The 117629-nt window shown below is 32.3% G+C and overlaps 1 protein-coding gene across 2 annotated transcripts; it reads right to left on the reverse strand.

Annotated features, from left to right (window-relative positions):
* Positions 1–47103: 47103 nt before the first annotated feature.
* LOC127721415 (alpha-1,3-mannosyl-glycoprotein 2-beta-N-acetylglucosaminyltransferase-like) lies at positions 47104–108616 on the reverse strand. 2 transcript variants are annotated; one of them, XM_052228136.1, is made up of 12 exons: positions 108475–108616; positions 100895–101004; positions 86649–86766; positions 85527–85659; positions 84079–84199; positions 77261–77399; positions 70925–71059; positions 69847–69937; positions 67064–67168; positions 62048–62138; positions 60064–60234; positions 47104–54421 (listed from the first exon to the last, which is right to left on the reverse strand). In XM_052228136.1, the coding sequence occupies exons 2-12, from the start codon at positions 100988–100990 to the stop codon at positions 54308–54310; spliced, it is 1314 nt and encodes a 437-aa protein (XP_052084096.1). In that variant the 5' UTR covers positions 100991–101004; positions 108475–108616; the 3' UTR covers positions 47104–54307. The 2 variants fall into 2 exon arrangements, with proteins under 2 accessions (XP_052084096.1, XP_052084095.1); XM_052228135.1 differs by lacking the exon at positions 77261–77399 and adding an exon at positions 78727–78865 and having other exon boundaries at positions 108475–108613.
* Between the last annotated feature and the right edge of the window lie 9013 nt (positions 108617–117629).

Raw genomic sequence — 117629 nt, forward strand, 5'->3', positions numbered from 1 at the left:
ATACTATTAAACACTTGTATTTATGTCTGTTCCCATATTTTTTATCTATAGATAAATAAAATATGATTGAAAGGATTCATCATAATTGTCTTCCATAATAAGATGTGCTGCTTACTAAATTTGAATGCATTTGGTTTCCAAAACATTTGATATAAGTTACCACAGACAGTGTTTTTGTACATTAGTAAACTACTTTTCCCCTAATGCAACTTTTGCAATAAGCATAGTCCTTGAAAGCACTAATAAGTAGACACTAGGTTTTAATTTGTGTAAATACCATATTTAGAAAAAAGATAGTTGAAAACGAAAGTGCGTGACTGCATTACAAAAATAAACGAAAATACCAGTGGTACGAACAGTCATTAGTTTACCTCTCATTTGTGTGTACTTGATAGAATAAAAAAAAGTAAGAAGAAAATCGAATAACATGGAATTACCGAAGCACGCATTAGGATAGGCACGTGCACAATTGGAAGATGTGTATATAGATAGTGATCAAACGAAAGTTCATGGATGAATAGATTAAATTTCGTCATGTATCAAATTATTCTGTCATTATATGCATAATGTATTATCAATCGCGTTACCGTTTTTTTTTTTTTAATGTTTTAAATGAAAAAAAAGACATTGCTTTTTCACTTTTAGGTCTTTGGTTCAAGATGGTTCTTGTATCCTCTGCATTTTTGTGTCTGACAACGTCGTATTATTGCTCAAATTATAGATCTTATTGTTAGACTTTCTCGTCAAGGATGAAAATGAGAAGAATTTAATGTAATGATAGAGTTATCAAACAGTTGTTACAAAAGTACGTAGAAAGTGTGAAGATTAACTAATTAAATAATTAAAAGTACAATGAAGCAACGTCCTATTAATAAGTTATTCACATCTGTTACTACATACATCAGACAACGGATAATGTATACCTAATTAAATAAAATCTATATCTTCAGCTTATACAAATTTTAACATATAGTGGTCATATTATTTCGTAAAATAAAATCAATTTTTCTATTAATCTACCTACAACATTGCAATAACATCCTTCAGATGTTCATTAGCCTGTCGAACATCAGTATTTATATTTTGAGTTTTGTCTAACATACTAGCATTGAAGCTCTAAACTTCTTACATTTTCTGAAAAACACTTAAACCAGCCAAAATAGTCTTATCTTGATTTCGTGTCATGAAATAAAAATATAAGGATAAAGATAAGTGATTGAAAAAAAGTCTTACCAAAAATAACACATCCAGATCAAAAAGTATTTGTCAAAGGAAGAAATACTAGTGGTGCTAACAGATTGCTTCAGGATATAGACAACGAAGACGAAGATTGAATAATAAATAATATTTCTTGACCAACAAAAAAACTTTGATAGGGTTGAATAGGATAGGGTTGATTTTATATTAGAAAAGTTGAAATTTTGAGAAAAAATTAAACAATGAATCAAAAGTAAAATAACTTAAATACCGAACTTCAAGGAAAATTCAAATCGGAAAGTCCCTTATCAAATGGCAAAATCAAAAGCTCAAACACATGGAAAACAACTGTCATATTCCTGACTTGGTACAGGCATTTCCTCATGTAGAAAATGGTGGATTAAACCTGGTTTTATAGCTAGCTAAACCTCTCAATTGTATGACAGTCGCATAAAATTTTATTATATTGACAGCAATGTGTGAACAAAACAAACAGACATAATAGGTAAAAATGTCAAAAAAATGTTACTTTATGATGCTGTAACTTGCATAAAAACAAATGGACATGATTCCAAATATTTTTTCGATAACTCGTTATGCCAGAGAGGGCTGTCCAATAGCACAAACCATATATAAAGTCTGCAAGTAGAAGCAATGGCATGTGCCATATATGTACGAGATAACAAGGAAACAAGGAACCTGAAAGGATTCAGATACTGGGTGAGGAGGTAAAAGTATTGAAACTAAATTATGCATGTTTGCTGATGACACACAACTTTATAATAAAAAGAAAAAATCAGTAGAAAAATCATTTGAAGTCCTAACACTATATGAAAAAGCTTCGGGATATAAAATAAATTACGACATAACAAAAGGTTTACTTATACACGTAGGATATCTTAAAAAAAAAGATAAAATTTTACAAAATAAATGGATTACAGGTTATGTAATAACCCTCGGAGTAAATCACGGTTATGTTATAGATAATGCCTATTTTAAGGGTTTTCTTGTCGTATAACGCTCAGAGGGGTGTCAGGACTGATAAAATTGTGGGCAATCCTGACACCCCGAGGTGTGTTATACGACAAGAAAAGCTTTGAAATATGCATTATCTGACTTATGTACCGCCAAAAAAATAATATTTTGTTCAAAGATTTGCAGGATTTGCATTCTATTTTACCGACCTTACTAACGTGGGATATTCTTTTTTGGTTCGTTCAGGTTTTAATACGCTCTACGACTCATTTATAATGTGAAATACAACTCACTAATTATAATCTAGATATAAACTTTAGATAACATTATCCAGTTACAATAAAAATATTAATGTAACTGCATGAAGCAAGACACACATGAATTGTTACTGTGTATGAAAAATACAAGTCACTTTGTAAGTAATTTATTGTATTAACTTAGTTTATGGAAGGGGATGGTATTATTTATTTTTTTTCATGATTCTTTATCGCGGAAAGCAGATTATTTTTAAACAATTTTCAAACGAACTATTGCGAATTATTGTTTTTCCTCTTTTGTTTGGCAATACATTTGTTTAAACTGACAATCATGATTAAATCTTATTCCCCCTAACAAACCCAATCATAAAATACGTGGTTGTATTTCTATAGAAAATAAGAATATTTGGTCATTTGATGGAGTAAAAGGTATTATGGATGATGTAAAAAGTTAAGAACTGTGGCTCAAAGAGAGCACGAAATCTGGATATACTTTCATATAACACGATAAATGAATATCCATAGGTCAAAGTATGCTTTCCATTACAGCGTGAATCAATAAGATTCTCAAAATCCTTCACACGAATGTTTTAAATCTGGCTTGTTTTAAAAGTGTGACGAAAAGTTTGCATTATTTAATTCATCTCGCATAATGTCCCATTATTGTAGCGATGAATTAACAAAACTTCACATTATTTATTTCGAAAGTTAAAATGTGCGTCAACGACGATTTTTGATATTTCAGTCTAATAAACACAGGACACTTTAAGGATGGTCTCTGCCTTAAACCTATCAAAATTTGAAAATTAAAAGTAAACCCCAATTGCCAACAACACACGATAGCTATCAAACGAATTACATGTTTAAGTACATTATAGCTGGCATTTTAATCAGGGAAAAGTGTTAGGTCATTATTTTATGTCTGGAAGCAAATTTCATTGAAACTTGGTATCGTCCGGGTTGATTCTCCAAAAGAAAGACTTATCGTTCTGAAAAAAATAACTCCATATAGGTATATAAGATATTGATAATGATGCTATATGGCAAAGCATTATCGAAAATTTTTTGAAAAATATGTGTACATATGTGGTAAAGCAGGACACTTTCATTTAGTGGTAAAACTTTAATAGTGAAAAAATTCGTATTGCCTATTTGCTCTTATGAAATTGAAATGCGGGGAATTCTTGAAAAATCTTCAAAAGAAATAAACAATATTATAGAATTTTATATGGGATTGGAAATTTAACAAAACAGAAAGACAGTTTTGTTATCTTGAAATAACAAAGGATGGAATGGGAATGATTAGTATCGATGTATTCATTAGAAGTAAACACATATAGTCTCTTTATCGCATTCTTCATAAACCGTTAGAAAAGCTGGAATACGATTGGAAAGTATTGGCTTCGACAATTTGATAACAAGTATAATGATCAATATTTGTTATGTAAGTGCTCAATCTTTAAAATTTACCTTATTTTATCAGAATCTGATCTATACATGGTCTTATTTTCTAAAAACTGGTGATAATCCAAAAACAAAGACATACTATGACAATATGTGGTAATTCAAAACTTTCACTCCGAACTAAGCCATTGTTTTTTTTCTGCCTTTCTTAAAAGTAACATGAAATATATCAAAGATATATGGAATGAAGAAACCAACGAATTTTATAGTTGCAGTTCTGTATTTAAAAAAACTTGTGGATGAAAGAAACTGTTTGACCGAATTTTCACAAGTAAAAAGTTCAATACCAATCGATTTCATACAAATTTTAGAAACTGGTAGTGTTATCAATGAAAATACAAACATAAAATGAAGAATCAGTAGATGTCCTAACGCTATATGAAAATGCTTCGGGATCTTCAATAAATTACGACAACACAAAAGGTTTACTTATAGGATCTCTTAAAAGGAAAAAGCTAAAATAAGACAAAATAAAACAACACAAGGTCATGTTTTTCTTTGTCTGTTAATGACGTCTTTACACTAAATCCATTGGATATTAGATGTGTACCGATTGATATTTTAGTCTTAGATGCATGATTTTTTTTATATGTTGTAATTGGCTTTGGACTATTCATCAATTACTGCGAGTACTCTCAGATCTGTACTTAGTGTATTTTATGTTGTGGGGATGTATAAATACCCTGCTACGTACGGTCAGTGTTATGTTTGATGGCTTTCTGCTTTGTATCGATCTAGTGAGTTAAGCCCTTTTCAACTGATTTTTATATTTTGTTCTCATGTTGTACTGTTGCACCACTGTCCTAGGTTAGGGGAGGGTTGGCGCTTTCAAACTAGTTTAACCCTGCCACATTGTATATGTTCCTGTCCCAAGTCAGGCGCCTGTTATTGATTGAGTGGTTTTTGTTTTTTGCTATTTCTCATGTTTGTTTTTCGTTTATTGTTTTGCATAGTTGTACTTGTGTTGTGCTGTTACACCAATGTCCCAGATTAGGGGGGAGGCGCGCTTTCAAACTAGTTTAACACCGCCACATTATGTATGTGCCTGTTCCAAGTCAGGAGCATGTAATTCAGCGGTTGTCGTTTGTTGCTGTATATCATATTTGTTTTTCATTCATTATTTTGTACATAAATCAGGCCGTCAGTTTTCTCGTTTGAATTGTTTTACATTTGTCATGTCGGCGCAATTCAAAGCTCACTATGTGGTATGGGTTTTGTTCATTGTTGAAGGCCGTACGGTGACATATAGTTGCTAACTTCTATGTCATTTGGTCTCATGTCGAGAGTTGTCTCATTGGCAATCATTCCACATCTTCTTATGTTTATATAGAATTGAAACTTGCTGATGAAATGCTCATATTAGATAGAAACAATAAAAAACAAATCTAAAGAATTGAAACTCAAACATATTCGAGACATAATTAATAAAGATATAGTTCCTAAATGTCAAAATAAATGACAAGAAAGTTTTAGGCACGATTTTGATTTAAAAATAGTAGAAAATGGGTCAGTCTGAAAAAAAACTAACATTGACAATAAAATAAAAGAATTTTAATAGAAATGCATTCACAATATTATTTATACAGAACATAGGCTTCAAAAAATGTTACTTAAAGACAAAGAGAATAGTAAACACTTGTATATACACCTGTTACCCTACCCATTAAATATAGATAAATATAACATGATTGAAAGGATTTACCATAATTGTCTCCTAGAATAAGATGAGCAACTTTCTGAATTTTAAAACAAAACTTTAAATATAAGTTACCAAAGACAGTGTTTCTTGTACATTGGTAAACTATTGTTGTCCGAATGCAACTCTTTCAATAAGCACAGTGCTTGAAATTACCAATAAGCAGACGCTAGATTTTAATTTGTGTAAATAACAAACACAGAAAAACACAGTTCGAAACAAATGTGCGTGACTGCATTACAAAAATAAACAAAAATACCAGTGGCACGAACAGTCATTACTTTACCTCTCACTTGTGTATGCTTAATAGAATTAAACAAATGAAGACAAATCGAATAACATGGACATTAGAATATGTACATGTACAATTAGAAGATGTGTATATAGATAGTTAGTGATCATACAAAAGTTCATGAATGAGCAGATTAAGTTTCGTCATGTATCAATTTATTCTGTCATTATATGCATAATGTATCATCAATCGCGTTACCATTTGTTTTTTATGTTCTAAAAGAAAACAAAAAGACATTGCTTTTTCACTTTCAGGTCTTTGGTTAAAAATGGTTCTTCTATTTACTGCATTTTTGTGTCTGACAACGTCGTATTATTGCTGAACTTATATATCTTATTTCTTAAACTTTTCGTCAAAGATGAAAATGAGAAGAATTTAATATATTGGTCGAGTTGTTACCAAACAGTTGTTACATAAGTACGTTGGAAGTTTATTCACCATGTTTTTATACATGTGTTACTGCATACATCAGACAACGTATAATGTATATTTAATCAAATAAAATCTACATCTTCAGCTTTATACAAATCTTGGTCTCTCCTTTAACACCGGGGAAGTTATGCTACCACGATCAGACAAACATATAGTGATCATACTATTTGGTAAAATAAAATCAAAATTCCTAAAACACTCATCACATCCTTCAGATGTTCATATGACTTTACTTGTCGAACATCAGTATTCATATTTTGAGTTTTGTCTAACACATTTCCATTAAAGCTCCAAACTTCTTACATTTTCTGCAAAACACTAAAACTAGTCAAAATAGCCTCATCTTGATTTGTTGTCATGAACTAAAAGTATAAGGATAGAGATGTTAGGAAACAGTTGTTACAAACATGTCTAGGAAGTATGAAAATTGACCAATAAAATCAAAGTTTCTACCGGGAATCCAGTGTATCTTTATCTAAGGTATTCAACATTTCTATATACACCTTGCTTCTATCATTTACATAAAACATAAGGATAATGTGAACTAAATCTGTTTAATACGACTATGTTCCCCTTTGTTGACACTAGGCTAGTTATGCTATCACGATCCGATAAATAAAGTATACTGACATAGTTACATGCTTTGTAATATTGAAAATTACTTTTCATCAATGCTTATTTTTCGCTGGTATCATACACATAAGTCATAAACTTTTAGGAAAAAAACCCTGATCCATAGCCTCGTTGCTTTCTATGTTAAATTCTACCATTCCAAGCATGCATAGGAAGTTGTTTTTAAATTTAAATAATTGGTAATCACTTTCTATCAAATCTATACATTGTCCTAGCATGTGCTATAAAAATTGAACAGACCTTTGTATTTTAGTGAAAACTGGTTCCCTGGAATTGTGATATTACAGAACAGGTATTTCTGATCTTGGCGAGAGGCTAAGTCAGTCCTCCGTATTCAATGTCATATATATTTGTTATTATTCATTGTAACTTCCAACAAGGGTTCTACAGTGATTCGAATTCATTAAGATTTCAAATAATACCAGAAATTACATTTAACTTACATTTTTTATTTACAATGATATAGCTTTGCTTTAAAATTATTGTGTTATTAATATATATTAATGTCTTGTATGTTCTTCCTGACAGGGCCCGAATTAGTGCTGCTATATTTATAAAAGAATCACACCTTCTGTACTGATTTCTGCTTTACTAAATTTATTCTATGACCTATTTCTAGCAAAAACAAATATATATTTAGTCTTAGATGCATGATTTTTTTTATTAGTTGTAAGTGGCTTTGAACTAGGTGTCAGTAACTGCGAGTACTCTCAGATCTGTACTTAGTGTCTTTTTGCTGTTTGGATGTACAAGTACCCGGCCACGTCCACTTGCATTTCTAGTATTTGTATTTTTATCCATATGATGAGTTAATCCTTTTTCAACTGATTTTTATAGTTCGTTCTTATGTTGTACTGTTACACCACTGTCCCAGGTTAGGGGAGGGTTGGGATCCCGCTAACATGTTTAACCCCGCCACATTCTGTATGTATGTGCCTGTCCCAAGTCAGAAGCCTGTAATTCAGTGGTTGTCGTATGTGTATTTGTTCCATATTTGTTATTCGTTCATTTTTTTTTTACATAAATTAGGCCGTTAGTTTTCTCGTTTGAATTGTTTTACATTGTCATTTCGGGGCCTTTTATAGCTGACTGTGCGGTATGGGCTTTGCTCATTGTTGAAGGCTGTACGGTGACCCATAGTTGTTAATTTCTGTGTCATTTGGTCTCTTGTGGAGAGTTGTCTCATTGGCAATCATACCACATCTTCTTTTTTATATATACAGAAGTTTGTCATGTTTGTCCAAACACTACTAATTAATCTGTTAGTATTTACCCAAATAACAACGTGCTTACCTATAGGTCATTTTTTATCAGAGATTGTGCATTGTAGAAAAAATATAGCAGTCTAAACATAAAATATTTTTGAGAAGTTTTTTCCCTTTTTTGAAAGTCCGAAAAGGTGTTTTTTAAATCATACGTATGTGTAATAATATGGATACTACACTACATAAAATGATTATGTAAACCATGATTCAAAGATGATTGATAATGTATTATTCAGATGTAATGTAATTGTGAAGAATAAAATGAAAATAATCTGTGTGAATATATGAATGCAAGTGTGATTCACTTACCTCAAAAATTTGTGCAACATTAATATGTTATTAATAATTGTGTCACACTCATTAGTGATTCATTTGAGACAATAAACAGAATCGAAACTCACCAAAATGCAATAAAACTGAAAGATGTTTTTTCCCCCAATTTTCATTGTCTAATAGCTGTATACATTGTTTTCAATTTAGACTTGTTTATATCATTTGTATATAAAGATACAGGAAATCTCTGTTTTAGATAAAGAATGAACCCCTATTCTAAAAAAAATTGTAGAAAAAAATTTTTTTTTTATGTTGTTTTCCAGAAAAACGATAAACTAATATTTCAATTAAAAAAAAGACTATGCCATCCTAAAAAATGTCATATACCCAACCATATAAAAATCATTAATAATAAATTATAAGGAAAAAAGAAGAATATAATGTACCATCCAAAATTGAAATATTTGAATAATTTGTAGAGAAAAGGAAATCAATCTCAAACATCGGAATATTAACGAAATAATCAAATTATAGAAATAGAAATTACCCTATGCAACTCTGCAATCATTTGTCTTTAGTGCCATATACATGATATAATATTGTAAATATAGAAAGGCAATTCTTAAATGAGTTAGCAAGATAATAGATCACTGTTTGAATAGAGAAATTCCCCCCAAAACAGCCATTTACATGTATATTTTGCGGTACAATGAAAATGACAAATATTTCCAGTTTCAAATATTTTTATATATTGGTCCAATATTAAAACACCTAATTTTATGCACTAGTTTCTAAAATTCATAGTTTACTACGAGATAATTTATTGACCCACGTGGTTCACTGATTTTTAATAGTAATATGTTTAAACTCAATTGCTAGTAGTATTTAAGCATTATGTCGGTAAAAAAACATTCACTTGTGTTTTTAGCTATGTGTAAAATATTAGCTCCTGACCTTCTATGTTTATTGAATTATTGACAGAATAAGACATTGAGTCGAATTGTCTGATGGCTGCTTACGTCCAAATTCGGGTAAAATATTTGTTTTTAGCTTGTCGTGATGAATGAGAAGGCCCTTGATTTTACCGAATGTCACCGAAATACATGGTTAGTACAGTAGTACCTTTTTGTCATACTTTTAATATTTATTTAGATAAGAATAGTACTAGTGTAGCGGATTTGATTATTTTAGATTCATAACACTTATTCTGTAGGAAAAATGATTATTATACCCTTCGTCTGAATCAAATCAAATTTTGGAAACATTCACTTCATGAACTTTAAGTATTCAATTTATTATTTTTAGCCACTTCTTCTTTAAAACAAACACAACTGTTTCTTCTCAATGTTTGGAATATTTTGCTATTTTAGCACCAGAAACAAAAGAAGGACGAAAGATACCAAAGGGAAGTCAAACTCATAGATTGAAAATAAACTGACAACGCCATGGCTAAAAATAAAAAGACAAACAGACAAATAATAGTACAGAAGACACAACATAGAAAACTAAAGACTAAGCAACACGAACCCCACCAAAAACTGGGGGTGATCTCAGGTGCTCCGGAAGGGTAAGCAGATCCTACTCCACATGTTGCACCCGTCGTGTTGCTTATGTTATAACAAATCCGGTAAATAGTCTTATTCGGTAGGTCACATTCGTGAAAAGGGAAGGGTATTGTAGTTACGACATAAACAAGTCTCGATTGTCTTTAACTGAATAAAAGATGTCTTATCGATATTTCATAAATTCATCTAAAATAGAATATTTTTAAATATGAATTTTCGAAGTAGGTTTCACTAGTATCTTAATACGCGATGTATCTTTTTAATTTTAACTGTAGTTGAGTGTCCAGACCCAAAAACCAGAGCCTGTGCTAACTGGAACTTGACTGTTACAACAGAAGAAAACAGGAATATTGATCTCTATTGATTCTCTAATAGGGAATGACAGTATAACTTGTTTGCAATCCGGAGTATGGAGTCCAATAAATGCTATATGTAATACTTTTGTTTTATTTGAAACCTTAATCCTATCTTAATTGATGAGTCATCTTTTTTAAATTTAAATGAATGATAAAAATTGATATGCTTGCTAGACAGTCTTGTTTGTTTTAACATTTAATGTTGTATATATCTTTATTAATTTATTTAGTTTCTTAACGTCAAGCCAGTTTTTAATCATCATTAAGTTAAGGGTTGTTAAAATTAATTGATAATTTAATATGATGATGAAGGATTTTTCATATAGTCATTACATTCCATTGATATTTTCACTCTAATATTTATATATCAAGTATTAAAACAAAACTTGATATAGCTAAAATTTACTTTGAGCGAATAAAGCTATTCTTGAAAAGAATTGAAAGCTATTTGAAACAAACTCTTGTATTGAAAAAAGAACATGGCAATTTTTCATATAAAGATGAATACCTTTAATTATAAACCATTTTGTCAGTACTATTTAATATCATTTTGACATGTCTCGATTATCTATCTTAGGTATTCGAAATGATATCAACGAAGCCTATTTACGTTCATTCAGCGTTTCCGAATACATATTTGTTAACACCGAAAAGACGTACGCACAGGCAAAGGTGAATTTGTTATGTTAATATATATATATATATATCGAGTTGTTAAAAGTCTTTGAGTATAGAAAAATATATTTATCAATAAAAAAAAGTATCGTAGTTACATTTATTAGCCTTTCTCCTGAAGATTGTTGTAAAACATGAGAGTACTTGTGAATATTGAATAATATATGCATGATCCGGCAATATTGGAATGTTGCTATTGATAAATATGTATATATATATATATATATAAGAATCAAATCTACTCTAACATCGTTAGGTTGATTTTCTATGCACTTTATACATATTCTAGCGCCTGGTATTTCTTAATCATAAGAAATCCGATGGACACGGTATAATTTGCAGTTTTCACTACACATAGGCAGACATATACATGTATTAATTTACAGTAATTGTATGCTTCTAAAAATAGATTAGCATCCTGTAATTATACTGAAGAGATGAGTAGATGATAATTCCTGACACGTAAGAATACTTCGTGTATTGTATCAGATGTCCTTGTTTAATTCCAACGAGAGGGTAACATCTCCCGAAACGATAGCTGATTTTTATCAGCTAAAGCTAGAGGAGGGGATAAGGCGTCTGTGCAATGCTAGGCGGTTTAGTAGTAGAACTGAGAAATAAATTGTACAGGTTCCAGCCCCGATCGGGGAGGAAGTAAAGAATCCGATCTACTCTAACATCGTTATGTTGATTTTCTAGGCACTTTATATATATATACAAATGTATATGTTTGCATGATTGATGGTTTAGGAGTTTGGTGATTTCTTGAGGTACGATAGAGAAACCTGTGATCACTCCTAAATTTGTTTAAAAGGGTTCGTGTTGTTCTTAATGTAAGACAAGAGGCAATTACCAACCCGTTATTGTGCGATGTCTAATCACCTGATTTAGAGTATCAAGGTATGAAATAGAAGTAACACGACAGATGTCATATGTGAAGCAGGATCTGCTTACTCCATCACAGCACACTGGCATCGGTGGGTTACTTGTTGCTCAAATTATTTTTTCTTTATTGTTTTATCACTAAGTTTGATCTATCTCTTCGGAAAACAAAATCATTGTATCTACGTTGCATATTCTTTTAATTGAAACAAGTTGGACAATTTCTTTCAACTTCTCTTAAAGTTTAGAATGACGAATACTAGTCTGTATAAATGATAGATGATTACAATTAACACTGTAATTATTAACTTATACATATATAGCTATTTATACTACTTGTAGCTGTATTTTATCCATATATTGGATTAGAGTAGAAAAATGGCATAAATTACGAATGGCAATCTGGAAATACAACAGATTCAAACATGTATGAGAACTGGCATAATCGAAGAAGGGACATTGAAGTAGGGAGTTGTGCGCTTATTAATACTAGGACAACTAATACGTCTCCATTTGATTGGACAGAAAGGAGTGCAAGTACCTGCAAATTAACGCCACAACATTTTATATGTGAACTAAGGTAGTAACTGTTATAACTGTTATATATCATTCAAAAGAGGGACGAAAGATACCAGAGGGACAGTCAAACTCATAGAACGAAAACAAACTGACAACGCCATGGCCAAAAATAAAAAGACAAATAGACAAATAATAGTACAGATGACACAACATAGAAAACTAAAGACTAAACAACACGAACCCCACCAAAAACTGGGGGTAATATCAGGTGCTCCGGAAGGGTAAGCAGATCCTGCTCCACATGTGGCACCCGTCGTGTTGCTTATGTTATTACAAATCCGGTAAATAGTCTTATTCGGTAGGTCACATTCGTGAAAAGGGAAGGGTATTGTAGTTACGACATAAGGAACATATCTGATATCATCTGTGAAACGGTTATTCCATAACGGTCAACCAACTTGTGATGGCGTCCTTAAAATTTACGAAGGGATGATTTCAACTTCACCATTTGGAACTCTTGGTTTAATAGCTTCCTTGTGAGCAGCAATCCTCTATCAAGGAAATCATGATAGGAAGTAATTTCATAGACATCCGGAATAAACATTTCACGTAGAGATGAAATATTTCTCACAAGTATTCACTAGTATTAAACGAAATCATATCATTTAATACAATGATTCATAAAAAAAAGTACACGAATAACCAAAAGTAGCAGACAACAGCAACAACCAACACCCGAATCTTAAAAAAAGACGGACACACTACCTATACAACTTAGCAACACTTAATTGTAATAATCTGGTTGTAAGTTTGTACTTTTTCTTATTTAATAAGTGTTCCTTAAAATAAGAATTCATCAGTGAAACAGGATAACAAATTGACAATCAAAATCGACAAGCTGACTAAAAAAAAAACGGAGAACAGCTTATAGTTTGTAAAATAGTAATACATTTGTAAATGACGATCAGACACACAACTGCCCCCTGATAACTACATTGAGAAAAAAGTATTTGAACCCCAGTTTGGTTAACTTTGGTGCTCTGAAAGATCAAATATATCTGTTCATACAAAGATATAACAGTATAAGAGTAATGTTTAAAATTTGTCATTTCGGGGCGTTTTATAGCTTACCATGCATATAGGTTTTGATCTCTGTTGAAGGCCGTACGGTGACCTATAGTTGTTAACTTCTACTCACTTGGTCTCTAGTGGAGAGGTGTCTAATTGGCAATCATACAACTTCTTCTTATTTTCATACTTTTTTTTATACATTTGCCTTAAAAAGTTACATATTCTAACCAATAAAAATCAACAAAAACAAGATCATGCACCATACTTGCATATTTCTATCCCAACATGTCTTAACTGTCTCAATTAATAGTTTGGGCATTTACTATTAATAGTTTATCCGTTCTAAATTGCTATTTATTTCATGTGTAATGTACGAAATTTGATAGGACAACGCCTATATATAACTCATAATTGATTTCATACTTTGCAGATTTGACTAGTCCCCATGACAAAAATGAAAAGACGAGAACGAGAACACGCAGCAAATCTTTATGATAAAATCTAAAGCAACAGTTAATTGTAAATCATTATTTTGTGCCCAAACCGACTCCATTCGAATTTGTTCCGATTAGTTATTCGGGATAGTAAAAATAGTGTGTATTATTTTCCGTTGACAAAGCATATACTTTAAGTTTATTTGGCATTGACAGTGGTTGTTTGAGTCGTTTATTTAGGATAATCAATAAGATAAGTAACCAATTGCATTATAATACCAGTTTGCCGACCATCTGCTAAAACTACTGTACCATTGAAAGTATTGTCAGGTTCCAATGATGTACCATGGACATTAGAAAGAGGTTAAAGTTCCTCCACCGAAAAATGGTTTACTGTGATTTTTCGATGTAAAAGGCTATTATAATTTTTCACATCAATTTTATAGTTACATGTACCAGCAGATACAGATTTTACTATACCGCAATTGATTATGTGCACTGAACTATGTTATACATTAGGCCGATAGTTATCTCAATTGAACTGTTTCATATTTTTCATGTCGGGGCGTTTTATAGCCGACTATACGGTATCGATTTTTCTCATTGTTGAAACCTTACGGTTGCCTTTAATTGCTTACATCAACTATATTTGAACTTTGTTGGATAGTTGTCTCATTGGCGATCAAACCACATCTCCTTTTTGTATTCTGAAGTTCCCCATGAGATTAAAGGTCAAGGTAATTGATCACTTTTATTAATGTTTAAGTTAGCTTGATACCTAGTCGAGCTTGTTGGAATATGTACTAAAGACAGCGTACTTGTTTTGTCTTCGAACCACTAGATAATGATTTGAGCTGAACCGTTCTGCACATGACGTCTTCTCTTGACACATTATTACAAATTGTATACTTTAAATGCGACCGCACCACTTTCTGTCAGATGGGTTTTCTGAAGAGAATGGAGACGTTAAATCAGATGTCTCATGTAATCACGTTTTAGACCCTTGCAACAACTCTTTAAAGCGTCAGTAGGTGGTCTATTCTACGGCAAAGTTTCTGTCCATATCCAACATGCCCTCATTTTCTTGTGGCTTTACAAATTTCCCCGAGCTTAATTCCGGCCGGCCACTGATACAGAACCTACCGATTGTAGTTATTGTTAATTTGATCTTTCACAGTATAAAAGTTTTTCACTACATATGTTCAATGGCACCCAGATTATAGAAATAATTGAATACAATTAAGAAATGTTATGAGAATTTCATCAGGACACAATATGAGACGATATCATTAGTATATACTAAAAAATTACCGTGAATTAAAAATTGTGATCTAGTTATTGCTATCATTCAAAGTCTTAAAAAATCAAGTTACATACTTCATTGCTTTTTATTTTTTAACAACACTGGGTCGATACCTCTGGTGGTGGACTAACATTCCCCGCGCGTATCGTCAGCTCAGTATTCAGTTCTTCGGTACTGACATGATTTATAACAAACTTTTCTAAAAATTTTCGTTTATAAATTTTTAAATCATGTAGAAACTAAGGTTTCAACTCCCTAAGGGAAAGTTGACTATCAAATCCATATTTTTAGGTCCGTTTTGGTAATACAACTCTTCAACTGTTTCGGTTCTAATACATCATTGGCTTTTCAATATTCGGCTTTGAAAGTTAATGACGAAGGTAAATCCAGAAAAGCAGTTCGTACGCATGAAATTTATAACGTGTTATTTTCATTGTTTTTCAGCGAACAATAATTAAAATGAAAAATTAATGACGATGAATTGTACAGAAAGCATGTGCACTTATAACATGTAGAATAGTAGATAAAACAACTGTATCATGTTACACATTTAATAAACACAAGGAGAATATCACCGGTGTTTGGTGGGACTAGTGTTGGTCAGTCTTTAGTTGTTTGTGTTGTGTGTTTTTCACCTGTTTCAGTCATTATTCTGCATATCTCCTGTCAATTGTTGAGTATAACAACATTTGATTATTATTTAAACTATCGTTTTATTGATTAACGTTTCCATCAAAGATGAAAATAAACATAATTTAATGAAGAGATACCAACAAGTTGTTGCAAAATCATCTAGAAAGCTTTAAAATTGACGAATCAAATCAAAATATGTTCCAGGAAGTAAAAATATAGCAATGACATAATCGCTAGCTTAATTCAATCAATGTAAAATAGCCCGAGACACTTTTCTAGATTTTTCTTCACCTCGAACGTTCGAACCCAAACATTTGAGTTAGGAAATGACAAAGATAATATGATATAGTTTTATACACACCCCTTTCAGTACCCCCTAACTACCAATAAACATAATATGATTGAAATGAATCAAAATTGTTGCTTAATATAATAAGATATGCTGCTTACTACAATTATTTGATTTGGTTTCAAGAGAATTTGTTTAAAGATACACCAGAAAGGTATTTCTGGGAGAGTTGAATTTGTTTATGTTTTTCATATCATAATATTCGATCAAGTGTAAACTAACGTGAACGCCATAAACGTGCAAAATCTTAACTATTGTATCAGGAAATGCATTGATATGAAAGAATACCTCAGTTTACCAGAACAATTCAAGAACATCAAAATATAAATGAATCTATATTTAGACAATATGCCTACATCTTTTTATTTTATTAACTCAGATTGACTCGCAATCCAACTTAATTGAATTATTATCAATACATTCAGGAATGATTTAGACATAAAAGATACAGTTATGTCTGCCTCATATCTAGACTTACATCTAGAAATTGACAATGAGGGTAGGTTGAAAACAAAACTTTACGACAAAAGAGATGATTTCAGCTTCCCAATTGTGAACTTTCCATTTCTATGTAGCAACATTCCAGCAACGCCTGCATACGGAGTATATATCTCCCAATTGATACGATATTCCTGGGCTTTTGTTTCCTATCATGATTTCCTTGATAGAGGATTGCTGCTCACAAGGAAGCTATTAAACAAAGAGTTCCAAATGATGAAGTGGAAATCATCCCTTCGTAAAGTTTACGGACGCCATCACGAGTTGGTTGACCGTTATGGAATAACCGTTTCACAGATGATATCGGATATGTTCCTTATGTCGTAACTACAATACCCTTCCCTTTTCACGAATGTGACTTATCGAATTAGACTATTTACCGGATTTGTAATAACATAAGCAACACGACGGGTGCCACATGTGAAGCAGGATCTGCTTACCCTTCCGGAGCACCTGAGATCACCCCCAGTTTTTGGTGGGGTTCCTGTTGCTTAGTCTTTAGTTTTCTATGTTGTGTCATCTGTACTTTTATCTGTTTGTCTTTTTATTTTTGGTCATGGCGTTGTCAGTTTGTTTTCGATCTATGAGTTTGACTGTCACTCTGGTATCTTTCGACCCTCTTTTATAGCCAAATGATTTAAATCATAACGAATACATGCTTCAGCTGTCAAATATCATGGTTCCTTTTTTATATACATCAGAGAGGAATGACTTATAACCAACTGAATTAAATTAATATCAATACATGTTTCAGATGTAAAATAGTATGGTTAACTCCTCTGACGTCAGACTGGGAAGACTTATAACGAAATGAATTAGATTGATAATACAATAAAAATAAAAAAAGATATGGTATGATTGTCAATGAGAAAACCAAAATGACGTTTAAGGTTAGCAACTATAGGTCACCGTACGACTTTCAACAATGAGTAAAACCCATACTGCTTAGCAATCAATTAAAGGCCCCGAATAAACAAATGTAAAAAAAAACGAAAAATCAAACGGCATGTTTTATGTACAAAGCAATGAATGATAAGTATGATATATAACAACAAGCAACAGCCACTGAATTACATACTAGTATACAACTGAAACACGAATTCACAATCTTGTCAAGCAAACGTTTTCGTTTTATATTAAATAGTCGTTTGAAAAATCTGATTCCAATTTGATCTGCTGCAACTCTCATATAAGGTCTTCTTTTGTAACGAAAAAAAAAGTTAAATATACTAGAGATACCTACTGAAAGTGAGATGATTAAAACTGCTGCTTCTTATCTATCTTGCAAAATGAACAGGTTTGCAAAAGAGTATTACTAAGTACTGAACTCTAAGGTACATCCAAAGTCGATAAAAAATGACAAAATCAAACGTTAACAACCAACAGAACGTGTGGAAAACAGCTGTCACATTCCGGACTTGGTACATGGGATTTTCCAAAAACAAATTAGTGTGAAACCTGGTTTTATGGCTAGATTAAGCTCCCACTTGTATGGCAGTGGTTTATAGTTCCGTTATATTGACACAATTGGATAAGGAACTTAAACAGACATAGGGGCCAGCTTAAGCCCTCCTCCGGGTGCGGGATTTTCTGCTGCGTTGAAGACCCATCTTTGGCTTTGGGCGGGTTGTTGTCTCTTTGACACATTCCCCGTTTCCATTCTTTATTCTATAATAGGTTGATTTGTACCTTCCCAAAGTGTACAGTGTAGATTACATGCTTTTTGTTAAACAAGTTGACATGCTCAGTTTAAAATGTAATCAGTGACGCAGTGATGTTTAGGTTGTTCGTCTCTTGAACATGAACAAAAATGCAGTGTGTTCACATTAAGAGTCCATTAAATGTGAAGTTGTCTCTAATCATAGTTAAGTCGGTGTGTATAAAGACATTAGATGTAGTTCTTCGGGAAAAAATCAAAATCTATAATTCGACCCAGGGAAAAGTCACTGTAATAGAACAAGAGCATGCTCATTTGTAAATGTATCATCAGAGACACCTATGAATAGTTTATGATCTACAATTAGAAAAATATCATGGCAAAGTGTTGTTCTTATAGATATTACATGTAAAACCGATTCAAAGGCCCATGTTTTCACAATTTGTGTCTTATTCCCAGTTTCTGGTACATTGTTATACTACTCTGAATATGTGTATGCTTTGCTAGAGCAGTGTTATTTATTTTACTCTTTCTTGGATAGCAAAAACAATAACTATTAAGGCAAGTATGCCCTTGTTCTAATCGGTTTTATGACTGAATCGTTAGTATTTCAGTTAAATCGTCGACTTTAAAATGCTCAATGGACTTTAAAACGAGTTACTCTCCTTAGTAAACTGAGAACACTAATTTTGCTGATTTTCCTTTCAGTTATTAGAAGAGCTGCTACCCATATGATACATTTTCACTTTTTTGTATACGCTGTCAACTAAAATGTTAATTGTTTGTGTTTTCGGTACCATTGGATAAGCGTATCGCTATTTTTGCTGGATATGGTTAAAAAAAGGGACGTGGTCCGGAGAACAAAAGATTTATCAACAGATTTTAAAATATTTATGTTCACATCTAGCATTGTAAGGAATTGATAGAATATGCTATTTACTGTACATGTATGAGGTTAAAGTCAGATTCTTTCATTTGTCAATATGAAAATAAGGAGATATGGTAAGTCTGACAAAAAGACAAATACCCACCAGAGTCGCGGTTATAAGCAATTATAGGTCACTGTTCAGCCTTCATCAATGCAGTTTATTTTAAAAAGATGAATAAGGGTCTGGAGGGGTCCATCATTTCTGTATTCTTTAATTTTTAGGTGGTGTTTTTCTATTTTTTCTATTTTTTGCCCGTCATTCTCTATTCTTTAAAATGTATTCCCACACTAATAGTCTTTATTCCTTATTTCTATGGCCCTATTTTCCTCTTTTCTTTTTTTGCGGTCCATTTTTCTGCAGTATTGGCCCATTATTCTCTACTCTGTAAACCCCACCCAGATCCTCATAAATGTATCATAAATAAATTATCTGTTGTACTTGTTTAGTTGTTTATCGTAATACTTGTATGTTTCCCCCTGAGGGCTCATCAAGTTTGAATAAAGTATACCAGTGTATATATATATATATATATATATTCTATATTTTAAATACACTACTGGGTAAATACATGTATCCAATTTTTCAAAAAAGTATCAACACAACCTTAACTTTTCTATGGGTTAAGTAAGTTCTTATCAGTTGAATATTATTTAAAATATACATGGTAAGAAGATTTAACTTAGTTTGCATGACTTAACTGGGAAAAAGATTAATAAGCAAGGTGCCAGTAGCTAAGGCTTTTATGGATTTTGGACTTAAATATCTACGTTAACTGATAATGTCCATAATGCTTTCATATTTTCACAAGTTGGGCTCCTGGGTTCATAATGTTTTCTCTGCTTTATACCCCTTCTATCAAATTCAATTGGAGAATACGTGTGCCTATATTTACATTGTATATTTTTATTACATACCATGCTGAAATGAAAACCATTTTGCCTTATAGGTATCAGTTCAAAATCTGCATTAAGTAAGAATTGTCCTTATGAAAGTTGGTCGTTTAACAAAGAATTAGAAATAATGTCTAATATGAGGAGCATATATTGCTAAAAGTGCATAGCCATTACATTCAAGTTGTGTTTGTAGTAAAAAAAGAATGTCACCTGCCAAACTATTGAAAAACATTTCCACTGGAACAAACTGTAATATCCTAGATAAAATGTAGTATACTTCTTACCTCATTAATAATGAATGATTTCCTACACTATTATTTTAATCACTCAATCCTTGTAGTACATATCACATATCACACTGAATTTTCCTATTCCATTGACATTGATTTTTCTCATAGCAATTTTGAAATTATATATAACACATTCGTGATGAACACAAAGAAAATCAATCATAAAATTTATGGGTTTTCTCCAGTTGACATGATAACATCTGTGTTTTAGTGTAAATATATAGGTCACTTTCTCACAGTTTCAACATAGTTATTTGACCTGAAATATAATAATAATAATGTAAATTAAAAAGGTGTTGGTCATGATGCATGTTATTGTAAACAGCCACCATACTTTAACAAAAAACGTTACAGATACGTGTAGATGTATGAAATAAATTGATATATTTCAACTTCAGAAATCCTTATCAAATAAATCAGTAACCAAATAGTTAATATATACAATCTAAGACAATCAAGATTCATTTATGAATTGTGATATGTATTTTAATATTATAATATTTTCAAAGATTTTTTTCACTTTTATCATCAATGATGGTTCCAAGTAAAACAACAAAAATACCGAACTATAAGGAAAAGTCAAAACGGAAAGTCCCTTAAAACACACTGTCAGTGAATCATCCTGTCAACAAAAAGTAAAATCACAAAAATACTGAACTCCGAGCATAATTCAAAAAGGAAAGTCCCAAATCAAAAGGCAAAATCAAAAGTTCAAACACATCAAACGAATGGATAATAACTGTCATATTCCTGACTTGGTACAGGCATTTTCTTATGTAGAAATGGTGGATTGAACCTGGTTTTAAAGCTAGCTAAACTTCTCACTTGTATGACAGTCGCATCAAATTCAAAATTCAAAAAACTAGTGAAATCAGAACCCAAGAAAATAGATGTATAATGAAGCTGTTTTTGAACTTCAATCATGTGCAGCTTCAAAGTATTAAACAATCTTGATTGTTTTGAAGTTTTTCAAACATTAACTGATATGCATATCAAAGTGTTTCTTTAATCATGTATATATATAACGATAGTCAGAGCTTAACATTATATACATAATTCAAGAGATGCATTTTGTTAAATAATAATGTTCATAATTTCAAACTCTCCAACCAAATTTCAGGTTCCATCTTGATTGCAGTCAGTTTATATAAATGAAAATTATAAATTTCAAATTTAGATTAAAATGACAAAAAATTGGAGTTTATTCTAAACAAAAGTATCGTTTGACAAAACATAATCAAGTTGAGAATAAAATAATTTGTAAGGTCTTATGGGAAGGAGTTAGCTGAACAGTATCAACCTCTAAAATCTGGATTTTTCTAAGATTATGCAAAACATTCAGAAAATGAAAAATGATAAGTAAACATATTTTTTGTTAAATGACACATTTATGACGTTTATGAAAAGTGCAATTATGTATCATTTTTTAATTTTTTTCTGAGTGAAAGTTAAATTTAAATTGACAAACAGTTTAACATGAAATAAAGTATCATGAAATACAGACTAAACCTGTCTGATAAGACAAATCAGTAAATGTTTTATGTATATTTCATTTATTTTTCTAACATTAAATGGCAATTTAATGTAAATAAAAATAATTCAAGAACTTTACAAACAGTGGTATATGCGTAAATCCAAAATTTTTTCACCTTCCGCCTCTTTTTCCATAACTTTTGTTACGTAGCTGCATTTGAAAAAGAAAACCAAATTAAAATGCCAGTAGGACGAACAGTCTTGGTAACCTGGCAATCATTTTTGTTAAATAGAACAAAAATTAAAGATGGAAATTCAAATATGAATCAAGCGAGACAAACATATATGGTAATATGTGCAGCGGCAATAAGACGCTTCAAATGTAGACCTTTTGCTTTATACGCTCTAAATTAAACCAAATTGACTCAGTCATACATATATGTAAAACGTTGTTAAATGTCTTATATGATTAATATCTATCGTGTATTGTTTTTATTTGGAAATGCATTGCTATTGTTTTACTTTTGTCCCTTACAGTCATAATGGATCTCGTCTCTTGTCCAATGTGTCTACATGTAATAACAGTTCATTGTTGTTAATTTTTTTCAGATTATCGTTCTCATTGGTTGTGACATTGATTGATATTCTCGTTAAAAATGAAGAGCTAATTTTTTCAATTTAAGATAAAGATGATAACAAACTTGTTGCTACAAATCTATGTAGTACTTTTAAAGTTTGGCCAATCAAATAATTGTATAAACAAGGAAGCAATTGCGCCACTGTTTAGTTATTAACATTTTATATATATATATATATATATATATATATATATATATATATATATATATATATAAAAGTCTAAATTGAAAACAACGTTCAAACCTATGATTGCGTTGGATAAAAACCGCAATTTTTATACGTGTGCATGCAAAACAAATTTCTTGGTAGAGGGGTCTAAATACAGCACAAACAACATTTTCCGAAAGACCAAAAAAGTGAAAAAGTATATTTTAACAAAACGCATTTGACTAGCAGGTCGAACAACTAATGTTCTTAAACCCTGCTGGCTGCCATTGGCGATTGCCAAATAAACGGATCACCAGATGTAACAAAATGGATCTTATAATAATTTATTACCAAACAGAAACCAATAAACTTGCGGAAAAGATGGTATACCGCAAAGATGAGGTGCAAAAATTTGTACACCATATCCGGATTTCGACAATTAATGTCTCTTCAGTAATGTTAGGGATCGAAACGGTATTTGGAAGGCCATATAATTTACCTCAATTTAGGAAAGACTCTTGAATTTTAAAGAGTCGAAATAGGATGAACGGATCATATAAACCCGAAGGAAAATATAATACAAGCCCAAACGAAAAAATATATAAAAGTCTAAATTGAAAACAACGTTCAAACCTATGATTGCGTTGGATAGAAACAGCAATTTTTATACGTGTGCATGCAAAACAAATTTCTTGGTAGAGGGGTCTAAATACAGCACAAACAACATTTTCCGAAAGACCAAAAAAGTGAAAAAGTATATTTTAACAAAACGCATTTGACTAGCAGGTCGAACAACTAATGTTCTTAAACCCTGCTGACTGCCATTGGCGATTGCCAAATAAACGGATCACCAGATGTAACAAAATGGATCTTATAATAATTTATTACCAAACAGAAACCAATAAACTTGCGGAAAAGATGGTATACCGCAAACATGAGGTGCCAAAATTTGTACACCATATCCGGATTTCGACAATTAATGTCTCTTCAGTGATGTTAGGGATCGAAACGGTATTTAGAAAGGCCATATAATTTACCTCAATTTAGGAAAGACTCTTGAATTTTAAAGAGTCGAAATAGGATGAACGGATCATATAAACCCGAAGGAAAATATAATACAAGCCCAAACGAAAAAATATATAAAAGTCTAAATTGAAAACAACGTTCAAACCTTTGATTGCGTTGGATAAAAACCGCAATTTTTATACGTGTGCATGCAAAACAAATTTCTTGGTAGAGGGGTCTAAATACAGCACAAACAACATTTTCCGAAAGACCAAAAAAGTGAAAAAGTATATTTTAACAAAACGCATTTGACTAGCAGGTCGAACAACTAATGTTCTTAAACCCTGCTGACTGCCATTGGCGATTGCCAAATAAACGGATCACCAGATGTAACAAAATGGATCTTATAATAATTTATTACCAAACAGAAACCAATAAACTTGCGGAAAAGATGGTATACCGCAAACATGAGGTGCAAAAATTTGTACACCATATCCGGATTTCGACAATTAATGTCTCTTCGGTGATGTTAGGGATCGAAACGGTATTTGGAAGGCCATATAATTTACCTCAATTTAGGAAAGACTCTTGAATTTTAAAGAGTCGAAATAGGATGAACGGATCATATAAACCCGAAGGAAAATATAATACAAGCCCAAACGAAAAAATATATAAAAGTCTAAATTGAAAACAACGTTCAAACCTATGATTGCGTTGGATAAAAACCGCAATTTTTAAACGTGTGCATGCAAAACAAATTTCTTGGTAGAAGGGTCTAAATACAGCACAAACAACATTTTCCAAAAGACCAAAAAAGTGAAAAAGTATATTTTAACAAAACGCATTTGACTAGCAGGTCGAACAACTAATGTTCTTAAACCCTGCTGACTGCCATTGGCGATTGCCAAATAAACGGATCACCAGATGTAACAAAATGGATCTTATAATAATTTATTACCAAACAGAAACCAATAAACTTGCGGAAAAGATGGTATACCGCAAACATGGGGTGCAAAAATTTGTACACCATATCCGGATTTTCACAATTAATGTCTCTTCAGTGATGTTAGGGATCGAAACGGTATTTGGAAGGCCATATAATTTACCTCAATTTAGGAAAGACTCTTGAATTTTAAAGAGTCGAAATAGGATGAACGGATCATATAAACCCGAAGGAAAATATAATACAAGCCCAAACGAAAAAAATATATAAAAGTCTAAAATGAAAACAACGTTAAAACCTATGATTGCGTTGGATAAAAACTGCAATTTTTATACGTGTGCATGCAAAACAAATTTCTTGGTAGAGGGGTCTAAATACAGCACAAACAACATTTTCCAAAAGACCAAAAAAGTGAAAAAGTATATTTTAACAAAATGCATTTGACTAGCAGGTCGAACAACTAATGTTCTTAAACCCTGCTGACTGCCACTGGCGATTGCCAAATAAACGGATCACCAGATGTAACAAAATGGATCTTATAATAATTTATTACCAAACAGAAACCAATAAACTTGCGGAAAAGATGGTATACCGCAAACATGAGGTGCAAAAATTTGTACACCATATCCGGATTTCGACAATTAATGTCTCTTCAGTGATGTTAGGGATCGAAACGGTATTTGGAAGGCCATATAATTTACCTCAATTTAGGAAAGACTCTTGAATTTTAAAGAGTCGAAATAGGATGAACGGATCATATAAACCCGAAGGAAAATAAAATACAATCCCAAACGAAAAAATATATAAAAGTCTAAATTGAAAACAACGTTCAAACCTATGATTGCGTTGGATAAAAACCGCAATTTTTATACGTGTGCATGCAAAACAAATTTCTTGGTAGAGGGGTCTAAATACAGCACAAATAACATTTTCCAAAAGACCAAAAAAGTGAAAAAGTATATTTTAACAAAACGAATTTGACTAGCAGGTCGAACAACTAATGTTCTTAAACCCTGCTGACTGCCATTGGCGATTGCCAAATAAACGGATCACCAGATGTAACAAAATGGATCTTATAATAATTTATTACCAAACAGAAACCAATAAACTTGCGGAAAAGATGGTATACCGCAAACATGAGGTGCAAAAATTTGTACACCATATCCGGATTTCGACAATTAATGTCTCTTCAGTGATGTTAGGGATCGAAACGGTATTTGGAAGGCCATATAATTTACCTCAATTTAGGAAAGACTCTTGAATTTTAAAGAGTCGAAATAGGATGAACGGATCATATAAACCCGAAGGAAAATATAATACAAGCCCAAACGAAAAAATATATAAAAGTCTAAATTGAAAACAACGTTCAAACCTATGATTGCGTTGGATAAAAACCGCAATTTTTAAACGTGTGCATGCAAAACAAATTTCTTGGTAGAGGGGTCTAAATACAGCACAAACAACATTTTCCAAAAGACCAAAAAAGTGAAAAAGTATATTTTAACAAAACGCATTTGACTAGCAGGTCGAACAACTAATGTTCTTAAACCCTGCTGACTGCCATTGGCGATTGCCAAATAAACGGATCACCAGATGTAACAAAATGGATCTTATAATAATTTATTACCAAACAGAAACCAATAAACTTGCGGAAAAGATGGTATACCGCAAACATGGGGTGCAAAAATTTGTACACCATATCCGGATTTCGACAATTAATGTCTCTTCAGTGATGTTAGGGATCGAAACGGTATTTGGAAGGCCATATAATTTACCTCAATTTAGGAAAGACTCTTGAATTTTAAAGAGTCGAAATAGGATGAACGGATCATATAAACCCGGAGGAAAATATAATACAAGCCCAAACGAAAAAATATATAAAAGTCTAAATTGAAAACAACGTTCAAACCTATGATTGCGTTGGATAAAAACCGCAATTTTTAAACGTGTGCATGCAAAACAAATTTCTTGGTAGAGGGGTCTAAATACACCAAAAACAACATTTTCCAAAAGACCAAAAAAGTGAAAAAGTATATTTTAACAAAACGCATTTGACTAGCAGGTCGAACAACTAATGTTCTTAAACCCTGCTGACTGCCATTGGCGATTGCCAAATAAACGGATCACCAGATGTAACAAAATGGATCTTATAATAATTTATTACCAAACAGAAACGAATAAACTTGCGGAAAAGATGGTATACCGCAAACATTGGGTGCAAAAATTTGTACACCATATCCGGATTTCGACAATTAATGTCTCTTCAGTGATGTTAGGGATCGAAACGGTATTTGGAAGGCCATATAATTTACCTCAATTTAGGAAAGACTCTTGAATTTTAAAGAGTCGAAATAGGATGAACGGATCATATAAACCCGAAGGAAAATATAATACAAGCCCAAACGAAAAAATATATAAAAGTCTAAATTGAAAACAACGTTCAAACCTATGATTGCGTTGAATAAAAACCGCAATTTTTAAACGTGTGCATGCAAAACAAATTTCTTGGTAGAAGGGTCTAAATACAGCACAAACAACATTTTCCAAAAGACCAAAAAAGTGAAAAAGTATATGTTAACAAAACGCATTTGACTAGCAGGTCGAACAACTAATGTTCTTAAACCCTGCTGACTGCCATCGGCGATTGCCAAATAAACGGATCACCAGATGTAACAAAATGGATCTTATAATAATTTATTACCAAACAGAAACCAATAAACTTGCGGAAAAGATGGTATACCGCAAACATGAGGTGCAAAAATTTGTACACCATATCCGGATTTCGACAATTAATGTCTCTTCAGTGATGTTAGGGATCGAAACGGTATTTGGAAGGCCATATAATTTACCTCAATTTAGGAAAGACTCTTGAATTTTAAAGAGTCGAAATAGGATGAACGGATCATATAAACCCGAAGGAAAATATAATACAAGCCTAAACGAAAAAATATATAAAAGTCTAAATTGAAAACAACGTTCAAACCTATGATTGCGTTGGATAAAAACCGCAATTTTTATACGTGTGCATGCAAAACAAATTTCTTGGTAGAGGAGTCTAAATACAGCAAAAACAACATTTTCCAAAAGACCAAAAAAGTGAAAAAGTATATTTTAACAAAACGCATTTGACTAGCAGGTCGAACAACTAATGTTCTTAAACCCTGCTGACTGCCATTGGCGATTGCCAAATAAACGGATCACCAGATGTAACAAAATGGATCTTATAATAATTTATTACCAAACAGAAACGAATAAACTTGCGGAAAAGATGGTATACCGCAAACATTGGGTGCAAAAATTTGTACACCATATCCGGATTTCGACAATTAATGTCTCTTCAGTGATGTTAGGGATCGAAACGGTATTTGGAAGGCCATATAATTTACCTCAATTTAGGAAAGACTCTTGAATTTTAAAGAGTCGAAATAGGATGAACGGATCATATAAACCCGAAGGAAAATATAATACAAGCCCAAACGAAAAAATATATAAAAGTCTAAATTGAAAACAACGTTCAAACCTATGATTGCGTTGAATAAAAACCGCAATTTTTAAACGTGTGCATGCAAAACAAATTTCTTGGTAGAGGGGTCTAAATACAGCACAAACAACATTTTCCAAAAGACCAAAAAAGTGAAAAAGTATATGTTAACAAAACGCATTTGACTAGCAGGTCGAACAACTAATGTTCTTAAACCCTGCTGACTGCCATTGGCGATTGCCAAATAAACGGATCACCAGATGTAACAAAATGGATCTTATAATAATTTATTACCAAACAGAAACCAATAAACTTGCGGAAAAGATGGTATACCGCAAATATGAGGTGCAAAAATTTGTACACCATATCCGGATTTCGACAATTAATGTCTCTTCAGTGATGTTAGGGATCGAAACGGTATTTGGAAGGCCATATAATTTACCTCAATTTAGGAAAGACTCTTGAATTTTTAAGAGTCGAAATAGGATGAACGGATCGTATAAACCCGAAGGAAAATATAATACAAGCCCAAACGAAAAAATATATAAAAGTCTAAATTGAAAACAACGTTCAAACCTATGATTGCGTTGGATAAAAACCGCAATTTTTATACGTGTGCATGCAAAACAAATTTCTTGGTAGAGGGGTCTAAATACAGCACAAACAACATTTTCCAAAAGACCAAAAAAGTGAAAAAGTATATGTTAACAAAACGCATTTGACTAGCAGGTCGAACAACTAATGTTCTTAAACCCTGCTGACTGCCATTGGCGATTGCCAAATAAACGGATCACCAGATGTAACAAAATGGATCTTATAATAATTTATTACCAAACAGAAACCAATAAACTTGCGGAAAAGATGGTATACCGCAAACATAAGGTGCAAAAATTTGTACACCATATCCGGATTTCGACAATTAATGTCTCTTCAGTGATGTTAGGGATCGAAACGGTATTTGGAAGGCCATATAATTTACCTCAATTTAGGAAAGATTCTTGAATTTTAAAGAGTCGAAATAGGATGAACGGATCATATCAACCCGAAGGAAAATATAACACAAGCCTAAACGAAAAAATATATAAAAGTCTAAATTGAAAACAACGTTCAAACTTATGATTGCGTTGGATAAAAACCGCAATTTTTATACGTGTGCATGCAAAACAAATTTCTTGGTAGAGGGGTCTAAATACAGCACAAACAACATTTTCCAAAAGACCAAAAAAGTGAAAAAGTATATTTTTACAAAACGCATTTGACTAGCAGGTCGAACAACTAATGTTCTTAAACCCTGCTGACTGCCATTGGCGATTGCCAAATAAACGGATCACCAGATGTAACAAAATGGATCTTATAATAATTTATTACCAAACAGAAACCAATAAACTTGAGGAAAAGATGGTATACCGCAAACATGAGGTGCAAAAATTTGTACACCATATCCGGATTTCGACAATTAATGTCTCTTCAGTGATGTTAGGGATCGAAACGGTATTTGGAAGGCCATATAATTTACCTCAATTTAGGAAAGACTCTTGAATTTTAAAGAGTCGAAATAAGATGAAAGGATCATATAAACCCGAAGGAAAATAAAATACAAGCCCAAACGAAAAAATATATAAAAGTCTAAATTGAAAACAACGTTCAAACCTATGATTGCGTTGGATAAAAACCGCAATTTCTAAACGTGTGCATGCAAAACAAATTTCTTGGTAGAGGGGTCTCAATACAGCACAAACAACATTTTCCAAAAGACCAAAAAAGTGAAAAAGTATATTTTAACAAAACGCATTTGACTAGCAGGTCGAACAACTAATGTTCTTAAACCCTGCTGACTGCCATTGGCGATTGCCAAATAAACGGATCACCAGATGTAACAAAATGGATCTTATAATAATTTATTACCAAACAGAAACCAATAAACTTGCGGAAAAGATGGTATACCGCAAACATGAGGTGCAAAAATTTGTACACCATATCCGGATTTCGACAATTAATGTCTCTTCAGTGATGTTAGGGATCGAAACGGTATTTGGAAGGCCATATAATTTACCTCAATTTAGGAAAGACTCTTGAATTTTAAAGAGTCGAAATAGGATGAACGGATCATATAAACCCGAAGGAAAATATAATACAAGCCCAAACGAAAAAATATATAAAAGTCTAAATTGAAAACAACGTTCAAACCTATGATTGCGTTGGATAAAAACCGCAATTGTTATACGTGTGCATGCAAAACAAATTTCTTGGTATAGGGGTCTAAATACAGCACAAACAACATTTTCCAAAAGACCAAAAAAGTGAAAAAGTATATTTTAACAAAACGCATTTGACTAGCAGGTCGAACAACTAATGTTCTTAAACCCTGCTGACTGCCATTGGCGATTGCCAAATAAACGGATCACCAGATGTAACAAAATGGATCTTATAATAATTTATTACCAAACAGAAACCAATAAACTTGCGGAAAAGATGGTATACCGCAAACATGAGGTGCAAAAATTTGTACACTATATCCGGATTTCGACAATTAATGTCTCTTCAGTGATGTTAGGGATCGAAACGGTATTTGGAAGGCCATATAATTTACCTCAATTTAGGAAAGACTCTTGAATTTTAAAGAGTCGAAATAGGATGAACGGATCATATAAACCCGGAGGAAAATATAATACAAGCCCAAACGAAAAAATATATAAAAGTCTAAATTGAAAACAACGTTCAAACCTATGATTGCGTTGGATAAAAACCGCAATTTTTATACGTGTGCATGCAAAACAAATTTCTTGGTAGAGGGGTCTAAATACAGCACAAACAACATTTTCCAAAAGACCAAAAAAGTGAAAAAGTATATTTTTACAAAACGCATTTGACTAGCAGGTCGAACAACTAATGTTCTTAAACCCTGCTGACTGCCATTGGCGATTGCCAAATAAACGGATCACCAGATGTAACAAAATGGATCTTATAATAATTTATTACCAAACAGAAACCAATAAACTTGAGGAAAAGATGGTATACCGCAAACATGAGGTGCAAAAATTTGTACACCATATCCGGATTTCGACAATTAATGTCTCTTCAGTGATGTTAGGGATCGAAACGGTATTTGGAAGGCCATATAATTTACCTCAATTTAGGAAAGACTCTTGAATTTTAAAGAGTCGAAATAGGATGAAAGGATCATATAAACCCGAAGGAAAATAAAATACAAGCCCAAACGAAAAAATATATAAAAGTCTAAATTGAAAACAACGTTCAAACCTATGATTGCGTTGGATAAAAACCGCAATTTCTAAACGTGTGCATGCAAAACAAATTTCTTGGTAGAGGGGTCTCAATACAGCACAAACAACATTTTCCAAAAGACCAAAAAAGTGAAAAAGTATATTTTAACAAAACGCATTTGACTAGCAGGTCGAACAACTAATGTTCTTAAACCCTGCTGACTGCCATTGGCGATTGCCAAATAAACGGATCACCAGATGTAACAAAATGGATCTTATAATAATTTATTACCAAACAGAAACCAATAAACTTGCGGAAAAGATGGTATACCGCAAACATGGGGTGCAAAAATTTGTACACCATATCCGGATTTCGACAATTAATGTCTCTTCAGTGATGTTAGGGATCGAAACGGTATTTGGAAGGCCATATAATTTACCTCAATTTAGGAAAGACTCTTGAATTTTAAAGAGTCGAAAAAGGATGAACGGATCATATAAACCCGAAGGAAAATATAATACAAGCCCAAACGAAAAAATATATAAAAGTCTAAATTGAAAACAACGTTCAAACCTATGATTGCGTTGGATAAAAACCGCAATTTTTAAACGTGTGCATGCAAAACAAATTTCTTGGTAGAGGGGTCTAAATACAGCACAAACAACATTTTCCAAAAGACCAAAAAAGTGAAAAAGTATATTTTAACAAAACGCATTTGACTAGCAGGTCGAACAACTAATGTTCTTAAACCCTGCTGACTGCCATTGGCGATTGCCAAATAAACGGATCACCAGATGTAACAAAATGGATCTTATAATAATTTATTACCAAACAGAAACCAATAAACTTGCGGAAAAGATGGTATACCGCAAATATGAGGTGCAAAAATTTGTATACCATATCCGGATTTCGACAATTAATGTCTCTTCAGTGATGTTAGGGATCGAAACGGTATTTGGAAGGCCATATAATTTACCTCAATTTAGGAAAGACTCTTGAATTTTAAAGAGTCGAAATAGGATGAACGGATCATATAAACCCGAAGGAAAATATAATACAAGCCCAAACGAAAAAATATATAAAAGTCTAAATTGAAAACAACGTTCAAACCTATGATTGCGTTGGATAAAAACCGCAATTTTTATACGTGTGCATGCAAAACAAATTTCTTAGTAGAGGGGTCTAAATACAGCACAAACAACATTTTCCAAAAGACCAAAAAAGTGAAAAAGTATATTTTAACAAAACGCATTTGACTAGCAGGTCGAACAACTAATGTTCTTAAACCCTGCTGACTGCCATTGGCGATTGCCAAATAAACGGATCACCAGATGTAACAAAATGGATCTTATAATAATTTATTACCAAACAGAAACCAATAAACTTGCGGAAAAGATGGTATACCGCAAACATGAGGTGCAAAAATTTGTACACCATATCCGGATTTCGACAATTAATGTCTCTTCAGTGATGTTAGGGATCGAAACGGTATTTGGAAGGCCATATAATTTACCTCAATTTAGGAAAGACTCTTGAATTTTAAAGAGTCGAAATAGGATGAACGGATCATATAAACCCGAAGGAAAATATAATACAAGCCCAAACGAAAAAATATATAAAAGTCTAAATTGAAAACAACGTTCAAACCTATGATTGCGTTGGATAAAAACCGCAATTTTTATACGTGTGCATGCAAAACAAATTTTTTGGTAGAGGGGTCTAAATACAGCACAAACAACATTTTCCAAAAGACCAAAAAAGTGAAAAAGTATATTTTAACAAAACGCATTTGACTAGCAGGTCGAACAACTAATGTTCTTAAACCCTGCTGACTGCCATTGGCGATTGCCATATAAACGGATCACCAGATGTAACAAAATGGATCTTATAATAATTTATTACCAAACAGAAACCAATAAACTTGTGGAAAAGATGGTATACCGCAAACATGAGGTGCAAAACTTTGTACACCATATCCGGATTTCGACAATTAATGATATATATATATATATATATATATCTTACCATAAACATCACACGTCGTGACATATCATGTCTATCCCGAACTGAATAAAAACAATATCAATACCTGCTTAATCTTCATACTTGTCTTGTCCTCTCCTTTGAAAATTCTAAACACTTCGGCACCACAACAAATCGGCACAAAGGTCATTTCGGCACATGTAAAAACATTTTGGCATCCGTGAAAGACATTTCGGTATCAAGATAAATCGGCACTTTACAATGACAAAAAGCTACCTTGTTTATTTTCTAAGTATAGCTTTCACACCTTATTTATCATTGCGTATTCCAAAGTTTTAAGTGGTCTTCCATTAAAATAAAATGTGCTGATACTGTATTTTACTCAATATGGCTTGCACGTTATTGCTTAACAATTGGAATGTTAAAATCAATACAATATATTCATAAGTATCTTGTCGTCTTTAGAATTGTGGAGATCACACGATTCCCACCTACAAACACACCTTGTGCACTTTCGTTCTTTTTTGCTAAATACTTTACAGGTATGCTGTTTTCTTGATAGTAGATAGTAGATATCAAACGATCACCATCAACAAACATAAGCTGTGCACTTTACATTGTCATTGCGAAAAACGTACTTTACATATTGATTAATGCAAAACTTTACAATAAATTATGTGTTGATTTATAAATGCATGTATATATCTATTTACCGGTATTTTATTTTCTTTAAACATATAGAGACCAAACGATCCCCATATAAAAACACAGCAGTGCACTTAGATTTTCGTTGCGAAAAAACTTTTCAGGTATTCTGTTTTCTCTGTAGGGATCAAACAATCACTATCTACCAAGGTAAACACAAGCTGTGCACTTCATTTTTACAAACTTATAATGACTACATAACAGATTGATAAATGCATAACTTTAAAATCAATTGTGTTTTGATTTATATATGCATGTGTATATCTTCAAACATAAGCTAGTTTACTTCGGGTTATTTTATGCAAATATGTTTTTCGTTTTATTATCAGCAGAAAATTAGAACATAAATAGATAAATATTTAGTGTAGCATTTCTATATTTACTTCTTTGACATTTACTTAAAATGACTCTCAATCCCACTTGTAATTCTGATATCTCCCGAAATAACTGTGGTTAAAAGTAAGTGTCATGAACGGGTCATTTATACATTTATGCTGGATTTCATTAGTTGTTGTTTCTTATTCATTTAATAAGCACAATGATTGAAAGGGAAAATAAGCAGATAAGCAGACGTCACATTAATTATGTATATATTACAGTCAAAGGCATAATACAGTTGTAAATGTTTGTAAGTGGTTGTTTTTAAATATAAATATAAATACTAGTAGGGAAAACACCTATAGTTAATCACCAATTTATTGAACAAACAAAAAGAAGAAAAATTTCGAAGTGAGAAAAGTAACGGAACAGGCGCATCGACATGATGGATGATACGACGATTAATATTCAGAGAGTGAGCATTTAAAATGCATCTTGCATTATGCATTAAAAAACTAACCGTTGATTTATGTCAAGTATAAAATATTGTTAGCTCTGTCATAATATAGATATCCAAAATCGTGTTTTTAGAAATGCTCTCATTGGAAATACATTTCTTTTACACTTTTATTTCTCTTTTCGTCATAAGTGTTCAAGTGGCTTGTCCATTGTTTTGTAAAATAACATCTTATTAGTGTTAAATTGTCGCTCTCATTGATTGACATTCTCGTCAAAGAGGAAAAAAAAGATCAGTCAATCTTAAGACAAAAATGTTAACAAATAGTTGTTACAAAAATATATTGCACTTTTAAAGATTGACCAATCAAATTATTGTATAAACAAAGAAGCAATTGTATCAATCTTTAAGTTATTTAACATTTTGATATACATCTGGTGCCACAAAGATCAAACATTGGGACAATATACAACGTATATCTCCAACTGAATGAAAGCAATATTAGCTACAGACAAAGATAATTTTATTAAAAGGAACCAACGTCATTGTTTCATATAGTTTGATATGCTGCTAACTAAATATTAATTATTTGGTTTCCGAAACTTTTGATATACTGTGGATTCATTATTATTCGTTGGGTATCAAATTTCGTTGAGTTCGTGGGTAAAGTGAAACCAAAAATTTAAATGTCAAACGAAGTACCAATTTTCCATAGGCTTGTGGGTTTCTCCTAATGAAGCAGTTTCAACAAAAATGGGTCAAGAAAAAAATCTTTTAAACTTGTATGGTGTACTTTATCAACTATCTGTCTCATTTAGTATACACTATGTTTGATTGTCGCTACTAACAGACATCATTTTGAGAATGTGGAAATAAAAGAAGGGAAAAGTTGAAAACGACTTTACTAAAACATCGAAGAAAATGAACGTACGGGGACAAATGAAAACCACCTAACTCTAAATGAACCGTACACTTGTCAATACATTACCTATACCAAAGGCACATGAACGAATCATTCATATCCAAACATTAAAATTACAAAAATAGTTTTTTGTTGGCACTCACATTTAAACCGTTGGTTAAGAAAACTCTTTTGTAGTCATATACCAGATTGTGCTTATTTCGTTACTATAAACCTACACATGTTTAAGGTATTTACAATGATATAATCTTGTGCTTTATTTGTTTGTTTTTCTTCATTTAGAACATATAGGTTTTAGTCACTTTCACCTTTTTTAGTCGTAATGCTGTATGTTTCTTGTCCATTTTTGTGTCCAACAACATCTCATTATTGTTTGAATTATCGTTTTATAGATTGAAATTCTCTTCAAAGATAGAAATTGATTGATTTGATTTTTGGTGTTTTAACGCCACTTTTAAGCACCGCTTTTGGGCTATTTCGTGGCGGCCAGTTTTTATTGGTGGAGGAAGCCGGAGCGCCCGGAGAAAACCACCGACCTTCGATAGGAAAACTGACAATCCTAGTCAATTAAGATTGGAGTCGAGTGCACCCGCACGAGCGGGGTTCGAACTCACAACCTCAGTGTTGACTGGCTAGTGATTACAGTAGTAACTACTTAGACCACTCGACCACCGAGGCCCCTTCAAAGATAGAAACAAAGGACATTTCATTAAGGTATGAAGATGTTAACACACAGTTGATAACTAAATGTCTAGGAAGTTTGAAGATTGACGAGTCAAATAACAATATGTACAAGGAAGAAAGAATATCTATACTTAACGTTTGTGCATACACCTGCCACCACATACATCAGACAGAGGGATAATATAACCGCTAACTTACATGTAGTAAAATCAATATATAATGAACAATAACACTTTCTTAAATTTCTAGCGTCCGAAACACATTTTGGGTGTACTTTCACCAGGAACACTCAAATCCTGTTATGTGAAAGCCTGTGGATGTATAAATATGGAGATACGCTTTAAGCTATACGACCAAAAGGCACCTTAAAAGAAAAGTTAAATATAAGCTAGTCCGCTTCGCCTTATTACCACCAGGGTAGTCTGATATCAAGATCAACCGGACACAGGACAAAAAAGACATAGTTACAAACTTATTGATATTCATAATTACTTTTTGAAATGTACATTTTTCACTGACATAAGCAGACTGTTTCAATAAAAATAAATCTAACTTTACTAAACAGTTTACGTTGTAGCTTGAATGCCTTTTTAATAATTTGACATGTCATTTGTTGAATGAAACACTATCTACTTTACGTGAAATTGCATGTCAAACATGTAAATGCAATTTCCCATTGAAAAGTTTTGAGGAAAGTTCAATATTAAATTTAAAGCAAGTCAGCAATGATTTGGAAAGCAAGCGGGTGAACATACTTGAGTTACTTAAAGACAGAGTGAATATTAAATACTTGTATATACACCCGTTACCATACCCATTAGCTATTGATAGATATAACATGATTGAAAGGATTCATCATAACCCCACCCCCTTGAAATATATGTAACACATTAAGTGCAACAATTGTACCGTAAGCTTCTAGATGTACATCAAATGTATTATGTATCATTGACCGAAGTTAATTTCAGATGCAATTGATAATGATCAAGTGCAATTTTACGTCAAAAATAAATAATTCTAGGTAAAAGGGGCAGGGCTAACAAATAGCCTATCTCTTTAAACCATAATACTATATAATACTAGGCCTCAACGTTTTAAGCTGATAGAAATTTAAACGAATTCTAAAAATTATTACAAAAAAAAAGACCAACCTATCGATCCTTTAAATAAATTTATTCTAAAAGATAAAAAATTCAACATTGTCAATAGATCTTTGAATATTTTTTTTTGTGTATTATGATTGATTTTGTTATCAGTAAATTAAAAGCAAACTAAATATTATTGTTATATACATATACATGATTTGACTGTCCCTCTGGTATCTTTCGCCCCTCTTGTATGGATCTTCAATCTGTCGATTCCTGTATCCTGGCATTGTACAATGTCATGTTTTTCTCTGACTGTTTATCACGTCTTAACACTAAATCAATGTTTCATGTGTACTGATAGATAATCAGTTTAGTCTTAGATGATTTTCTTATTAGTTGTTATTGGCTTTAAACTAACTGTAAATAACTGCAAGTACTCTCAGTAGTGTCTTTTTGTTGTTGGGATGTACAAATACCCGGCCGCGTTCACTCTATGTTTTTGTTATCTGTATTTCTATTTGTATCCATATGATGAGTTAAGCCTTTTTCAACTGATTTTTATAGTTCGTTCTTATGTTGTACTGTTACACTACTGTTTCAGGTTAGGGGGGATCCCGCTAACATGTTAAACCCCGCCACATTCTGTATGTTTGTGCCTGTCCCAAGTCAGGGGCCTGTAATTCAGTGGTTGTCGTTTTTTTCTTTGTTACATATTTGTTTTTCATTAATTTTTTTGTACATTAATTAGGCCGTTAGTATTCTAGTTTGAATTAATTATAAATTCGTGATTTCGGGGCCTTTTAGTGCTGCACTATGCGGTATGGGCTTTGCTCATTGTTTAAGGCCGTACGGTGACCTATATCTGTTAATTTCTGTGTCATATGGTCTCTTGTGGAGAGGAGTTATCTCATTGGCAATCATACCACATCTTCTTTTTTATATATACAAGTAGATATCAAAGTTATTCAATTTGAATAAACTTGAATAGTGAATAGTGCAAAAAACACAGTTCACTATTCATGAATTTTGAATAGTGAAAAGTGAAAAGTGAATAGTGAACGTACTTCAGCCCGGTTAATTGTCTACCATAATAAGATGTGCTCCTCACTAAATTCAAATGCATTTGGTTTCCAAAACCTTTTATATAACTTACTAGAGACAGCGTTGTACATTGTTTTACTACTGTTGTATTGATGCAACTCTTTCAATAAGCACAGTCCTTGAGAGTACCATTAAGCAGGCACTAGGTTGTAATTTGTACAAAAAAACAGACAAAACAATTGCAAACGAATGTGCGTGAATGCATTACAAAAATAAACGAAAAAACCAATGGGACGAACAGTCATTAGTTGTGTGGATGAGCAGATTAAGTTGCGTCATGTATCAAATTATTCTGTCATTGTATACATAAGGTATTGTCAACCACGTTACCATTTGTTTTTTATGTTCTCAAGGAAAAAAAAAGACATCGCTTTTCACTGTTAGGTATTAGGTTCAAAATGGTTCTTGTATCATCTGCATTTTTGTGTCTGACAACGTCATATTATTGCTCAGATTATAGATTTTATGGAATGACTTTCCCGTCAAAGATGAAAATGAGAAGAATTTAATATAATGATTTGTTCCCATTGTATATAATCAGTTGTTACAAAAGTACGTAGTAAGTTTAAAGATTGACTAAAAGTACAATGAAGCAACGTCCTATTAGTTAAATTATTCACCGTGTTTTTTATATATCTGTTGATAAATACATCAGATAACGGACCATGTATATCATATTAGATAAAATCTATATCATAAGATATACAAATCTTGGTCTTTCCTTTTATTATTTTATTATTATTCGTATTGTCATCTGATAAAGTCATGGTGATTATAAGGTGCATAGTTTTCCCTGCTTTCAAAATCTTTCTTTTTGAACCCGTCCTGGTTTTCTCACTACAACCGGAAACTACATGTGACATATACTATAGGTATCGGCATCAGATTCGACCGGGAACTTTTTTTACCATTGGTAATATTAATTATTTGGAAAACAAAAGGGCCAGGAATGGGGTAATTTCTAATCAACACCATTGTCCTATATTAGTTTTATATAAGTTAAATTCTTTGATTTGTCGTTTTTACGTCATGCCGGCTAACAGATTTGACCTCGTTATTTTAGTAGTATAGATATCTTTTCTAACCTTCAGTAAAGGCTAGAACGAGTACAAATTAACTTTAATAGTTGAGGAACAAGTTTAGGAGAGGAATAGGAACAGTAAATCAAAATAATCAAACACAAATAATAAAGCTTATTATAAAAGCAACAAAACAGTGAAATCTAACCAGTTCACATACATTATATTGTTGTTTAAGAGAGGCGAAAGATACTAAAGGGACATTCAAATTCATAAGTCGAAAATAAACTGACAACGCCATGGCGAAAAAAAAATTAGAAAACTAAAGACTGAGCAACACGAACCCCAGCAAAAACTGGGGGTGATCTCAGGTGATACGGACGGCTAAGCAGATCCTGCTCCATAAGTGGCACCCGTCGTGTTGCTCATGTTATTACAAACCCGGTTATAAATCTAATTCGGTAGGTCACTTATTCAATTTTTGTTTATTTATTAAATTTTTATTACTGATTTATGAATAGATGCTGAAAAACTCATTTTGTTTCTTCGGTACGTCAAAAGGAGTTCAACGCAACTTTTAACATGACAAAGGCAATAATGAGTTCTTCTTTTATCTTGTTAAGAGAATATATAAATAGCAATACTCTTACCCAAAAGTAAAAGGGAAATATGTAGCTTTATCATTGAAACCAACACTTAAGACGTCGATAAAAATGTCGATTAAAAATCCCTAGTTATGAGGCCCAAACTCCAGCTGAAAATGTTCAAATATTCAGTTATAACATGACAACTCTGTCACATGTATTGTACATGTGTTTTATAATTAAAAAATACTCAGTTATTTGAAAAATATTCATCTTTTTGTAAATTTGAAAAACCATATGCCTTTAAGCAATGTACGATTTGAAATTATTCTTATATTTCACTCTTTGCTAGGAAGTCTTCACACATATCATCTATGACTAAGACCTTAGACTTCGTTTACAATCTTAGAATATGTCGCTGGAATCTGGCTACAGGTCGATAGAAGTCAACAGGTTGTTATTTCTTTTTCTTTTTTTTAAAATACACTTTAACCTTAAGTGATGAGCATTTCAAAATTCTTCTTACATTATTTTTTCCTATGGTGCATTCACGCTTATCATTAATGATGAATGTTTAAATCACATCTTCCATGTAAAGACGTCAACTTCTACGTGTAGGAGGTGCTTGTTTTATGTTGGCTTTCTTGTTTGGTATACTTCAATGAGACAGCAATCCATTGACAAACTCGAAAAAAAAAATCACATAAATAATTCGGGTTTGTTTTTGTTCCTTTTTTATGGGCTAGGGGAGAGATCTGTCTGATATTTTTATATTTTGGATCAGTCCAAATCTAATCTTACCCTGGTTTATATATATCTTGATGTTCAACATAAGCTATTTAGAATAAGTAAGCACAACGAAAAGGTCTTAAAAGTGAAAATATTTATTTTTCATATGAAGTTTATCAATGAAGAATGGCCATGTGACTAATATTCTCAATCTTTTCCGATAATGTGTAGTCACAATGATTCACTCTGAGCCGGTTTTTTAAGGTACTAGTTCATAATGAAAAAGGCCAGCAAGATAATATACTGTTGAGAATACCGCGGGAGTTACGACGTCGCATTTTACCTATTGTATCTACGGTTGACGTCAGTGCGGGACGTAGATTGAGCACTCAGATATATATATGAAGTAAACGTTAAACTGTATGGTTGTGTTCTAATTTCTATATTACGATAGTAGATTTAGCCCCGACATTTGTGGTGCCGTGACTAATGGAGTTACCGAAGCTCAAGTCGATTAGAACGGGCTATCGTAGTGCCGTTACCAGACTTTTATGAAAATTTGCAATAGCATAAGAAAATTCTGAATTCAACAGAGAGGAACAATTAGCCATGTACGAAAACTTACAACAAAAGAAGAAGTTACTCGACACACTGAATGAACAAATTGTAAATATATCGGGAAATGAGGGTATAGAGACTGAAATTGCAAACACGGATGAATATACTATAAAAATTGTTACTAAACTGAAACATTTTAGAAAATTTATAGATAAAACAACACAGCCTATTCTAAATCAAAAAGTTTTAAATGTTGACAGTCCACCGCCCAATCACTGCCACAGTCAAGTAATGCCGCTCGAATTTTAACAGAGACAAGCCACATTGCCATGCACATCAATTCCTACGTCAAGCTATGCTGTCCCGTCAGCGATATCTAACAATCACCATTTGCCAAAATCATTAACGACATTTAATGGCAATATATTAGAATGGCCAAGCTTTTGTGACCCTTATGAATCAGCAGTTCATCACAACTCAACATTCACAGATGTGCAAACGTTCAATTATTAGAAGGCCTAATTAGAAAACGAAGCCGCACAGACAATTGCCGGATTTTCTCTCACTAACACTAATTATTTTGAAGCCGTAAATATTCTTAAAGAGAGATTTTGACAGACACACAAAATTACGCAAGCTTACCTACAAGCACTACTTGATATTACGCCACCCCGAAATAACCTCATAAGCCTGAGATTTTTTATGGCAAGATGGAGAGTTTAGTTAGAGGACTTCAATCGCTTGGAGGGGCCTCGGTGGCCGAGTGGTCTAAGTAGTTACTAGTGTAATCACTAACCAGTCAACACTGAGGTTGAGTTCGAACCCCGCTCGTGCGGGTTCACTCGACTCCAATCGTATTTGACTAGGATTGTCAGTTTTCCTATCGAAGGTCGGTGGTTTTCTCCAACGCTTCCTCCACCAATAAATACTGGCCGCCACGAAATAGCCCAAAAGCGGTGCCTAAAAGTGGCGTTAAAACACCAAAAATCAAAATCAAATCATATCAATCGCTTGGACAGACACAGGACACGTACGGTAATTTATTAGTCCCTATTATATTAAACAAACTACCCGGATAAATCAGAAAATATTTTTCGTCGGTGCTAAATCACCAAGAAAACACAATATCACTACTAGAAAAGTACATCAGCATTTAATAGCTAAGCTGTGCATTTTCTGCAAAGATATTCATTCGCCTACTTATTGCCCAAAAATACACGATTCAGAAAAACGCATCGCTATCGGTAAACGTAACAATTAATGTTTCAACTGCCTATGTACACATCACATAAAGGAATGCAAATCGAAAAGCTCGTAAGTTGAAGACACCGCAAACCCTGGCAAGAGAAGTAACAACCGTTTTACTGACACTAATAATACTGTTAACAGTTGTAAAAATCAAAGTACTCCAGCTACATCAACTGTAGTTAATCTTGACGAGAGTACTCGAAATTTTACACTATTTAGCACAAGTTCGCTGTTTGATGAAGGCGCTCAAAGGTCTTTTGTAATGGAGAGTCTTGCATGTTAATTAAACCTGCAGAGATAAGGAGCCGACAATATTCAACTTTTATCATTTGGAGAAACCAACACGAGTGTTAGGCGACTTGATAAAGCCACAGTATATGTTGAAACTGAAACCGGACATAAAATCCAAATGGAGGTTTTAATTATTCCTATGATAGCTACGCCGATACAGAACCACATCGTTACATCAACAGGAACAGTAACTATTTGAAAGGAATAAAGCTCGCACACCAAGTTACACAACAGGATACCTTTGAAATTTCATTATTAGCAGATTTTTATTGGAAAATAGTTGAAGATAAAGTTGTACGCTGAAACGGACCCACCGCAGTCAAGTCGAAACTCGGGAATTTTTTTGGACCTTTTTTTTGGCTAAAAAACATAAAATAAGTGTAAAATGCACTTTTTTAACGATTCCTGACGTAAGGCATGTATATTTTATAGTTAAAGTGTAAGGGTTGGACATTTTTGATGCCGCATTCTCCCCATTAATTGTCTATTATAAAATGATTGGATGGATCCAAAGCTATGTACTAATATATTTGATGTGGGACTTGTCAGTAAAAAAATGACATGGAAAATTCTCGTTTGTTGTATGTTTAGTTAGCATAACGTCACGGATTTCTTGTTTTAAACAAGATATACGCCGGGCTATTCAATGAAATTTACAATACGACCGACACGAGTTAAGAAAGACAAAGAAGCAATTTTTATCCAAATGTTTGGTTGAAATGTTTCACCCAACAAGGGAAGTGAGGGGTTCCAAATCAACCAAGGGCTACGAATGAGTCTGAAATGACAACGAATATATGAATGACGGTCGACAAATGGAGACATAAAGGCCACACCCAGCAGGCAGGTTGCAGTCGGGCCTTGAAAAAGTATTCATTTTATCAGTTCGACGAAACAGACATTCCGGTCAGATACGGGACTTACATGCTAACCCCCGGCCCCAAAAAAATTACGCCCGTTTTTTTATTCATCATGTTCATTTAATGCTAAAAAATTCTGTTGGAAATTTTTGTTTCTAATAGCAAACTAAAGAGCCTGTGTCGCTTACCTTGGTCTATGTGCATGTTAAACAAAGGACACGGATGGATTCATGACAAAATTGTGTTTTGGTGATGGTGATGTGTTTGTAGATATTACTTTACTGAACATTCTTGCTGCTTACAATTATCTCTATCTATAATGAACTTGGCCCAGTAGTTACAGTGGAAAATATTTTGTAAAAATTTACAAAAATTTACAAAATTTATGAAAATTGTAAAAAATTTACTATAAAGGGCAATAACTCCTTAAGGGGTTAATTGACAATTTTGGTAATGTTGACTTATTTGTAGATCTTACTTTGCTGTACATTATTGCTGTTTACAGTTTATCTCTATCTATAATAATATTCAAGATAATAACCAAAAGCTGCAAAATTTTCTTAAAATTACCAATTCAGGGGCAGCAACCCAACAACGTGTTGCCTGATTGGTCTGAAAATTTCAGGGCAGATAGATCTTGACCTAATGAACAATTTTATCCCGGTCAGATTTGCTCTAAATGCTTTGGTTTCAGAGATATGAGCCAAAAACTGCATTTTACCCTATGTACTATTTTTTAGCCATGTCGGTCATCTTGGTTCGTGGGCGGGGTCATCGGACACATTTGTTTAACTAGATACCCTAATGATGATTGTGGACAAGTTTGGTTAAATTTGTCTTAGTAGTTTCAGAGGAGAAGATTTTTGTAAAAGATTACAACAATTTACGAAAAATGGTTAAAAATTGACTATAAAGGGCAATAATTCCTTAAGGGATCAACTGACCATTTTGGTCATGTTGACTTATTTTTAGATCTTACTTTGCTGAACATTATTGCTGTTTCCAGTTTATCTCTATCTATAATAATATTCAAGATAATAACCAAAAAACGGCAAAATTTCCTTAAAATTACCAATTCAGGGGCAGCAACCGAACAACGGGTTGTCCAATTCATCTGAAAATTTCAGGGCAGATAGATCTCGACCTGATAAACATTTTTACCAATGTCAGATTTGCTTTAAATGCTTTGGTTTCAGAGATATAAGTCAAAATCTACATTTTACCCCTATGTTCTATTTTTAGCCATGGCGGCCATCTTGGTTGGTTGGCCGAGTCACCGGACACATATTTTAAAATAGATACCCCTATGATGATTGTGGCCAAGTTTGGATAAATTTGGCCAAGTAGTTTCAGAGGAGAAGATTTTTGTAAAAGTTAACAGACGAAGGATTACGGACGCCAAGTGATGAGAAAAGCTCACTTGGCCCTGTGGGCCAGGTGAGCTAAAAAAGTGGACAAGATTATTGTTTTCAATCCAGATACGGCCAGAATTTTTGTTTAAGGCAAAAATCAGGGTCAGAATTTTTTCTCTCAAACATCTTAGACTGCCCCCTCAAATCAAATGGTCAGTACCTTAGACATTAAATCTATCTAGAGCTTATTGACTGGGGATCATTATTCAGCTATGTTATTAATAGGCTGGGGCGTGTTGGGTTAAACATGTTTTAGTAGGTAAATAATATTGCTGTGGAAAATTTTTTTCATGAAAGTGTAATAGAGTATTACTTTCTGTTCGGTGGAATTGTGAAATAGAAGTCAATAAATACGTTCTTGCTCAATCCTTTGTCGCTTTGAAGGTGTCATGATTGTCATCCTCAGCCTAAGCAATGTGTTACTGTAATTTAAATTTCAAAATGACTGAGTGACGTTTTTTCGACACATTGGTCAACTCCACCGTAGCGAATCACATGATTTTAACATAATCAATAATATACTACAGTAAATACGAGCGAAACATATCTTTATAAGTAAAGAATTGTCGCATAATAATTAAATAAGCGGAAAATGGCAAAGTTCACGGAGTCTAGTCTGATTAATCATTTTACAAAAAAAAAAAAAAAAAAAAAGTGCAAGCAAAGGGGGGCGTACGCCCTCTACGCCCCCCTCTGGATCCGCCACTGCAGATATACACGAAAAAAAGGGAATGTTTATACCAGAAGTTACCAAGAATCTTCAATTCAGTTTCGTGAAAACAAACATTATGCAAAGTTACCTAGGAAACACAACAACAAGTAAAGAGAACATTGACTTTGGAAGCTAAAATGATCAAGCATATTTGTTTAAAAATGTACGTATGACCCGATGAATATGGACTGTTACACGGTTTATTATATGAACTGCGTTTAGTTTGATTGTGAAAGATCTGTGAAAAATGTTTAGTTGAGAGACTTTAATTTCAATTTAATTTATATAAATTGTATTTCAATTTTCTTTTCTATGTAAAGTACTTTTTAGGCCCCGAGAATGTTGAGAAGACCGTGGGACCGGAAACGTCTTGAATTATCTTTGTATCCAAGGTCGACTTCACATCGGCAACGTAGCCTTAGCTTTGATTAGCAACAAGTAAAACGTCAAACTGAATAGCTTTTGTTTGTTATGTTAAGAGTCAGATAATAAGAAATAGTCCCCACATATGCTACCCTACCATGACCAATTTACCGAATTTTGGCTGACCAGTTTTTACTATTAATACCAAATGCTGCTTGCTCCAGCGCACAACACGACCACCAAGGCTATGTCAGATTTCTAAGTATTTTGATAAAAGTTGAACTTCAACTTGGTCTCTTTGCTCATGTATTAATTCTACTAGCAACAACAAAACTGATTAAATTCGAAATTTTTTTTAGACTAAAGGTTGACAGAACTATATTGATTAGAATATGAATGACTTTTAGACTTTTAGGCCTTTAGGAAATTAGACCTTAAGCATTGCAAATGTTTGGTTTTTTTTGAGATATTTTGTTTTATTATGGATAATAACAGACAGTAGGCTTTAAGCATAGGAATATGTCGTTTTGAGGTCAGGGTTATTTTGCTATGGTCTGTCTTCATAGAATAGAGCCGATAAGAAAAATTAATAAAAGTAAAAACAAAAACAAAAACAAATACAAATGATATTTTTATTATTAAAATATATATTATCTGAAATGATTATTTACATTCATGTCTGACAACACATCTAAATACTGAAAATATTTAATGAAACCGTGCATTTTTCCCCACAAATTTGTTCAGTGTCAACTATGACATAGATTGAACCTTGAACTCTGACCTCTAGAACAAGAGCTTTACATACAAAAACTCTAGAAAATGAGTTATCTTTCGTAATTTGTTTCCTAACCAGCATTAGTTTACATGATATTGGAGATTTTTGCACTTTATTTTGTTACAATTATAAATATTAAGGATGTTTGCTGCTTTTGTTTTTGAATTCTTGTCAGATATTTGGAATCCTCTGGTTTTATTGATGTTATGCCATTAAAAGATTTGACTGCCAATCCCTATTTTCAGAAATCCTTGTTATTTTTTCATTGTTTTATCAAGGAAAAGAGGTGCCAATGTTAAACTAAATGAGAGAGCATCATTTCCTGCCAAATTTTCAACGGCTAATATCTCAAAAACAAAGACATGAACCATCAACTTTTTTCTACTCTTTTAGGTCCAGTTTTTTCATACTACCAATATATAAAAGTTAAAAAGCTTTTTATTTTGAAATAGAATAGGGAACATCCTTAAATAAGGGAATGTGGTGATTGCCAATAAGAAAACTATCAACTAATGTGAACAACTACAGGTAGCTGTAAATTATACAACAATAAAAAATACATATACTTTATAGTCAACTATAAATTTCATAGAAAGTTTCTTAGAACCCTGCGTCGCGCCTGCTGCTGTCAGTGCAATACTGTCATGTTGACTGCAAAAAACTAAATGCATTTATCAATTAAAGGCATAAAAATATAAAACTTTATTTTCATTAGATGCAATTTCTAGAAAAAGTTTTTGTGCAAGTTTCATGAAATTCCATGAGGGTTTGACAAATGAATTGATATCTGAAAAACTGTTTCCCCCCATTGCATCTTAATTTTAACTGTGAATAAAACTGTCCATGTATCAGTAAAATAAGGAAAATGAAAAAATATATTTTCAAAATTTAACACTGAATACTGTCTTTTCATCATAACAAAGCTTTTGTCCAAGTCTCATAAAATTCCATGAAGGTTTGAGAAAGTTATTGATGTTAAAAAACTATAAGTACAGACTGAACCTAAATGTTGATGCCTCTGACAACAGCATGGAAGATCTCTATGTCTGATATTTTTTTTCATGTTTATATTTTAATAAGTTCTATTTACATCATGTTCAAAAACAGGCTTCCAAAAAAAAAGAGAAAATTGACCAAAAAAAAAAACAGATTAGAAAAAATGGCCCAAAATTTCAAGAATAGAGAATAGTGAGGTGCAAAAATACAAAAAAAGGGAATAGTGGGCAAAAAAAACATGTATATGACACATGGCATTACAAATTAAAGAAATACAGATATGAAACCCCTCCCCAACCACCAAGACCCTTTTTAATGCACACTTTTATATATAGCCACTAACTGTTTCTAAACAAAATAAATGGGGAATGTGTCCATGGGACACAGATGGTGCCCCCACTTGCATATATTGTTATAAAGGGACAAAACTCAAGAACGGTAAAACTGACACTACCCAAATTTGAACTTGATCTGAGTTTTGTGGTAATAAACATTGTTTAAAAGTTTCATAACATTTAGTTGACGTAAACTTAAATTAGAGAACAGAAACGAAAAATTCAGCAATTTTTCCATTTTTAAAGGGGCATAACTCTAGAACAGTAGTAGTTACGCCACCAAAATTCAATCTTTTTCTGTGTTTTGTGGTAATTAGCATTGTGCATAAGTTTCATAACAATTGGTTGAGGCAAACTAAAGTAAGAGAACAGAAACAAATATTTCAGCAATTTTGAGATTTGTAAAGGGCATAACTCTAGAACGGTAAAAGTGACGCCAACATAAATCAAACTTGATCTGTGTATTGTGGTAATTAGCATTGTGCATAAGTTTCATAACATTTAGTTGAGGCAAACTAAAGTTAGAGAACAAAAACTAATATTTCAGCAATTTTTCCATTTGTAACGGGGCATATCTTTAGAACAGTGAAAGTGACACCACCAAAATTCAAACTTGATCTGTGTTTTGTGGTAATAAACATTGTGGATTAGTTTCATAACATTTGGTTGAGGCAAACTCAAGTTAGAAAACGGAAACAAAAAAAATCAGCATTTTTTTCATTTGTAAAGGGGCATTTCTCTAGAACAGTAAAAGTGACGCCACCAAAATTCAAACTTGATCTGTGTTTTGTGGTAATAAACATTGTGGATAAGTTTCATAACATTTGGTTTAGGCAAACTAGAGTTAGAGAATGGAAACCAATTTTGAGACGTACGGACTGACATACGGATGGACAGACGTACAGATGGACAAGGGTAAAACTTAATGCCCCCTCCGCTACGGCAGGGGCATAACAAATGGTTATGTAACACTTAAGTGTATTGGAAAAATGGATGATTGACGATTATTGAAACTATGTCTAATTTCACTACTAATGAAAAGTACATAATACATTAACGACTTTTCTCTCTAATTTGTACTCTGGTCTTAAACATATTATGATGAACTAATTAATTCAAACATCATCAAGATCAAGGAAAGATTTTACATATTAATCATTTGAAAAATGACAATAACCAATTGATTTCATCAAGTTCAAATGTAGCACATACCATAAAAATGCTATTAAACCTAGAGTGGGAATCCGAAGTCTAACAAGCTTTTCAGTTTGTCAACATATTAAACTAGAGGCTCTAAAGAGCCTGTGTCGCTCACCTTGGTCTCTGTGCTGCAGTGCATATTAAACAAAGGACACTCTATAACATAGAATTCATGACAAAGTTCTGTGTTTTGGTGATGGTGACTTGTTTGTAGATCTTACTTTACTGAAAATTCTTGCTGTTTACAGTTATCTCTATCTATAATGAACTTGGCCCAGTAGTTTCAGAAGAAAAGATTTTTGTAAAAGATTAAAATATTTACAAAAAATTGTGAAAAATTGACTTTAAAGGGCAATAACTCCTGAAGGGGTCAATTGACAGTTTTGGTCATGTTGACTTATTTGTAGATCTTACTTTGCTGAACATTTTTGCTGTTTTCAGTTTATCTCGATCTAATATAATATTCAAGATAATAACCAAAAACTGCAAAATTTCCTTAAAATTACGAATTCAGAGGCAGCAACCCATCAACGGGTTGTCTGATGCGTCTGAAAAGTTTAAAGCAGATAGATCTTGACCTGAGGAACATTTTTACCCCCATATCAGATTTGCTCTAAATGCTTCAGTTTCAGAGATATAAGCCAAAAACTGCATTTTACCCCCATGTTCTATTTTAAGCCACGGCAGCCGTCTTTGGTTGATGGACAGGGTCATCGGATACATTTTTAAAACTAGATACCCTAAGGATGATTTAGGCCAAGTTTGGTTTAATTTGGCCCAGTAGTTTCAGAGGAGAAGATTTTTGTAAAAGATAACAAAAATTTACGAAAAAATTGAGAAAAAAATTACTTTTAAAGGGCAATAACTCTTTATGGGGTCAAATGACAATTTTGGTCATGTTTTTGACTTATTTGTAGATCTTACTTTGCTGAACAATTTTGCTGTTTACAGTTTATCTCTATCTATTATAATATTCAAGATAATAACCAAAAACTGCAAAATTTCCTTAAAATTACCAATACAGAGGCAGCATCCCAACAACGGGTTGTCTGATGCGCCTGAAAATTTCAGGGCAGATAGATCTTGACCTGATGAACATTTTTACCAATGTCAGATTTGCACAAAATGCTTTAGTTTCAGAGATATAAGCCAAAAACTGCATTTTACCCCCATGTTCTATTTTTAGCCACGGCGGCCATCTTGGTTGATAGGCAGGATCATCGGATACAATTTTTCAACTAAATACCCTAAGGATGATTCAGGCCAAGTTTGGTTTCATTTGGCCCAGTAGTTTCAGAGGAGAAGATTTTTGTAAAAGTTAACAGACGATGACGACGACGGATGAGGAACGCCAAGTGATGAGAAAAGCTTACTTTTTTCAATTGATATGATAATCACAGAGAGACATATATATAATATACACACAATGAAATGGGAATGTTGTAGGTCAGAAATTAGGAGAAAATGTGTAGATTTCCATCAACAATTAAAAATTAAAGTTATTGAGTTTTAAAAAAGTAACATTCTATAACTGAAAATGAACTGTCAAAATGTGTATCTAGTGCAGAAGAATTGATTTTGTTACTACCACTGGATCGATACCTCTGCTGGTTGACTGTTAGTCCCCAACGGTATTAACAGCCCAGTAGCCAGTACTTTGGTACTGGCATGAAAATATGGATACAGTGTTATCAAAATTTGCTGTTACATTATTTTGGAAATTATTTCAATTTAAGGAATACATCTCCTTCATGCAAAGCTCTGAAACCTTGACCAACTTAGGCTATACTTTTTTGTCTATAAGCTCTAATTTTGGATTTTCAAATATTTTGGCCTTTGTGCATCACCGAAGAGACATTAATGGTCTAAATGTGTATCTGGTGTAGAAATATTGGTACTGTTATAAACTCAGTGGCAAAATGCAGTTTAATTATTGCATGAAATGAAATAGTGTGTGCAGGACTTCTATGTATAAATGAATAAAAAAGGACACTTTTTCCAAATCAGTATTTGATAAAAAAAGGTTTTTATTTCAAACAATTCTAGCAACCTGATATTAATGTTAGATACAGTAATTTCTATTTTTTTTTAACTTTGCATTGATTCTCACTACAATTAGAAAATAAGCTATCATTGTTAAAAATTTTAAAAGTACATAATTTAACAATACTAGATAAATCAGAACATAAAAAATTGGATTTCTCTACAGTATATAACAATCAAACATTGACTTACAATGTATAACAAAATATAATCACACTTTGACATTCTAGTTGCCATGTAATTATAGATTATCGATAGTTTTCTTCAGCTACATTGTCATTGAAGGAGAACAGCCCTGAGATGAGATGTAGTCAAGAAACATCCTCACATTTGAAAGCACATTGATAATCTTTTTAACACTGTTTTCCTAGGCATTGTCAATGACATCGACTCATGAAGTCATACATTCTCTTTCTCTTATCTGAGAAAAACTCATATCATTCGAGAAGCATGATATGAAAAATGATCACAAAAAAGATCAAAGCAAAACTAAAACAAATAGTGATAAAAAAAATATTGATGATAACAGAAATGTCATTATTACAAAAATTATACAGAAAACAAACATAACAATAAATTTCACTCATTCAATAATATCCATTCAACTTCCAAACATAAATATTGATACCATATTTAGTGTGATTAACCAATTCCAATAGCGGACTGGTGGAGTGCAAAAATACACATTAGCTGTAGTGTAACAAATATACTACAATAAATGAGATAGCATGGATTCATTTATAATCCTGGATACCAATTTTCTTGGATTAAGGAAATTTTTTTATGTTCTTGGATATTGAATTTCGTAGTTAAGCCAAAATCTTCTTACAACCTATAGTAACTTGTACTTTAAAAGTAAAACTTTAAAGTCTTAGCAGAACAACTAAATTTGTGGTTTACCTGTATAAAGTGTATCACCAACTTCAAATGACACAATAACATTCAGGGCCACTTGCAAACCAATTTTTACCTGAAAAGTCAATGATGATCTAAAAACTTAAAAAAATTATTACTTGTGGTTCAGTCTTTTCAGACAAAATTCAGACTTATCCACTGCAGTAAATTCAGAACTGTTCAGATAATTCTCTTGCAGTCAATTAAGATTTGTTTAGTTTTTGTTTAGTAGTTTTTATTTATCTGTTCAAAACAAAAACATACTAAATTTGTCTGAAGAGCTACTTGACAGTACTAGTACCAGATTGACTGCAAGCCAAATGTCTTAACAGTACTGAAGATACATACTTTCAGATGATGTTAAGATCAACATGGCCGTTTAAGACAAATATTAATTAACCAGTTGGCTACACATATATTGTTAACAAATATTGTCAGAAATGATAAAATTAATTTGTACAAGAACAAAAACAGTAAAGCCATGTATAATTATTTCTATCATCCTCAAGTTTATCTATTTGATGTTAATGTTAAGCTTTTTAATCCCAAGACCTTCTTTTCTCTAGAAAAAAATAAAAAAATGCTTGAACCCTCACCCAATGTGGACTAAACATAAACATTTGGTGATAACAGAAATGTCATAATAGTTAAAGGGGTAATTCCAGAACAATAAAAAAGTAAATTGTACTTTGTGGTGGATATATAAGCAGAGGTGGATTCAAACAATAATAACCCAAAACTTTAAAGTCTTATTGACAGGTGGGGATACAATGTGTTAAGTACAGGTACAGTCTAATTCCATCTTGATAAAATTGCTAATGGTTATACCTTCAAAATTGATGTGTCCACTCAATACGCTCTTTTAAAATACCTTTCCAAGGAACTAATTCAAACAGCTCTGTTACAAAAAATAAAAATAAATTTAGAAGCATACAATGTTATGCTATACCTTTTTCCATTAAGCCTTTTATAAAAATATAAGAAAATGAAATAGATTCTGCACACAGAGTTCAGAACTATTATGCATGGCAGTGTCCTGAAAATTGGTAGTCCTGTTGGTCCTGACCACCAAAGTTAGGTAGGTCCACCAATTTTGAATGTAGAAGCGAGGGTTATTAATGTCCACAAAAATTTTGTGGTTTAATTGGGGTTTTTTTTGCGGACTAGTATTTAGTATAGCTCTTGATTACAATGTATGTTAATATTTGATATTAAACAATATAATTATTGTGCAAATTGGCCTTATCTTATCTATAGCAACATGTATAAAAATGTGAAGGAAATTAAAAAATTTCTGCAAATACATATACAGGACCACAAAAATTTTCTTTTTCCAGAATTGAGTTCTGTATGGTCCTGATTATATGACCACCAGACTTAAAAACCTTTCTAGAACTATGCAACTACAAATAACTCTTTCACTGACTTGAAACACCACCAGATTTGTAGTCTTGTTGTTACCACCAGGCTTAAAAACTTTTCTAGGACTCTGTATATGCAACTTAAATAAACTCTTTCAATCACTGGTAAGTGTAGATGCAGACAATTGTACATAAATGACTAAGTTCAGCAGTTGTCACGTCCATGTTGTGTCATAACCTGTCCACCCTTCCGGAGGGGCTAAATAAATTCTTTGACCTGAACGCATAAAGCTAACAACACCACGGTAAGCAACCCTAGGTACACCAGCCTGAAATACAAAAAAAATATCATCTTTTTCAATATCAAAATAGAAGATGTGGTATGATTGCCAATAAGACAACTCTCCACAAGAGACCATGTGACATGAAAGTAAACAACTATAGGTCAATGTAAGGCCTTCCACTATAGTTCATTTCAAACATGAATCATTAAAATAATAGAAACACTCCTGGATTCTTACCCAAAGGAGAAAGTATGATAAGGCCACTTTTTTTTTTACTGTTTGAATTTTAAAAGAAAAAAAATTAAAAATTTTCCAAATAGCATCCATCAGATATTCATTAGTCTCAAAGATATCAGAATAAATAGTTTTTTTAATTTTGCTTTTTATATTTGCATTTAGCCTTTAAATCTTTTGATGTCTTCATCTTGTCATTAATTTGGATATGAACCTAGACTATATCAAAAAAAAATATTTTATTACAAAATGTATTTAATAAATATTTTCTTTTTGGGTAAGGCTCAGTTTTAGTTTGTAACCCAGATTTGTTTTTTTCTCAATCGATTTATGAATTTCGAATAGCGGTATACTACTGTTGCCTTTATTTGACTCATATCTTTTTGACGAAAAATTGGGTAAAATGGCAAATTTTTGTCAAATATGTCAATTTCGACATGTTTATGTCACAGTGACATCATTGCACTCTGAAGTGTTCACATTATAGTACCAAAAAACCTGAAATCTTTCCACACAGATCTGGTCATGTTAAGAGAACTTCAGGTCATTTCAAAATTGTCAAACTTTTATTAGAAGTCACAGGATAAACCAACTTGTACCAACTGCTTTAACAGCATGAAATTTGTTTCCTTTTTGTGAACTAATTGAAGATCAATTCGTCAAATTCAACACTTAATAATTTAAATAATTTTAATGACTTTAATTTCTCAAGAATGGACTATGCTTCTTTTGACTGTGAGATAAAAAAAAAACCCCAGAAATAACAAGTTATCATAAATTATTAAAATATAAATAGGGATTCATCTATGGGATTAGTTCTGATTAGCAAATAGCAGAAAATCATCTTATTTTTAATTTTATTACTTATTAAAGTCTTTAAATATGACTTATAGTTATCATACAATACAGAATGTCAGTTTTATCATCAGAAAAGCAAAAATTCATCCAATATGGCAATTAAAAAACTCTAACCTCCCAATAGAGCCCAATTTTTGACCTTATTCATATCTGTACTATTTTTTTTCTTGATTTAAATCCCAATATAGTTTTGATCATTACCCTTTTAGAATTGGTTATGTCTGGCAAATATGACAATTTTCTGACACTCTTATCACCCTCTTAATTTATCAATTAAATTATCACAGTTTTGAAAGTCTTGTATGAATTCACGTTTTTTGCGTGGGCCAAATAATGGCTCTTATCAAACCCTTATTTCTTACTTTGAATGTACAATGCAGTTCTGGTGTGGATACCTATTTTCATTAAATGCCTACCACCCCCCCCCCCCCCCCCCCCCCCCCCAAAAAAAAAAAAACAAGTGCACACTGAAATGTCTCGCCTGCTTTACTAACCATTGATTTTATATTGAAAGTCTTAAAAGTTCAAGGTTTCTCTACAAGTATCACATAGACTTGTGATGTTACACTATTGTTTCAGGTAGGGTGAACGTTGGCGCCTATTAAAACGTTTAAACCCGCTGCATTTGTTTGCACCTGTCCTAAGTCAGGAACCTGATGTTCTGTGGTTTTCGTTTGTTGATGTGGTTCATAAGTGTTTCTCATTTTTTATATAGATTAGACCATTGGTTTTACACCAGTCATTTTCGGGGCAATTTATAGCTTGCTGTTCAGTGTGAGCCAAGGCTCCCTGTTGAAGGCCGTACTTTGACCTATAATGGTTAACTTTTGCAGATTGTGACTTGGATGGAGAGTTGTCTCATTGGCACTCTTACCACATCTTCTTATATCTATTAACATTTTAAAAGATCAATGACAATGAGGTCAAGGTCAGATAAATTGTGTGAGACAGACATGTACAACTTACAATATACCATACATTAAATATAGTTTTGCTTATGGTAATTGAAAATCAGATTAAACAGGTCAGATTTAGTGATATTGTTGTCTTTTTTCAAAACTTCCTCTACCGTTTTTTATTGGGAAAAATGCATACTTTTTATTGAAATTGGGAAATTTGTATATTTTATTCTAAACGCATTTCCAATTTTTTGCCGACCTTTGCAGTCTTTTTTGCACTGTTTTTTCATGTATAGGTACTTTTCGAAGAGGGGAAAGAAACAGAAGCAATGATGGTACTTAATGCATTGAAAACCACATGTGTTACAAACACCATGATGATTCTGATCAGAAAATCAGATCTCAAAAGTGCTTTCTAATATCAAAATAATAACATGAATACTATATTTACAATCATTACTACCAATGCCATCACTGTTTGGGGAAAATGTAAAACTTTTTGTGAGGAATTTTAAGCCATTTTTTTAGTAATTGGGAATTTTCTCTAGGGGAAAAAGCTGAATTTCGGCTGTTATTTGAGGCAAACAATATCACTGAGATTAAACATGACAGGTAGACATGTACACCTTGCAGTCATTCCATACACCAAAAATAGTTGACCTACTGCTTAAAGTATTTAAAAAACAAACCAAAACACAAAATCTTAACATTGACCAATGAACCATGAAAATGAGGTCAAAGTTAGATGAAACCTGCCAGACTGACATGTACCCCTTGCAATCATTCCATACACCAAATATAGTTGACCTACTGCTAATAGTATCTGAGAAACAGACCTAATAACGTACCGTCTTTTGGTGTGTATAGTATGCAGGTTTTTACCCTGTGATAGATTTCTGAAAAAGGGGTGTGTATTATGTATGGCTACACAGTATTTTAGAATTTTTTTCAGTTCCAAATTCCAACCAAGAAACCAGGTAGTCAGGAAGAAAATATTTTCGTAGCATTAACTTGATTGTTGTTATGTTTTAAATATATATTTTTATCTGATTTGTAATGTTATATGCAAATAAAAATCATTTAAATGCCTCAGTAGTTGTTTTTTTGCGTCTTCTTGTGTCTGTTCTTCGTGCCGCAGGGAATTCGCATTTGATCATGTCCAATTAGAGATAAAGGATTCTAACAATGGCCAAATTAGTGTCGGTGATTCTCAAGTTTATTACTTATTTTGTATATGTGTTCTTACATGAAATACAGAAGGTAAATGTATGAAAATTGAATGAAACACGCCCGTTTGATGATAGCGACTGCCATTGTTTTTTTACTTTCATGGTATCAGGTGATCACATGTCATGTGACTTTTAGTGTAAAGTTGAATAAATCAATGGTTTTTTACACGTTTTCACTTTAAGACATTTTAAAAACCTTCATACAATTAAATATCATAATTGCAGACATGTCAGTGCCCTCTTGTTAACTGTAGGAATTTGATTAAGGAACAAAATCATTCTGTCAATCAATTTTTTTTGACAACGATTAGACTTTGTAATTGATATTCAATAAGAGTGTGATAATCCGGATTAATCGATTCAATGAGTACCAACAAACAATAAATACAAATAGCAGAGATTGATATTTATTTCAGCACTAATTTAGTGACGACATCAAAAGTTCAATGTAGGATAAAAAACTTAATTCACATAGTATTTTCACTGACCCCACGGGGTACCCCCATCTTAACCTAATTTGGGAAAAATTGATTGACCAATATGGGCATATGCTTTCAGAGTATACTTTTTGTATCATGGGTCCTGTTTTTCCTCAACAATGTATGTTTGTTATGTATACATGGTATATTGACTTGGACATCACTTTTAAAAAATATTGGAAAAAAGTGATGTGTATTTTTAGTATGCATCAAAAAAGGCACTGTTAAATTATAATTTTATAAACACTACAGTCAGAATGGATTCTGCATTTTTCATCTGCCCTCTTTTGGCATGTATAAATAGTGGGTTTATGGTTTTGATTGTTTTTGTTTCTTTTCTCAAATGAATATAAAACAGTTCATTGTTACATATAAAATATATAGCTTTAAACTAAATAGTGGTCCATTGAAATGTATTGTGATGACAGGGCAGTGCATTTGTGCCAACTGTGGAGAGAGGGAAAAGCACAATCCCAAATGAATTTAGTGAATGTGATATGATCTATGTAATTTCTATTCAATGTCTGTTGACTACTGTCATATTTTTCTACTATCTCAAAAAATTCTATATAACTTTCAAATTTGTATTTGAATTTGTATTTCCGTTTTCATTTTAATAATTAAATAATTAACACAATTCAAAGAAAATTTTATAGTTTGTTTTTAGAATACCACCATGCCGTGTGGACCAAAACAATTTGTGTTGATCGGTATACAAGCTTTCCGGTACGATTTGATGGCATTCATTTGGTTTAAAAGTCCAGACATATGTTAGGGCCAAACTTGAATCCGTATTTTTCAATCTGAAAATCAATGTCCGATAACAAAACTTGCAGCGATTCCCCCCCCCCCCCCCCCCCCCCTCTATTATTTTATTATTCAGAATATGAGTAATAATTCTGTAATCCGTAAAAGACTCACCGACTGCACTGATAAATGAAATGCGGTTGAGATAGGTGAACCCTGTCTGACAGACATGTAGACCTTGCAAGGAACCCATATACCAAATATAGTTATTCTATTACTCATTATAAATGAGAAATTCACATGACAAAAAAGAAAAAAAACTTTCAAGTAGTCACTGAACCATGAATATGCGGTCAAGGACAGTGGATATATGACAGACATAACATAAGGTATCTTTTTACAATGTATGAAGCATCCATGTCTTTAACATTCTGAAATATATAGCTTTAATCAAATAGCATAGGCTGCTGCAGCCTAATAGTAATCCATGTCTCGCATACTGTGGCTTTCCTTGCAGTTGAGAAATAAAATCTATATATAAATACAATGAAATATATTAATTAAAAAAACAAACAAAGTGGTATAGAAAAAAAATACAGGTTTTTTTCAACTACAATCTAATCAAATTACAGGTACCATGTCCACACTTTGTTTACAAGGGTCTGACAATGCTAACTTCTAATTTCTGATTCAGAGACCTTTCAGAATGCTCTGGTTTTGTCATAATAAGACACACCTTCAAAAATTTTATTACTGAAAATACATTGCATGATGTCATAATTACCAGTTTTTAGATCCTTGTAAGCAAAGTGTGGACACAGGATCTGTAATTCTATAAGATTGTTTCAATTACTAGCACCAGGTTGATACCACTGCTGCTGGACTGAGTGCATCATCAGCTCATAAGTCAGTACCTTCATACTAATATGATTTATAACATACTTTTCTTAAATTCTCTGTTGCTTGATTTATAATTTTTTATGAAACTTATTTGTTAAAACCATGAAACAAAGTTGATCTTAGATGAATTAGGTTATACTGGTTATACTTAGTAGGTCTCTTTAGGTCATATAACACCCTTTTTAAATTTATAGGTATTTACACATCATTGGCTTTCAAATGTTTAAGCTTGTGTTTGAGCATTCCTATTGAAGGTAAACCAAGAAAAGTGCTTGACCTTTTCAATTTCTGAACAAATCTGTGCATTTGTTACTTTTGTAATATCTTTCTACACTGCATACCTTAAAATCTTCCATTATTTTTAATTGTTTAGCTGCCGATTTAAATTCTTCTTTTGAGGAATACTGAACTCGTAATGCAGGAAGAGTCCTCTTCCTCAATGTTATCACATCTGTCACAGAAGCTAACGGTGTTTCATACACCATTTTGTGGAATGTTGGATCATAATTTTCCTGTAAAAATATTAATATTGTTAAAGGTTTTGAAAATCCTAGTCAATTAAGATTGGAGACAGTGCACCTGCAACATACCAGATTCAAGTCAATTAAGATTGGAGACAGTGCACCTGCCACATACCAGATTCAAGTCAATTAAGATTGGAGACAGTGCACCTGCCACATACCAGATTCAAGTCAATTAAGATTGGAGACAGTGCACCTGCCACATACCAGATTCAAACACACAACCTCAGTGTTGACAGGCTAGTTATATAGTAGTTCTAATACTTAGACCTCAGATCATTGAGGCCCCTTGTCTATATTGTTAAAGGCTATTCCATTCAAATGAATATTGTTTTTTTTTTATTTTTGTACATAGGTTGACCATTATGGAATATGTTTCACAGATCTAGATGACAACGGATATTTTCAATTGTCGGCCAGGGTTCTTGGTCATAAAACTCTACTCTGTAGTCAAAGTCCAAAACTTGTTCTTGTTACACCAAATCCATTCTTTTGATTTTTGTTTGTGACCAGATGTTAGGTTTCCTTGAGTCTTCTAAACAGGATAGAAAGTCCAGATAGTCAAGAACCTTAATTTTTTACATACTTAGAATTAATTACTATTCATTAGATACCAATTTTCTAGATTATGTGGGTATTAGAAAACCAGGAATTCAACTGTTCAACAAAGAACAAATTTTCTATAATCTTTTATTCCGCTAACTTTGGCAAAACCACAAAATCAAATATCCACCCAAGTACAAGTTTTCCTCAATTTAAGAAAATTGGTAACCATGGAAATAAATGAATCCATAGTACACACAATCACTCCCTTATTCTCTACAATCTACAAATGTTATGGTAATGTTGAAAATGCAAAACATCTATCTTAGATTACTGCAAAATTCAGTTGAATCTGATGTCACATAGACAACACAGTATCAGGTCATGAATTTCCAAGAAAATGGGGTCTCAATGGCAGAGTGGTTTAAGTAGTTCATTGAAAGCAATCACTAGTCTGTCAACACTGAGGTTGTGTGTTCAAATGACTATGTTCTTATTTGACCAGGGTTGTCAGTTTTCTTGCAGATGGTTGGTGGTTCTCTCAGGGAACTAAGGCTTCCTCAAAGAAAGAAGGTTGACAAGTCATATATTCAATGCCAACAAAATTTAACAATTCTCATGTGTTATATTTCCATGATTTACAAGTGTGTTAAATCAATGTGAAAAGTCACATGTGTTAAATTTATGAAAAAATGTGTTATCAATTCAATTTCAAGTCATTTATGTTAGGTAAATTTCAATTAAAATTTAAAGCAAATCTGATATTGACCATAAGCTGAATTTGATTGAGCAACAGGCAAAACCAATGTCATATATACACTGTGCGTATTGCTGTGTATTAATTGTTCCATATTGGCTAGAGGTTTAGGGGAGGGTTGAGATCTCACAAAAATATGTTTTTTTGCGCCTGTTCCAAGTTAAGTACTTCTAGAATTTGTTAGTCTTGTGTGTTTTTTTAAAATTTTGGTTCATTTGTATGTTTCAGAGTATAATGTTGCGTCCATTTTGCTGAATATAGTATACATTATTGTTTAGGGGCCAGCTATAGCCAGCCTCTTGGTGGGGAATTTCTCGCTGCGTTGAAGACCAATTGGTGGTCTTTGGCTGTGTTCTGCTCTTTGGTTGGGTTATTGTCTTTTTGACACATTCCCTGTTTCCATTCTCTATTCTATATGAAAATATTTCATAATTCATTATATGTAAGAGATATACAGTTTGTAACAAATTTTACATGAAGACAACCTTTATTAATCATACTTACTTTTATTAAATATGTTAAATCTTTCTTTGTAAAGTCTATTGGCTTCTCATTAAGTTTGATGAATTTTAAATGTTTGTCATAAAATAATCCCCTGAAAGCAAAACAAAAAGTAATAAGGATTAAAATACTGAAGCGGTAGATAAAGGGACATAATTCTTACTCATTTATCAAATTATCTCCCTTTACCAAGTTGGTATAGTAAGATAAGGTACATAACTCTCATAAATCACTGGTATATTTGTGTCAACCAATTAAATAACATATATTATAAGCTTATCTAAATTCTGTATCAAATGAAAATGCATTAATAAATCCCAATATAAAAATAAGGTGATGTGGTATGATTGCCAACGAGACAACTATTCACCAAAGTTCAAATGAAGTTGATGTTAGAAATTATAGGCAACTATACGGCCTTCAACAATGAGAATAAACAGCTGCGCCATGAGCGCATGATAAGCCCGTCGTCTTGTGTGTGAATTTTTATGCAATAAGCATAAATAGTTTCTGACATACGGTGTGACATGCGAAAACCCCCCTTTTTTTTTACAAAAAACTCAATATCTCTAAAATAAAATTTTGAATCAAAACCAAAAAGTACAGATCTTTAGATTAATATAACTAAGAAGTGTGTAAAATTTTAAGCAATAATCATAAATTGTTTTTGAGATACGGCGCGACATGTCAAAAAAAACACACACCTGTTTTAGTTACCAAGTCCCGTAACTCAAAAAGTTTTAATCTTATTTTCACCAAAAAGTATACAGATCGTTTGACCATCATAAGAAACAACTATGTTAAGTTTCATGAAATTTGGATTAGTCATTCTCAAGTTACGGTGCAACATGTTTTACGCCGGACAGACAGACGAACAGACAGACGGACAGACAGACGGATGGACGCCTCACATTTGTATACCATAATACGTCCCATCAAAAATTTGACGGGAGTATACAAACCCATACCGTATCGTCAGCTATTAAAGGCCAGACATGAAAAATATGAAACAATTCATTTCTTATTCAACTAATTACCTCTCTTTACCAAGTCTTTACCCTTAATTAGATATTCAAAGGGCAATAACTCATTTAAAAGTTATTGATAATGTTGGTGAAAATAGAAGTATGTAGATCTTGACATTCTGAGCATTTTTGCTCAATCAGATCCTGTCTATGTTTTCAAGATACAAGAAAATTATTGCATTTTACAATTATGTTCTATTTTTAGCCATATGGCAGCAAATTTAATAGGGAAAAAACAACAAACTTTATACTAGGCACCCTAAGAATCATTCACCCCAAATTTGGTTGAAAATGTTTTGGTAGTTTCCAAGGAGAAGATCTTTGAAAAAGTTTACAACAACAACGACAGACACAACCATGGATGCCAAATGAAAAAATTCAGGACATCCTGTAATTTCATGAAATCTTCTTTGTCTGGTTCAACCTTTAAGATTCTGTGTAATGTGTGTCCAACAACAAGGAAACCCCTGTTTTGATAGTGTTGTGTCTGGTGATTTCGTGCATACTTTCTTAAAATAGATAATTTTGAATAAAGGACAGGATTTATCCTACGAAATATTGTTCAGTCTGAATCAAACAGACTGCAAAGAATGCGGAGCAAAATTATTTCATTTTGATAAAGGAGAAGGTCAGGTAAGAGATTATTTTGGCCTAAAATTTGAAGTACATCTGATGACATTTTTTTGACATTTTTTAAATACTTAAGTGTCTACTTCGATTCAATTAGTTTATGTTAAAGATTTAAACTGATTTGGTCATCAAAGATACTCAAATTCAAGCTCAAATATGAAAAATCTATCAAATATGCCATAAAATGTCACTGTTCAGATGGTTTTTGTCTAAAATGTAAATGGCCACATATGTGTTCAGTCTCAACCTTTATACATGTTATGTATTATCATCCGACGTAACATATATTTAAATATGAAGACTCAACACAAGTGCAGCCACTTCCATTTAAGACAAACAGCGTCTAGAAATTAGCACAAATGCTAAAATTGTGAAGATTTCAGTAATTTTGCATGAATTAATGATGCTAGTATATAATGCATGTACATTGCATTGTCAAAAACAGCCCATATTTATGTAACAAAAGTATTCTTCTTTCCAATAAATAGATACAAGTTTATAACCTTTTGACAAATTTGAAAAAATGCTATATTTTGGGGCCAAAAAGGGATCTTACCGGTGTCATATGGTATTTTGAACCCCTTGGAAAATTGACCCCGGGTCAAAATACCGCTGTGGTAAATAAATACATACCAACTACTTATTGGAGTATTTTTACTACGTAAAAGAGTTAGAATAGCTCTATTTTTTTAAATTGAAGGTGTATAGGAGGGAGTTCAATATACCATGGCAGGGGGGTCAAAATACCATGGCTAAGTAAAATTTTCCAAACATCTTTATAAACATGTTTAATACATACAAGCTACTTTTTGGAGTATTATTACTATGTAAAGGAGTTAGAATAGTACTCCAATAAATAGTTGGTATGTATTGAACATGCTTATAAAGATGTTTGAAAAATCTTACTTAGCCATGGTATTTTGCCCCCTTGCCATGGTATATTGAACTCCCTCCTATACATCTCGAATTTAAAAAATTATAGCTTTTCTAACTCCTTTACAAAGTTATAATACCGTATAGCGGGTTATTTTCGCGGGGCGTTTATTTTCGCTTATTTTGGCGGATAAATGAAAATTGTGAAAATAAATTCTGCAAAAATTTATGCATACGTTCGGTACTTTCTAATAGCTAAAGCGTTTTGTAAACGATCTATTTTCCGGTCGGCAGGTCAATAACAGTATAGGTTAGTTTTAACAACATAAATGCCAAAGGGCATTGTACATACATATATTTTATAAAATGACTGTCAGGTGTGTATCCCCTTATCAATTAGTGTCAAATAGATTAAGAGTGTAAGGTACTCTATCAGGTAACTACCCTTATTAATTAGTGTCAAATTACACTCTTGATATTTTTATTACCTAATTAGTTAGTACAACAAAGGTCAGGTCAATTTTGTAACTAATCAACCGTAAAATTTAAAGAAGTGTGTATACCTGTGACAAATATCTTAGTTACCAGTATTCTATTGATTAACTGTATCAGAATATAATCAATAAATAAGACGTCATTCTAGTAAAAAAAATCAATTAACCATAACAATAGACACTTGCTTCTGAATTTTTACAACTTTTTATCTGCAACAATTTCAGTATCAGCCAAATTATTTAATTGGGAATTAAGAATCCACCAAAATAAAAACCGCCAAAATTTTTCGTATACTTTGTTGCCACTGAATCGCAAAATTTTACACCCGCCAAAATAACCCTCTATACGTTACTCCATATTAAACATGCTTATAAAGATGTTTGGAAATTTTACTTAGCCATGGTATTTTGACCCCCGTGCCATGGTATATTGAAACCCCTACTATACACCTTCAACTACTTATTAGAGTACTATTCTACTTCTTTACATAGTAATAATACTCCAATAAGTAGTTGGTATGTACTAAACCTGCTGAAAAAGATGTTTGGAAAATTTTACCTAGCCATGGTATTTTGACCCCGCTCCCATAATATATTGAATCCCCTACTATGCACCTCCAATTTAAAAAATTATAGCTATTAACTCCTTTACATGGTAATAATACTCCAATAATTAGTTGGTATGTATTAAACTGGCTTATAAAAATGTTTGGAAAATTTTACTTAGCCATGGTGTTTTGACCCCACTGTCATGGTATATTGAACCCCCTACTTTACACCTCTAATATCAAAAATTGAAAATATTTTAACTCCTTTAAATAGTAATAATACTCCAATAAGCAGTTGGTATACATGTATTAAACATGCTGAAAAAGATGTTTAGAAAATTTTACTTAGCCATGGTATTTTGACCCCCCTGCCATGGTATATATTGAACTCCCTCCTATACACCTTCAATTTCAAAAAAATCATAGCCAACATATTGTACAAAAGATAATCTGCAATACTTTTTATCTAAAACCGGGGGGTTCAATTTTCCATGGTGGGGTTCAAAGTACCATATGGGAAAAATGACCCTGGGGTCAATATTCCATATGGTATTTTGACCCCGGGTTCACTTTTCAGGGGGTTCAAAATACCATATGACACCGGGCCTACTACTTTGACTTAAAATGAAACCAATTTTATCTGACGATGTAAATTTTTTTTTATGGAAAATGGCTTAATACGGTTAATCATGGGATTGAAATTAGATTAGAAATTAGATTGGGATTGATTTAAAACTATATTTGAACTTATCAATTTTAATCTTTTCTGTCCATTCAAAAGACTAAAACAATTACAAGAAAGAATTATCTGTTACATTGCGGATATGACGAAATCAGGTAATGCACGATATCACCAGCTAAGTGGACAAAAGGGACTCCACTATAAGCATTATATTTGTCAATATTTTACACCATTCTTCAGCTTTGTATAAAGATGCTTACAAATATAATACCTATCATGTTAACATTATCATATAGCACGACGACATGAAAGCATTAATTCTTAAATATTACACTAGTATTGATTTTGAAATGAATAGGTCTAAAAAGACTGAACAATAAATTTAATGAGCTCACTCATGCATGTCCATTCACTTATTCATTTGGAGAGTTTTTTTGTGTGTTAAATATTATGTTTATTACAACTGAGTCATCTTTCCTAGACATGAGAAGGACACTGGGTGCTCATCCTGGGGAAACTTTTCGTGATATTTCCAAGAATTGAAAACCTGAACATAATGGCAGTTTAAAAATTTCTTAAGCAAGTACAAAATTAGAACAAATGTTTTTTTCCTTTCTTTTTGACATAAATGACCAATGTCCAAAATCTTCCTTACCACATGTATTTTAATGGAATAATCTTTAGTATTTTGAACTTAAGAAGTGTGTACATTTTCTTTTTTACAAAGATACCGTGTAAAGGTCAACTCCACACAAATTCATACATACTTGCTAACCCCCTTTTTACCAAAGGTACTTGTCCTACAGATCTCTGGTCGAATACAAACTCTATTTTTTCTTTGGTCGGGATGTCTCATCCAGTCATCCCAAAATCTGTAATCAAAAAATGAAAAACTGTACTATAAATCAATTGCTATGTCAGTAAATTTTCTATGCTAAAAAAGACCAATAATTATAAACAGTCAGAGGCATTACTTAAACAAGTAACTTTTAAAATTACAAGTAATGTTGAAAACTAGGCTATTTTAAGTATTACTTATATAAGTAACTTTTGTAAATATTATTTTCATAGGTGTCCATTCATAGAGATTTTATTAGCTCTAACAAATTTTCACAGTCATCTGGTTATTTTTCCCATGAAATACAAAAATTAATTATCCTGAAACACAAATTGCCTTTCTGATGCACTTATGCACTTATCTTTCATATCGACACTTCTGGGTCAAAGATTGGTCTCTTTGGACTATAAAAATATCAGTTTCCTTGAAAATCTTGAAGGTAGACAGATATAAATAGATAGAAACTTGTGATTTAATTAAGACTTGAAGTTATTTATAATATGTAACCCAAAACAATTACATATGTTCCTTAAATAATTTTTGTTACTAATTCTTTCAAAGATGTATAAAATAACTTATTCAAGTAATATTTTTGTCATTATTTTTTAAAGTAACATTTATCTCTATCATGTCTATCAAGCTCTCAAATTTAATAAGTCCATGCTTTTATTGAAATATAAAATAACTTTATTGAGTAATTTTATAATTTTTAAAAACAAAAATTACCTATATAAGTAACTAAAAAAAAAAAAATGTTTAAGTAACGCCCCTGACTGATAAAGAAGAGATAGTTTTCATAACAATAAACTGTTAACACAGAGATATGTCTCGCCTATTTGTTATTTTGATAATGCAAATGTTGAAATTAAAATAGCAATACTTTAACATGTAAGTTATGCAAATATTCAAAGTCAATAACCATGACTGAAGGTACAGGGCTAAACAACCTCCATGGAAATGAGATGTGCCAATTTTAATACAACTGCAAATCAAATACCATTGTCTTTTCGTAAGTCGTTCCCTTTAAACAAACCTAAACACAAACATTAACTTGTAAACTATGTAAAAGTTTCAAAGTCAATGAACCATAATTAGTGGGTGGGGTTATATAATCTCCATGGAAATGAAACTTGCAAATGCCAATACATTTGCATACCAAATATCATCGACTTTACATTAGTGGTTCATCTTAAACTGACCTAATCACAAACTAATACATGTAAACTAAGCAAAGTTTCAAAGTCAATAGACCTTGACTGAGGGGGCGTGGCCAAATAATCTCCATGGTAATGAGATGTGCCAATGCTAATAAAACTGCATACCAAATATCATTGACCTACCACTAGTGGTTCACCATGAACTAGACCTAATCACAAACTAATACATTGTTGACACCGCCGCCACCACCTGAAACAGCATACCTATGTCTCGCTTTTTGACTCCGTTAAGGCGAGACAAAAACTAGTAAAACCTAGAGAGTAAACAAATACCCGGTCTATCAAAATTCACTGAGCCATCAAGAAGTAGATTTTTTGCTTTCATAACCTATAAATTAAAGAACCTTTGTGAGCAGGCTTACATACCCCATGCCCCCACATTGTCACTGGGCAAACAAAATCTCATCAGATTCCTATATGTTAAAAGACTCACAACCCCTACATTAGTCAACTGATAAAAAATTCTTGTAGATATGCACATCTACATAGTATGTCCTTATCATCTGCAAAGTTTCATGAAATTCTGTTGTGCTGATTTAAAGGAGTTGAGTTGACAATCTGAGTTCAAAGGGGCATAACTCCTAGAAAAAAAGTTGAATCATAATTTGCTGTAGACATGCACATCTACAAAGTATGTTCTTATCATCTATCAAGTTTCAAGGACTGACAAGAGATTACACCTTAAGTAATTTTGTTCCCTGGGGTACAATAATAACATACTATATACGATAACCCATTTGTTTTCAATATAAATTCTGAATAACTTGAATTTGTTAAGCATAAAACATTGAAATTTCAACATAATTCATATTTTCAAGTGGCATAACTCCATTTTAAAAAACTGTCACCAAAATAATATAATTTTCTTGAAGGTGGTTATTTCAATTTTGTGACGACCTGCTTAAAAGAAAATCTGGCAAAACACAAAAATTGGACTGGCAATCTCAATGGGAACAAACTGGTTTAACATCATCAATACTGCTTTTAATCCATAAACTTTGCGTTTATGTTGTGCTGCTACACCAGTGTCCCAGGTTCAGCGTAGTAATGAGGGTCCACAAACATGTTTGACCCTAACATATTCTTTATTCATCATTCCCTAGTCTAACGATTGGGATTCAGCTTCTGTCCTTAGTTGCAGTCTGTCAATTTTTTTGTTTTTTTTTTGTTTTAGTATATATCAGGATGTTGGTATTCTCATTTGAATTGTTTCAGATTGTGTCATGTCAAGGTCTTTTAAGGTTTCCTATACAGTACTGGTTTTTACATTGTTAAGACTGTACTCAAACTTATAGTTGCTTACAACTACATTCTTTTTCCTTTTGTGGATACTTGTCTCATTGGCAATCATACCACATCTCCTTATTTTCATACTTACAAAATGTATGTAGATCTATTGTCTTTTTATGAGGATTGCATTTTAGCTTTTTTCAGAGTGAATTCCAATATCAATATAAATTTCCCTCCAATCAGATCATAATTTGATAATACTTACGAATCTGGCCATTTTGGACTAAGTTCAAGCCAGACATGTTTTTCCAACATCCATCCTAAACCAGGAAAAAAGTCTGATCTGTATAGTAATTCTGAAACAAAAGTCTGATCTGTATACAGTAATACTGAAACAAAAGTCTGATCTGTATACAGTAATACTGAAACAAAAGTCTGATCTGTATAGTTATTCTGAAACAAAAGTCTGATCTGTATAGTTATTCTGAAACAAAAGTCTGATCTGTATAGTTATTCTGAAACAAAAGTCTGATCTGTATAGTAATTCTGAAACAAAAGTCTGATCTGTTTAGTAATTTTGAAACAAAAGTCTGATCTGTATAGTAATTCTGAAACAAAAGTCAGACTTGAGAACATGTTATTTTTGTTGTACTATCAGCTTTCTAAAGCAAGCAATACATGTATATATAGTGAAGGACAAGTCTGATCTCCTTAAGTATCCATAACTGCTCTTGAACAGTTTGCTAAAATTTTGACAAACTTTCACACACTATTTGTTTTTTTACAACCACTAGATCATTGCCACTGCTGGTGGAGGTTTCACAAACCCAGAATTTTCAGTCCTAAATGCTCTTCAACGTTGTACTTTATTTGGACTTTTTAACTTTTATGAATCAAGTGTCATCGATGAGTCTTTTGTAGACTAAAGGCAAGTCTGGTGTAACAAATTTTTTTTCGAAATACTAAGGATTTTCTACCCCAGGAAAAGATTACCTTAGCTGTACTTAGCAAAACCTTTCAGAATGTTAGGTCCTTAATTGTCTTCAACTTCTTACTTTATTTGGCCTTTTTAACTTTTTTGATTCTAGTGTCGATGATGCAACTTTTATAGACATGATAGATGAAACGTAAGGTTTCCTGCCTGAGGGTATCACCAGACCATAAGTCAGTGCTTCGAATTCTATGTTGACATGAATCATCATTGATATGGTCATAATTATCTATGATGAGTTTATTTACCTGGTTCATCAGATACCATACCACTTTTACTGTTATTATTTCAGGCTGATAAACACCATAGAGTAGGGTCTGATTTCAGTATTCGGTAGGTAGCAGAAACTTACCTGGATCATCAGATACCATACCACTTTTACCGTTATCATTCCAGGCTGACACACACCATAGAGTAGGGTCTGCCTTCAGTATTTGGTAGGTGGCAGAAAAATATTCAAAGAAATCAGGTGAATACTCCAGATCATCTGAAATATAAACCATAAAATGGTATAGCTTAATAAAATTTCCCAACGAATGCAATGAAAAGTTACAGTACAATGTTCTCTGATATTGCACTAGTGCAAAATTTATATATATGTAGTGACAAAAAAATGTTTCGAAAAGGACCTACTGAGGATTCTTTTATTTTCCTGGATACCAATTTTTCGTGGATTGAGAGAAATTTTGTTTTCATAGATATAAGAAGATGTGGTATGAGTGCCAATGAGACAACTCTCAATCCAAGTCACAATTTGTAAAAGTAAACCATTAAAGGTCAAAGTATGGCCTTCAACACAAAATTTATACTTCATTGAACATGTAAATTCATGGTTCACATTTGCCATCAAAATCCAAGAAAAATTGGTTTCCCAACATGAATCTACAGTAATCACAGAAGATATTAGTAGGTGTGGATGACAACAATGTTTGTTAACTATCCACCATTGCAGGATATAATGCATTTTAGGTAATATTTTCAAAAGATGTCCAAAACAATGGAAAAAAAGCCCATGACATGAAGAATTTGTAATTTTGGGGTAAAAACAATGAAATAAGCCATAGTCCTCTAAGGGATGTTCCATTAAAACATACATGGTACCCAGGGAAGGTACTTTAAAAATGGGGTAACCACCTATAGAGGCAAATTCACTTACATTTCCACTAATGCAAAAACATAGATGACACCCACCCATAGTTGAGATTTGAAAGTGCCTTCCCTGGGTCCAAACCGACCTATGTATGTTTTTATGGAACAGCCCTAAATTCTGAAATGGTGAATTGTATAAAAACCCCAAATCACATTCAATCTTCGTAATGAATGTGTATTCATTCTACATATAATATATATATATCATCACCAACGCAATCATAGGGTTGAACGTTGTTTTCAATTTAGACTTCTTTATATATATATATATATATATATATAGCTATCTGAGAAATATCTTAATAATTTTAACAGGTAAGCCATCAGTTCAAAAGTAAATATTGTTATTAAATGATGATTTTGAATTTCCTGCCTTTATTGAATAAGAAGATTCAATACCATTGCCAGTGATCATGAGACAACTATTCTCAGAAAATGACATAGATGTTAGCTACTATATATCACTGTAAGGCCTTCATCAATAAGCAAAATCTGTATAGCAAAATAAATCACAAACATGACAAAATGAAATTCAACAGCCTGAGTGTGTACAAAACAACAAATGAAGAACATATATGATATACAGCTCCTGATTTGGGAAAGGCACTTCCGATTTCTCTTAAACTGAGTTTTACTGTGCGTATTGTGTGTGTTGGTTTATTCCACATTAGCTAGAGGTATAGGGGGAGGGTTAACATCTCACAAAACATGTTTAACCCTGCCGCATTTTTGTGCGGGTCCCAAGTCAAGATCTAGAACCTCTAGCCTTTGTTAGTCTTTTGTGTTTTTATAATTTTGGTTCATTTATATGGTTCTGAATTAAGTGTGCTGTCCATTTTGCTAAACTAGTAAATATTATTGTTTAGGGGACAGCTGAAGCCATCTCCAGGTGAAGGATTATCTGGCTGGGTTGAAGACCCTTTTTTGGCATCAGCTGTTTTCAGCTATTTGGTCAGGTTGATGTCTCTTTGACACATTCCCTATTTCCATTCTCAATTCTACATACAAAATGTGGCAGTGTTAAACATTGTTTGTGGGTACCCAACCCTCCACCAAACCTGGGACAGTGGTGTTTGTGGCGAGATCTGAGTTACAATTTAGTGAAAGTACAAATTACAACTTAAGAAATAATTCTATCATGCCATGCTCTATGCTCATTTTAACATGGGAAGGCACTATATTTGTCAACCATCTTTATACCGACTGTTAGCCAGGTGTAAATTGTTGACAAAGATAGTATAGTTCTCTGGTGTTGTTCAAAATTCAACCAACATTGCAATTTCAATTGTGACATCAGTCACTTGAAGCCCATGTTCATATACATGTATTGGAATTAGAACAAAGCGAAAGAATAACGTTTTATTAGAATTTCTATTAATGCTAGTGGTCAGATCAAGAAGCTCAGCTTTTTCAAGTTGTTTGAAGACAGATGATTTATGTTGTAATTAAACAATAAATATGACACTGTTCCGACAATATTGTTAGTAAATGATACAAATTTTAATTGAAAAAACTAATTTGCATTCTATAATTTCGAGACATCCCATATAAAAATAAGGACATGTGGTATGAGTGCCAATGAGACAACTATCCACCAATTTCAAATGAAGTGGATGTAAGCAATTATAAGCAATGCCTTCAACAATGAGAAAAACCCAGACAGTATGGTCGGCTACAAAAGGCCCAGGCAGACATGAAAAATGTGAAACAATTCAATTGAAAAAAATTTGTAAGGGGTTCCATGGAACCCTGTGTTTTGCCTGTGATTGCTGCTGTCAGTATAAAAGTGTAATGTTGACATAAAAAGTGAGTCAATTCATCATGTTTATCAGCAGATTTTTTTTTATAAAATTCAAACTTTTCTTTAGATGCTATTTCTAGGTCTTGAAGATCAGTTTCTGTCTAAGTTTCATAACAATCCATGAAGGTTTACAAATCTATCATGTCAAAAAAGTTTAATCCCAGACTGTCTGTAAATGTTAACTGTAAAAAACTAAGTCCATCTATCAGAAAAATACTGAAAATGAAAAAAATATATTTTCAAATTTTTGCTTTAGACATTATCTCTTAATCATAATATAAATAATTGCTTCGCCAAGCGCAGCTGGATACGACCGCAGAAGTCCAACCCTGAACAGTTGGGGCAAAAATGGACACAATATTCGCGCTTGATACAGGTCTGAATTTGGATTGTAATTAAATATTTGACACATAATAGGTTTCTGACACAGAATAACTGTAGTCAAAGAACTTAGAACTTGTTATATGATTTGAATTTATATTCAATTTCTTGCTTTTGTGCAATACACTGTGCTGTTGCGCAATACTTTGTAAATCTGTTTTCAGACGACATACAAAGAATTAGCAATTGTGACACACAATTTTTCTTTGGAAAATTGACAATGTTTTAAATCTTGAAGAAAAATTGACCCCCCAAAAAAAATTAATTTGTTTACCCCCCTTTTTTGTCAAAAAAAAAAATTGACGAAATATTCTTTTAAATTTCTGAAATCTTGATAAAAAATTGTCCCCATCCCCCTCCAATTTTTTTTTACCCCACCCTCCCAAATTTAATTTTTTTAACCCCCCCCCCATTTTTCCAAAAAAAAACTTTCCCTCAAGATATGGTCATAATCTTAATTCAAATTTCCAATGGAGTTTGCAACCATAAAAACCCATTTAAATACATCATAAGAGTATTGAAATAGAAAATGACATGCATAATCATGGCTAAAATTAATATACCTTCATCAGCATTTAATAGTAACTTCTAAAAATAAATTGACAGCTAATCACCTCAAGACAATACAACATTTCTTTATAACAAAACCATTGTAAGGGAGGTAACTCTTAATGCTAAAAAAAACCCCAAACAAATGATATTGATCACAAATAAACAATTCTGAATATGAAAATTTATTACCACTGAACCCTTTGGTATACACTATTATTATATTATATATACTTCCACCACAGTATTTGAAATTTCTAGAAACAGCTAAAAAATAATTCATACTAGAACTAGCTGACAACTTAACATAATTTAAAAGCAATGTAAGGGAGGTAATTCAAATATAACATTGTCATTATTATCTTTTAAATTTTATTTAATGTTTATCAAATCCAAATTTTATAGCCTTAGGACCAAAATTTGGACCAATTAGAAAATGGGCCTAACAACCAAATACACAGTTAGATTCAGCATATGAAAAAAAATGTTATACTAATAGCAAAAAGTCCCAACATAAAGAATCAAAGCTTTCTCAAAATCAAAATCCCAAAATATTGTTCTCTTCTATATACTGTAAATTATCACGAATCAATTAAACGCTATCCCTTATATAATGCTTAATGGTCCAATATCTATTTCAAAGAGATCCAAAAACAAATACTTAGGTAATTGTCCATTAATCAGGAAACCCTTGTTTTTCCCCCCTTTTTTGCCCCTAATTCCTTAACAGTTTGAGCCATAACCCCCCAAAGCCAATCATAACCATCCCTTTGTGATATGGAAACTTGTGGTATAAATTCAGAGAGATCCATACACTGTTCCACAAGTTATTGTCTGGAAACTAGAAAAAGCTTCTGCCAAAGTTTAAAAAAATTCTATAAAGTTTTGACAAAGTTATTAATTACTAAAAAACTTTAACCTCAGACTGTATCTATTTAATTTGTTAACTGTAAAAAAAAACTAAGTCCATTTATCAGTAAAATATGATAAAATGAAAATAAATATTTAAAAAATTTTGCTGGATACTGTCTCCTGGTCATAAAAAAGCTTCTGTCAAAAATTCCTATAACTAATATTCAATGAAGGTTTGACAAAGTAATTGATGACTGAAAAAATTTAACCTCAGACTACATCTGAATGTTACCTGTAAAAAAACTATTTAAAGTCAATTTATCAGTAATATACAGAAAAATGAAAATAAATATTTCAAAATTTTGCTCTGGATACTGTATCTTGGTCATAAACAAGCTTCTGTCTAAATTTCCTAAAATTCCATGAAGGTTTGACAAAGTTAATGATGTCTAAAAAAACTTTAACCACACACTGAACCAAAATGTTGACCTTTAAATGTCTTGTTATTTTGTGTTGTTGTGTTTCTGTTTCACTGAAGCATTGACAACATCTTCTTCTATTCTTTACAGAACAGAGAATAATGGCTAAAAAAACAATGAATAGATATAGAGAAAAATTAGCAGAAATATAAAGAATGGAGAATAAAGGGGTTCAAAAGTATAAAGAATGGAGAATAAAGGGGTTCAAAAGTATACAGAATGGAGAATAAAGGGGTTCAAAAGTATACAGAATGGAGAATAAAGGGGTTCAAAAGTATACAGAATGGAGAATAAAGGGGTTCAAAAGTATACAGAATGGAGAATAAAGGGGTTCAAAAGTATAAAGAATGGAGAATAAAGGGGTTCAAAAGTATACAGAATGGAGAATAAAGGGGTTCAAAAGTATACAGAATGGAGAATAAAAGGGTTCAAAAGTATACAGAATGGAGAATAAAGGGGTTCAAAAGTATACAGAATGGAGAATAAAGGGGTTCAAAAGTATACAGAATGGAGAATAAAGGGGTTCAAAAGTATAAAGAATGGAGAAAAAAGGGGTTCAAAAGATAAAGGGGTTCAAAAGTATACAGAATGGAGAATAAAGGGGTTCAAAAGTATAAAGAATGGAGAATAAAGGGGTTCAAAAGTATACAGAATGGAGAATAAAGGGGTTCAAAAGTATACAGAATGGAGAATAAAGGGGTTCAAAAGTATACAGAATGGAGAATAAAGGGGTTCAAAAGTATACAGAATGGAGAATAAAGGGGTTCAAAAGTATACAGAATGGAGAATAAAGGGGTTCAAAAGTATAATGAATGGAGAATAAAGGGGTTCAAAAGTATACAGAATGGAGAATAAAGGGGTTCAAAAGTATAAAGAATGGAGAATAAAGGGGTTCAAAAGATAAAGGGGTTCAAAAGTATACAGAATGGAGAATAAAGGGGTTCAAAAGTATAAAGAATGGAGAATAAAGGGGTTCAAAAGTATACAGAATGGAGAATAAAGGGGTTCAAAAGTATACAGAATGGAGAATAAAGGGGTTCAAAAGTATACAGAATGGAGAATAAAGGGGTTCAAAAGTATAAAGAATGGAGAATAAAGGGGTTCAAAAGTATACAGAATAAACTGTGTAAAATAACAGTACAACAATGCTGATTACAGAAATGAACGATGTACAAAATAAAGAAATCACCACGTAACAAGAAATTTAATAGTACAATCATTTTCATGAGAATTTTACAGAATAAGCATTATTTTTTTAGATAAGGACCCCTCTCCCATCAACACTCTCAGACATAAGACACTGTCAAAATAACTTTAGCTATGCACTTTATCTACAAATGTTTGGGAAAATTCATATGCTACCAAGCTGAAATAAATCTGTAGTCTAAGACAAAAAAGCCAGAAAGATGATGTGAAAGGAAAGACAACTCTAGATTATAAATTGAAAGTATAAGAATTTCTAGCATTGTTAGTTTACCTTCTACAATTATAACTGCCGTATAATTAAAAGTGAAGAAAATTTGATCAAGTGCCCATTTATAATGGCGGGCAATTTTGAAGTAGCCTTTGAACTTCTTCTGTGGCCAAGCAAGTTTTATATCACTAAGGTCGGGTTGCTGGAAAAAAATACATAATAACTAAATTAAGAGGTCACCAATGGATGGACATACAAAAAGAGCTGATTAGAGATGTCATATACTGTAAATTCAGAAATTAATGCTTACATTTACATGCATTGTACAATACACACAGAGCAATTCAGTAATTTTTCAAAATGAGGGCTGTTGACTTTGGAATATTCCATGTGAGAAATAAGAAATATTCAGGTGATTTTTATAATTTGTGAGTCAAGAGTCTTCTAACCTTCAATAACTGTGTCATAGAAATTCACTTAATAACACCAACTTTTTTTTTACTGAATGACATCATGTGTAATGTATCAATGAACAAAGTTTAAAGAAATCTGATACAGCAAAATGTGACAAATCGCTTTGATAAACATGATAAAAAAACATTTCACTAATTTATGAATTTACAGTAAAAAAAATCATTTCATCCTTCTATAGCAGCCATTTACAATTGCAAAAAAGTCATTTAACTTTTAAAAGTGACAAGCGCAAGAATTTATATAAATAGAAAATTTCATTTAAGATTTATTTTTCTTTGTTTCATCATTTTCATAGAAAAGCAAAAGTCTAAAATTAAAATGGCAAAAAGAGCAATATTTATATAATATAGTTCTGACTGTAAAATATATATATACTCCTGTGCCCATCCAAAATGCTTCTGGGAAGAGGAATACATTAAAAAGTAATTTTGTACTATACAATGTACAATCAGGAAAAAGTCCTAAATAACATGATATGCAATGTATTGCAAAATGAGAATGGCTACTACAAAAACATAAATGGATCAAGGAGGTACAAATAACAAGTTACCATAGTTACCATGTATGGGGAAAATTGAGATGTAACTTATTTTCATGCTTCCAGTTTATATTTCAGCCTACATGTAAATAGTTATACTACTACACTGAAAAGGCAAAGAAGACAATCATGTTGTTTATTGGTCCAACATAATCTATGTAAATTTTCACTTGTAGAGCCTGACTCCAAATTAGATTCTTGTTCTTCAGACTTTTATGTTTAAAAAATTGGAGTTAGTCTTTCATTTTTTCATTTTGAATAATACTAATTCAAAGATGGAACTAAAGAGTAATTAATATAGACCACCTCATTTTAGATCTGTAGCTGATGATCAAATCTATTTTGAGTTACAATGTTGTTTTCAATCTTCAATTGCCCTGAATAACAGGGATTATCTAGACAAACCTTAACTGGAAGGTCAAACATGAAAACAACCATCTACTTTTGATTTTACCCATACATGACAACTTATTCCATCACCATGGCGACCTCTTTAGACCAATATTTTGCTGGTTACCTTCAACAATTATCACAGCTGTGTAATTAAATTTGTGGAATATTTGGTCAAGTGCCCATTTGTAATGGCGTGCAATTTTGTAGTAACCCTTGAACTTCTTCTTTGGTGAAGGTAGATTAATATCAGTAAGATTTGGATGCTGAAAAGACACAAAGTTCTATGTGACAGTATTTTTGATAGGTTGAAATAAAAAATGTAACAAAGACTTTGATTGCATGGCTGCTAGAAATGGCATGTTTCAGCATATCTACTTCACATATATATATATCAGAATATACAGTATACATGGTTTTCTTTGATATCTTCATTTTCATATATACTTAAAATGTACTAATAAAAGAAATGCACAGTCCTCTCTCCTCTTCGTGTTTTTTTCTGAATGTTTTGCTATAGATCATAAAAAAACTACAGCATAAAGAGGAATTGAATGTAAAGATAACAGCAAAAATCTTATTTTTAAACAAAGTTTCAAAGGTAAATTTTTTTTAATGATGTGTTGAGGAGAAATACGGCTAGTGAAAAGATGACTATAACCATTTTATTCTTTATTTCATTTAAAAACTTTTAGAAAGCTTCATATTTCCTAAAATTTTTATCCTTTTTAAAAATTAAAAAGATTACAAAAAATTTCAAATTTCCCACACATCAAATGCATTGTCTCAATTTCTCTACAATCCATTTGATTGATTAAAAGATCAAACCTTTTTAACCCCAAAGAAATTTAACTGATTGATTAATTGATAAATTGCTAACATCAAGTGTCAAATATTTCATGCATGTACAGAACAAGAACATACACACCTAAAGTAAGTGACAGTTAACTTGTACAGGCCAAGAACATACACACCTAAAGTAAGTGACAGTTAACTTGTACAGGACAAGAACATACACACCTAAAGTAAGTGACAGTTAACTTAAGCTTGTACAGGCCAAGAACATACACACCTAAAGTAAGTGACAGTTAACTTGTACAGGACAAGAACATACACACCTAAAGTAAGTGACAGTTAACTTAAGCTTGTACAGGCCAAGAACATACACACCTAAAGTAAGTGACAGTTAACTTGTACAGGACAAGAACATACACACCTAAAGTAAGTGACAGTTAACTTGTACAGGACAAGAACATACACACCTAAAGTAAGTGACAGTTAACTTGTACAGGACAAGACCATACACACCTAAAGTAAGTGACAGTTAACTTGTACAGGACAAGAACATACACACCTAAAGTAAGTGACAGTTAACTTGTACAGGACAAGAACATACACACCTAAAGTAAGTGACAGTTAACTTGTACAGGACAAGGTTTCACAAAATGTCTTTTATTAATTCACTGTATGCTAACCTCTAAATTAAATGTCTTGTCTTGTTTTGTTGTGTTGTTAAGTTACTGTCTCATTGACTTTTGTTTAATCATTATCAAGATACTCTCTCATCCAAACTACCCCATAACTATTGAATCCTGTAGATTTGCTTTTTTATCAATACTATAAATGAAAAGCTTTGCAGCAGGACATTTCAGAGAGTGACATATTGTGTAGATTGATTGTTTGATTATTGGCATTTTAACCTCAATTAATTTCAAAAGCACACTTGGCTATTCCATAGTGGCCAGTTTTATTTAGCAGAAGGATAAGATTCCCCGGAGAAAACCCCAAACCATCAGCAGGAAAACTTACAACCCTAGTCAAATAATATAGTGGAACACATCTGCCACGAGCAAGGTTTGAACTCTTAACCTCAGTGTTGACAGGTTAGTAAACATGATAGACAAATTACTTAAATTACTCAGCCACCGAAGCCATGCGTTCATATTGATCTGAGTAGATACTGACCTATTGTTGAAGACTATAATGTGCCCCATTTATAAATGTCTGTTGAATATAATGGGCATTGGGTTGTCTAAAATATTGACCTATAACCCATATCTTATGTCATCCAAATTTACCCCATATCTTTTACATCTTGTAATTGTAAATTTGTTTTATCAATAATGCAAAAGACATTGCACATTTACAAACATCAGAAACAGAAAACGCCTGAACCAAGTCAGAGAGTTGTTTTCTAGTTGTTCCATTGGTTGATATATCGTTTGCTTTTGTCAGGCTTTATGGACCTCTTCTTTTTGAATTAACCTTGTAGTTTTGATAATTTTTTTATTCAATTTTTCACAGCTGGTGCCAAACATCAGCAGTGTTCTCAATAAGTTTTTGAATAAGAGGAAGAAAAATAAAAGTAGAAGGCAATCATGAGGGCCGCAAGGCCCGAAACGAGTGTCGCAGGCGCAAGAGAGGGTGAGCATGAGGGGGTGTCCCCCTTTCTCGTTAAGTAGTGGTTTTTCCCACGAGAAAATTATGAAAATCTAGATTGCAGGAGGTGGCATCTGGGCTGCTCTGAGTAGATTTTGACCTCTTATTCTTCATGCTAATTTGTCCATTTTTAGTAGCTCATTTAAATTTTTGCTCAAAAATTGAAAATTAATGTGATTTTTTTTGCAGATTTTATATGACATGGCTTGCTTCACCCCTTTCCAAGTTCAATGTTCTTCTTATTGCCATTCTATATCACTAAGGGCTATTCCAGAATTGATTGTATGGGGAGGGAAAGGCACTTTTTATGTGAATAAAATTTTAAATCATTTTTCCTTTATTTTAAGTTTTGGTTGGGAAAATATGTGAAGTAGCTCATGCAATTTTTTTTATTGATGTGTCTTCCCCCTCCCCATAAATACATTTCTAGAATAACCCTTATAATTGTGTCTTCACTTCATATTATTTCTTAGTGTCTTGTATTATCATGATTATAGTTTCAAATAGAATTCATTGAGAACATTAATTTATTTTTTATTCAGTCATTCAAAAACTGGTAAGATTTATATTTAGAGGAAACCATAGTTGCCTTTGGAAACTGTCAACCTGCAGTAAGCAACTGACAAAATATGGCTAGCAAAAATAATAAATTTTAAATCAAGGAAACATGTAGTGTCAACGAGTTTATCAGGTTACACTCAATCGTCTCTGTTAGTCAGAGGGTACAAGTTAAATCGGCACCTATCGAAAAAGTCAAATCGGCATCTGATCAAATAGGCACCTATTTTAAAGTCATTTTGGCATTTAGTTGGTCAGTTCGGCAGCAAATAATAATTTTCATCTGTTTTCTGCATTTTAATTATTTAGAAAAAAATGAAGGGTTGGATTTTATTTTGTTCAGTACATTGTTAAAAATAATCTTGTTATTTAGAAGTAAAATGTTTGAAGTTTTTTTTTAAACTCCTATGACTAATGTTTTGATTTGATTTGTTTCTTTTCAATTAATTATTTAATTAAATAATTAACATGTATGTTGTTTTACCTCTATGCAGGTAGCTATATATATATATAGTTATTGATGTTTTTTCTTCAAAAACTTAAATAAAAACCAATGAAGCCATTACCCAAGCTGTTGTTTAATCATGAAAAATAAGAAGCAATAAAAGGGCAAACTATGAGTCCCTGTCATCAATATCAACTGGTTAAAACATGCATAATAAATATCCAATACCTTGAATACAAATATAGTTGCCCGAAGAAAATACACAAAGAAACAAAAAGAACTTGATTATTTACAATAATTAATTCTGGCCATCCTCCTTCATTATTTTAACCCTTTTGCTTAAAATACAAAAAAAAATATATGTTCAACCTATATTTGACAAGGTACCTAATTGAGTATACCACATTCCAAAGTGACTAGAATTCGTCAGATGTGGACTGATTTCACCGTGTTTTATTTTACTTTATACTCCGGCGATTAAACAATAAAATACATAAATGCACACAAGTTTAAATCCATACTATGAACATCAAAATTATTTATTTTGTAAAAATATTTCCTTTCTCTATTGGTACTGTACATGTATACCTAACAACAAAATTATTTTCATTTACCTGTGTTTAAAGTTATTGCAAATGGATGGTATTTTTGTTCGAGCATATTGTTTTTCTTTAATTGTTTAACATTTCTTACCGATATAACATGTTATTTTTATTATTCTTCCCTTAGTTTATTTATTTTGTATTCAAAATTATTTATTTTGTAAAAATATTTCCTTTCTCTATTGGTACTGTATACGTATACCTAACAACAAAATTATTTTCATTTACCTGTGTTTAAAGTTATTGCAAATGGATGGTATTTTTGTTCGAGCATATTGTTTTTCTTTAATTGTTTAACATTTCTTACCGATATAACATGTTACTTTTATTATTCTTCCCTTAGTTTATTTATTTTGAATTTACATTGTGTCTATTGGTACTGTACACGTATACCTAACAACAAAATTATTTTCATTTACCTGTGTTTAAAGTTATTGCAAATGAATGGTATTTTTGTTCGAGCATATTGTTTTTCTTTAATTGTTTAACATTTCTTACCGATATAACATGTTACTTTATTATTCTTCCCTTAGTTTATTTATTTTTTATTTACATTGTGTCATAGGTCAAATTTATTTGTTCAGTGTATGTTCAATGGTGTTAATATGTCCTTTGATTGAGTAAAGCTATTTCAGTTGATATCTCATAGTGTGTCTTTCTATGTTGTGATGTTACACTATTGTATCAGAAAAAGGGTGAAGGTTTAGTACCATTAAAACGTTTAAACCCGCTGCATTTGTTTGCACCTGTCCTAAGTCAGGAATCTGATGTTCAGTAGTTGTCGTTTGTTGATGTGGTTCATAAGTGTTTCTCGTTTCTCGTTTTTTTATATAGATCAGACCGTTGGTTTTCCCGTTTGAATGGTTTTACACTAGTAATTTTTTTGGGGCCCTTTATAGCTTACTGTTCGGTGTGAGCCAAGGCTCCATGTTGAAGACCGTACTGTGACCTATAATGGTTTACTTTTATAAATTTTGACTTGGATGGAGAGTTGTCTCATTGGCACTCATACCACATCTTCTTATATCAAGATACACTGAGCGAGCTTTCTTATCTTTACTTTACTGTAAATCTGGCTCACGCTAAAAGTAATCACTGATCGTCTCTTCATGTTTGAGTTTGTAACGAGCTGTCTAAAATATCCGCGTCAACATCAATCTCAATTTGTGCAGATTTTATCGCTTTGTTTCAAACGCTCAAATGATTTGATACTGGTTTACGTTTACTGTTGTATTATTTACGCCTGGTATTATTTACGCCTGGCGGACGACTCGGAACCAGTTAGTAAAAAAAGATGTAAGACAGATCCAGACTATGCGATGTTCGCGTATGTCATATTTTTGTCAATAAATTAATAGCCGGCACAAAACACGCAATAGGCGGCGGATTTTGCCGGTTGCCAGCTCTTATTGAGAACACTGATCAGATACAATACCTTTATATGGGTGACCAGTCCTTTCTCTTTCTTGACATATGTTTGTATGACATCAGATGTAGGCTTGTGGCCACAGTCCTGAGAGACAACAATAGGGAACCTGTCCCCTTTTGGACGAATTCTAAAAATGCAATTAAAAAAAATTCTTTTCAATATTTCACCATTAAAATCCAGAAATATATGAATAAAATCACAAATGTAGGGAACAAAAGAACACTTTCTTTCTTGTTTAATTCTATTGGGCATGATAAGTCCTTACTCAGCCTCTTTATCATAATATGTAGGTAGAATACAGGTCTTTACATATTGACAGTAGACTTAGACAGAAATTATATTTTCATTAATGTTTCTTGTAGTCTAACTTATCTTATAGAAACAGTGTAAGTTTCAATTGTTCTACTAAGATCTTTTTCAACGGAAATGTATGTTGAATTTCTAATATACATTTTTGTAGCAACAATAAGTTTTTTCATATTTTTAATTTTTTATAACTATAATAAACTTTGCTATATAGACCTATAGTTGTTAACTTCTACATCATGTGGTATCTGGAGGAAATTTGTCTCATTGGCAATCATACTGCATCTTCTTATTTTTAAATTTGCTACTTGTTTCTATCATCCTTTGACCTTTACCCAACTACATGTGTCCTTATTTTGCAGGTAGAATGCCTGTCAATGAATAAGGACAATAAACATGATGGAAACTCGTTCATTCTAAGCACTGGAATCAGTGAACCAAGTACAATGAACCAGACTGCAGAGATCAAGCTAACAATCAGCTCGGTTGGACCTAGTAGGAAGAATTTTAGAAGGTTCAGTAATTGACATCTTTGTGTCAGTCTCACTGATCTAAAAACATTTTTACTGATTCAGGCCATCAAAAATTAGATTTCTGTCAATGCTGGTTACCTCTTAGACAAAGGTACCTTTGATGATCTTTGATAAAGTCAAAAGTCATAACAAATTGGTAAATACTTCTGTTCCTATCTGTTTAAGATATATTTTAGGAACTAGTTTCCATTCACTATTTTGATTTGTATCCTATTGGTAATCGTTGTAATTAGTTGATTGTTTCCATAAATGGCAACATGGCCAATAGATTTCACAAAAAGATTTTTATCTGGTAAAATAATATATACATTATCTATCAATTCAGATCATGACCAAAAAAGCCAAGAGGTCGGCATACGAGAAAATCTGAATATCATGAAGAATTGATAACTTGATGTTGCAGGCACTAAGGTTGTTTAAATTAAATGTGGTATCTTTAAGGCATTAACTTGTGTACTTTAATAATAATGTATTGCATGTGAAGTATTTAAAGATTTTCAAAAAAAAGGTCTGGCTAAAGTTGATAGGTCCAGAAAAACTGTTTTTCTTGCAGGACCCAACATCTGACAGGAAAATATTATCTCAATCTCTGCAACTGTGAATTTCTGTACTTACTTTAATAAAGAATCAAGACTACGACTAACTGTAGTTCTATCACAGGAAAACATTAACACAGCTATTTTATGTGTGGCAGGATCAGTGTCTTCAACCCCATGAGTTTTCAGCCTGTTGGCTTTTTCTTTCTTCACTAGATAAATAATAGAAAGTACATAAGTATTTAAGAAATAATTATTTCATGCCATGCTCAATGCTCATCTTAACATGGGTAGGCATTATATTTGTCAATGTCTTTATACGGAGCGTTAGCAAGGTGTAAAATGTTGACAAATGTAATGCCTACCCATGTTAAAATGAGCATAGAGCATGGCATGATAGAATTATTTCGATTCAAATCAGAAAATTTAGAAGTTTTGTACTTTGAAGCGGGCCTATAATACTTGTCGAAAGGCAGCCATTTTGATTTTATGAATCCAAAACAATATAGAATATCAACTGTTTCACGATAAAAAATGAACAGATACATGTTAACTTACAATAAGAATGATTTTATTTAATTTCCTAGCGATCAACACCAACGCAAATGTCCATCATGTCCGTTTTGTTCTCCTGCATTGTTCAAAATACAACTGATGTTGCAATTTCAATTGTGACGTCAATCATGTGCAGGCCATGTTCTATTGCAATTAGAACATGGCTTTGTTTCCAACATCATATTAGAATTGTTAATAGCATATTAAAAGGATGACGGGGATCACAATAAATTTTGGACTATTATTAGAGGAGTGGAACACAGACATTCACCTTCTATTGCACGATTTCGTTAACAAGTGTGTATAGACTTTCATTTTGACTTCTATTTTGATTTCGTCATAATTATTTTTGTAGTAACACATTAAAATTATCGTTATTTAAAGTTGAAATGACGATTTCGTGCTGAAATCAGGTGACTGCTGAAATGAGTTAAATTATATAGAGAGAATGTTTGGGAGGGTCTGAAAGTGACTGTTAGAGGCAGGTGACAACTGAAACAAGGTGGCCGTTAAGGCAGGTTTGACTATCTGAAAAAGAGTAAAAAAACAAGGTAGGCCACCGTCCTTAATAGTAATATTCTGTATTGTAACTGACATGACTGAAGTGACTGTTTCCCATAATGCAGCAGAATCTATCTATCAATACCTGTATCGTCTTTAATTTGTCGAAGATCTTCCAGTAACTTTTCGTTATCTCTGAGTTGTTTTTCTATATCATTCTGTAGCCATCTCAACTTATCACTGACCAACACACGGTTCTCATTCTGTAAACAACAAATAAGAATTGATCAATAACCAACACAATAGTTAATAGTTTCTCACTATCTTTTATAATTCTTGCCAAAAGAGACAATAAACAGCTGCGTCATGAGCGCATGATACGCCCGTTGCGTTTTCAAAGAATAAAGTTCAATAACTTCTCAATGTCATATCAGAAATTTATGAAAAACTAAAGGGAGGTTATCTTAATAGATATAAACCAGTCACCAAAGTTTCATAAAAACTGCTCAAAGCACTTTAAAGATATTGTCCGAAAACTGGAAAATCACCCCTTTTTTATGAATAAAATCCCATAACTTAAACGTAAAATCAAATTTATAAAAATCGAAAGAGAGCTTACGTCAATAGATATAAACAATTCACCAAAGTTTCATGAAAACTGCTGAAAGAATTTTTGAGTTATTGTCCCAAAACTGGAAAATCCCCCTTTTTTAATGAATAAAAACCCAACAACTCGGAAACGTAAAATTTGAAATTTTTATAAATTGAAAGGGAACTCACATCAATAGATATAAACAATTCACCAAAGTTTCATGCAAATTGGTTAAAGGGTTTTTGAGTTATTGTCAGACATGTTGATGACGGATGGACGGACAAGGGTATACCATAATACGTCCCGTAAATGGATATTTAAAAGGGTAAAAATTGTCTATTCAGGACAATTACGACTGCAATCTGGCTACATTTTTTATCTATGTAGATCTTAGGTCTTGCTGATCATTTTCCTATGTCTAGTTTCTCTTTATCAACTAAAGTCATGAAGGTTTTTCACCAAAAAAGAAAAAAAAAGGGTGAAAGTTATCATTTTAGGCCTAGGACAATAACTCCTATATAAAGAGTTGACTGATAATTTCTGCAATGTTGACATATTGGTAGATCTTGTAGTAGTACTGCATGATGTATTATAGTTCAAAATAAAGAGAAAACCTGTAAAACATTAGTAAAAACATCCACCATGTCCACTGATTTGTTGATCTTGTCTTGCTGATCAATTAAATTGCTATTTAAAGTTTCTATCTATATATGTTTACAAGATAATAGACAAAAACACAAAACTATAGAGGCTCTACAGAGCAGGTGTTGCTCACCTAGGTCTATATACATATTCAACAAAGGACACTCTCATTGTAGATGAGAATAGAATTCATGACAAAAATCTCTTTTATGTTGATCTTGTTTTGCTGATCGTTTTGTCTGTTTAGTTTCTCTCTATCTTTTTAATTTTTGCTCAACACTCAAACACAAAAGAGGGTAAAAAAAATCCTCATTTCAGGACAATAACTCCAATAAAGAGTGGCAGTCTACTTACTATATCGGCAAAATTTGACTTGTTTGTAGATCTTGCCTTGCTAATCATTTTTGTTATTTAAAGTTTCTATCTATCTATTATATCTTTATCATATAAGGCAAAACGCCCAAAAAAAAAGGTAAAAATTGACAAAAGGTAATAACTCCAATAAGGAGTCGTCATACAATTTCCTCCATATTGTCTGAATTGTAGATCTTGACTTGATGATCATTTTTTCCTATTTAAGTTTCTATCTATCTATTATAATTTTAAGATATAAGGCAAAAACGCAAAAAAAATGGTAAAAATCGTCATCAAAGGGCAATAACTCTAACAAGGAGTCGATTGACGATTTAAATCATGTAAAACATATTTTTAGATCTTGTCTTGCTGATCATTTTTACAATTTAAAGTTTCTCTGTTAATCTATTATAGTTTTAAGATAATAGGCAAAAATGAGAAAAAAATATGGTAAAATTTGTACTTTAAGGGCAATAACTCCTATAAGAAGTCCCCTAACAATTAGTAGAGCTCAACATACTGAACATTTTTGCCCTGTCAGATTTACTCTATTCATTATGGTTTTCAAAATATTAGACAAAACTTGCATTTTACCCCTATCATGCCTATGTTCTACTTTTAGCCACTTCGGCCATCTTAGTTGGCAGGCAGGGTCATCAGACACACTTTTTAAACTAGAGACCCTAATGATCACTGTGGCAAAGTTTGTTTAAATTTGGTCCAGTAGTTTCAGAGGAGAATTTTTTTGTAAAAGTTAACGGACGATGACAATGGACAACAGACGACAGACGCCAAGTGATGAGATAAGCTCACTTGGCCCTTTAGGCCAGTTGAGCTAAAAATTGGTAAATTGGTCATTAAAGGACAAGAACTCCAATTCTGAGTTAACTGACAATTTTGGCCATGTGACTTATTTTTTGTTCTGGTGTTGCTGATCATTTTTGAAATTAAAAGTTTCTCTCTCTCTGTCTTTTATACTTTTCAAGATAATAGGCAAAAATGAAGAAGAAAAAAAGGTAAAATCTGACATTCAAGGCAATATGTGATTAAAATACAGATCCCGTGTCCATACTTTGCTTTCAAGGAACTAACAAAACTCTGATCTACTTTCTGCTCTATTATTTCATCTGATTCAGCAAATGAACTTCTCTTCTTATAGATATCTTAAAGATAATAGACATCACTCCCATTTTGAATAGTTATCAGTCAAGGGTATAACTTATATAATTAGTTATTAGAAAATAAATGGAAAATGTGTCCCCATGGACACAGATGATGCCCCCGCTTGCATACAACATTATAAAGGGACATAACTCAAAAACAATAAAAGTGACGCTACCCAAATTTGTACTAGATCTGAGTTTTGTGGTAATAAGTATTGTGTTTAGGTTTCATAATGTTTGGTTGGGGCAAACTTAAGTTACAGAACGAAACTAAAAATTTTGCAATTTTTCGATTTATAAAGGGGCATAACTCAATAATGGTTCAAGTGACGCAACCAAAATTCAACTTGATCTGTGTTTTGTGGTAATGAGCATTGTGTATAAGTTTCATAACATTTGGTTGACATGGTTGAGGCAACTTAAGTTAGAGAACTGAAACTAAAAATTTAGCATTTTTTTTTCCCATTTATAAAGGGGCATAACTCGAGAATGGTTAAAGTGACCCCACTAAAATTCAAACTTGATCTGTGTTTTGTCGTAATAAGCATTGTGTTTAAGTTTCATAACATTTAGATGAGACAAACTTAAGTTAGAGAACGGAAACTAAAAATTTTGTAATCTTTTCATTTATAAAGGGGCATTACTCTAAAACGGTTAGAGTGACGCTACCAAAATTCAAACTTGATCTGTATTATGTGGTAATAAGCATTGTGTATAAGTTTCATAACATTTGGTTGAGGCAAACTTTAGTTAGAGAACGAAAACCAATTTTGGGACGTACGGATGGACAAGGGTAAAACTTAATGCCCCCTCCGCTACGGCGGGGGCATAAAAATAACATACATGTCGTTATTGTGGGCTAAAATATAAAAAAAACTGTGATAACATATGTATGTTACATGTTTCAAAGTGGCAATATACATCATTTGTTTTGTTAAAATGTTTACAAGTTCTATTGATATTATTATTGTCTTTATGTATACTAAACTTTAGAAAGATATAACAGTTCATAGTTTACCAATCATGCATAGTACACCTATGTTATTACAGAAAAATATGCATGTAATAACTAAAGGGTGTTATTACAGCTTCTCTACATAACTTCAAAGCATTTGCTCAGACATATATCATGCTTAATCACAATGTATGTTAATTTATTGTAAGAAATAATGATCAGAGCATGTAATGAGAATCTGCGCAAGCTTCCAAGTTCCAAGTAATTACCAAACTGTCTCATATAATACATGTGATAAGTTACATGCCTGTAATAACTAAGTCTTGTTATTACAGCTAAGTTTAATCCCTTGAAATCCTTGTTTCATTGATTTACCATGGTTGATTAAAAATGTATTAATTTAATTTGAAAATTAGTTATCAAGGCTATGTATTAAGTTACTGCGCAAAGTTTCAAGAATTCCTTAATGCCCACAAAAAATAAAAATATTTATGATTATTTAACAAATAAAAAACGTATGTTACTACAGATGAAGAAAATTTTAGAAACAAAAAGTAGACAACTGTATCTGTAATAACAACATGCATGTTATTTTCTCTAATAACTTATTTAAGTTATACCCTTGACTGGTTATAGCATTATTTGTATGATGCAATTCCTGAAATCACAATAATTCATTTAGCACTTTTGACCATTGTTCAACAATAGAAATAAACTGCTTCGCTGAGTGCAGCTGGATACGCCCGCAGAGGTCCAACCCTGAACAGTTGGGGCAAAAATGGACACAATATTCAAGCTTGATACAGGTCTGAATTTGGATTGTAATTAAATATTTGACATATTATAGGTTTCTGAATAAATGTAGTCAAAGAACTTGAAATTGGTTATATGAATTGAACTTATATTCAATTAAAGATTTCTTGCTGTTGTTGCAATACACTGTGCTGTTGTGCAATACACTGTGCTGTTGTGCAATACTTAGTTTTAAAATCTGTTGTCAGACTATAAACAAATAAAGTTCAATTAATTCTCAATGTTATATTAGAAATTTATGAAAATGTAAATGGAGTTTACATAAATAGATATAAACAATTCACCAAAGTTTCATGAGAATTGCTGACAGCATTTTTCAGTTATTGTCCGAAAACTAGAAAATCTCCCCTTTTTTAATGAATAAAACCCCATAACTCAGAAATGATAAATGAAAAATTTATAAAATTCTAAACGGAGCTTACATCAATAGATATAAACAATTCATCAAAGTTTCATAAGGACTGCTGAAGTTATTGTCTGAAAACTGGAAAATCCCCCCTTTTTTAATGAATAAAACCCCATAATTCAGAAATGATAAATGAAAAATTTATAAAATTCTAAACATGGCTTACATCAATAGATATAAACAAAAGTTTCATAAGAACTGCTGAAAGCATTCTTGAGTTATTGTCAGAAAACTGGAAAATCCCCCTTTTTTTAAAGAATAAAACCCAATAACTCGGAAAAGTAAAATCTAAAATTTATAAAAATCGAAAGGGAGCTTGTGTCAATAGATATAAACAATTCACCACAATTTCTTGCAAGTTGGTGAAATCATTCTTGAGTTATTGTCAGAAAACTGGAAAATCCCCCTTTTTTTAATGAATAAAACCCCATAACTTGGAAAAGTAAAATCTTAGATTTATAATAAAATGCTTCGCTGGGCGCAGCTTGATACGACCGCAGAGGTCGAACCCTGAACAGTTGGGGCAAGTATGGACACAACATTCAAGCTTGATACAGCTCTGAATTTGGATTGTGATTAAATATTTGACACAGCATAGGTTTCTGACACAGAAAGAATGTGGTCTAAGAACTTCAATTTTTTTAATTTACCTATTATGGTCCAATGTCCAAAATCAAAATACATGGTTAGATTCAGCATATCAAAGAACCCCATATATTCAATTTTTGTTGAAATCAAACAAAGTTTAATTTTGGACCCCAACTTGGACAAACTTGAAAACTGGTCCCATAATCAAAAATCTAAACACATGTTTAGATTCAGCATATCAAAGTACCCGAAGAATTCAATTTTTGTTAAAATCAAACTAAGTTTAATTTTGGACCCTTTGGACCTTAATGTAGACAAATTTAAAAAACGGGTACCTAAATTAAAAATCTAAAAACACAGTTAGATTTGGCATATCAAAGAACCCCAATAATTCAATTTTTGATGAAATCAAACAAAGTTTAATTTTGGACCCTTTTGACCTCAATATGAACCAATTTGATAGCGGGCCCACAAATAAAAAATCTAAATACATGGTAAGATTCAGCATATCAAAGAACCCCATATATTCAATTTTTGTTGAAATCAAACAAAGTTTAATTTTGGACCCCAATTTGGACCAACTTGAAAACTGGGCCAAAAATCTAAAATCTAAATACATGTTTAGATTCAGCATATCAAAGAACCCCATATATTCAATTTTTGTTGAAATCAAACAAAGTTTAATTTTGGACCCCAACTTGGACCAACTTGAAAACTGGGCCCATAATCAAAAATCTAAACACATGTTTAGATTCAGCATACCAAACAACCCTAAGAATTCAATTTTTGTTAAAATCAAACTAAGTTTAATTTTGGACCCTTTGGACCTTAATGTAGACAAATTTAAAAAACGGGACCCAAAATTAAAAATCTAAATATAGGTTAGATTCGGCATATCAAAGAACCCCAATAATTTAATTTTTGATGAAATCAAACAAAGTTTAATTTTGGACCCTTTGGACCTCAATGTGGACCAATTTAAAAACGGGGCCCAAAATCCAAAAACTTAATACACGGTTAGATTCAGCATATTAAAGAACCCCAAGAATTCAAGAATAAAACCCCATTGAAATTGATCAAGAAATAAGCAATTTATACGAAGTATCTTCTTTTGCACAATACTGTGCAATTGAATATTTCTTGCTATTGCGCAATACTGTACAATTGACAATTTCTTGCTATTGCGCAATATTGTGCTATTGGATATTTCTTGCTATTGCGCAATACTGTTAAATTGAAGATTTCTTGCTATTGCGCAATACTGTGCAATTGAAGATTTCTTGCTATTGTGCAATACTGTGCAATTGAAAATTTCTTGCTATTGCACAATACTTATTATATAATAATTTACACATCCTGTTTGGTGTGTATCTCCTACCATATCATTATCATTTGCTTTTAAATATAAATCAGAAATAACCAACTTAAAATGGAAAATTTTAAAAGAAAAAAAAAAGGAAAAAAAGAAAAAAAAAAAAAAAAAAAATCCCCCCCCCCAATTTTTTGAACCCCCTTATGATTCATCACCCCCAAACTCAATCCCAGCCTTCCCTTTGTGGTATGGTACCTTGCAGTACAATTTCAGAGAGATCCATACACTTGAACACAAGTTATTGTCTGGAAACTAGAAAAATGCTTATTTTTGGCCCCTTTTTGGCCCCCAATTCCTAAAATTTTGAGGCAATTACCCCCAAACTTAATTCCAGCTTTCCCTTTGTGATATGGAACCTTGTAGTACAATTTCAGAAATATCCAAACACTTATACACAAGTTATTGTCATGAAACTAGAAAAATGCTTGTTTTTTGCCCCTTTTTTGGCCCCTAATTCCTAAAATTTTGAGGCAATTACCCCCAAAATCAATTACAGCCTTCCCTTTGTGATATGGAACCTTGTGGTACAATGTCAGAGAGATCCATACACTTACACACAAGTTATTGTCTGAAAGTTACAAAAATGCTTATTTTTGGCCCCTTTTTGGCCCCTAATTCCTTAACTGTTGGTACCATAACCCCCAAAATCAATCCCAACCTTCCTTTTGTGGTATTGAACCTTATGGTGAAATTTCATGGAGATCCATTCACTTAAACTAAAGTTAGAGTGCGAAAACCAATGTGTCTTCGGACGACGCCGGACGACGACGACGACGACGACGACGACGACAACGACGACGACGACGACGACGACGACGCCAACGTCATACCAATATACGACCAAAAAATTTTTAATTTTTGCGGTCGTATAAAAAACGAAAGGGAGCTCATGTCAATAGATATAAACAATTCACCAAAGTTTTATGCAAATTGGTTAAAGTGTTTTTGAGTTAATGTCCGTCATGTTGACGACGGACGGACAACGGTATACCATAATACGTCCCGTAAACAGGCATATAAAAATAAATGCACAAACAAAATTTTAAATTACAATGTCAATCATCATGATCATTTATTTTCTTGGATTGTTTTACCAGTCTTCATACATTTAGCCTATGGTAAATTTGTACATCTTTGAACATTTAAATTGGTGGTTCACATACATGTATACATGTGTACCAATGAAATCCACAAAAATTGGAAATCCACGAATGACAATTTGCTGTGAATGTCTTTTATTTAATATATATCTTAATGATTCTTGTGTATGTATGTGAGAGCAAAATTCAGGAAATAAAGCAGGTCCAAGAGTTATTCATTTTTTTTTTATAACAATTCCAATTTAACACTGCCTGCAGGAAACATCTAGGTTTTATATATATACCCCACATCCCATTTTATTCAAATTAAATACATAAACCCCATGTACAATTTAAGTCATGTAAGTGAATTCAAATCATGTTATCTCAAGTAAATCTATGTGATACAAATTATCTTTGCTTTAGGAAACAGATGTTTTATCTATGATGGGGAATAACATCTACCTACAATGTAGTATATATAAATACTTCATGTACTTATTGTACATTTATATAAGTAACAGCTGCCCATGTTATACATTTCATGAAATGCATATTCATAAAAGCTTACCATGGTAAAGACAACTTAATTTTACCTTCAGAGAAAAAATTATCACTAAGATCTATAACATTTCCATTTTTGTCTTGTTAAATATAGTTAAGTTTTCAAGTCCTTTTAATTTCATTGCAGCATTTTATTTCATTTCAAACAAAATTCTTTTCATTTTGCAATTTTACATCACTTACTATGCTTACTTACAGAGAATCTTATCAAATTTTCTTACTCTTCTTTACTTAAGATTTTTTTTTCTAAGAATATTTATTCTTACACTCAATTAATGAGAAAAGTTTTGCAATGACCAAAATTAATTTAAATGCCATAAATTTAGCATTTGTTATGGTTAATAAAGTTTAAACAGTCATGTTAAACACATGCATTGCTATTGCATTACAAAATGGAATTCATTTTCTTCATGTTCATAAAAATGTATTTAAATAAAAAAAGTCTTCCTCATTGGACCTCTTTTATCTAGCATGTAATTTACATTTAACTTAAACTCAGGAAGTTGCCTTCAGGAAGCAGGTAGTAATGCGTTTTATAGATAATGATATGCAAGTATGCCCGTACCTGTTAAATCATTTGTATATGTTATATCTACTAGTACTACATACATGTATTTAATGACTTGACAAACTTTGCATTGCCAACAGCTAGAATTAAAATTAGTTTAGGCCAAAAAAAAAAGATATACATATTTTCTTTCTCCAGTCCTTAAAAAAAGGGACTCTTTTTCATTTTTATTATAATCATTTTTTGGACAATCTAAAAATACAGAAAAATTACATGTGTTTTCCAAGTCTGGTCTGGATTTACAATCTTACACAAACATCCAGTAATTTGCATGAGGGACCTTCACAGGCTTCAGTCTTTATCTAACACAAAAATCCAGTAATTTGCATGAGGGACCTTCAGTCTTTATTTTACACAAACATCCAATAATTTGCATGAGGGACCTTCATTTCTGTATTCTTAAAATTTGATGGCCTTTTTTTCTCTGGTCTTAATTCTTTTTGTACTTATTATTCGATTTCTATATAATTTTAATTTTTTATCCATTTATTTCTATTCTTTATTCTCTTGACCCTTTAATCTGTATTTGTTGCCCATAATTCTCTATTCGATAAAGCCCAATATGACCCTCTTGCATACTGGCATATGCATCATGTTTGTAATTTCAAATGCTCTGACAATTTTTCACCCATTTTTTCTATATTTCATTACATATATGACTAAAATATCCAGCAGAAATAGGATTCAAAGATTACTCAGTGTATTCAAAATTTAATTTCTTTATCATTTTTTATATAAAAGGCCTACTTCCATGACTTATAGGGTTGGTGAACAAATATAATTTTTGTTGCTTAGCAGGAAACCAATATATATATTTTGGCCTTTCAAACAGTACACCACAATGACCACAAACATATCAACCAGTGCATAACCCTAAACAAGTTATTACAAGTGTAATGTACGTTATTGCTAATAGTTATGAAACAAATTTACATTTTGTCTGCTTGTTTTGGGGCAACCAGTAATAGTAAATATTTATTACTTGCATTTGACATGTAAATCTTTAGAAAAATGTACCTTTTAAAAAACTTAAAGGGAAGTTCAAGTACATATGTTCTAAAATGCAGGATCACAGAACAAAATTTTGCAAGTTTTATAAGTATCATGTAAAATGATATACAATAAATAATTTTCCTTTCTTAAATAAAACAATAAATGTGGATAGTGTCCACATGTGGACACAGATGATGCCCCCGCTTGCATATCATATAGTTATAAAGGGACATAACTGAAGAACGGTAAAAGTGACGCTACCCAAATTTGAACTGAACTTGATCTGACTTTTGTGGTAATAAGCATTGTGTTTAAGTCTCATAACATTTGGTTGAGGCTAACTTAAGTAGAGAACAGAAACTTAAAATTCAGCAATTTTTCTATTTGTAAACACGCATAACTCTAGAACGGTTGAGTATAAGTTTTATAACATTTGGTTTAGACAAACTAAAGTTAGAGAACGGAAATGAAAAATTCAGCAATTTTTATGTTTATAAAGGGACACAACTCAAGAATGGTAAAAGTGTTGCCACCAAATTTCATACTTAATCTGTATTATGTAGTAATAAGCATTGTGTATAAGTTTCATATCATTTGGTTGAGGCACTAAATTTAGAAAACGGAAACAAAAAATTTGTACTTTATCTTAGTTTTGTGGTAATGAATATTGTGTATAGGTTTCATAATGTTTGGTTGGGACAAACTTAAGTTACAGAATGGAAACTAAAAATTTTGCAATCTTTCGAGTTATAAAGGCGCATAACTCAATAATGGTTAAAGTGACACTACCCAAATTCAACTTGATCTGTGTTTTATCAGTGGAAGTCAAAATTAAACATTGCATTGTATAAAGCATTGAATGTAGTTGATTCAATTATAATCATGGACAAAGGAAGATAACTCCAATTTTAATAAAAATTACTTGATATTTAGAAGAAAAAAAAATTTTGCAATTTTTCCATTTATAAAGAGGCATAACTCTAGAACAGTTAAAGTGACGCCACCAAAATTCAACTTGATCTGTGTTTTGTGGTAATAAGCATTGTGTATAAGCATGATAAGTTTCATAACATTTGGTTGAGGCAAACTAAAATTAGAGAACGGAAACGAAAAATTCGGCAATTTTTCCATTTGTAAAGGGGCATAACTCTAGAACGGTAAAAGTGACGCCACCAAAATTCAAACATGATCTGTGTTTTGTGATAATAAGCATTGTGTATAAGTTTCATAACATTTGGTTGAGGCAAACTAAAGTTAGAGAATGGAAACGATAAATTCAGCAATTTTCCATTTGTAAAGGGACATAACTCTAGAACAGTAAAAGTGATGCTACCAAAATTCAAACTTGATCTGTGTTTTGTGGTAATAAGCATTGTGTATAAGTTTCATAACATTTGGTTGAGGCAAACTAAAGTTAGAGAACAGAAAACCAATTTTGGGACGTACGTACGTACAGACGGAAAAGGGTAAAACTTAATGCCCCCTCTGCTACGGCGGGGCATAATAAAAAGGTTATAACACATATTTTTTTTCCTTTGATCATGTCAGTTACTGAAATGCTTGTTTTCTATAACTTCTTTTGTTGACCCCACATCAGACTGTATTTCAAAAGACTGGCTCTCAAACTATCTGTATTTGATCCAAAGATGTGTGATTGTAAAAATATAGATTTCAATGGTGTGCAAGAGCATCCAAGTTGGCCAGAGAGGGCTAAACTAAAAATTGAGTATATGCCAAAATAATTTGGTTTACAGTAAGCTGGTTTGTTGTTCATCTGTCATGACTGTAATCAATGTAAAAAGCTGTTATATATAATTGCAGTAAAACTGCTCTTGGTGCTGATTCTTCACAATAAATGCTGGTGATTGTGGACTGATTGATTGCTCAATTGGTATTTAATGCCACTTTCAGCACTATACATTGTAGACTATCTCTTTGTTGATCGTGTATAGATGATATTTTTTTCTGTTTACAATTTCTCACTATCATGACTATCATTTTTAGTTTTTGCCCAAAACATAAAAAAGGGTAAAAAATTGTCATTTAACAGCAATAAATCCTATCAAGACTCTACTAACATGACTAACGATTCTGCAAAATTAAATTTTTATTTGTAGATCTTGTCTTGCTGATAATTTTGCTATTTAAAGTGTTTATCTATCCTTATAGTTTTCCAGATAATAGACAAAAATGCAAAAAATTGGTAAAAAAATTGTTATTATAGAGCAAGCACTCCAATAAGGAGTTGACCAAAGATTTGGGCCATGAAATCTTATTTATAGATTTCCAGATAATAGCCAAACTAACTTAAAAAGAGTAAAAATCTTCACTATACATTGTAGGGGTATAACTCTAATAAGGAGTGAACTGTTGATTTTGGCCATTAGACTTCTTAGTAAATCTTGTCTTGCCAGAGTTCAATATTAATGGCTGTCTGATTGCAAGGGACAAGTGAAAGTCATCATTGGGCAAGTAAAAGCTCCAGTGACCTTGTCTGATTGGTCAGTAAAAATAATAATTTATTAAAAACTGAAAATACCAAATCTAGTCTTTATTGTTTCTCTTTTGACCAATAGCATGAATAGATTGATTGGTGATTGCTTTACACCACATCAGCACTAAAAAGCTAAATCACGGCAAGTGATCAATAGATCATTAATTCAAACAGCCCTGACAATATCGAATAATTTTTGTTTTAGTAATTTACTTTCCTCAATCTAGACATATTGAAAATATTAGCCAATAAGAGTTTGATATCTGACCTAATTTGTGTTTCTCCCGATGAAAATGTCTGTGAAAGGCATTATTACAGACATTGTTTCTTTGTACAATCAGGGGTTCAAATTAGCGGTGGTCCGAGGTCCGTGACCTTCCACTATTGCAATCGGACTTTCATTTTGGTTACTTGCTACGCCCGACTGACCTTCGATTTGAAAGAAAATAAAAATTAACTTTGCCAACCTTTTGAAACATTAGTATCGTCATTTCAAAGCCATATTACTATTGACATGGTATACCCCTTGAGAGCGTACTTTAAACCCATTTTAACTGTCGGCAAAATAAGTTTGTTAACCCATTAGAAGTGATGAAAGTTGCCTTAAGTAAATTTGTAATCCATTCGTTGCATTAAAAACGTCATATTCCCTTCCAAATAGCGTTTCAAACATCGTTTATTTTTGTAAATTTTTTCGTCAGCCATTGAAATATTTGTACAAACTACTGATTGGAGTCGGGAAACGGACCAGCTATGAATGAAATCCGGATTCTAAGGATAATGACTACGGACCAATGAATGGCACATCTGACAGCAGAATATTGATCCCAAAGGGAAAAATTAAGCATTCCACACTTTCTTTTCTTTTTTGATGTAAAAAAAGTTCTTTCTTTATTAGTGCTAGATATTTAGTTGGTAGTTTCTAACAAGAGAGGAACTAATATAATTGTGCAACATATGATGAGCTTAAACAGCTATGAATTTGAACTGTTACTTTAATTGAATACTCGGTTATGAATTGAACAATATACAAAAAGATACATATAGCCCTTTATATATTATAGTAAAAATCAAACATTGTAGCGCCTTGAGTGAGCACTTCTCTTTCAAATCTCACCACTTCTCCCTATCAGTTTAAAAAAGAGAAGTCACTTCCCCCTGTGGTTCTGAAGTAGTCTAAGCCCTGAGATAATGGTATAATTACCAATAATTGAGACACACCCACCCACAGTGACACCCTCCCAAATACTAAAGAAAAAAAGATTATTTGAATTCATAATATACATGATATACTTGTAAGACAATTACATCATTTATTATTATACATGTTATACCACAGTGGCACTGACAGTTTAGTGCTACATTTATATGGTTGCCTGGCAATATATTTGTAAACTTAACAACATATTGCATGCAGTTCAAATATAATTAAACAAGGTAACCTAAGACCAAATACACATTAATCTTACTGAGTTATGAAATATTTCAAATAAAGTAGGACTTGGGATTTATGTTGTGGACCTTTCAGTTTGGAGTGTCAAAGGTCCTGGACCTTCCAGTACCAAATGTTAATTTGAACCCCTGACAATAACGTGTGGTATTTCAACACAATTCATGACAGGAGGAGATAACTCTGTCAGAATTCCCACAATAACAGTATGCCTATTATTTTCTTCAATTACTTGTTTAAGTTATTCCCTTGACTGTTTTGTTCAAGTTAAAAACATTTAAAAAAAAATGTCTACAATGAACTTTCAATTTCAAGATAAGTGTACTGACTGCAAACTACAAACTAAAAATAGCATTACCTTAGTTGGATTCTTTGAAACCAGGAAGTAATACATCAGAATATTCCATGTGAGGAAGATCAGGACTACCAGGGACACTAAATGTTTTCTCCTCATGTTGTCATGGTAACCTATAAATGAATAATAGCTTTTAACTGTTTAAGAAGCACATGTAGACTACAGCTCAACGTTAAAGAAGTCTTGGAAAAAGTTGTCATAAAATGTTTTAAGTAACATATGAAATTGTAATTGAAAATTAAAATACATATGGGTAATTACCATGATTACTCAAAGCCTTTGAAGAACTGCATATTAGAATGTACATTCTACAATAAAATTGAGAATGGAAATGGGGAATATGTCAAAGAGACAACAACCGGGCAAAAGAGCAGGTAACAGCTGAAGGCCACCTTGTAATTGAAAATTAAAATACATATGGGTAATTACCATGATTACTCAAAGCCTTTGAAGAACTGCATATTAGAATGTACATTCTACAATAAAATTGAGAATGGAAATGGGGAATATGTCAAAGAGACAACAACCGGGCAAAAGAGCAGGTAACAGCTGAAGGCCACCAATGGGTCTTCAACGCAGCGAGAAAATCCCGCACCTGGAGGTGGTCCTCAGATGGCCCCTAAATAAAAATGTGTACTAGTTCAGTGAAAATGGACATCATACTAAACTCAAAAACATATAAATGAACTAAGAGGCCAGAGGCAAAAACATGGCAGGGTTAAACATGTTTTGTGAGATCTCAACCCTCCCCCTATACCTTTAGCCAATGTAGAATAAAGAAACACACAGCGATACGGATCATACGAAAAGTAAAACTCAGTTTAAAGAAGTCCAAGTCCGATGTCAGAATAGGTAACAAAAGAAACTAAGCAAAATGACAATGATACATAAATTAACAAAGGACTACTAGCAGTTACTGACATGCCAGCTCCAGACCTCAATTAAACTGATTGAAAGATTATGTCTTCATCATATGAATATCAAGTACAATCCCTCCCATTAGCATGATTAGGGGTTTAGTATCATACCATCATAAAATATATGAGAAGAACATCATGCCAACAACTGGTTTTAGAATAAATGTGTTTATTTCTGATGCAAAGACCCTACATGTATGAGTGAATAAATATCAATACCAAAATTTGCAATCCTTAATGACTTGCCAACAGTATCGTAACTATATCCCTTCCGAATAAGTCTGTTTAAAGGTTTGGTTAGCTTTTGAGGTGAATGCTGACATTTTTGTTTGGATGTGAAATACCTGAACGTATAAGATGTCTGCATGTTAATTTATCATGTTTATATTTACGAATGATGTCCTTGTACCGATGATAAAATTTAGTAAATGTTTTGACTAGTTTGTGATATCGAAAACCCTGGTGTAATAATTTTTCAGTAATACAGAGATTTCTTTCGTTAAAATCAAATATGTTGTTACATAGATATCAAGATCCAGGAAAGGGCAGTGTTTATTGTTAGTATTATTAGTATTATTTAAGGTCAGTTCTGCAGGATAAATCTCTTTAGTGACTGTGTACATACTGAAGTCGTCATTACAAGTCTGTTCCTTTGATATTTGGGCTAGATGAACAAAAGTACTGGACATGACTGTACACATGTGCAAAAAATAAAGAAACAGCACAGCAACAGACATGACAGAAGCCAGATAGGATTGTCATCTATCAATGTCTTTTATGGATAAAAAATATTGTTCAAAAATATTCATGATATTTGTGAATTCGGACATCTACTTATCATGCTTATCATTGCTTATGATAAAACTTTGAATTGATTTACCTAGTCTATTCATGTAGACATGTAAGCCTTAAATCTATGTCCAATCATTATGTCATTTACAAATCTATGTCTGTTTAAAAAGTATGGACTCAAATCTTAGTCATAAGTCTGTACATCATCCACAAATTTATGTCCATGTTAAAAAATTGAAAACGTTTTAATAATTTCATACGTGCGAAGCGCTTTTCTGGATTTACCTTCATCAGGAATGCTCAAAGCCAAACATTTGAAATCCGAGGGATGTATAAGTACCGAAACAGTTGAAGAATAAAAAGTTTGGCCTCATATCTATGTACTCTAATAAGTCAATTACCCACAATTCAATTAAATCACCAATCCTAATGCTACAAGGTTTATTAATGAGTATCTTCCATTGTCAGATACCTATTAGCAAAGACTGCCAGGACATTTTTCCTCTTGTTTCAGAGGTGTGGAAATGCTATGCCCGACTCACCCGACTCCTACATTTGACCGACCAGACAAGCAATTTTTTGTGTCTTTGTTGCCCGTGGACAAGTAAAAAAGATGTTGCTTGACAATGTTAATTTATATAATCATATAGAAAAGTCCTCAAAATTTATGGACCAAAGAAGAAAAAACATCAAATGACAAGAAAAAAGCAAAATGTTTAAGAAAAACAACATCAATGATTTAAAGAAATAGATCGATTTTCAAACAACAAAAAATAAGTATGCGAACCTGGTTTCATTAATATTCTGCGATTTTTTTTCCCCATTGATCTTGGATCGTCGATCAGGTGAATAGCAACGATACACCATGCATCATCATAGTCATATTTAATTTCGAGCTCTGATTTCTCACAAATGAAAATTAAATGGCAGATCGAGTTGGATAAGCATCAGAGTTTAATTACATGTAGGTCATTGGTCGGAAGTGGACCAACAGAGAAGAGGCGTCTCTTTAAAAAATAAAATTATTGAGCCAAGAACTTCAATCTGATTAAACTTCTGATCCATATTAACTCGCCTGCTCGTATGAGTATAACAAAATCAGAGAACTATATCTTAATTAGATTGCAAGAACTTAATTGGTTTTGACAAGGTTTTGTCATTAGTTGTCATATGAATAACAATGTTCTCCATATATAAGGTCGCTTATTCGCGCCCTGGACGCATGGTTTTCTGTCTGGATGCGCCATTGCATGAACCGTGTGTCCGAGGGACACGTTCTGATAACACTTGCTGAGTGTTGTAATCATCAGATTTATCCCTCAGCTACCAAAAAGAAGCTGAAAACATGCTTCTATTCAATATTTTTACTGGAAATTTACTTTGTTTTCATTCATTGCTATGTGTTAAGATAAGTCCTGAGAAGTACGAAAATAATTATGATCACATGACTTAAGCTAATTGGATAAACACAGAGAAGATCGAAATCCATTAACATCAGCACGTTTACTTATTATCGGCAATAAATGTGTCATTAGAACTTTTGGTTTTTAATGCTTTTCAACTACATTATTGCTTTGGAAGCCAAGGTAACCAGGACCAAAAGAAATTTCAATTTTGACATTTTCAAACAGTAAAAATATTTGCCGGTCATTGGGTCTGACACAAAGACTTCATTTGCCAGACCTTCTAAAATTCTGCCCCATACGTCCGATAGGTCCGACGATTAGCTGCATCACTGCTGCGTTTGATAAAATGTATCCCTTTGCTCAGTTTCATTCCTGACCAGCAATGACCTCAAACACTTTACGTCTTGTTGATTCTTACAACAATACAATGACTAAAATCAGCAAAGACCCATCGAAACAACACTTTTAGATATTTAGATGATATATTGGCTCTCAATAATGATGACTTCAGTATACGTATGTACACTAAAGAGATTTATCCTGCCATACTGACTTTAAATAAAGCTAATACTTACAATGAACACTGCCCTTTCCTGGATCTTGATATCTTTATCTTTAACCATGTTAACGGGAAACTTAATACCAAAATTTATGATAAAAGAGATGATTTTTCATTTCCTATTGTTAATTATTTATTTTTAGATGGTGACGTTCCCTTGTCGCCATCTTATGGTGTTTATAAATCTCAACTTGTTCCATTCCCTCGTGTATGTAACAAAGTATTTGATTTCAACAAAAGAAATCTCTGTATTACTGAAAAATTATTACACCAGGGTTTTCGATATCACAAACTTAAGTCAAAACATTTTCTAAATTTTATCAAGGACATCATTCGTAAATATAAATCAACATGCAGACATCTTATAAGTTCAGGTATTTCACATCCAATATTTTATGGTAATCATGATTCATGGTAATATTCTTTACAGAGCACAAAAATGTCAGCATTCACCTCAAAAGCTAACCAAACCTTTAAACAGACTTATTCAGAAAGGATATAGTTACGATACTGTTGTCAAGTCATTAAGGATTGCATATTTTGGTATTAATATTGATTCACTCATAGGGTCTTTGCATCGGAAATAAACACATTTATTCTAAAACCAGTTGTTGGCATGATACGGGTTATGTTCTTCTCGTATATTTTTATGATGGTATGATACTAAACCCCTAACAGGAGGGATTGTACATGATTTTCATATGAAGAAGACATAATCTTTCAATCAGTTAAATTTAGGTTTGGAGCTGGCATGTCAGTAACTGCTAGTAGTCCTTTGTTCATTTATGTATCATTGTCATTTTGCTTAGTTTCTTTTGTTACCTATTCTGACATTGGACTTGGACTTCTTTTAAACTGAGTTTTACTTTTTGTATCGCTATGTGTTTCTTTCGTCTACATTGACTAGAGGTATAGGGGGAGGGTTGAGATCTCACAAAACATGTTTAACATGTTTAACCCCGCCGCAATTTTGCCCGTCCCAAGTCAGGAGCCTCTGGCCTCTGTTAGTCTTGTATGTTTTTTAATTTTAGTTCATTTATATGTTTTGGAGTTTAGTATGACGTCCATTTTCCCTGAACAGAACTAGCACACAATTTTATTTAGGGGCCAGCTGAGGACCACCTCTTGGTGCTGGATTTTCTCGCTGCATTGAAGACCCATTGGTGGCCTTCGGCTGTTGTCTGCTCTTTGGTCGGGTTGTTGTCTCTTTGACATATTCCCCATTTCCTTTCTCAATTTTATTTTATAGTTGAAATGGACAGAGATTTGAGGAAAAAACAGAAATCGATTTGGGATGTCTATGAGCAAATATAAAAATGGACATGAACTTGATGCCAAGCATAGATTTGAGGCTTACATGTACAAAATGTATAAGCTAACATAAGAATGTCATGTCAGATTCTATTTCTGGTCATGTTAGCCTCCGAACCGTAGCTGTTATGATTGTATGATATAGTTTGGGTAGCACTCCACAGTTAGCATGGTTAGAAAATAAAATTAAAATTGAACCACAAAATGTTAAATCACCTTCTATTCCTGGCTTTCTAATCATGGATTTTTCTAGCATTCCACAGGGTCCGGAATCGGACCCATCCCCAATGGCAAAAACTCTACATTTTTCCCAATTTTAGGAGCAAAATTCCCACACTATCTCAAAATTTATTTTCATCTTTATTATTCATGACAGTGATGTCCATTCTGTTCAACCGCTAGCTTAATGCTTGAAATGGCCAACAACATGAACAAGAAATGTGTTGATCCGAGTAAAAACATATCTGACTGACAAAAACAACATCGACAAATAATGGCTGCCATAAACCGGAAATGTAATCTGGTCCTCGACTGACTACTACACTTAGTTCATAGACAGCAGGTCAGAGCTGATCTATTGTAGAATCTGATTAGTCAAGAGACTTTTCAATCTCCTATATTAGAGGTGAAGAATGTACATACAGATACATATTCGTCCAATCAAATTACGCGTACTTAACATGGAGAAATACATAACTTTCACATTCGTGCATTTCCCGAATTTTTTAAATGTCAAAATGCTTATGTTATTATGTCACAATGAGAGCCGAATTGTCAATGACGCCATTTACACAGATACGTTGCCATGTAACAACGAAACGTCAAATTTCGTTAAAATCCTGAGGGCAAAATTCTGCCTCCCACATTGGGCCGAACCGGCTGTCTATGAACAAAGTGTAGTAGTCAGTCCAGGACCAGCTAACCCGAAATGTAGACAATTACAATATAGGATCAGATTCCGGGAGCGGATAGGCTAATTCCGGGTTTGCCAATCAAATACAATAAATAAATTTTTAAAAATCCAGGCAGATGACAAAGTACGGCTATGAAATATTAACACTAGAATTGAAAACCAATAGATATATGAAAAAGAAAGAAGAAACAGGAAATGTTTTATACAGAAACTCAAAACTATTTTTTTTTCACAAATTTTCATGTCAAATTCCAATAAAATGTGACATTACTTTTCATGCTTTTCTTTATCAGTAAAAAATGTTGATATAAGTTGTTTTTATAATGTAAACAAATAACTATAGATCTAAAAGGGAATGTTTTCTTCTCAATTTTGAAGGGCCAGTCAAAGCTGGAAGAGCCAAGTGAATTAAAAAAAGTGTTAGCCTGCTTGGCCAGTTAAAATACATCTTATTTCTATCCCTGAATTATTTAAATTATATTAACCATATTAACTGTTACTGTCTTTAAAGATAAACAAGGTGGTAAATTTTTATCACATGTGTGCTTTAAAAAATACGATACTTTAAACTTGAGTGCCTTATTGTTAAGTTTAAAAAGAAAGAAAGAACAGAAAATAAAATTATAAATAGCAATCATGTAGTTTCTCACTTTATTTTCACAAAAAAAGATAATTTTTAATGAACTTAACACACTTAAACTCACGTCTGGTATATTCATGATACATTTATTTGTAGTTTTCCCAATTTCATTGTACATGTTGTAAATCACGTAAAAAAATTCCCAAAACTGGCCAGGGTCCTTTTTCCCAACATGCCCAAAATACCCAGATAAACCCCTGCTAATACATTTTTATGTACATTAAGCCAACAATTTTTTTATAATACATGTGCATATGTATGTAATCAGTATCTTCCATAGATTTGATTTTCAAGCTAAAATGGTGAAATATAATTCATTTTTTGTGTATCCATGGCAAAATTCTGCATTTACTTACCATAAAATATTACAAAAAGGGGATGAAAATGTCACATATTCCACCAAAATTTGGTCGAGCTAGAATTTCAATCCCTTTCAGCAATGTTTAGTAATACTTTTTCTGAAACTTTTGACAATGTTTGACATTAATCTACCAGATGAGCAAATGAAAATTGGGTGTCTTTCGCCTCATTTTTCAGTAAAATTTAATCACAAAGTTTGTGCGACAAAAAGTTGGAAAAAACCATTACAATAAAAATTTATTTCTGGACTAATGTCTGGTACGATTATGAAAATAGACTATCATGACTATCATACAGCCCATAATACATACATTACACAGTCTTGATGCTCCTACGAACCCACTATAAAGGTTATATTTAATCTTCAGCTATCCAAAGGCAAAAATGAATTTTATTGCACACTACATTTCATATTTGAAAAATCCAGAGGCCAAAATGCGAAACTACACACTTAACTGTGGAGTGCTACCTTGACAATTTGCGGACCATCTACAAATGTCAAAAATATCATATGGACCTCAAGTGCTATGTACAGTTCCGCAGCTATGAACATGTGTGTCCAATGAGCATTTTCGATAAATGCTACTCTGACTATCAAATTTGACTATAGAACGGTGTCTATTAATATTAGAAGCTTCATATTACATATATGAAAATATGAAATATTTGTTCATAAATTTATTACCTGTAACAAAACCTGGTCAACATTATAGTTGGTACATATATAAATATCTTATCAGCAATCTACCACGACTAGAATTTGACGATTATGTGGCATCTCGCGAGACAACTGGTCGCTAAGTATATAATATTTGAAGCACCTGTAGTTTCTCAATAATCCGGAAACCAGCACGTAACAAATTTAATTGCAAATCATTTTCGGGTACGGCAGTGCATAAATTCCGGAAATAATTTTTATTATCTTGATTGTTTAGGGCAAGGATTTGTATAGTGAGAAGGATTGGAATCTCGCGGGCAGTTTGCATAGACTGTATTGAAAAAGCTGCGTATGCTGAGATTTTCAATCTTCAATCTTTGTCGTGATGACAGGGTAATCTCTCTTGTAAATTATCCTCTCTTGTAAAATTATAATCACTAATGTAGTTTCTCCTTTAAATTTTGTACTTATATATTGTAGGTGGCGCTTTTTAAAAAAATATTAAACATGTTAAAGAAAAAATGTACTAAAAAAAATTTTTAAAAATTGGTTAATATAATTGAAATGACTTGAAAAATTATAAAAAAAATTGTATCCACTAAAACGGTTTGTTTCCTCTATGTACTCCGCTAATAGTTGAGTGATATTTTCTGCATTTGGCAAATTGATTGTTAATAAATTGTCTAAATCTGTTGGGATATGTCCTGTTATGAAGTAGATTTGATGAAATAATTTGTATCTAGCATCTGAATACAGATCACATTCAAAAAGGTAGTGTTGTACATTTTCTTTTTGTTTGCATTGAACACAGGTTTCAGAGTTAATGTGTTGGTTTATTATAAATTGGTATGCATTTAATTTGGAATAACCTGTTCGTAAACTGTTGATTATGTTGTACATTTTTTTTTACGGGAACTTTTTTTTTACTGTATTTTTAACTTCAGGATGAAATCTGAAATAATGACGTCCAGCATTGCTGTTTTCCCATCTGCGTTGCCATTTTTTTGTAACGGAATTTCTAGCTGCCCTTTTTACATCTTGTTTTGTAAATACTATGTCATCAACTGCTAGTGTTTCAGCTTCTTTAGCAGCTTCTTTTGCCAAGGTGTCTGCCTCATCATTTCCTTTTATGTTGGCATGGCCTGGTGTCCAGTTTAAGTTGATTAAAATTCCATGTTCATTTAAATTTTTTATTTTTCCTTTTATTTCGTTAATGGTTTGACTTTTCCAATTTAGAATTAAGATTCCTAATGCGGTTTGACTGTCCGAAAATATAGTTAAAGTTTCAATTTGTGTTTTTGAAAAAGATTCTTTGTAATCAAGTACAATTTTTATTGCTATTAGTTCAGTTAGCAAGATTGATCCTTTGTTAGAGACAGGTCTTTTTAATTTTTCTTCTTGATCATTGATGTAAATTATAGCTCCAGCACCGCATGGGCCTGGATTTCCCAAACATGACCCATCTGTAAATGCGACTGCTGTGTTTGGAGTTTGAGATTTGAGTTGTTCAGAGATAATTTGTTTTCCTTCCTCTATTTGGGCTGTTGTTCTGGATTTTGACGCTAACATAAGCTTTTTCAAAATCGATAAAAATTACAATAGTGATTTTGTCTTTGTTAAATCCATCAAAAATAGCTTGTGTTAAAGATAATAAGGCATTTGTTGTACCTCTAAAATGTCGGAAACCTTCTTTCTCTTGGTCCATGATGTTGTTCATTTCTACAAATCCATCTAATCTATACGTTATAATTCTTTCCATTAATTTTGCCACTACACTAGTTAAGCTGATAGGTCTGTAAGATGACGGTAAATTGTAATTTGGTTTATATAATTTTTTTATAAATTTGATATTTGCTCTTCTCCAATTTAAAGGAATAATTCCTTCTTCCCATGACTGGTTAATGATTTCTAAAAGTTTGGATTTTAATTGGCTTCCACCATTGATGAAAGTAAAGGAGAAGTCTGGACCTGGAGCTGTTTCTTTTTTTTTAATTTAAAGATGGATCCTTCCAACTCTTCCATGGTAATATAATCATTGTACTTGATGTTATCTGTATTTTCTTCTTGATTAGAAGTACTAATGTTGATGTATTGCTGTGTGATGTCATCATAGAATTGTTGATAAAACTCATTTGCCTTTAAATGATAACCCTCAAAGAAGGTGTTTTTATGGATGTTTGATTTTTCTGATTCAGTGAAAAGAATATTTCCATTGTTTTCTTGCAATGGATGTACTAAATTTTCAGATTTCTTTTTAGTTATTTTTTTAAATTTTGACCATTTTTCCCTTAAGGTGGCTCGGGTGTCTTCCTCCATCTTGGATTTTGAAGTAGAAGACGACAATTGGTCTAGATCTTTAATGAAATGGGCAAATTTTGAGAGTAGACTACTAGTATGTAATTCATGTGTAAGACTTCTCATGTTAATATAGAAAAGTATGTATTTTATCATATTTATGGCTGTTTTTTTTAAAAACACCATATTTTTGTTTGATTCATTTTTTTTAACTTTGCCACATATTCAAAATTTTCTGGTGTACTTTTTAATTTAAATTTCTTTTGGGCTTTGTTTAGTTTTCCTTTTATTTCTCTAATATCATCATTCCACCATGGAGGGTATTGTATTATTGTTTTTTTTCTTTGGTTTGACTAAGGGAATGCATTTTGTCATACAATTTGTTAAAGTGTCTTCAAATCGGCTGTAGTTATTTTCTATATCTTCATTTTGAGGAAAGGATAATTTTGAAAATGATTCTTTTGTTGTTTCTTTCCATGCGTTCCAATCACATTTTTTGATATTCCAATATTCTTGTTCTGATGTATTCTCTTCATGAGGATTTCCTGCATTAACATCTAACAATACTGCAATATGGTCTGATTGTACCTTTTCATGAGTTAATGTTATACAAGTTTTTACATCATTAAATAGTTGCCTGGAAACTAGAAATAAGTCAATTACAGAATTGCTTGCTCTTCTTGTAGCCTGTCCATCATTAACACATATTAGCTTTGCTGTTGTCATACAATGTTCTAGAAGCTCTCCATTTTTATTTTCTACAGTATTGTTCCATTCAAAGGATATAGCATTTAGATCACCTACCAATATTAAATTGTTCAATTTTTTTGTTGAATATGTGTACAAAGCTTTTTCATTAACTCTGGTTTATCTGGTGGGATGTAAGGTACCGAAGATGAAATGTTTTATTTTTGCTGTCTTTAACTTCAATACTGACCATTTCAATTTCTTTTAATTCAAAATGGTCCTGTCTTTGTCCTATGAAATGAATGTTTGGCTTTAAAAATATTGCAGATCCTCCCCTTTCTTTGTTTGGTCTAGGTGAGGTAATAGGTTTCCAATCACCAAAAGAGAGTGGATTTTTTTCGGATTCAAATGATTCGTTTATACATGTCAATGTTATAGGATGTCAATGTTATATTTTTCACAAATTTCTTTGAGTCCAGTTGCTGTTTTGCTGAGATTTTGCGAGATTAACCGTGATGATCCGTGATGCATCTCACTATACAAATCCTTATTGAGGGTCTTTGGGTCATTCAATTCTATATGGGACTATTATACTAGTATAATAGTCCCAGATTCTATATTCCTTAATTCTTTACGCCATTATTCTCTATTCTTTGTAAATTTTGCATATTGTTCTCCATTCTTTATAGCTTTAAATAGCGCCCCATTATTCTCTATTCTTTATTCTACAGTGGGGCCTAATTTTCTCTATCTTTTATGTTTTGACCCGCCATTTTTCTGTAGTATTGGCCCATTGATCTCTATTCTGTACCCGATCCATACCCTACTGTACAGTCATTAGAACTGAGGACAGAAGAAGCTTGATTTTTCATGTTTCTATATATATATATATATATGTGTTTTTCGACTGCATTTTTATCATTCATGGTCACATTGTATTGCACTAGTAATATTTACGTTTAATTTTGGTTCATTAGTATGTTTCGGAGTTAAGTGTGGTATCCATTTGGCTGAACCAGAGACATATAATACAATTATATATGTTTCTGGTTGAACTAGTATACATTATTGTTTAAAGGCCAGCTAACGCCTGACCCGAATGGTGGGAATTTCTCGCTGCGATGAAGACCTATTGGTGGCCATGGGCTGTTTTCTGCTCTTTGGTCGGGTTGTTGTCTCTTTAACACATTCCCCGTTTCCTTTCTCTAATCTTTTTTTAGTCACAAACATTTAGTTTATATAGATGTAAGAAGATGTGGTATAAGTGCAATTGAGACAACTCTCCATCCAAGTCACAATTTGTAAAAGTAAACCATTATAGGTCACAGTACGGTCTTTAACACGGAGCCTTGGCTCACACCGAACAGCAAGCTATAAAGGGCCCCAAAAATGACTAATGTAAAACCATTCAAACAGGAAAACCAATGGTCTAATCTATATAAAAAACGAGAAACGAGAAACGCTTATGAACCACATCAACATACGACAACCAGGTTCCTGACTTAGGACAGGTGCAAACAAATGCAGCGGGTTCAAACGTTTTAATAGGCGCCAACCTTCACCCTACCTGAAACAACAGTGTAACATCACAACATAGAAAGACACACTATAAAATATCAATTGAAATGGCTTAACTCAATCAAAAGACACATTAACAAAAACAAGTGAACATACACTGAACGAATACATTTGATCTATGACACAATGTAAATAAAAAATTAACAAAACAAAGGGGTTATAAGATATTTAACAATATCAGAAAGACAACATAACCTTGGACAAAATGCCGCCAAATAAAATAACGTACACAGGTAAATACAAATAATTTTGTTGTAAGGTATACATGAAGTACGGAAATATTTTTTACAAAATGAATATTTTTGTTGTTCCTAGTACGAGAACAAAAGTGAAAATTTATCGTCATACTAAACACTGATCAAAGGTTATATGACAATAAAGATTATTATGTATACTGTAACAGGAGGGGGTCAGTATCGACACCTCCCGGGACGTGTAGAAGTCAGTTCTACGTCCTTATTCGATCATCGGAATACCTGATATCAGATTTTTGCTGAACAGAGACATAAATCAAATAGAACTAAGGACGTGTAAGTAACATACGTCCTTGGTAAAACTCACCAATTTATTTGCAAATGCACAACAATCAAGTAAAACATAGTCAAATGAAATAAAAAAAATAAAAAAAGAATAGTATATTTCAAAAGTTAAGTTAAGAATGAAATGTAATTAAATAGTAATAGTTCGCAAACGAAATAAAAAAGAAAAGAAAATCACTACTTCAGTTCAAAAAATAAAAGTAATTGCATTTGTATTTTTATATTCGCGTTGTGCTTTAGAATTTAGTAAATCGTAACTCAATAAAACCAATGTAGTACTGGTATGTAAACATGGTAACTCGAGTGCATACATGTGACAGAGTTGTCAAGTCACAACTGGAGATTTGAAAATTTTCAGCTGGAGTTTGGGCCTCATAACTGGAGATTTTTTATCGACATATTTTTGCCGTTTTCAGTATTCATTTTGATGATGAAAAGCTACATATTTCCCATTTTTTTATGATAACAGTATTACTTTTAATATATTCTCCCTGTATTGTTACCATCTGAAATATTTGTCGACACATGCTGTACTATTTGTATGGATTCCTGCGAGCTGTGTATTAGAGAAGGGTGACAATGATACACTACCGGCTCATAATTTATTTTCTTTTTTATATTTCAAAGTTAAAAAATCTTATAAGTTCCAGACGAAGAGTGTACTGCTTCCTAATGGAGAAACTGCTGTAGACTACTAGGGTGTTTTTTTACGACCTTGACTGGCTGTTCAGCCCTCGCAAGGTCGACTCGGTGCCCTTAGGTGTTTGGTGAGCCTTAACATGTTTTTGTTGTTGTCGTCGAGTTGGAAAAAATGCGATCATTTTGGTTTTACGTGGATCGATTTGGTTTGTTGACTATTTCAGTTCGGTTTGAACTGGGAACAGTATAGCTATTCAATATATATGTTCCTGGTTTGAAGTATACTGTCTTCACAACGAATGTTTCCAGGGCCAGGTTGATCAGATGGGCAGCTGCCCGCTAACCACGTCGTTGTTTTACTGGCCGATGAGTCGTGGACACAGTAATAAATGTCTACAGAAAGCCTGTTCAGGATCAGTGTGGGAGCTCGATATCACGCAATGTATCTATAGGCTTAGGTTGGGTACTTTTTTGCCTATTTTTCTATATTCTAGTTTTTCTGTTCAAAAAATAAAAATAATTGTATTTGTATTTCTATATTCGCGTTGTGTTTTAGAATTTAGTAAATCGTAACTCAATAAAACCAATGTAGTACTGGTAAGTAACTCGAGTGGAATCATGGATTCCTGCGAGCTGTGTTACGATTAGAGAAGGGTGGCAATGATACACTACCGGCTCATGATTTATTTTCTTTTTTATATTTCATATATAATTAGAGATTTCGATCCTCCCGCCAAGCCGGTTTGTGTAAAAAAAATAGTTTTAGCAAAATATATATACGATATTTTGGAAGGCCAGCGACGATATGTGTCAGTTTTACAATAGAAATAACCAATCAAATGGAAACATATATTTTGCATACTACTAACATGACTAATATGTTGAATAAGTTGTTTGAATATTTTTTGTATGAGGGTCTGTATGGGGTTTACATGATATAAAACTGGTCCATTACCTAACACCACGGAAACAGGACCCTCGGACGTCGGACGACATTACACTCAGAAAAATGTCAATTTTTTTTGTATTCGGGACGAAATCGTTGAAGTGCACGGTTTTAACTTTTGCAGGCACGTTATGGTTATGGTATTTTGGTTTTCTCTTGAACGCATCGGCTTATCAACAACACGAAATTTATAAAAAAAATGATGGAAGTATTTCTGTTGTCCTGATTTTTTGATATCAAAGTGACATCATTTTATATCTGATAAGTGATTCGGGCTACATGTAGCGTCTATATATAGCTAGTTGTTAATAGTCAACCACGACGAATCCCAATAGGAAGATGTTTGTCTTTGCCCTCAGTTCTAATGACCTTTTAAAAAAGAAGCCAATAATTCTAACATGTCTAAAGGAAGCGGGTTTTAATATATAAATAAGTTTATTCATCAGGAAAATGAATGAAATGTTCATCATCTTATTGTATATCATTAAATAGATTTTGTCTGATGTTCTGTTTTACCTTGCAATTCAGAATTGATGATATTCATCTTCGATGACTTTTCGGGTTTTGCACAGTCTCGAGGAATTTTAATGTAACGACCATTTTCTATTTCAAGACCATGGTCACTTATGCGAAGTTTTAAAAAAAATATTCCTGATAGAAAAATCATAAAACAATAAGTAAAAATTTGCTTCAAGTGAAGGTGTAATTTTTTATACGGAAAAATGTTTGCTACTCTCGTCGATTTTTTCTATTTTATTTTTATGTAAATCTTTATAATAGTCATTTATTTAATCTTTAATTTCTGATTTTAAATGATTTACATCTGTAATATTCTTACAGTTAGCCACTTTTTCTTTAAGGTTATTGTCTGGTAAGACTTTCTTAGCATATGTATACCAAGAATATACACCTTGTAAATCAAGGGATTTCGAAAGTTCAAAGGCCTCTTTCAATAATTAAATGATCAATAGCTAGTCTAGCAAGTTATAAAATAGATCAGGTTGTAATAAAATGTCCAACTGGAAGTCTACCTAGTTCCAATCTCACGCCTATATTTGATGAGGTCTTCTGGGTTCCAAGAATGTATTTACAAAAAGTTCGATAGATTTTTTCAAAGGGTGTTTTATCAATAAAGTTGAGATGGTCAATGTCACAATTCCTTTGGACAGCTCTATGCTTTGCCCTAAAGGAAATTTCGGAATTGTAAGTTAAAATGAATTTGACCAATTTATCAAAGAGATTTTTTGACACCGAAATAGGTAAAATGCACAGAGAGGTTATCTTTGCTCTAAAGAGAATATTCATGAAATTCAATAAAGTAAAAATATGCTACTAAACTCGTTGATTTCCTTTTTTGACAAAAAATCTCAAACATCAGATTGAAAAGATTGAAAAGTTATAGGTTGTTTTTTAGATTACTTGGCAACAAGTTCCATTCCTTTATAGCATTATAATCTAATATTAAAGTATGTTGTCCTTTTATAGGTGGTATAGATAAATTGTATTGAATAATTATGACAGTCGTTGATCTTAGTAATATATTGCCTTGCATGTAGTAAGGGCTTTTTTATACAATGTTTTATATACATGGTCGAGTCTTAGTTGAAATGCTTGTAACTTATTTTAAACTTTTGACACAAACAGGAATACCACGCTGAACATGCATACTCAAAATGACATTGTTCTAAAGAAATTACATAAAGTTTTTCTAGAGTTTTCTGGTGGACATCGACCATGTCTATAAAGGAACTTCAGTCTTGCATTCAATACTTTTTGTAGAATATTACTGATAATACTGCTTTAACTGAGCAATTTTTGAATTCTTGACATATACAACTTAATTCATAATATTATTATAATTATTTTTGCGTGAACCCCTGAGGGGGTTCACGCATATTAATTAGTTAGAAATATAGTCTATGGAGGAATATTCGGAACCTTAATTATTGTTCATTCGGAACATTTATTCTTCTTATCTGTATCAGCTTCCTGCAATTAAGAGCACCTCCATACGGAGCATTTGAGATATCTAAAACTTGGCAATAAAGAACTTAACACAGATCGCTAACTCACTTATATGCTATATGGTAATAAAAGATATAGTTGATAATCTATATAGAAAAAAAAGAAATAGATTCCCATATATACGTATAATTCTTAAAGAATAATAATGATTAAAAAAATGGACACATGTACCTCAGTCTTTCAAAAATTCATTAAATTAATCTAGAAATAATTAATGAGGCATTGCGAAATGGTCAACTAGTAGGAGACATTAATTAATGTTCCTTATGACTGATCATCATAAGTGTAACTCTCCCACGAGACGCATTGAGAGATTAAATGATCGAATATAAAACATTTTCTGAAGAGGCAAAAGATTTCATTAATAAAACACACGAGGTAAAAAGGGAATGCATTCTTATTGCCTATCAACAGTTATCAATGCAGAAGACTTAATTGACCCAAACGAATATCCTTTAAAGACCCTCAACAAA

This window comes from Mytilus californianus, unplaced genomic scaffold, assembly GCF_021869535.1.
Source record: "Mytilus californianus isolate M0D057914Y unplaced genomic scaffold, xbMytCali1.0.p SCAF_12, whole genome shotgun sequence".
NCBI lineage: Eukaryota > Metazoa > Mollusca > Bivalvia > Mytilida > Mytilidae > Mytilus > Mytilus californianus.

Bases quoted from the DNA above. Each gene is read 5' to 3' on its own strand.
- LOC127721415 (XM_052228136.1), bottom strand. From the start codon at position 100,990: ATGAGGAGAAAACATTTAGTGTCCCTGGTAGTCCTGATCTTCCTCACA. The intron at 69,938-70,924 runs GTAAGTTTCTGC...CTTTTGTTTCAG, and splicing joins TATGGTATCTGATGATCCAG to AATTACTATACAGATCAGAC. The intron at 67,169-69,846 runs GTAAGTATTATC...TTTTGATTACAG, and splicing joins AGTCCAAAATGGCCAGATTC to ATTTTGGGATGACTGGATGA.